The sequence below is a fragment of the Meriones unguiculatus genome, chromosome 14 (assembly GCF_030254825.1).
Source record: "Meriones unguiculatus strain TT.TT164.6M chromosome 14, Bangor_MerUng_6.1, whole genome shotgun sequence".
Taxonomy (NCBI): domain Eukaryota; kingdom Metazoa; phylum Chordata; class Mammalia; order Rodentia; family Muridae; genus Meriones; species Meriones unguiculatus.
In genome coordinates, this window is record NC_083361.1 from 83940130 (window position 1) to 84084308 (window position 144179).

The 144179-nt window shown below is 42.0% G+C and overlaps 2 protein-coding genes across 17 annotated transcripts in view; both read right to left on the minus strand.

Moving 5' to 3' along the window:
- Positions 1 to 28192: 28192 nt before the first annotated feature.
- Emsy (EMSY transcriptional repressor, BRCA2 interacting) lies at positions 28193 to 99886 on the minus strand. Of its 16 annotated transcripts, none has more exons than XM_021656542.2 (22): positions 99772 to 99886; positions 98024 to 98132; positions 90339 to 90438; positions 88937 to 89011; positions 87726 to 87767; positions 84104 to 84279; positions 82390 to 82539; positions 80081 to 80340; positions 71141 to 71417; positions 67322 to 67582; positions 61835 to 61984; positions 59707 to 59877; positions 53442 to 53578; positions 50871 to 51044; positions 48564 to 48762; positions 42256 to 42420; positions 40303 to 40458; positions 39468 to 39509; positions 36866 to 37017; positions 34530 to 35093; positions 33120 to 33599; positions 28193 to 30695 (listed from the first exon to the last, which is right to left on the minus strand). In XM_021656542.2, exons 2-22 carry the CDS (start codon positions 98091 to 98093, stop codon positions 30501 to 30503), a joined length of 3996 nt encoding a protein of 1331 aa, XP_021512217.1. In that variant the 5' UTR covers positions 98094 to 98132; positions 99772 to 99886; the 3' UTR covers positions 28193 to 30500. The 16 variants fall into 16 exon arrangements, with proteins under 16 accessions (XP_021512217.1, XP_021512216.1, XP_021512221.1 ...); XM_021656541.2 differs by having other exon boundaries at positions 82390 to 82542; XM_021656546.2 differs by lacking the exon at positions 87726 to 87767.
- A 43402-nt stretch (positions 99887 to 143288) lies between these two features.
- The window catches only part of Gvqw3 (GVQW motif containing 3), a 1102-nt gene continuing 211 nt past the window's right edge, over positions 143289 to 144179 (minus strand). The window contains 2 exon segments of the mRNA XM_021656560.2: positions 143289 to 143552; positions 143555 to 144179. The exon segment at positions 143555 to 144179 is cut by the window's right edge and continues 211 nt beyond it. Of these exon segments, the coding sequence (XP_021512235.1) occupies positions 143437 to 143552; positions 143555 to 143900 (462 nt within the window). The 5' untranslated portion in view covers positions 143901 to 144179 and the 3' untranslated portion in view covers positions 143289 to 143436.

A 144179-nucleotide genomic window follows, 5' to 3' on the forward strand; every position in this document is an offset into this window, starting at 1 on the left:
AAGAAAGGCTGAGTGTGGCAAGCAGGGTGAACTCAAGCTGAGAACAGTGTAAGGAGTAGGGGCCAGAGAAAGCCTGGGAAGAGCAGTGGCCACCAGGCCCACTGTCCCTGAGAGAGAGTTTAACCCTGTTGCCTGCCTCACTTTCTCCACAGAACCTGTGCTTTGAAGTGTGCCCTCAGCCTCCAGCCACCTCACCCACAGGCAGCTCCCTTAGCTGGGGGATCCATGCCCATCGTTGGCTTGATTTTCTTCCAGGCCTGGCAGCCTAGAACACACCCTAACTTGAGAGTGCGCATGCTACTCTCAGTACGTCAGTAGGTGGGAGAGCTGAGGTTTGGCCCAGAGTGTGTGCTGCTGTGGGTCACAGCCATGAGGAGGAGGCAACAGCCTCTGAGGCCATCTGTCCCCTCAGCGAAGTTACACCCAGCCACAGTGCTCCTCCTTCATAGAAAGGAGGTAACTGCTCTCTAGAATGGCTGTAATGAAGTCCACAGACTGGGCAGCTCCAGCCACAGAAGTGTGCTGCTTCACCCGGGGGGGGAGGGCGCTCCTAGCTGTCACATGAGGCTTCAAGGGGCATCTTCTCTGCAGCTCCTGCTGGCTCAATGGTATCCTTGGTAAAGGTTTTCATGGAGGGCCAAAGACTTATCCTTTTCCTTTGTGATAAGGACACCAGTACTTAGAGGATTAGGTTCTTCACTTGATTAGACAGGAGGGTGGCACATTCCTGTCCAATTTGAGCTACATTGTGAGACCCCGTCTCCTCAAATAGAAATAGATATATGTATGTATTTATATATATACACACATATACATATATCACCAAACAAAAAGACATTATCTGCATGTTCTGAGATACATAGAACCAGGACTTCAGCATGAATTTTGGGGTGCGGGACCATTGAGGGTCACTCTAAGCCATAGTTCATGCCCAGCCCTGCTCCTGTGACTCAATGGGCATCTTAGATTCCACCCGGTAGGCCTAGCTGCACGCAAGTCCTTTAATTAACGATCCTAAGACACAGTGTGCTCTCCTACCCACATATTCCATTTTACCTGGGCCGGGCTGGCACGGGCACTGGGGATTTTGGTAAACTGGCAAATCTGTCTGCAGGCAGGGATGAGAGTCTGTGCACCCAGCCTGTGGGTACTCCGTCCTTGCTGCCTCCTCAGCAAGCCCCAGCCTGGCTGGCAAAGCCACCAGCGTCTGCCCAGATCCAAGCTGCTCCAGAGGAGCCAGGTGAAGGCAGACAGAACAACAAAGAAGCTTTGTCCTTGACCCCACACCCAGAGGCGGAGCCTGTGGGCCTGGGCTGGACCTGGACAGGGAAGAACCGTGGGAATTTCCCAGTCATCCTTCCCAGGATTGCATCAGGAAGTCCCCACAGGTTAGTCTGTCACAGGGAAGAGATGAGAGTTTAGGCCTTACCATTCTTTTATTTTCTAAGATTTATTGCTTTTTAATTTGTGTGTGTGTGTGTGTGTGTGTGTGTGTGTGTGTGTCTGTGTCTGTGTGTGAGTATGAGTTTCATGTACACCATGCGCGCCCAGGAGCCCAAGGAAGTCAGAAGGGGGTGTCAGATCCCCTGGAACTGGAGTTAATGATGGTTGTGAGCTACGGTGTGAGTGCTAGGAACGGAAAGCCCTCTTAACTGCTGAGCCATCTCTCCAGTCCTAGCCTGTGACCCTAAGGTCAACCTGAAAGAGGTCAAGTAAGGTGTCAGATGGAGGGAGGACGGGACATGTCATCAGAAGGAAGCAAGGCTGCGAGGCAAGGAAGTATAGCAGTAGCCCCTGTCCCCTGCACAGGTACCAGCACCCAACCAGTCAGTCACCTATCAGCAATGTGATCTTAGGCAAGGGACCCAACTTCTCTCAACCTCGTTTTCCACATCTGTGAAAGGGGAATGGTAGGCCTGATGCCAGCGTCACCGTGTGCCTGTGCATATTTCTGAGCGTGGGGTGTGGTGCGGTGAGCTGGAGAAGCAACATCAGGGCTGGCCAGCATGGCACCTTCCTTCAGCCTCCACCCACCACCCATGAGATGAGGTCAGCCTGTCTCCTTCATCCCTCGTGGGGCTACACACCACACATTCCTGCCCCAGACTAGGCCACGGTAGCTTTGCACCTGCCTTCTGTCCCTCAGACAGAGGATCCGGAGGGAGGGGCCTGGGCCCCAGACTCCAGCCGTAGGCCCCTTCTGAGAAGCACCGCTGGGCGAAGATAAGCATCTCAGGGGTTCTCAAGAAGTCCCTTGCACAGCTTAAGCATGCTTTGTTCCCACAGGTGCTAGGAAGTGCTCACATCTGTGTCTGGTTCTGCTCTCCCACAGACAGGGCAACCATGGCAGGGAGGCACCAAGTCTCACGCATCTCTGTGAGCTGTCCCCCTACCCAGCCCAGGACAAAGCCTGGCACAGACAGTGTTTGATTGAGTGTGTGAGCGAGCACATGACTGAGAGAACGCATGAGCACGTGAAAGCACAGGAGAATCCCTGCCCTCAAGACAGATAGGCTGGCAGTTAAGTACACAATAGCATTCATGGGTCACCAGGGTCCCTCCTCCATACCCAATGATAGAGACCGCCTGGGGACGCCTCGGAAGACTCTCCTTGGGTACTCTGAATACACCAAAAAGAAACGGAGCAGCAGAAGGAAGGAAGGGGCTGCAAAGCCACTCAGCCACCTACTGACACAGCAGCCTACTGTCAGGTCTCTGGCCTACTGTCAGGTCTCTGGCCACCAGGAGCCCTGCCCTCAAGGCCAACTTGTTCTAGCTGTGGAAGGAAGCACGTGCTAGGTCCCGGAAATCATAACCAGGAAAGATGGCTGGGTAGCTGGACTACAGGGTGTTGCTCTGGAAAACACACCAGGCATGTCTTCCTTCCTTTAGTCATTCATTCCTTCAAAATTCATTCAGTCAACCAACTCTCTGAAAAGACTTCCCAGGTCACACTTGAGGGAGGGCTCCAGTGGCTCCCTGCTGAATCTGACCTGCCTGCACCCGCCTCAGAAAAGCTCCCAGAAATAGAGGGCAGGACTGTTGCCAGGCCATACTGCTGTGAGTGGAACCTGAGGTGGGGCTGGGTGGGCAGAACGAAGAGTCGGGAGGCAGCTGCAGAGAAGCATCCCCTTGGTTATGGGCTCCTGTGTGCCCAGAGCCAACATAGGGAGCTGTGGTCTTCAGGAGCACCATGAAGAACATAGACCCGGGAAACACTAGGATCCATCTGGGGGCCTGGGCATGTAGCTCAGGTGGTAGAGAGCCTGCCTCACACGCATGAAGCACGGTTCTCTCCTCAGCACCTCATAAACTGGGCATGGCATCACCCAGCTGTAGTTCTTGCCCTCAGGAGGTAGAGGCAGCTCACAGTCATTCCTGGCTACATGGCTAGCTTGAGGCAGACCTATCTCTAACTAACTAACTAGTCAATCAATATAATGTAGTTTAATCTAATGAAAAGTAAGTCCACCTAGGACCTAAGGGGCCTACCGTGATGGTCAGACACTGAGGAGACTCCAGGCCAGGGACAGAGCCTGGGAGGTGTCAAGGTGGACAGTGGTGATGCCCAGGGCCACTGTGACTGCTGGGGAGTGGAGGACACATAGGATAGTACAGGCCTGATAACCCTGATGGAGAGGAAGTTCCTCCCGGGGGAGCCCAGGCCACTTCCGCTCTCCACTTGGAGCTGGGTGGTGGATAACAGCTGGCCTCAGGCCTTGAGGCCATGGGGCCTTCCGGCTCAGCCTCACAGCACACGAAGGAAATAACTTTATTAGCTAGTGGGTGAAAAACAGGAAATGTACGCTGTGACTCGGGCACCAGGTGGGTTTCACTCACATCTAGTTTCTAGGAAACAGACATGAAGCCTCAGACAAGGTTGCTTTTTTCTCAGCCAAATCTTTCTGGAAACACCAGGCTTTTCTTGGGGGGAAAAATACATGTCCTGCAGGTCCCCCAGACAGTGGGGTAACAGCAGCACACCCCCACCCCAACAGAGAACCTGCTGTCCCTCACAGCATCCCCGAAGACCTCTACGAAGCCTAGAGTAACAATGGCTCTCTGCCTGAGCCTCTACTATGTATGTGGGAACAAACTGTATCCATCACTCACCACAGCAACAACAGTAAGAGTGTCAAAGTAGGCTTAAAAATAAGCAACTTTATAAGAACTTAGGGCAGCTCAAGATCAAAGAAGGGAGCAAAGCACCCCAGACAGAAACCAGCTGAAAGGTTCCCACTTGGTAGAACAGGTAGAAACATTGCTACAACGTTTACATAAAACCGCTCCACTAACATTCAGCCAATCATGAAGAAATAAAACTGTGGAAGTCCTGTCAGACAGTGGTAACAAGGTTTAATAGACCAGGTAAGCAAACTATTACCCGCAAGATTTTAGCCACTGCCAAAACAATGGCCAAATGGATACTGAACCCTATGGTGCCTGGAAAATGTAGCCAATTTTAAGAAATTTTAAATTATTATTATTATTTAAACTATGCATGTGTGTGTGTGTGTGTGTGTGTGTGTGTGTGGTTTATGCGCACAAAAGAGCAGGTTACCACAGAACCCAGAAGAGGATGTCAGATTACCCTGGAAGTCTCCCAATCCTAACTGGAGTTGAAAGCATGAATAATGCATGCCTTCAACAACTGAGCAGTAGCTCTAACCCATGTAGCCAAATTTATATAAACACACAGGCCTCCTCAGCATTCTGATAATCAACTAAGCTATACAGCAAATCTATGAAACCCCCAAGACCCAGGGTCATGTGACTCGTGCTTGCTGACAAAAGAATTCAAGAGTAGAAAACTCTGAAAATGATTTTTTTTTTAATTAGGAGAGCAAGGAGTGAAACTATGACTTACGTCAAAACATATATTTTAAGACTTGATTAAAAATTAATATCTGTCCATAATTATCTAAAATTCCCAGCAAGTAAATAACGTTAGAAACTTAAAATTTGATATCTAACACCGCCCCCCCCAAAAAAAAACTGTAGCAAACATTTTGCTAAATTCTGAGAGTTGTTTGTTTGAGTTAGGGTCTCTCTTTACGTAGCCCAGGCTGGCCTTGAACTCGGGATCCTCCTGTTTTAGTCTGCCATGTAATGAGACTATAGGTGTGAGTCACAATCCCTGGTAGCAGCATTGTTAAAAAAAAAAAAAAAAAAAAAAGGAGGGGGCTGGAAAGATGGCTCAGAGGTTAAGAACACTGGCCACTGGCTGTTCTTCCAAAGGTTCTGAGTTCAATTCCCAGCAACCACATCATCGTGGCTCATAACCATCTATAGTGAGATCTAGTGTCTTCTTCTGGCATGCAGGCAGAATAGTGTATAAATAACAAATAAATAAATCTTTAAAAAAAAAAAGCAGGAGAAAGAGCTGGTGAGATGCCTCAGGGCCTAAAGGTGCTTGCTGCCTAAGACCCTCAAACTCACAGCGATCCTCCTGCCTCTGCTTCCCCTCGTGTTGGGATCCCAGGCGTGTGCCACCATGCCCAGCTGAGAACCAGTTCATGATGCTGTCCTTTGATTTCCACATGCATGGTGGCAGTCACAGCCACATACATGCATGCATGCATACATACATACTGCATACAGGCAGACAGATGTCATTAAATTTAGTAACAAGAGAGGTAAATATGCATGCTATTCCCATGTTTATTCAAAATCATATCAGAGGCTCCAGAGAAAAATTAGGGAGAAAAAAAAAAAAAAAAAACCCGTAAGGATTGAAAACCAAAAGGAAGCTAGCAGTCATTTTCCAGATTATATGATTTTTTTTTCATTGAAAAGCAAAATAATTACTTGACTTAAGAAAGTTTAACAAGTGGGGCTGGAGAGATGACTCAGCGGTTAAGAGCACTAGCTGGTCTTCCAGAGGACCTGGGTTCAATTCCCAGCACCCACATGGCAACTCACAACTCTCTGTAACTCCAGTTCCAGGGCATCTGACACCCTCTGACACAGACATACATTCAGGCAGAACACCAATGTACATAAAATAAAAAATAATAATAAATTATAAATTATATTTTTAAAAAGTTTAACAATCTGCCTGATATAAAAATCAACATAAAAAGTCAATTGTGCTCCTATGCAATACTAGGTTTTTGTTTTAACTAAAAAAAAACACTTTAAGATAGATATATGATTCTCACATATCTTGAAGTAAATCCAATAAAAAGCCCAAGACTCTGAGCAAAACTTCACTGGAGACACCAAAGGCATCCCAGATACGCAGGGACGTAACTGCTCATGATCAGCTTGCCTTAAGCTATCAAAGACCTCACTTCTCCTCCCAGAGCCCCACAGAGTCTATGCAATCCACAGGAGGTCCCTGGTGAATATTAATTATCGGGAGAAAAACTGAATGTGGGTTTGTTCCTTCAGGGCCTGTGTAGAAGAACAAAGGCCCAAAGCAGGTTCCCCTAGCCAAGGACTGGGCAATCTGAACATCAGTAAGAATGATGGGAAGCAGACTGGCATAAAAACTAGTGTGTCATAATACCAAAAAAGAAAACATTTACCGATCACCTCTGGAGAAGGCCAGAAACTACTCGTGACTATAAAAGCTGATGAGTCAAGGGAAAGACACATTCATCCTGACTCGCTATTTAAAGTAAACCTCGAGGAAATGAACTAGTACTTGTGGAAAGGAAGTTGTTATTTTCTTTCATAAAGGAACTGTAGCTAGTAAATAAAGAATAATGGGATCAGACTATCGCTGTCTTTACATTTCCTTAGAGAACGTCCAATTACAGGATGGGGACAGGAAAAGTACAAAGCTAGCTTAGAATATCGAGGTCGAGAGTAAGGACATTCTTGGAGAATGATGGGATTTCTTAAAGGGATGCACAAGCCAGCCCGAAGCCCCCTCCACCCCCAGCCTTGGCCCAGGCAAAGCTGGGGATGCTCAATACAGCACAACAAATAATAGCAAGAGATACAGCCCCTCCCCTCCACGAGTAAGGCAGAAAACAGTAAGCCCATAGTATAGGAAAAAATGAATGCTTTGAAGACCAGATGAGACAGAGCTATTCAAACCTTTCCTGACATCTCCCGAACAATATTTTGAAAAGGCGGCTATGGAAATTTGATATATTGGATGTGTGATTCTATCAGATAACCATTAGTTATTTATCTGGGGGTGTTTAAGCGTCTTTAGCTTTTGGAGAGAGTTGATGGAGTATTTTTGTGTGAAATGAGATGATATGGTTAATTTCATTTGTTTTAAAATAATTCAGGGCTGGGGGTCTAGCCTGAGCTTGAGAATCAACGTAATTGCTGAGGTTAAATGACCAGTATTCCACGGTTCATTATGCCACACATACCATTGCATCTCCAAAGCACACAGAGACCACCTTATCACACGATTGTTAACTAAACTGTACAAATTCCAATGTCACATAAGCCATCATCTCTGATGAAAAAAAATTCAACAGTAGGAGAATCTGAAAATGAATTGTTTTTATCAGCAGATTAAGGGATTAGCACAGAAAAAAGAGCTAACAGAGTAAGGCTGGGGGAAATGTGCTTATTTCACTCTCTGCTATGTGTTGGTCCTCCTCCCAAGGGTCCAGCCATGGGTGAGGACAGGGTTTCAGGCTGAGGGGGTGAGAAGCACGGAGTCATCACACAGACACTGGGTGTTGGGTGAATGCAATCCGAGGGCAAGCGGATGCAGGGAAGAGAGATTACTTTCTGTAGCTTTGAGCGACCGATCAGGTTCCTCCACACAGTCTCCTAGTCTGCCATTGGTTGTTGGTCTTCGGGCAGGTTCCCCAAGGTCAGGCCGTGCACCGCCCCAGGCCACCATGAGCCCCCGTGGTCCCTTGCCAGAAATGTCCACAGGTATGCCTTTAACTGCAACTGTTCAGCTACCTCATCAGACTCATGATCCTCTTGCCTCTACCTCCTGAGTGCTGGGTGCACAGGTATGAATAATTTAAGATGTATCACAAGCAGAAAAAGTTAAAAACAGTATGCGATGCAAGATGCCACAATTAATTAGAAATACATTGTGTATCTATTGCTGTCTACATTTTCACAAGAATACACACCAAACTATCAATCTTCTCTTTGTTACAGTTTACAAATTTTAAAGTAAATTATCCAAATTAATAGTGATACTAGTATTATTTTGACTGGTTCCAGCTCTTGGAATGAGGCAGGAGGATAGAGAATTCCAGGACAGTCTGGGCCCATAGAGACACCTTACCTCAGCAAACCTACACAAAAATCCATTCCAGATGAAGAAAGGACATTTGCAAAAAGTAATATTCAATATTAACAAAAAGGTGCCCTTCTGTCAGTGCTGGGGGTGGGGGGGTGGGGAGAGATTCTCAGAAATCAAAACAGAAGTTCATAGCATGATCCATCCCAGGAAGTGCCCTGCACTCACCCAGAGGCAGAGCAGAGCTGCTGAGCAGTCTGCTGCCTGGGTCTCTGTGGGTCCAGTCATGCCTGCTTCCAGAGCAGCTAGGGGTAGCATGTGGCACTCTGCCCCGTGGGTTCCCTAACTGCAGTAACAAAGTGCCAGACACTGGGAAGCGCAAAGCAACAAAATGTGTGGTCTCTCCTCTTCATTCTCTGTGATCTTGAGACAGGCTCTAGCTGTAACAGCCTAGACTATCCTGAACCTTGCATGGATCCCTCTGCCAGAGCGCTGGAATCTCAGGCCTGTGCCTCCTTCCTTCTGCATACTCACACAGCAGGCTTCCCTCTCCTCACAGGAGCACAAGTTGCTGGGCTGGGGAGGAGTGGAATGGGACTCGATGGGGTGAGGATGACTCCAGTTGCAAAAGTGTTTATCTTGACTGCAGGGATCTGAATTGGTAAAGCTCTTGCCTTAAAATATGAGGATCTGAATTCAATCCCCAGAACCTACAAAGAAGTGCCCAGGGCACAGCGGGCTGTGCTCACAATGCCAGGGCAGGGGAGGCGGAGACAGGCAGATGCCTGGAAGTCATTCACCAACTAGCCTAGCCTACTTACGAGCTCCAGGCCAGTGGGAGGCCGTCTAGAAAAAACAACTTAGAGCCAGAGGAGAAACACCTAACTCTGGTGTCCAAGCAGGCACACACGTGTACACACAAAAATAGCACTTTTTATGTCGGGCTCAGGCCCACCTTCGTTACCTTGCTTACCTGTGCAAAGACCTTGTTCCCGGGTAAGATCACATGCATGGGTCCCGGTGGGTAAAATACAATACTCAATTGTATTTTTAGGGGAGACCCGGTTTAACCTACACCTCAAGCTTCATTTTTATTTTAGCAACCCTGAGCTGCTATGCACAGTAGTCCTGTGCTTAGTTGAATATACTAAGTCTCCAAGTGGGCATTAGTAAGCCATACTATGGCCTTTGAGCTAAGGATGGAAAGTTGGTCCTGATGGCAAAACCCTGAACAGACCATGCCCAGAGACCTCAGTGGCTTAGTACGGTATCTGTGGGAGTGGCTAGTGCGTGCCAGGCTCTCAGTGAAAAAGAGACCTCTCACTCCCCAGGGTTCCAGAACCTTCTTCGGGAGGCAGGAATCCCAGCATCTGGGAAGCTCTCTCTCCATGTCCAGGCAAAACTGTGTTGTCTTTTTCCTATCTACCCCAGGCATGGTCTCTTCAATTGTCCCATCAGCGTCATGATGTCTGAGGAGCATGACCCTGAGGGAAAGGGCAGCCTGACCCCAAGAACAAGCCTGTGGCCTCTGGGAAACCAGCATGAGTTTCCATACTCATGTCAGGAAGCAGAGTCTTGACCCCAAGAAAGGAACTAAGGGATAAAACCTAGGCCTCTCAGTAGGCGGCCGCCCATGCCCAGTCCTTCCTCCCCCTCTCCAGAGTCTGGTCCCTCTGAGATGTAGGGATGTTTATTTGTGTGTGTGCGTGCATGCGGGAAAACAGAACAAGATAAAATATGTCCTTGCATCTGGAAGGCTATTTTGAGCCAGGCCAGCTGGGCGGTGCTCCTGTTGATGAACCCCGGCTGACCCAGGCTGGGCCCTTGCTTTATGGCCTTTCTCCCCACTGGGACCCAGAGTTCTAACAGCCTCACAGCTTACAGGATGGTGGGTTCCAGACCAAACCAGTGGCTCATCCTGGGGTGCTCTCAGGGAACTCTATGATGCCTCCAAAGGGGAGACAGGAGCTTCAGCTGCCCCCTCCTGAGGACCTCAACAGGGGGAGTTGGCAGTATGGATTATCTTGTTAACTGTGTGAGGATAAATAAGAGACCTGCCACATAGCCTGCTCAGCCTAAGGCCCAGAGGTGGAAGGAAGATCATGGGTCCCTCTGTCTCCACCAGTGTGTTCCTCTCCTCCACCGCTTACCAGATACACCACACTTCTGGACACAGCTAACCTGACTTGATTCCAGACTCACCAGATCCCTGCCTCCCACTGCTCCACACAGAAGTCAGGCTCCACACACACCCAGTCTGTAGGCCCTTCTTGAGCTGGATGCCCATCCTGGCTTCCTTCTCTGTGCTCAGAAGCCAGGCTGGGCTCTGTCCCTGCTCAGACTGTTGACACTCACCCAGCAGCCTCACATGTTCCATTCCGTTCACCCCCACCACATTGGGGGTGCTTCAAGGGCACCTCAAAGGCCCCAGGGCTGACTGGAAGTGATGTTTTCCAATGTGCCTGTCACACAATGGACTCTTAATGCTAGTTTCTTCCTTCCTGATGAACACACACCCTCTTTTCTTTACAAAATCCCAGTGGCACACACATAAATCTCGCTTCAGCCGCTGCTGACATGGACAGGCATGGTGGGAGAGCAGGAAGCAAAGGGAGCCAGGTTCAGAGATGGAGCAAGCGGCGCCACTCTCTCATCTGAATCTAAAGCACAAAGCTGCGTGCTGAGCTCCCACAAGCCAAGGAGAGATGGGGCCCATCTCCTACTGGAAGCAGTTCAGGAAGGGAGTTGGGGAAGGGGCGGGGGCGGGGGGTGGCGGGGATTGCAATGTGAGGACCTGAGTTCAATCCCCAGGACCCAGGTTTAAAAGCCAGGCACTGAGGAGAGCATTTATAATCCCACTGCCAGCGAGGTGGGGACGGGTGGAGCTTTGGGACATGACAGCCAGTCAGCCTAGCACTCTAGCCAATGAGAGACCCCGTCTCAAATGCACACTTACACAAGTGCACCTACATGTAACACACACACACACACACACACAATTTTAACAACAACAAAACTAATCAAGGCGGAAGGATGGGTGGGCTCCTTGAAGCAAGGAGCTGCCGTAGACGTCCTGATCTTGAGAGTGAGGTAGGAGGGAGAGAGCTCCCCAGAAAATGGAGGCCATGCTCCCAGTGAGTTTTAAGAAGCTCGGAACAACAACGGGGAAGGGAGGCATCTCAGAGCCCCATAAGCCATCAAATGTCTGATCTGGTGTCTGGTTCATAATGCAAGATGTCAGGGCCGACATCATCAGCAAACTTGTAGCTCGTTAGAAATGTAGGCTCAAGTCTCACCCCACCCCCCCCAACTCACAGGGCCTGTGAGTCCACAAGGCTTTCCAGTGAGACACACTCCACTCTCGGTGGCTGAGAGAAGAGACTCCTCTGCCCTTTGCCTCTGCATTAATGACAATCCTGAGCCCGGAAGCCCCATCCAGGGGTCCTTGAACAAGCAGAGTCACATCCTGCCCCCACCCCCATGCAGGAAGCTGTCCTCCCTGCTTGGAGTGTTCACTCCAGAAAGGAGTCTGGAACCTGGTGGTGTTACTCCTGGAGCCTCCAATGCCCCTGAGATGGGGTGAGGTGGGCCATACAATCAGTAAGTGCAATGTTGGTTTTCTCACAGGTGCCTGGTGAGGCCAGCAGATAAGATATCCCTGTGCCACGGGATGGGCATGGGGATGGTGAGATCCAACAGGTAGTGAAAAAACTCCGGGTGCTGTGACCCACCACCCAGCCCAGCCTTTCTCTTTAATGGTTTGTCAGCTTCTGTTAGCTATCAGGGGCTCCAGCTTGGATGACTGCTGGTGCTTGGATGTCCACATTCCTGGGCTGTGATGGAGTGTACACTGGGGGCCCAGGCTGGGGGTGCCCAGAGCAATGTGCTTGGCCATGAGCCCTGAGGCTTGGCTGTCTGGACACCGTCAGAAAGCTAAGGGCGTTCTCTCTTCATTGATGGGGCCAGGAGTTGTGTTCAGAGGCTAATGTGGCAGAGTTTGATAGGTAGAGCTCCAGCTAGACCTTGAGACAGGGCCTCCTATCCTGCTGTTGGTGGAAGGAGGGGTCAGGGTGAGCTAACCAGGGAACAGTTGTTGAGCAGAAATAGTAAAAATTCTTGAGCTAAAGTCAGACTTGGCTAGGGTTTTAGTACAAGCTTTGTCATTTACTAGCTATGCAGCGTGGGGACAAGTGACTGCCCTGTCTGGCCTCTGTACCCCATAGGAAACTGGTGGTGTAACTCTCCGGAGGCCGTGATGACATGCATAGACCTCGTAACAGCAATGAACTTAAAAGTACATCCAAGTGAAGCCATTAAAACAGCCTGTTCTTTTGAAGAGGGGAAAAAAATGCATTTAAGCATACAGCCCATAGAATCCACTTCTCCCACCCACTTCTGCTCTTTGCCTGGTTTGGTTTCTCTCTCACCCCCCCCCCTGGAAAATTCCATCCAACCCCTTGGCGTCCTCTCTCCCAAGGTACTTTCTGCCATGGAGAGCTTGGCCTTTCCTCTAGCAATAGGGACTGTAGAGAGGAAGCTGCAGGGTGGAGACAACCCCACATCAGGAGCTGTGTCATATCCCTGTTGCCGCTATTATTTAAAAGACAGAATTTTAGGATTCTATGTTTCAGGAGTGGGGAGAGCATGTGCCTGGGTAGTCAAGGAGGCCAAAAGAGGGTGTCAGAGCCCGTGGAAGCAGGGGGTTGTGAGAGAGCCAGTGTAGGTGCTGGGAGAGCAGCCAGGGCTCTTAACCACTGAGCCATCCTTCCATCCTCCTAAAAGACAAAATCTGACCCAACAAAATTATCAAAAGAGGAGGAGTCCTGGCCTCGCACAACTCTTCCTTCTTGGCTCCATCCTTTCCCTTATGGTGTGTATCGTGATGCTCGGGGGTAAGAGAAGGACATCTTTCACACTGAGGACGGAGAACTGGAGAGTGGGCAGAGAGAAGCCAGAACAGAGCAGAGCAGAAGGGAAAGGACTAGGCAAAAGAGAGTAGATGGGTTTCTAAGGACGCGGGAAGGTGTTAGGTCCTGCTCAGAATGGAGAAAGCTGCCCTTCTGACAAGAAAGAGCCAGTGCTACCTGAACCTGAAACGTCTCCCCAGTGCTCATGCAGTGAGGGGCTGGCCCCCCGACCCCACTGGGAGGCAATGGGGACTAAAGAAAATGGAGCCAAGTTGGAGGAAGTAGGCCATTGGAGCTCTGCCCTGAAGGAGTAAGTTCTCTCCATTTCACCCTCCCAGTCTTTCTCCCTCTGTCCTTCCTGGTCTCTGAGGTGAGCAGCTTTGTTCCACTATGAATATGATTCACCGTGTTGGGCATGAAACCTGGAGCCTTGTGCATGCTACTAAGCACATACTCTACCATGAGCTACACACATACCCTCAGCCCCTTGCAGAAGTGCAGGGATGAGAACAAGCCAGGATCACTGAGAACCCTCCCCCAACATGCTTCCTCTACTGTTAATTTTATGTACACATGTCCCGGTAGCTGGTATGTTGTAGTTTTCACTGATGTGTAATTTTGATCTTCCTTTTATTCTGGCCATGCTTCTACTTAACTTTGGACACAACACAGCGTGTCCACAGTGACATTTCCCATCCTCTTGCCTGCAGTTTTCACATGTCCATTTTGAGTTATATATTTTTCTCATCATGGATTGTATTTTCTTGCTTCCTTATAAGATGAACATTTAAAATTTATTTTGTGTGTGTGACTGTTGTTCCTGCAGGCTATGTCCGTGCAGCACATGCATGCAGTACCTGAAGATCCGGAAGAGGGCACCATATCCCTTCAACCTGAAGAAACAGACAGTTGTAACTGCCTTGTGGGTGCTGGGAATCAAACCAGGGTCCTCTGGAAGAGCAGCCAGTACCCTTAACCACTGAGCCATCTCTCCAACTATCAACATTTAAAAACTTTAATGCTAACAATTGTAAATAGACTCTCACTGAGTGATACATACATATGTATATATGGATGCATACTGCAGGATTTTGCTCTGGGATAGTTACTTGAAAACAGTTGAATCCTTTATGCATTTTTTTTTTTCTGAGATCTGGCCAGCTGGACCAGAGCAGCAAAACTCTGAGCACTTTAGCCCTATGCCTTGTGAAACATGAAGCTTTCCGGGTAACTGGCAGGAACAGGTACTATCCTGGCCTCTAACCCTTCGTGGTGCTTCTTTCTCTAGCTTTGCAACGCCTCCTTTATGGACACACAGGCCCTGCTAAGCTTTTAAGGAATCTTCTTAGGAGCCTAGGTCCCTGAATATTGTTGCTTTCTTGAATCTCTCTGCACTCAGTTCTCTGTTTCATTAACGGAGTCTGATACGTTTTGCCTAGGTTCTATTCCCTATGCTGTGAAATGAAGCTTTCTCCTATGCCGGTGCAATTATGGATGTCAAGAATTCTGGCCTTTGTTGCCTGCTGTCCACTGTCCTAAACCATCATGCCATTATGCCACTGATTGGTGGCTCAGGAAGAAGAAAAAATCCACACAGTATTGCTCTACATTGATCAGAACCATAAGACAAGGACCCATGGGATTATAGTGAGGCAAATTTATAAATTAGGATGATCTGGAAAGGAGACCTGTAGAGGAATTTTAATCCAGCAACATGGCTACTCTGGCTAGAATATAGACACACCCTTAGGACACACCTTTAATCCCAAATAATGAAGGTAAAGTTAGTTTGTAGAAGGACGAAATGAGGCTGGAGTTCATTCAGGAGTTCAGGGCAGGTCAGCAGAGGCAGTTGAAGCCAGAGAACGAGGAGCCAGAAAATCAAAACAGATTGCTAGAGTTAGTTTGAAGCCAAGCAGACCAATTCCATCAGAACCTAAGAGAAGCCAGTTTGAATCAGTCAGCATGGAGAGGAGTTAAGAGCCACACAGCTGAGTTGAACCAGCCCACTAGAGTTCAGAAAGAACTAGAAAGGTAAGCTTATTCAGCAGGAAGTCTCAGAGGCTAAAAACATTCTAAGCCTATGTAAGATTGTACGGAGGCAAAAAGCTTCCAGGACTAGGCCTAGATTACCAGACAGAGGCAGTAAGCCTCCAAGATAATAATTAAATCTGACAAATAATAACAGAAACCAGAGAGGAAAAAGAAGTGGGACAGTGACAGAGAGAGGGAGGAAGAGAAAGAAGAGAAAAGGGAGATCATGGTGAACTGAAAAGGGACCATTTGGTGCTAGAGCGGTGGCTCAGTGGTTACTAGCACTTGGGGTTCCTGCAGAAGACCCTGGTTCAGTTTCCAGCATCAAATGGCAACGTACAACTATCCTTAGCTCCAGTTCCTGTTGATTTGATGCCCTCTTCAGGCTTGTGTGGACACTGTTTGCACATAGTGCATACAGGCAGGCAAAACACTCATCTATGTGAAAGTAATACATCTTTTTTAAAGAAAAGGAACATTTCAGGAGGGGAATCCTTGAGCAGGCTGGAGGGATGCATGGTGGAGAATGACCTCACCAGGATACTCTTCCACTGTGACAAACGTTAGGTATGTGAGTTCAGCTGTACGGTCAGAGAAGTGATAGAATATTTGGAAGAAGTGGCTTAAGTTGGTTTCCCCAGCAGACCCCCAGACAAATTAGTGAGAGTGAGCCATTCACTAAGGAAGAGACCTCCCCTACGCCCGAAAGTGCAGCAGAGGTAAGGAAGCACAGCAAACAAAGGAAGCATTTCTAGGAGTTACTGAAGCATACCTGAAGCCTGATGTGCTTGAGAATGCCTCAGCACAATGACCCCAGCATGAGCACCAAGAAGACTTAGCAGCTTCCGGTAGATCCTGGTTGAAGAGGGGGCATGCCTGTCTTTCAACGCTTGCAATCTGCACACTAGAGAGAACACTGGAAGACCCCGGGGCTCACTGACCAGCCAAGCCCACTTGGCAAGTCTCAATTCCCAGTAGGAGATCCTGCTTCAAAAGACAAGGGGAGATAATCAGTCCTCTCAAGTATGAGGACCCAAGTTCCGTCCTCAGAACCCACATTCAAATGTGGAATGTAGTGGTACACCCTGGGATCCCAGCACCGGGGGAAAGGTAGGATCACTGAGGTTCACTGTCTAGCTCAGCCCAGCCTAACTGGAGAGCTCCCAAGCCAATGACACCCTCTGCCTCAAAGGAAGTGGATGAGGATGGCACTCAAGGGTGTCCTCTGGTCTCCACACATACGTGTACCTCCCCACTCGAACATGCAGGTGTCGCCCACAGAAATACACATAAACAAGAAAAAAAATACTGGATTGTGAGGAACACTGTTCGAGGCTGACCACTGACCTCCACACCCTGGAACACGTGTGCACACACACAAGCATACACAGACACGGATAAAAGAGATAGCAAACAGCACCAGCATCCATCTCTGCTTCTTGACCACACATACAATACGACCAGCGACCTCACACTCCCACCGCCCCACAGTCCTGCCATCACACCTCCACAGCCAGGGAGGACTGCTCGCTCAGACTGAGTTAATACACACCCCTTTCCTTAAGTTTCTTTTGTCAAACATTTTATCACAACGATGAGCAAACGAAGATACCAGAAGAGTCAAAGGCACGTGAAGAACTAGTCAAGGTAGCATATGCCTGTAATCCCAGCACTTGTGAGGCTGAAGCAGAAGGATTGCTTCCAGTTTGAGGCAAGACTGGGCTAAATAGTGACACTGGGGCCAGCCTGAACTATTGTACGATACCCTGTCTGAAAAAAACAAGGCAAAAGCAGCACACGGAAGCAAAGGTTAGAGTCAACCTTTCCCTCACGAGGTTTGGACTGTAGTCCAGATTTTTTTTTTTTGGGGGGGGGGGACAGCACTGAATCCCCCTTCCTCCCACAATTGCTGAGCTAGGAAGTTAGAACTGTGCTCAGCATAATGGTTCTGAAAAAATACCCGATGATGGACTCACAGTCAAGAGAGCGTGAGAATGCATTTCTGCAAGTTATGCACCACGGATAGAATGAACAACAACATCAACAATGTCCTGTTGCTTCGTTTATTTGTGCTGTAGTCACCGGAAGCCGTCAAGCCCCAAATGACTCATTCCCTGAGGTTCTGAATATGATCCTAAAATCACCACCCATGTTCTTCCTGTCCTTTGAAGTGACAGAACAAATGACAGCTGAGATGGGCACTGTCCCCGAGTCCAGAATGGATGCTACATAAACATCATCTCAACAACAACATCTCACAACAATAACATCCTCACCTAAAAACAACCCGAAATAAGGATGTTATTTCTGCTGTTTGCTTGTGCCCTTTGGTTAGGAAGTACTGTGCACCTGTGTGCAGAGACCAAAAGCCAAGATGGCTTGTGGGGCCTTGTACAGTCAGTCAATAAACCTGTTGGTGCTTCCTTTATTCAGGCCATGCTCTAAAGGCAGGAAAGTGAATGCAGTTCTCACAGTGAAAGTTTGGTCCCAGGTAAAAATAGCCAGAAAGGAGACGTGGATGAGGAGGCCAAAGGGTAAGAGTAAGAAGTGTTTGGGGAGGTGACATGGAATAAAAGACTAAAGAGAATTTCATCAACAACTAGGGGTCAGGGGCTGGGGAGATGGTTCATTCTGATAAGTGCTTGCCATGCAAGCCTGGAAACCTGTATAATCTGTAGCACTCGTGTGGTGGCATGAATTTACAATTCCAGCAGAGGGGTACAGAGAAAGGTGAATCTTTGAAGTTCACTAGCCAGCCAGCCTGGCCTAGTCAGAGAGCCCCAGCCAGCTGCGAGCGAGAGATCTTGCCTCAAAAACCAAGGTGGATGTATCAGATGAGGAAGGAGCAAGTGAGGGAAAGGGCCTGTCAGATTCTTCCAGCAAGATACACCAGCACACTGAAAATTAGAACTCAGACAAGCAGCTCTTTCAATCATGTTGCTAACATGACAGATTCTGACAATGCTTTGTGTATAAGTGGGAGTGTGACAGCTCCTAAGCCACTGTTAGTCCAGTCACACTGTTAGTCCACTGAGCGTGACTGGACTAAGCCACTGTTCTGAGCACCCACCTAAGCCCGGTTTCACATTCTACCTTTAGACACTGGCTGGAGCACACCCCACACCTCTGCTCACATAGGAAATGTCAACCTTGTCTGCTGCCTCAGCTCTTGAAGCGCGCACGCGCGCACACGCGCACATACACGCGCACACACACACACACGCACACACACACTCACACACACTCAGAATACTGACTCTTCTCAGCACAGATAGAATGCTACAGTCAGAGGATAAGGGCAGGAGTTAGAAGGAAAGGAGTTGATCTTGGTTGGGACACCTTAAGGCAGAAGGACTTTGAGGCAATCAGCTGTGAATACCCCAAGGCAATGGGTTTGATCCCAGAAGACATGGTGTAGATAAGTACTTGCTTGAGTCACCAGAAAATGGAAGCCAATGCTCTGCTCAGTGATATGCTAACACTGTACAGCTTCCTGAGAGCCCAGGACCAGCTAGGTCCTTTCTAGTCATCCAAGGCCATCACCTCAGCAGTTCTCTCTCCCGTCAGAAGTGCTTCTTGGCCTGATCCCACCAGGAACAATTCCATACACCAGAACAAGGCAGAGCAAAATGATAGAACCGTGAGGTGCAGTGCACACCTGTAGTTCCGGCTGCCTGGGAGACTGAGGCAGGAGACTCAGCTGAGCCCAAGAGTTCAAAAACCAGCCTGCACAACAGAGTGAGATCTCACCTCAAAATAAACAAGCAACCCCCCCCCCCCCAAAGCTGCTGTGTATGGTGTGACACATACCTCCAATCCATAGCCCTCAAGAGGTTGTGATGGGATTATGAGTTTGGGACTAGACTGGGCTGCATAGTGAAACTGTCACTAAATGGTTTTCTAAAAGCTCTGGACTCCACTTACCCTTACAGCAATAACCTATTTTGTTTCTGCTATTGACTCATGGAATTGTCTGTATTCATGGAATTGTCAATTCTCCCCATTATCCTGTAATTTTTGTCCCCAGTTTTATCAGAACTCATTTTCCCAAGGTCATCAACGACTTCCTGGGGGCCAACTCCAAGGATCATTGTATTTGATGTAACTGTAGAAACTCCTCCCTGGTGAGGATGGCTGGCGAGATGGCTTAGCTGCTGGTAAAAGGTCACCAAGCTTGACAGCCTTTTTGATCCCCAGAACCCACAAGGCAGAGGAAGAGTACCATCACCTGAAAGCTGTCCTGTCTCTCTAAATGTAAAAATAATTTGACAATTGCTTCTTTATCTGTGTCCAGGACACCAATGTCCAATTTCGCCTGTCACCCTTCTGGCCATCCTTTCATCTTTCTGGTTCTGATTCATCCTGACCTGTGTACCTCACTGTCCCAGGGTTGATTCATTCAACCTCTGCCCTTCTATCAAATGCCTCTCCATTTGGTGTCTAATAAGCACCCTGAACTTAACGGATGGCAAACTTAGCCCTGTCTTCACTCGCCAAGAGGAGAACTTGTCAGTCTTTCCTGATTCAATGGCCATTTTACTCTTTCATTTCAAATGCCTTGGTATTGAATGGGACCATCAAAATGTTCTATGCTCCCATCCCCCAACAGAAGCATCAGAAACGAAGCAGAAAACGAAGCAGCCTTGTCAGAGTTCGGGAAAACAGTGAGAGCTACAACAACAGCCAAATACCCAGTAAAGAAAGAAGACAATTTTAAAACTTCAGAGTGTTTACCAGGAACTGAGGGGGAGGGAAGCTACTTGTAAAGAGGACAGTTCCAGCTGGGTTGGCAAAAACTTTCTAATGATGGACAGAGGTAATGGCTGAATACTGTGAATGCACTAAATGCATTCTTAAAAACAGTTAAAAGTGGTAATTTCAGGTAATGCATATTTTGCCACAAAGGAGGGATAGGACGATGGCACTGTTGTGACACTGACCAGCTGATGTCCCCACTGTGGGACCCTGGTCCCACCTCAAGCAGCAGAACAGAGATGCCAGGCACACTCACCTGGTTTTGCCCTACTGTCAGCAGACAAGGTCCTACAGACTGTGGACAGGCCAAAGATGCCAAGGGGAAGGCTGGTTCAGGTATAACACAAGACAGATCAACCTGAGCCCAGGTGGAAAAGGCAGGGGCATTTCCTGGGGAGGCACCTGAAACTGTCACCTCAAGTGGGTCCCTAAGGATCTGTGGAATTCTGAGTAAGGCTGAAGGGCCAGAGAGAAGCAATCTGCAAAGATTTTTGTCTGTTTAGCTCCTGGAATCCAAGGAAATCTGCCAAATACCAGTTGAACACCAGCTAGAAACAAAGACCTCAGTAACCACAACATGAGGAAGAAAATGATCAATGAGGAGTACAGAAAAAGGCACTAGATTGCTGTAGCTCAACAGCTAGCCAGCACAAATAATAACCTGGGCTGGGTGTGCATGCCTTCCAACCCAGCAGAAACAGGCAGATCTCTGAGTGCTCAAGGCTAGCCTTGTCTATACAGTGAGTCCCAGGCCAGCCAGGACTACAAAGTGAATCCCAGTTTCCAAAAAAAACAAACAACACCCAGAGAAACCTGAGATTTAATACAATGATTTATATAACTTAAATGACCAATGTATGGAAATTATTATAAATCTATGTTTGGGGTACATAAAAATATACTTTATGATAACATAAAAAGAAGTTATATAGGTACAGGGGTTTTATAGGCTCTGAAGTTAAGCTGGTATCAATCCAAACTGGACTGCTACATAATTAGAACATTCAATAGAATTCAAACAGTAATCAAAAAGGAACATTTGAATACCCTAGGAAGTATGTCTCAGTGGGTAGAGGTACTCCCGCCAAGCCTTCCAACCCGAGTTTAACCCATGGGTCCCACATGGTGGAAGGAGAAAAGAATCTTTTAAGTTGTCCTCTGACCTCTATAGTTGCACTACGGCACATGCACTCCCCTCCCCCTGCCTAACAGACATTTTAGAAGTTAAAAAAAAATCCTTAAAATGCACATAAAAAGTGAGTGAAGCATGAAGACAGCTCACAAGAAACAACTAAGTGAAGAAGTCGGTAATAGAGGAAACAAAAAGCGAGAAGATATAAGACAACTGGGAACCAGACTAAATGGTAGAAGCCTTCCTCATTGGTAACCCATTAAGTACAAGTGAGTTAAAAACCTCCAGTCTGAAAGAGGAGCTAAGGCTGGAATACAGCTGAGTGGTAGAGTGCTAGTTCAGTATGCCCACGGGTCCTGGGTTTGATCTTCACGTGGAAGAGTGGATAAAGCAACATCAGAATTAATTTTAAAATCATGATCTAGTTTACAATCTACAAAAGTTCACCTGTGAGCCAGCAGACTGTAGGTGGAAAGATGAAAACAGGTAGTACACATAAACTTAACAGCACATATAAACTTCAACCCAAAGTGGCCACAATATATTATCAGACAAAAGAGACTTTAAGCCAAAACTCAAGCGACAAAGGACAATGTATAGTGACAAGTGGACTAATTCAGCAAGAAGATACAACAATTATTAGTGGATGTGTACTATGCAACACTGTATGGTATTATGCACCGAAACGAGTCAACATTAACAGAATCAAAGAGGACATTCTACAATAGTGGAGACTTGTGAGGATCTCAAACACTTTTAATAAGAAACACAGCTGGGTATGGTGGCGCACACCTTTGATCCCAGCACTTGGCAGGTAGAGGCAGGCGGATCTCTAGGAGTTTGAAGCCAGCCCAGTCTACATAGTGAGTTCCAGGACAGCCAGGACTATGTAGAGAGACCCTGTCTGGAACACGACCCCCTCCCACCACACACACACACACACACACACACACACACACACACACACACGAGAGAGAGAGACAGACACAGAGAACAGAGAAGATGTTTAGACAGATCAATGAGGAAAGAAGACATATGTTCTACAAACCAATTAGATCTAAAAAACAAACAATATTCCTCCCTATAGTCAGAGGATACATATTCTCTTTAAGTTCATCTGGAAAATTATCCAGATAAACCACATTAGGATAAAAAACAGGTCTCAAAACAAGTTTCAAAATAAGTTTGAAAAGTCTGCAATTACACAAGTTAATAAAGTTAGTTGTCACTAGCAGGAGAGCTGGAAAATCCACACATGTGGAGATGAAGCAGTGCACCTTAACCAACAGGCCACAGACATCTCAAAGGATGCTAGAAAACACCTACAGACAATGAAATCACAAAATGACAAATTTTATGCAAATACAGCAAAAGCCATACTTAAAGAATGAAAGTAAAGTAAAGAAAGAGCTGGGCAGAGGTGGTGCATACCTTTAATCCCAGCACTTGAGAGACAGAAGCAGGAGGATCTCTGTGAGTTTGAGGTCAGACTGGTTTACAAAAAGTCCAGGACAGCCAGGGCTACACAGAGAAACCCTGTCTTGAGAATTAAAAAAAAAAAAAAAAAAAAAAAAAAAAAAAAAAAAAAGAATGAAAGTAGAAACACTACCTACTGTAATCCTACAAATGTTAAAGGATCAAAACAATACTGGAAACAACTGCACAAACCTGAAATGGAAAATTCTAGAAAACATACAAACTACCTAAACTGATGGGGGATAGGGCGCTGAGAGTAGCTATAAAGAGTTGAACTCACTAATCAAACCCCTCCAAAGAAAAATTTAAGAACAGATGTCATCATCAATGAGTTCTATGAAAGTCCTAAAAGGATCAACACTAATCCTTCTCAAAATGTTTCAAAAGCCAACTTTCTCACTAATTTGATGAAGCACAATTACCCGATCAAAGACAGATACAGACATCAAACAAGAAGCTACAGACTAACAGCCTTTAAGAAGATGCAAAATTCTTCAACAAAATGTTAGTAAATTTAGTTTAACACAGTGAAAGTATCACTATTGCCAAGTGGAATTTAACCCAGGAATCCAAGATGGCTCCACATAAGAAAACCAGCATAATACATATTAATAGAACAAAGGGGAGAAAAATCACATGAACGTATCCATTGATTAAAAAAAGAAAAAGCAAACAATATGCTTTCAAGACTCAAACACTGAGAAACTAGGAATCAGTTCTCTTCTATGCTTCTCTTCGTTTATCCTAATCCCCTTGTTTTAAATGCACCAAGTACACACATCAGGGCTCTCATACTGCTGTTCCCGCCACATGGAATACTCTAATAGACATCGGCCTGGTGAACTCTCACTTCATCCAGGTTTTCTTAAAGAAGCTTTCTCTGCCTCAACCTTCACTCAGAAACCTCGGAATTTCTCCTCTCCTATGTTACTTTTATCACCCAAATACTATATAATGTTCAATCTATATTCCTTACCTGTTGAGAATTCAAACTTTTTGTTCACTATCTCCCTAATGCTTAAAACAGCGCCCAAGACAGACACAGAGCTTAACGCTAAGATACTATGCAACCCAAAAAACTTATTTATTTTGGTTTTTCAAGGCAGGGTTTATCTGTGTTTCCCTGGCTGTCCTGGAACTCACTCTGTAGATCAGGCTGGCCTTGAACTCACAGAGATATGCCTGCCTCTGCTCCTGTGTGCTGGGATCAAAGGCATTTGTCATCACTCCTGGCTCATATTTACTTTAAAATGATACACTCATCTATAAATTAACTGGGTTTCAGTAATCCCATCATTGGGAGGTGCAGCTATAGCTACAGCCTAAAAACTGTGCATGAGAAGGGCTGTGAGCTGAGCATAAGGCCTAGTAAACATCACCATGCAAAGAAGCCACAGGACTGAGCGGGAATGTTACTGAGTCTTATAAAGATTATTAGGTGTCTTTCTAATACCAATAATGGAGCACTGACACAAGACAGAAAGAAAGGAGGAGGGGAAAATCAGCTGAACTCTGGGGCATGAAAAGAGTTCAAGTGCAAAGCACAGAAATAGCAAAATGGGATAAAATCTAGACCATAGGCTGTGGCTTTGGCTAAGAGCCTCAAAAGGTCAGATTTAAATGACTATTTTAGGGAACTACCAAAGAGGTTTTTTAAACAATGTAAGAAACTGAAAGTAACATAAAGAAATGCCATTTTGTTCTTACACACCAACACAACTAAGAAACTGAAAGTAACATAAAGAAATGGCATTTTGTTCTTACACACCAACACAACTAAATATGATGACCAAATCAGTTCACTTTACCATCTCTGGTAGTTAAGGATTTATTTGACTTCCCATTCCTACACACACACACACACACACACCTTTTGCCCTAACACAACTCTATCTCCATTTTCTCCTCCTACACTCTTTGGGTTTGTTTCTGAACAGCTGTCCTCCTTTTCTTTGCTCATCTTTTCCTTTAGATTGTAGCACTCATTTCTCTGAGGAACACTGTAGCAGCCCCACTTTCAGCCTTTAAGTAAACCCAGTGTTTCTCCATCTTCACTTATCACTTCCCGGCATTAAGCTGTGGTTCTTTGATTCACAAGTATCCTTTACTAGCTTGAAACCTCCCTCCCCCAGTCTGGGAACCCCCCTTCCTCAACTGATACTTCTAAGCTCAACATCTGCACATGTACTCCATGGATGCATGGGAAAGAAACAAGAGAATCCTACAGAGAACAATGGCAACTGGGTGGTGAGTTGTGTATGTAGCAAAGTCTTCTTGAAGCAATCAGGTAATACAGGGCAAGAACTGCAGCCTCTGCAGTCTTCAGCCTTTTGGAGCTTAAACTTAGAGACCTATCAGGACACAAGTCCAGGCTCGCCTGCCTTAAAGAACAAAAACAAAAACAAACCCTGTACTTGTAAGCACTGAAGACAGAGTGAGCCTTCTCACAAATCCAAATCTGTGCCTGCTTCTTTTCTTTTCAATATTCAGTCCAACATAAAACCTTGCAAACCCACAAAACACGAGTAGCCAACTTCTCACCAGCCTTTCTGGGAAAGATCTTGCATATATCTCCTCTTACAGATTTGTGAAACATTTAAAATAAAAACGCTGAATCAAGGACCTCCATGGGAAGCTGCCTGAGGCTGATGAATGTTACACAGTCAAGTTTACTCTGCCCTGTCAAAGGCCAGTCCTCTTGGACGGCACAAGCACTTCTTTCCAGAGAAAGCAGTAGGGCCTGGCTCAGGGCAATTTTCGTTTGCATTTCATCTGTGAGCTCTCTTACCTTTAACTTCACAAGCTCTTGTCTGTGTAACAATGGTGTAGCGCCTCAGAACACATCCAACACCTAACTCCTTGCCTGGAAATTTTACACTGTTTGCCCAGCCTTCAAGAGTCCTGAGGTTAGACCTTATGTGATGGACATGAAGAATGCGAAGAGCCAGGGGCTTGGATCCAAGCCACTATTGCTTGCACTTACTCTGTCTCTTGCTGCCCTCCAGCCAAGCAGCCTATCATGGGAGCCTTAGAAAGCAATGCATGTAAAGTGCATTCTATTCTAAGGCTGCAGTCCCAGAATGTTAAGCAATGTTATATCAGAAAGAACGAACTAGAGCTGACTCAAAAGATTTTAACGGTGAAGGTAAATAATTACTTTTCAGAGACGGTCCCTGATCCTATCATTGGGGAACCCTCTTGGATACTGAGCTGCCTTGGGCTACTTCTGTGCAAGAGTTCTAAGTTATCTCCGTGCATGGTCCTTGTTTGGAATCAGTCTCAGAAAAGACCCCTGTGCCCAGATATTTTGGTTCTGTTACTCCCCTTGTGGAGTTCCTGTTCCCTCCAGGTCTTTCCATCTCCCCCTTCTTTCAAAAGATTCCCTGCACTCTGCCCAACATCTGGCTGTGCATCTCAGCATATGTTTTGATAGCCTGCTGGGTGGGGTCTTTCAGAGGCCATCTGTGATAGGCTCCTGTCCTGTTCCTTGTTTTCTCCCTCTTCTGATGTCCGTCTCATTTCCCTTTCTAGGACCAGGGACCATCTCTGACATGAACTCATGGGCTGGCTCTTGGATCACCTCCACTGGACAGGGCGGGGCAGCCTTACCAGTCCACTGAGGAAGACAATGCAGCCAGTCCTGATGAGATCTGATAGACTATGGTCAGATGGAAGTGGGGGGGAAGACCTCCCCTATCATTAGACTGGGGGAGGGGCATAAGAGAAGTGGGATGAAGGGTGGGATTAGGAGGGGGTGGGGGAGGGGCTACAGCTGGGATACAAAGTGGATATACTAATAAATTTAAAAATTAAAATAAAAAAAAACTATTATTACCCTATTACCTGATTGCTTCAAGAAGACTTTGTTACATACACAACTCACCACCCAGTTCTCTTCCAGTGGTAGTAAAACTTCTTACACTTCACAAAATTCTCAACTGAAGTTATGATGCCACTAAAAAGAAGCAAAGGGACCAAAGAGATATTTCTCCAAAGACAAACCGATGACCAAGATGCGCATGAAAGTTGTTCATCACGAGGTATCAGGGAAATGTGTGTCACAACTGCAATGAGGTACCACTGTAGAGACTAGGATGGCTACATTAAAAGAGCCAATAGCAAGTGTTGGCAAGAAGCCTTCATGCATAGCTACGGTGAATGTAAAACACCTGCTCTCTGTGGCAAACAATTTTGGCTGTTCCTTAAAAGGTCAAAGGTAGTTACTCTGAGAATTGAAACTTAAGCATAAATTGTGCACAAGAGTTTGCAGTAACACTGTTCAAAGCAGTCAAGAAGTAAAACAACACGTTCATCAGCTGATGATTTTTAAACTGTGATGTATCCGTGTATGGGAACAACCATTAAGGAAAGAAGCAATGATACTTGCTCCAACACGGGCAAGTCTTGAAATACGACACCAAGAAAAGCCATCACAAAAGACATATGAGGCATCCAGAGTAGTACGTCCACAGGGACAGAAGGATGAGCGGCTCCCTGGCGCAAGTGAGGCGGCAGTGATGATGTTCCTTGGGTACCTTCTTTTGTTGACTCATGAAAATGTTCTAAAACTGATTTTGGTAACAGGTGGCCAACCTGAAAGACCCTAGAAACTACTGAGCCACACACATTACAAATGTAAGTACATGGCATGAACACTCAATAAAACTGAATCTCTGGGAGTTCAGAGGTAGCCTGCTCTACATAGTGAGCTCTAGGTCAGCCAGAGCTACATAGTGAGACCTGTCTCAGAGACAATAAATAAAAATAAAAACTAAAAGGAATCTTCTATACTCACTAAAAGTTACACCTGCAATAGTAGGTATTTATTAGAGTTTACTTTAAACCAAATCTTTCTTGATAAGGCATTCTGACTGTGACTTCTCATCCCCTGCCTCTACCCCCACATTCTGGGATTACAGGTATCCAGCACCTTGCCCAGTTTGTCTGTGGTGCTAAGGATGGAACTCGGGGCTCTGTGCATTCTAGGCAAGCACTTTACCAACTGCTGTATCTCCTACTCAAAATCAAATCCACTGCTTAGCAGAATTCTAGTTGTTTTACAGAAGTGCATCATTACCCTTAAGCTTCTTTCACAGACAGCTTAAAATTAGCTTTATGAACTTAAACACTAAAGAAATAATGCTTTCAACTTCAGCAAAAGCCATGTCTGAAGATGGATCCATACGTGTTGGCCATCATCAATCCACTTAAGAGACCTGCAGAAAGGAGCTGGAGAGATGGCTCAGAAGTTAAGAGTCATCTAGAGCCAGGGCCTGGTTTCAATTCCCAGCACTCACATGGTGTCACACAACTATCGCAGGGGATCATGGGCACTGCCTGTGTGTGATGCACCAGACACATATAGGCAAAACACTCATCCTTGTGAAGTAAAGGGAGGGGGAGAAACCTGGGGAGTGTGGTCAAAGAACATTATATACTTACACAAAATGGCTGAGAAGCCAGCACTGGGGCTGGGAGATAGGTCAGTGGAACGCTCGCCACACAAACACCAAAACCAGCACTCACTTGAAAAGTCAAGCCATGACTGTGCTTATACGCTCAGGATGTCTCGGCGGGCAAAGCCACCTGCTGCCAGCTCTGAGTACTGGAGTCGAATCCCCAGGACCCAGACGGTAGGAGAGTCAACTCCCATAGGCTGTACTTCAGCCTCCACAGTCACAGACATAATAAATACATATACATACACATAAATAAAATATATAAAATGTTATTTTTTAAAAAAACAGGAACCAGGAAGTTGGGGTTGTTGCTTCTGAGCAACCACCCTAAGGGTAATCTCTGCTGTCCACATACAAAGACAAAACCACAGCTACATACACTGAATATGCAACAATTAAAAAGAAAGAAAGAACCCCAGAATTATTCTTGTTCTTCCCTCCCTTAAAAGCAGGAAGCCTCTTTTGTACGCTTTCGATGGACAGGATTTTCCATTTGCTCACTATAATATCCTTGTTGGTCAGAGCCTCATTTGGCACATAAAAGAGGAATGAATACTATTTGCTAATAAATTCATGTTCTAATTGGCATTAGAACCATTAACAGAAAAAATAAACCTTGATAATTCATGTGTGTGCACGCACATAATTTTTAAAATGTAGACTAAAGTAGATTCATTTGACATTTCAGCTGCTGCAACACAGTAAGGCTAAAGTCTCAGAGAAACATGGATATGCTGTGCTGACATTACATAGGAAACAAGACTTACTCAAGTTTCTTCTTATTTCCTGATCTAATGTGTCCTCAAAAGATACTTTCTTTTCTAAAAACTTCAATCTGAAATGAATGACTGATCATAGCAGAAGGCTTAACCTGGAATACATGGATAGTCTTAGGAGCCCACACGTCCCTAAAGTTGTATGCAAAACCTTAACACGTGTAGTGGCATGTGCATCTTTTTGGTGAGAGTTCACAGTTTAGTCAGGTTTTTAAAGGCATTTATAACCCAAGAGAAGTTAAATTTTTTCTTAGCTAGAAACAGACACAAAGTGGTTGAAATGAATTTGTACAATAGAATGTTATCCCACAGCTCCATCTATGGGTAAGTTACTGTCACCTAGTAGGAACAGGGACAACCACCAGAAGCAAGATGTCTCAGGGACGCCCCTGCCGAGACCTTTGGTGTCGCTCTAGTGTGAGTTTATTGACTACAGCGTCACAGCTTCTTCTCAGGTGTAGACCCCAATATTAGGAGGCTATTGATAAATTTTACTTACAGTACTTCAGCACCAAAAAATTGGGCAGTTATGCTGATAAATGTATATACAGTTCAACATTTGTCAGTCTTAAAATGCTTATTTATAGTGAAATTTATATAAAACCGTTAAAAACTTTTCTATTTACACTTTTTAAAAATGAAAAGTATAGTTTCCTTTGCCACAGCTTGTCAAAATTCTTACCCTCCCATCCCTTACCCTTCCCTCTACGTGTGACAGACAGCAATCACAGAACCAAAACAACACGTAAACAAACCGCATCCTAAAAAAGTAAAAACTTAAAAACAGTACGTTTAAAACTGTAAGTGAACTTTTTCATACATTTCAAGGGGCTTAAACAAAAGTTAAGTAAAGGTTGTTTACAAAGTCTCAGTCCAACATGGATGTGCAACTTCAGTATCAAGAAAGCATCAAATGAGCAGAGTTCATTTTCATTAACGTGACTGAACATTTCCTTTGGGCTAGAAATGTCTTTTCCGCTGCTTCCTAATCAAACCTTCTCTAATCCATCTTCTTAAAGGGGGAGAGGTGGGAAGGCCAAGCAATCCAGCTTCCCAGGTCATGTAGGAGAAGGGATTCGGTCTGCTTGGAAACATTTACATTAAATAAATAGGCAAGTGTGGAACTCCACAATAAATTAGTATACAGCCAAGGAGCGCATGTACAAGCCACCCAAACACCTCCAAGTCAGTGATCTGATGTTTACCCTCCAGCAAGGACTCTTTAATGCCAGAACTTTCCTAGGTATTCATAAACTAATCATGAACTGAGCAAATATAAAATGTTAACCAAATCAACTCTTCCAGGGATATGAAAAAACAATACCATTTTAAAAGAACTGTTCAGATACATCATTTAAAAAATACAAACTCTTCACATTCTTTCTTTTCTGGTGGCATTTGCTCAGTGAAAAGCAGCCGAGAACCACGCACAGGAAAGTCTTTTTTCACTGCCAGACAAACTTCCCTCTGCCCAGCTCCAATAAGGGGCCAGGTCTCCACGGCTCTGCCATCTTTTCCTTTGCTTTGTTTTTTATTTTTGTTTTTCTCTTTTTCTCTCTATTTTTTTTAAAAGTACATTCCTCTGTGAGATTTATCTTGTTAAAATGCTGCTCCTGCAGCAAAATGTCACTGAAACACTGTTTCTAGGTCCCCAGCCTAAGTATGAGCAAAGTGCTTTTTTTGTTTGTTTGTTTTTGCTTTTGTTTTTTTTATACAACAAATTGTAAGTTTCCCTGGACACTTGATAACCAAGCAGGCTTTAAAGTGCACTCCGGTGTCTGAACACTAGGACCGTTCAGCAGAGCTCTGAGAGGGGCTGGGCTCAGTTCCATCCTCCGTGCTGCTGTCTACATCCTGCTCCATTGCTGTCTCATCGTCATCCAGCTGCTGACTGGTGAAGTTGTTCAGCTCAAGAAGCCCACTGGGCTCCACCACCACGTTGGAGCTAGAGTGACAAGGAATAGCATACTGGGGAATGGCCTGGAAGAGAAGACGCAGAAGAGTGTGTTCACAGTGAAAAAGGTAACAGGACAATGTGTCCCTCACCCCAAGCAGAGAGAAAGCTGGCATGTACTGGATAACCTCCATGACAAGTAACAAGCACTGCACCAGATCTCACACACAGCATTCTACTGCATCCGGACAATGTTGTATGGAAACTATCACTCCATGTTACAAGTGAGGAAACATGAGGAAAGAGACATCCTCAAGGTCACACAGCTGTCAGGGTTAATGCTAGATCCAACCTCAAATCCCATGCAACTCAAAGGGGTCTTTGCATTCACTTATGGGGCCTCTTCTAACAAAGAAAGCTAAAGTCTACTGCAAAATCAGAAGGTAGGCTTTTTGTTGTTGTTGTTTATTTTTGTTTATTTGTTTTTGAGACAGGCTTTGTTGTCCTGGAACTTGCTCTGTAGAACAGGCTGGACTTGAACTCAGAGATCCACCTGCCTCTAGAATTAAAGGAGGGCGTGTGCCATCACTGCCCTGCTTAGAAGGGAGGCTTTAAAGAATATTTTCATCTTATCTTTAAGTGAATTTTATCAGTTTTATTTTCATTTTTTGAGATAGGATCTCACTATGAAGTCCTGGCTGGCTTAGAACTCACTATACAAGTAAGGCTGGCCTCAAACCCACAGAGATCCATCTGCCTCTGTCTCTCAAATTCTGGGAATAAAAGCATGTACCATCACACCCAGCCTGAATTGTGCCATATTTCTGTTCTTTATAACTTTTTTTTGGTGTGTGTGTGGGGGGGGGCAGTCTCATATACCCCAAGCTGGCCTTGAACAGACTGTTAGCTGAGATGACCCTAAACTTCTGATCCTCCTGCGAGTTCAGGGATATAAGCATGTACTGCCATGTCCAGCTATAGATACTATTTAACAAGGAGTATCAATTATATCATACCTCTGCTCCCAATCTTTGACATGAATGAACTATATTTTCATGCTTGCTAATACAACCCAGAAAAATAATTTTCAACTAAGCCATCCCAATTGAGTATGGCAACCTAAACCCCAAGTTGCCACAATTTACTTCAGTAAAATCAGTAACAGTTGTCATCCGTTGGGCAAACACTGAGGCAATCACTTATTTTCATTACCATAGATTTTATAGATTAGGCATTACTTACTCCCACTAGTGATGAGGAAACCAAGACAAAAGTGTCATTAGTAGTCCAGCCCAAAGTACTAAATGGCAAAACCAGTAACCCATCCCGTCTCCACCACTTCAGGTAGGAAACAAAACAAAACAGCAACCACAACAAAGCCTTTCCTTAAGAACTATATAATTCGCTAAATTCATTTTTAAGGATGGAAACAAAATATTTGAATAATTCAATGGCTACTTTGACTAGCCTTAGTTATCAAGCCCTCATGTTTAATTATGTCTCAATCAGTTAACAAGTCAATTTGTATCCACTCATAGCTTTTGTATCACTGCAAATTAAAAGCTTATTATATGAACTTTGAAGCACTCAACAGTAGCTCTATGTCAATTCTAAATTATCCACCGGTCTGTAAGTGGGAATTCTTAATGAACTAAAATGGGCTTCTCTGATACTTTGCAAACTATGTACTGATTTGGGCAAAATAAAAACTGCCAATATCAAGAAAAAAAAACAACCTGTAATATCCTGTATTGAGAGATGGAAATAAAAAACAACTCCTAAGGGCTATTCTGGACTCAGTTTTAGTCTTCAATCTTAATCTGTAACACAGAATGACTGGTGGCTTTTAGAACAAAGAAGATAAAGATCAAGAAGGTGGGAGGCTGATGAACTGTCCACTGTGATGACAACACCTTAACAAGATGATCAAATAATAACTGACACAGAAGCCAAGTTTGTGCTGAATGCCAAGCTAAATGTAAACATGGTTTGGAAGCACACACAGACACGTGTTTCTGCAGACATTCCAGTCAGCCAAAGTGTAACAGTTTTAGGAACCACAAATTCAGATGAGCAACAAGAACTATTTACAAAGTAGCCCCAAAATTCAGCTGAACAGATATACATGCAGTTATACTCCAGTGTGTCAGACTGAGGAGTATAAAATGTAAGTGTAGGAAGTCACTGGTTTTCTGAGCAAACTTGCTAAGTCAACACAATGCAAACAGGGTCTGGATATAAAACTAAGCTGACACACACAGGCAAGGTCCTTATGGTCACACACTATGCTCTTTAACCACATCTACCAAGTTTCTATGATTGTGTTGTTCAAAACAACAACAAAAACTAAATAAAAGCTTGGATACTGTAATAGTTTTAAAGCCAACTCAAAAAAGAACTCTACATTTTGCTACCACCTTGAAGTGACTACTCCTGTGACATCCCAAATGGATCAAACCCACAACACCTCCCATCTACCCAAGATGTCTCATTCTCCTTCCAGTTCTTACCTGGATGATAATTTCTGTTGGGCTCTCTTCAGCTTTCTTTTGGCCTACATTCTGAATACGCATGAACTGGCCTGCCGTAGGCACTCCTGCTGCTTCGATTTTTCTGGTCGTTAGGGGAGGGCCAACAGCAGATGGACTTGAACAGGGCTCTCTACATTTCGTCATCCCTGCCACCACCACATGGGCGGAGGGTAAAGCTCCTGCCTCGCCAGGGAGCACACTGGTGGCTAGAGCCTTCTTTGGGGGATCCACTACCATATGTTCTACATTTGTATCAATCTGAGCTTCCATCAAAGACATTTGCAAAATGTCTGACACTGCTGTCTTCTCAGAGGCCTGAATGGGAGATATGCTTGTAACTGGTGATGTCAGCTTAGGAACAGAACTGCCACCAGTTATCTTTGTAACTGTGGGAGGCTGGCGCCCCTCAAATGTTATCTTTGTAACAGAGGATCCTTGGGTTATAATTGGCTGCTCCACCTGAAAACAAATTGGGGTTGTGTGTATTATAGCTAATCTCTTTGAGGAAAAACTAATCAAACACTCCAGAAAATATGGTAAAAAAAACATTCGTGCGGTACACTAGGAAGACATTTTGAAGCTCGATGTTTTAGTAAGAGGACTGGATGGGAAGGATCTGTTTTCTTTTAAGGAACCTAGGGAAAGAGGAGGGGTTGAAAGAACCTTTGTTCAGCCAGCCAAGCTTTGAGGCAGTAAAGGAAAAAAAAATACAGCAGCCTAGTTTTCCTTTGAGATTTACATCCCTAGATACCTTCAACCCACTCAAATGATTTCACATAATCTGTTTTTAAAATTAAAAGTGAGTTGGATTTTTTCAATCTTTTGCTTCGAAGTACAACTGTACAAACATATTCTATATATGTATTTGCAATATACATACACACACATATATAAAGTCAATCCAGAATCATCAATTTTTGCTAATAAATTTTCTTTTGATTTTCCATTTATTTCTTCTGTTATCTAGACGATAAATCTAGAGGGTAAATTCATCAACTAGACGGTAAAGATGTAAACTAGAAAGGAAGCTAGATGGTCAAAGATGTTCCTTAAAAGACTGCAGTTTGCTTAGCCTCACTGTCACAGAAGTAGGAGTTTATGAGCATGGAGGTATGGCGCTATCATTTTCATGCACTGCTGGCTACTGCTCAAAGTGATTTCTTTAGAGACCGCCTGGAAAAGCACAGTCTGAGAGCTGTGCTTCCCTCTCCATCAGTACGTGCACCTCTCTCCTAATGCACACCAGCGTGACGAGGCTTTTGGGTTCCTCTTGCCTGGAAAAAGCACTGCTGGCATGTTACGGCTGTGGTGGCAACCTTAAAAACATCACCTACCCCCGTCCCCCAAGAACACAGAAGTTAGCGTTGCATGCTATCAAAATTCTGTTACCTGGCTTGCGGGTTGTTTCTCTGATGAGGTGGGGAGCGCCATTTGGCTCTGGGGAGTTTGGGGTTGCACGTAGATTTTTGGTTGGTTCGGAGCTTGCTGCAGTTTAGGAAGCTGCTGCGTGGTTTTCACGGCAAGCACCTGTACTACAGTTTGTGGGGGCTGTGCCATTAAGGTAGGAAGCTGCCTGTCTTTGGCCACCACGGGATGCTGTGTGTGCTGTGCATCTGGCTTGGGCTGTGCTTGTTCCTGCTGGAGAGGCGTTAGTTTCTGGTGCCTGATGGAGAGCTGGGGCATCTGTGTGAGTTTGTGCTGGAGTTGGTCTGCCTGCAGGTGGATGGTCTGCTTCTGCTTGGTCTGGAAGCACTGTAGAGTTTTCACTTGCAGCTGAGTCTGTTCCAGCTGGGGCTGGCTAAGTTTCTGCTGTTTAGTTGACTGCGATTGAGTCAGGGCAGATCGGTAAAACAGACCTGTCTGAGGGTCCAACGTGTCCATCTCTTCAACCTCACCCTCTTCAGTTCCAAGTTCCTCACTGTGTTTAGTAAAAGCAGTGTGACTGCTTAATGCCTAAGTAAGAGACACAAAGTAAGAATAAAATAAAACAAAACCACCTACAGTGTCACATTTTTCTTCAACTGGAAAATATTTTGAGATTCATTCCAATATTTTTTGAGGAGCCTAGAAAGGCCACAGAGCCTCACAGGCTTTTAATCAAAACTCGTAATTTGAACTCTCAGACAATAAGTACTTCAACACCCAGTACACTCACTGTAGGGAGAGTCCTGGAGAACTCAGAACTTAGAGATCAGAGAAATAAGGTGACCTCACAGCTCATAAGGAACAAAGAGGCTCCCAGCTCGGGAGCTACGCTGCAGCCTGTGCTTGAGGGACGCTCCCCCGTCTAAAGACAGAAGGCAACAACTGAGGGATGAGGCATCCAGAGCAAAACCAAGGCTTGGGAAAACCTACTTTGGCCGCATGCATGCCCTTAGTCCCCAAGGCCAGGTGTACTGTCTGGGAGATGTGTCCACCCTAGGGTCCACAGCAGGCCTCCCTGAAGAGAGGCTGTGTCACCAAGGGCTGTCCAGATTCACCAGGCTACATCTTCCCAGAGACCTGGTTCCTGGAAAGGAGTTAGCCAGAGGACAAGGCATTCCTCTTCCCAGGCAGACTGATGGCCTGGGGCCAGCTGAGATAGCAGTGGGAGGAGAAGTCATTCTGAGTGACACTTTTAAAGCCAGCCTGTCTGACCTCTGTGTGTCCGGAGAAAGATCAATGCCAGGACCTACCAGTAAAGGACAGACTAGCATCTGTCACCTAGCAAAATCTTTAGACACATGGCTTTCCCTTGGGACACACTAAAATCCACCTTATCCCTAACTCTGCCATTGCCCTGTCATACACCACACCACTACTCTACCTTCAAAACTGGAACCTACCCTTGTATCATAATGGCTTGATACACACACAGTTTGGATTCAAGACCTCTTCACTGTCTTGCAGTAGGTCACATAGTCAGGTTTAACTGCTGGCTGGACAGGGAGAGACTTAGGGGAAGACTAAGGAGTTATGGTTGAATCTGACACACAGGATGAAGTTATGTGGCAGAATTGTCACTATGGGTTCAAATCACGGCTCTGCCACCTGGAGCAAGTTACATGACTTTGGAAAGTAAGATGGATGATATACCCACTTTTCAGAATTATAATGAAAATCAAACAAATGAACGTACTTACAGCTCAAAGCATGGTATCTTATACAAATCAACTTAATGTAGATTTCTTTTTCCTCTAGCCTTAAAGCAGACATTTCTATCTGTTATTAGTTCACTCCCTTCCTGTTGAGTCTTCTTTTATTGGTCACATATAATTAAAGGAGTACAATATTTACTCCCCTTCTTGTTCATAATGGTCTCATGGGATTATTATAAAGTATAAAATAAAGGCAAAAACATACTCAGCAACAAACAGCTAAACAAGCCAAATGTTATTTCATTTTGAAAATCTTATTTACTCCACTAGTAAATCTTCATTTAATAGAGACACAGAAACAGTAACCAGTTAGATTGCCTGGGATCTCATAACATCAGAACTGGTTACTGTTTCTGTGTCTCTTACTATTAAGAGCTTCTAGAATATTAAAAAATAAAAATAAACTGCTTTCTAATTATTTCCTGGTGTTCAGACCTATAATTCAGTAGCTATTCCTAACAGACAAGTGAGTCACACATACACTCTACAGCTCAGGTATGTCTCCTTGTTCAAATAGAAGATAAATGTGAACCTTATGTTGGGAACAGAGCCATTACAGAACGTGAGAAGAAGGAGAAGAGACCCGACCTGCTGCATAATGTGGGTGATTGCTCCAGGGGAAGACGCTGGGATGGACTTCACCACCACCGAAGTCTGTGTCGCAGTCTGTGACTGAGCCACATGTTGGAGCAGGGTCCGCTGGGGCTGGGAAGGCTGTTGGGGCTGGGAGCGATGGCTGACTGAAAATAAAGGAGGTGGTGATGTTTCTCCAGAAAGCAGCACAGCAACTGTAACCAGCGACCAACCATTTTAAGCACGTGTATGAGCATGTATCTCAGAGGGTGGTACTACACACTAAGAGGCAGAAGACCAGAACTTGTTCATCTAGAAACTGTGGTACTCTGTGAGTCTCTTACTAAACTGCTTCCTCGTCTGCAAAATGGGAACAAAGCTAATGTAATGATGAGGGGGAAAATGTGTGGAGAGGAACCGTGAACACTGTTATCACCCAGGTGGAACATGCCTTTAAAGTGACACCCTCCTGTGAATGGTTGGCTTTTCTCCAGTGACTTTTAGCCTGCTGAGGTCACAGGGAAACATTATTTCCACAACCCTAGACACATCATTAAGGAAAGTGGAAAAACAATGCAATCCAAACACGAGCACTGCTCCTTTCTATGAAGAGACACTGCTTCACAGCCTATGATTCCTGAAATGTCAGAGAATAAAACAATGCTGCAGAAGGAATCCTGTCCTACTATGCTCCAACCACTCCTGTGACTTTAAAGCTCCTTGTTTTCAATGAAAGCACTAAAACTCAGAGCCTAGCTCTGTTTGCTTGTGTTTATGTGGGATGATAAAAACTTGCTGTTTCTTTGTACAAGAGGAAAATGAAGAAATGGGTTGAAAATGGTCCTTAAATAAAGGGTCAACAGAAAAAAAGTTTGCTCCGTCACCTCAGTTTTAGCTCAAATAGATCAGCAAGAGTGAAGTTCTAGGAATCAACCCACTTCCTTCTCTCTTGCCATAGAACTCATTCAAACTACCCATCCAGTCTGTGCCATCTTTTTTTTTTACTACTATTTATTTTATTTTTAATTCATTTATTTTTTTTTCAGTTTACATCCCTATCACAGTCCCCTCCAATCTGAGTCATCTTTTACAAGCCTCAATGTCAAGTTTTAACAGTATAAACACTTGTCACATCCAAACTTATAGAACACTCAAATGCCTTTAGCTACTAGGAAGGAAAGTCTTGTATCAAGAATATGTAAAAAAACAAATCTGTAAATGAGCTAAGGGTTTTGAGATTATGAAAACTCCTCTAATAACCAATAATTATAAGGTGATGTAGCTTATCCAACTTCAAGTAGCACTGTTCATGCTTAGAAACAGCCGAATGCCCAAGAGTGAGTTGCACCCATAGGTCAAAGTACCTGTGTGGTGGTCTAAGGACTAAACCCCAGCTTTAACTACGATTACAATACTTTTCCTTATACATTCACAAATGCAGTGCTTCTCTCTAACTGCAAATAGAGCTACACGTACCATGAGATTACAGAGAGCATCACCTGGACTCCTTTAATTCTGCGCAATAATACTTCACTGTATTTCACAGTTTGCCTTTACATTGCATTTTAAACTATATGAGTTAATAAAATTGTCCATATATTCTCAGCTAAACTGAAAATAAAGAGCCAGGATTTATATTTAAACATCTACTGAAATCATTTACAACAGAACTAAATAGAAGAAAAATAAATTATGGCATTAAACTCAAGCAAGCAAGTCAATGCAATTTTTAAATGAAAACATCATCAAAAATAAATGACATCTGAAAGATAAATAATAAATTGCTGATGAAATTATCAGATCATAAAGACCATTTTGATAACCATATATTTTGATTTTATAACTGTTAGAATAAAATTTTTAACACTTTTACTTTTATGCGTGTGCACATACACACAGACACATGTGGGCGGACATACCACATATATCTGAGTGCCTATAGAGGCCAAAGGAAAGTGTTTGACAACCTGGAGTTACAGGCTTATGGGCACTCAATGTGGGTACTGAGAACCAAACTCAGGACCTCTGGAAAAGCAGCGCACCCACTCTTACCTGCTGGGCCATCTCTCCAGCTGCAACACTAAGACTTTTTAAATTAAAGAAATAAATTGGACTTAACGAAAGGTCAAATAATACTACGTAAAAATAATTCTCCTTCAAGAGCCTACAAATTTCTTCATACCAAATGCCCACAGTATACTAAAGGAGATTAAAAGTTCAGTGAAACCCAAGAAAACCAACACCCACTAAAGAACAAAAACAGGGCCCAGGGCAGCTAGCTTTAAAGTCAAAGCACGCGCCCAGTGTGGCTATGTGTCTAAGAGATGGTAACTATGGATGGAGGTCACAGAAAGAACATTTGTGAAATAGATGATGTGACCTTAGCTGGCCCTCATAAGCCCCACAAAGTCATTTATTTCTTTAAACAATCTCTCTCTCTCTCTTCTTTTTTCAGCAAAGTGCTCATTTTCCCACATTGCAGAATAGTATTTTCTTCCCTTCACTAGCGAAGCTTACCTTCCCTCTACCAGAGCAGAGCGCATCCATTTAAGTGGTTCCCCCACAACTGACCATCATTTGCTGTTCATTATGCTACAAATGGATGCACACCACTTACCTAGAAGGGGAAAAGCAACCTCTGTCCCCTCATCAGTGCGTTCTGCAAAGGATAAGTAGGGAGAAATCACAGGTCTTTTCATCTGTTTACTATTTTCTAGCTAGGCTACTGGAGAGACTAATATTCAGTTCCTCGGCAAACAGGCCTCTGCATCAACTGCCTTTCTGCTAAGCATCTGTGAAGTAGATAGTTTTCCACTATCTTCTTTGGATTTTCATTCTGGGCAGTTTTAATCAACCAGTCTCAGTATCTTCGCAAATAATGCTAAAGAACTCCTTTTCCTGCATCTGGAACATTCTAGTACCTGAAACTTTACACTCTCCTTTAATCAGTGCTTATTAAAAAAACAAACAAACAAACAAACAAACATAAGAGAGGAGCTCACTTCATACACTACTTCTTCTTACCCCTGGATTATTTACATCACTACCCTCTGGACTCCTTCAGATTTCAAGCTAATAAAGTATCCAAAACAGAAATCAGTATTCCAGGCATGGCCTCATTTGAATGTAAGAGAAAGAATTTTACTTCTCCATAGGTACCATACCCAAAATCTCATTAGTATTTTGTTGCTGGACCACACTGAAATATCTAATCTGCTTTCCTGTGTGTATGTGTGCATCCATACATGCGTGCATGCGTGCGTGTGAAATTAAAGTCAGGGAAATGGGGGGGGTATTAAAGTCAGGGAAACCCCAAAGAGAATGTCAATCTGCTCTGAAAACCAATAGGAAAATCACTAGAAATATAAAGATATGTTCTCCCCCCAATGAGCACCCCATGAAATCCACAAAGGTAGCACTACCTTAAATCTATGTTTTAAGAGGGCACCTACCAGTGGTGATGTATTCAGCAACTAGTTCTGACTCTACCACAGCAATGGATGGACTCTCAGGAGAATGTCTCTTTTCCTGGGTCATCTGAATAGGTACTGCCATTTGACTCAAGTCAATAGTGGGTTGTCTTGGTTTAGATTCCAATTTTTCCTTTACTGCATAAAAAAGTCGGGGAAAAGTTAACTTTCATTATAGACAAGTACTAAAACCAGGGCTGTCTATGGGAATAATGAACCAGACCTCTGGGGTGCGACACTTGCAGGGACTAAGACGATAAGAACTGAAAACGGCAGACTGTTCTGTATGGCTGTATAGCCTACAACCTGCATAACCATACCCAGGAGCCTACAATAGTTCATATGCAATCACACTCAAGTCCCCCCTATTACTCCAGGCCAAGCAGTTGTTGCTCTTTATACACTCCTCCTAGGATGGCATTTCCTTTTAATTCAAAGTAATCACTGCTATCCTCAGTGCACAACAGCATGACTACTCCACAGCATATCCCAGAGTAGCACTCCCCATTGATTGGTTCATTTGACTTACTAAAAATCCAAGGGCCTGAGACGTTACCCAAATGCTGGGTGCTTGTCTAGCACATACATGGTCTTGAGTTTCATCTCCAACATAAGTGCATACAGCCTTTACTGAGGGAAGAGGATTGTTGAGTTCAGTGCAGATCTGGGCTATATCCAGGCCAGCCTGGGCTATGAAGTGAGACCCTATCCATATATATACACAATTTAAGATAGGGCCAAAAAAAAAAAAAAAAAAAAAGTCCTAAGTCTTTAATGACTCTTCAAGAATTAAAAAAAAAACAAAAAACAAAAAACAAAAAAAAACCCTGCAGTGCTAAGAAAAATATAGGGGTTCTGCTTCTATGTCTAAAACGTGTGATAAAACAGCTATAATTAATAATGGTGTATATATAGATGCATTTTTAAATCTTTTTACCACTTCTTCAACAAAAATCTCTTCACTAAATGTTCCTATCTATATAAATGACTGATGAAAATGGTTAAATTTTCGAAGACAAGCAGCTGAAAAAAAGATGGCCAAGGCTAAAAATAATTTATATCAAATAAGTATATATCATAGAATGGAATTTACAATAAACAGTATTCAGTAACTAAGTCCACTAAAAGACTGGTCCCATGAAGCATAGAATGTGACAAAAGCAAAACAATCATTTTAAACAAAGAAACCAAACCTAAAGAGTCCTTGCTGTGATCATACAAGCAGAGATGGCCCTGGCCACCATCCTGCCACTGACTACTGGTTAACTTTTCTCAGTCTCAGCTAACTTCTCCAAAACATAAAAGGGTTAGATGAGGCCATCACTCTAACCCAAAATACTTGCATAATTGTTGCCCTATATAACAGAACCCTCAGTATAATTTACATGGAATTGTTCTGAAGTCTTTCACAGACATTTAGTAACTAGAAACACTGATAGACCCTATTATACACAGATGCTTTAATGGACAACCCACACAAAAATAAATAAATAAATCTGAAAATAAGCTGAGAACAAATGAGAATGTTTACATGTAAACTACCTGTGTTTTATGGTTGAAAAATTGTGCTGATATTATCAGTGAGGACAGGAGGGCCCTGCAATCTGTGTCCTGATATTCTTAAATATATCCAGCACCTGAGGTACACCTATGCTTGTTCCATGCTTATGCTTACAAGTGACATGCCCACTCCCTTCTGCTGGCCAGAGGATTGTCCAGTAATTACACGTCAGCCCTGTCTATGCTATCTCTGTTATAGTAACAACACTCCATCTATGCTTCCCCTATGCACATCTTAAAGAAAAATAAACTGTACCAATGATTATAGACAAGTCCAGAGGGGGGAAATGTGCAAAAACTATGTAATAGCGGTGTGTTTTAGCAACCCATCTCTAGAGAAAACATGCTTCATTCATTGAGCATGTGAATTCATACCTGTTGTCTGTTGGAGTTCTAACAGGGCTTTGATTGTTGAAGTAGCTGATTGTGATTCACTGGATACATCCTGATATATTATGGTGGGGCTAGTCTCCATTGCAATCTCATGTTCTGACCAATCCTGACGCCGGGAAGCAATTACATGAACTACAGGCTGGGAATCTGTTTTATATTAGTTAAAAAAAAACAAACCCTATAAACAAAGTTTCTCTTAAAATAAAGCAATTTTTTGTTTCTTTGTATGTAATGTAAACGTCAAACTTGACTTCTCTAAGAAGACTGTAAGCTCCCAGAAAGAATACTGTCTCTCACTTCTGAATTTGTTTATTCACTCATTTATTTTACACTGCACACCTGTGTATCAGGATCCATTTTTAAAGGACTTAAAGGATAACTCAGAGAATAACCCAAGAATGCTCAAGAAGCACACAGTCTATTTGAAGAGACAAGCATGAAAAAAAAAAAAAAAACCAGTATAATTCAACACGCAAACTGCTGTCTACACAGGTGTGCATCTATATAGATGCTTGTTTATGCTTACTGAAAACAAAATGCTATAGGAGACTCATTTTCCCCAATGCACACGAAAAGGTTTCTACATACAGGCCTGAGTACTTAGGAAATTTCACTGAATTATTGACAATAAGAAAAAAGAGACAGTTAAAAACATCATGACATAAGATGACAAATGTAATAGAGGTCAAAGCCAGGTGAAAGCTCCAACCTTGCCAGTTATGAGCAGTCTGATTCTTTGGGTCTTAGCTGTACTGTTAATAAGAACAAGACGGGGGTAAAATGCATGGATAGCATGTGCTGCTTAGTAACAGTAATACATCCTAGAGAGACCGTAGGCAATGCTGTCATTATGAGAGCATCCTTACATGTTCAGAAAAAAATAGTTTACTACAGGTAGGCTATATGGCACACCCTATAACTGTCATCTCACACACACACACACACACACACACACACACACATATATGATATATATGTTACATATACATACATCTCATACATTAGGATATATATAGGTATATATATATCGTATATATATGTGTGTGTGTGTGTGTGTGTGTACACATATACAGTCCATGGCTAACTGAAGCATTAGCATAGGTGCATAATAATATATAAATAAGCTTTATAAACTGTAAAGGTCAGTAGAAATACGGTCATTGGGAGTGTGGCTAAAAATTCATTTCTAAGACTTTTGGTTGGTTTGAAAATAAATTCCAGCACAGGTAAATACAAAATGCATGTCAGATTATGCAACACACACTTAACAGTTCTTTATAGAGCAAGCAGATTGAACCACTTTGTGTAGGACATTGTATAAGGAAATAAAGAGGACACAAGGACAAGATCCCTGAAGCTCAGATCTGTATCACACACCTCAACATGACGAACAGTCCCAGACGCCTCCCACCCACCCATCTCATCTCTTCCTCACAGAAAATGATTTCCAGTAGTCTCACTCCCTAAGCCCCCTCTTCCCAGCTAGACCTAAGTTGTCTATATTCCTTCTATGTTACAATATAAACCTTTCCTCTGAAGCATTTTCCCAAGGCTTTAGAGAGCATCAATTCTACAAAATTTTCTGGAAAAAGGGAAGGGGGGTGTTCTGTAGTCAACAACACGAGAAATTTTATTTTATGTATTATATATCCTAGTTTTCTTCTTTAGCAATATAAATTACCAAATAATTAGCTAATGAACTTCTGCAAAAAGTACATTTTCATAACCCATGTTTGTTTATTTTTAAATCACCTTCACTCTGACCTCCTAAGATCATGAATCTTCAGGAAAAATAATGCCAGATGTCTTTACGACATTTATTTTCAAATTTTCCTCAAATTTTTCTATTCCTTTAAATCTTACTCTGAATTCATCTCCTCGTTCCCTTCTGGTTTGCTTAATATAATCTTGTATTTAATCCACCTTAAACCTTTTAGATGGGTGGTGGTGGTGCATTTCTTTGATCCTTAGCACTTGAGAGGCAGAGGCAGGTGGATCTCTGAGTTTAAGGCCAGCCTGGTCTACAGAAAGAGTTCCAGGACAGCCAGGGACAGATAAACCCTGTCATAAAACAAAACAAAAACCCTCTTAGAAATAAAGCTGGATATAAATTAAAAAATTATAATACTTAAAAAAAATCTGAACAACAATAAGGATATCCCCCTTGCAAGTGAGAAAGAAAAACAGAAGAAATATTTCAGAAGGAAAAAAGCACAGTAGCTTCAGAAAACATATGGTCTAATTTTCATTGCATGACCTAGGCAAAAATGCCCTTTATCTAACAGTCTCGGCTAGCACACTGTCTAATAATATCCAAGCAACAGTCTAATGCTGTTAGGAGAAACTGCAGAGGAAAATCAATGTTTTGGAATGAGGCAATAAAAACAAGCTTATAAGCATGAAGCTTAATAATTTTCCAGTTATTATTATTATTGTTGTTGAGATGCTGAAGTACAAAACAAAATGGTTAACATTTAAAAACCAGTATCAAGCTGGGCAAGGGGTGCAGACCTGTAATCCCAGCACTTGGGGAGGCAGAGGAAGGCTGATCTCTGTGAATTCAAGGCCAGCCTGCTCTACAGAGTCTAGGATAGCCAAGACTACACAAAGAAACCTTGTCTCAAAAACAAAAACAAATAAACAAAAACAAACAAAAAACAACAGAAAGAGAGAATAAAACAGAACATACACACCCCAAAAAATAGCACCAGAAACATAATCTGGTGAGGTGAACCCCGCAAGGGTGGTCAAGGCTCCCATCAGGAGATGCCCAAGGCTTTCTATCAGCCCGTGAAGAGACAGTTCAGGAACTGAACATGGGGGCTTGGATGCTTCCTTGTGGGGTGGGCATACCAAGGAACCTTAGAAACCACAAATGGAACCAAGGCATTCCCCTGAAATAAAGCATCCAGCCTGTAAAGGAAAAACCCTTGAAAATGATTCTTAATCAAAAAAGATGGATTCCTCCTTAGAAAAAAACAAATAATAGATTTTAAAAAATAATCTACAGATACTAAAATTTGTGGATAAGTGACTGATGAGGCACACTATTATTTACAGTCTCAGAGAACCTCCTCCCAAATTACTAATAATCTCAAAGAGGAATACGTTAACTTCTCAGTGGAGAAAACCAGAAACAATCATCCTAACCAAGTAACCACTTTTCATCTCATCAATGTGGCAAACAGACATCACCTGTCTCCTGAGGAAGTTGAGAACCTTCATACACCTGTGCAATTCCTATCGAATCAAATCATGAAGAAGCATCAGACAAACCTAGCTGAAAAAGATTCTACAAACTAAACTAGACTCTTCAAAATATTGAAGTCAAAGAGAAAAGGGGGGATAATAAGAGGCTATCTAGACCAAACAAAAATGAATGATAATGGTTCAGGAGTGATAGCTCATACATTTAATTCCAGCCCTTGAGAGGCTAAGAGAGAAAGAACTCCATGAACTTCACCCTACCCTGGACTACAAAATGAGATCATAGCTCCAAAACAAAACAAAACAAAACAAAACAAAAACAAAAAGGAGGGCCAGGCCTCCTTCTCCAGCACTCAGGAGAAAGAAACAGGCAGATATTTTTGTTTCATTCATGACCTGACTAGTCTACATATCAACTTCCAGGCTAGTCAGGGTTACACAGTGAGAAGAGGCGGGAAGGAAGAGGAGGAGAAGAAAAAAAAAAAAAGATAAGGAAGATGATGACAGTAATATGATGATTGCGTGTAATATAGTTGAGATTAATGTATTACCCCAAATTGTAAAGTTACTAGGAGACAAAACAATAGAAAACATCACTTATCAATTGGTAGAGTAGATGAATTACAAATTAGATAACAGTATTATTAATGACATTAACTTTCTTGACTTGGATAATGGTAGTTTGCTTGTAAAAAGAATAAGCCATAAGACATAGAGACCTAAAAATATAATTGTTCACAGGTTAAAAAAAAAATACCTATAACTATTCTTAACTGGGCAGAAGACTTAAAAACTGTACGTACATATAATGTACGTACAAAAGAAGAGACTAAAAAGAAAAGCAATAAAGAAAGGATATGGGTACTGTTCAGTGGCAGAATATATGTTTAGCCACGTATAAGTCTATATATAGGTTTCATACTCAGAATCAAAAATTAAAATATAAAAACAAAACCAGGGCTGGAGAGATAGCTCAATGGTTAAGAACAATGACTGCTTTTTCAGGGGACCCAAGTTTGATCCCCAGCAGCCACATGCCAGTTCACAACTATCTGTAACTCTGGTCCCTGAGGATCTGATACCCTCTTCTGGTCTTCTCCAAAACCAGGTATGATTGCTGTTACATGCATGCAGGCAAAACAACAATACACATAAAAAAAATAAAAAATTTTAAAGTAAAACCACGAACTAACTGGGCAGAACAAAATAAAAACAAACAGGAATGACTAGTATTAAGAGTCACTCATTGTAACTAGTTCACATACTGATTCACAATCAACAGAAAGATAAAATGAGTTATTAGCAAAATGACTTGCCATATATATATAACTGATAGCAGGCTGAGGAAAACTATTCACTTTCAAAAATCAGTGCTATATTGTTTGTTGGAATCAACAACTTGTTTATTTTTAATAACAAGTTTTCAAAGACCATTTTAAATTCTACTTTGTGAATGAAGGTTTCGCATTTTCTTGGAATATGAACTTTCAGCCTTTAACATTATTTTGTTTACTACTAATAAAAATTTGTGTATGAACTTTTTCTAACAAGCTAGTCTAGATTTTAAACTCCTACAGGACAAAAACTATCCAGGTGTGGTGGTGCACACCTGTAATCCCAGCACTTGGGGGATGAAGTAAAGAAGATCAGAAGTTCAAGACCATTCTCACCTACAGAGTTGAAAGCCAGACTGGCTACTGGCTATATAAAACATTTATTTTCCTTATCTTTACGAAATTAAAAAAAAAAAAAAAGGCAAGAGCTGTGTTTCACCCAACCTTAATAAGGCCTAACATAATTCTGAGTACATTTTGTTAACAAATAACATACAGCAATGCAAACCATATAAAATTAATGTGAAGGCATCACTGAATTAAAATAATAAAGTGTTTATATAATATGGAAAAAAATGTGATTTCTACAATGCTTTTTAAAAACGCATCAGGTATACCCACAAGACTAATGTAGAGACAGAAAGAAGAGAGGAACAAGGAACAGGAAGAAAAAGGAACATTTTTGCTTAGCTGCATCAGATTGCATAAGCACAGACATAAACATAGGCTGAACAGCTCTTATCCAACATACACTATGATCTGAAACTTTCTGAGCAAAGTGACACTATTAGCAGAGCGTCCCATCCCTGACCTTGCATGATGGCCACAGTCAAAACACGGGCAAGGAAAAAAAAACAAAACTTGAAACCTCACCCTCAGACTAAGTGTGTAAGGTTTATATGAAAAATACCTGAAAATCATGTTTAGATTCTGATCTCATCTGTAAGCTCTCTCTCCTCTCTCTCATGCACACACATGCACACACACACCCCACTCACAAATACAAAATCTGAAATCTCAGACAGTTCTCATCCCAGGTGTTTCAGACAGAGGACCCTCACTCTGAGGCACCCGACAACAAGGGCAGTTAGGCTAACTGAGTAACACGAACAGAAGACAATGTCTCAGAGCTTTGGAGTAGAACAGGAGTTTACATCGTGAGATTGTCCTAGAGAAACGTCACACTGACAACACAACTGAGGCTGATTATCTCCTGCTGTGGTGTTTAGCTTCTAGTAATTGGGATAACCACTGCTTACCACTTGGAATACTTTTGAGAGTTAAAGAAAATGTTATTTACTAATAATTAGGCCAGAACCACAGATGTAAACTGAGACCCAAATCGCGATGCAAGGTCACCACTCACAGCTCACTTCTGGCCACCTTGACTCTTTCTCAAGGCTCAGCAATCATCATTTTTAAAAACACATTCCCTTTCTTGTATACTTCTTCCTCTACTTACCCAAGCCAAACAGGAAACACACACAAGTTAATATCTGAAAATTACAGTTCTGCTTGATACTACGTGTTAAAAACCATCATCGAAAAAAAAAAAGTCTGTCAATGATTTGATGAACATTTGATTTTGTATTTGTAATAATGGTTAAGCTATACAAAAAAATAAAATTTCTTTCAAATCAAATCAAAACTGCCAGCATACAAATTTGGTTTGGAATCCCTAAAAGGAACAGCTGTTGGAACTACGGCAGGACACCATCAGTGCTGACACAGAAGTACAGCAAGTCTTACCTTGGGAACTCTGCGAGGACTCCGTGGAAGAGGAACTGCTATCTGTGTAGCCCTGTGGTTCTTCTTTTCCTTCCTGAGCAGAGGAGTTCCCAGCCTCTGCTACTCTGGATGCTTGCTGTAATGTTTCTGTTACCAGCTGCCGTGTTTGTTCACTAACAACTGTAGCTTGAAACGTAACTGGTTTGGGTTTAATGAGAACCTAGAAGAAAAGCAGAAACAGGTCCAAATAAAATTTCAGAGCATCATTTAAATGCTAAACAAGCCATGCATGGTGGTTTATACCTATAACCCCACCACTTGGGAGACAGCAGACGGAAGACTGTCAAACATTTGAAGCCAACCATGGCTACAATAAAATCCTGTCTCAAGAAGAAACACAATAACACAAGCTAAACTTGTAGGTTATTTTCCAAATACAGAAATTAGCTCTATGCATATTTATTGTTAGGCTTTGGGCATAGTATTGCTTACCAAAGACTAAGTTAATCCACAGATGAACTAGAGCAAAGCTATGTGCAATATTTTAAGTGGTATATGCCACACCACAACAGCTACAATTCTTTTTGTTTTTTAATGTATGTGTCTGTTTATGTATATGTGCACACGTATGTGGGTGCCCTCAGAGGCCAGAAGAGGGTTTTGGATTCTCTGGAACTGGAAAAAAAAACAGTTGTAAGCTTCCCAATGTGGGTGCATGGAATGAAACTCTGGCCTTCTGCAAGAACAGCAAGCACTCATGATCTTGTAGCCATCTTGTTGGTCTCCCAAAGCTATGATTCTGACAAGAGTTTTCAGTTTTTCTTATCTAACTTCAGAAATCATTCCCAGTACTATATATCACAGTAACAATCACAAGCTGAATGGCAGGAAAAAATTAAAATAAAAAATAAAAGTAAACTAGACTCAACAGAATTTTCTAACTGAAGTTTCTGCGCTTCCTCTCTCAACCTGTGTTAACAGAAGAAAACTACAACTATAATTTCTTCAAGCCACTGTTTTTCAAGTTTCTTTTCATAAGGAACCAAAGAAAATTCCTCACACAGCTGCACAAAGCAAACTGCAGGAGATCGAAGTCATCTCTCTAGAAATCACAGAGGAAACGATGTAAAAAAGTGCTACTGAAAGCTACAAGAAGTTTGACTCCTGGCAAGGTTAAAAGCACAGACACTAAAACAAGTGAAGTGGAAAAAGATTTCATACTAAAGCATTTACCTTCAAAATTTAGACTCCAGGAATTTAACTGGATTCATGAAATAAAAATGCTGACTGCCACCCAATACCACCACCACCAAAAATAATACTGACTCACATGAGACTGTAAAGCTTTTAGGACTCTCTTAAGTCACTGATTTCCATGAGTTTAAAAATAAAAATATGAAAAAAATAAAAAATAAAAAATAAAAATTACTTCTGTTATACTTTACATGGTGAAACAAATGAAATCTTTGCTGTTGAATTCAATAAATAATTTGGACTTAACATAAAACTAATTTTTAAATATATAAACAATTTGGCTACAATTTTGAGGGAACAGATTCCAAAGACCACCTATGATTTAGACAAATATATATTACAAAACCTCTAGGATACTATTTTTCAACGCTGAATTGCTTTCTTTGATAGTTTCAGAAAAGTAGTCAAAGCACCTACAAAATAAACAGTAGCCTACCGATGTGAGACTATATCCTAATCCTGACTTCTACTGTCTGAAAAATGAACACATCACCAACATGTTATGTAAGCTGGAATACAACAAATTCTTATAAGTACAGCCTATGCAGGCCTGGTCAGTTCACAGGAAGGTATTAGCTTCCAGAGCGCCTTCTTTCTTCAGCTACACAGTTCTCAAGTCACAAGCATCTTCAGAAAACTTTATTCCAAGAGAATTTGCTTCCCTACCTTTGTTCATAGTGTGTCTAATACATACAGATATATTAAAAAGTACTGAAGAAAAAAAAACAGGTTTTAAGAACAGATTAATAAATACACATTCAGTCTTGACTTAAAAAAAAAACAAAAAACTGTTTCTTTTCTTATTAGCCCACTGATCTTTTCCTTGACATTTCTACCTCGGTTCAGCATCGTGGTGTAAGCCTTCAGTCCTACTGATCTCTGTGCGTTCAAGGTCAACCTAGTTTACATAGCACAATTCCAGGACAGCCAGGGCTACATAGAGAGACAGCCTCAAAATAGATATAGACAGACAGACAGATAATAAGGAAGGGAGAAAAGGAGGGAAAGGAAAGATTTCTATCTGAAAATTTTAGACATTCAAAAGCCAAGAAGTCACCATATCCTACAGTATACCTGTGTCTTCCCTTGTTGTCCATATACAATTTTTGTGGGAATGATTTTAGCTGCTGGCTGGACTGTGGAACCTATTCCTTTGGGCTGCGTTACAATCATCTTGGTGATGGGTCTCGTAGCAGTGATTATAGCTGGCTTTGCTCCAGCTGGCACTGTCTGAAGAGTCTTCTCTCCCTAAATTAAAGTCAATTATTATTTAAGAGATTTATAGATATATATGCATTTAAATGATATAAAACAAACAAAAACCCGAAAACAAAACAAACAAACAAGCAAAACTCACAACTGTGCTCTTTTTTTTTTTCAGTAAAAAAAAAAACAACCTGTCCTTTTACTGAAAACACTCAGAACAATTTTGCCAGCGTAGGAAAAGGACTGTAAATTATGCATCAAGGTACAAGATTTCTAAGTGATTACAAAACCCTGGGCTTTGTTGAAATAATATTACAACTCATATGAACAACTTTCTAGCCAAAAAAATTATTTCTGATTAATGAGTTTTTTTAAATCACCATATCTAAGAACATCTAAAAACTTATACCATCCCATTCATAGAATACCTTTATTAAAACAGAAATTTCTGGAAGAACATACACTAAAATTTTAACAACTGTTATGTCTAAGATTATAGGTCATCTTCCATACTCATTTTTACTTTTTAGTATATCTGAAGGGAATAGTTACATAATTAAAAAAAAAAACTGCAGTATATCAGCAGATAAACATACACATATAAAATAAGTCAGACATATAACGGTATAAGGCAGGATGTCTGTAGAAAGAAATATGGGAAAGATGAGAACAAATATATTAACACTCTTTCTAAAGTTCTATGGAGATAAAGGGGAATAAAACTTAAGGCATTTCTCACGTTTTCCAAGTATGCTACCAATACCACTTTAGTCTATTATAGTCTTTAGTCTATTATTAGTCTTTAGTCAAGCCCATTAACCTTTCAGCATTTTCTGAATTTTCACCTGCTTTATTGATTGTCTGTTTGTCCGTCTCTCTCCCTGTGTGTGTATGTGTTGCTGGAGACTGAACTCAGGGCCTCACAATGTTAAGCAAATGCTCTACCACTAATCTGTATCCTCCACCCATTGTTTTCTTCTGAAGTACCACTTAGGTCATATTTTTAATCTCAGCAGAGTTTTATTTGAATTTAATTGGATTAAATCCAAATACAGTAATTTCATTATTAATGTTTAAATTAAAATTCATAAAATTAAAGAGCTGGCAATTTTCATATTATTGGTTTTCTTAATTGTTAGCTATCATCATCAGAGATGTGCAACTTTCAGACTTAGCAGTTGGTAAATGGAAAGCAATCAGGTGAGCTGTCTAAAAGCAACCACTGAGAATTCGGTTCTAAGTACAAGTCCAAAAATTATCAACCTAACCACCAACTACAATTATCCAAAGGACAAAGTGTCTCCAAGCAGACAGTTATTTCAACTCTCGCAAACTGTCTGCAGCAGCATTTCCAGAAAGAACTCTGATTCATTCTGCTGACCTGTAAATGCCTTAACTGCCCACCCAAGTACTGTGATCCAAACAACACCCAGCTTGCAGGGGGTCATCTGAGAAGGCGCACGTGTAGTGGGCCTGACCGGGATGTAGGGGGGAGTATAAACAAATGTTCCATGTGCTGAAGATAACGGTGCTATAGGTTGATCTGTTCACCTTACTAGCACTGCCTGTCAAACTATTGCTCTAGTATCTACTAGAAAAAATTCACACATGACTCTTAGATCTCCCATAGCAGATAACATACCCTTTTATAAATCCACACTATTGGTTTGCTAATGTGAATTCAGAAAAGGCCTAATATGGTCTGCTTTTTAACATTATAAAAGACCGTGATACGTAAGTTTTTATGGTCTACTTAAAATGAAAGATCTTTGCCTTCTAGTGAGGTCAGGAAAGGTATGGATGCTAGTAAGTCCAAGAAAAATAAGAAACCAAGGATTGAGAATTTCCCATGTATTAGACACTACTCTAAGCACTTTCAAAAAAATTACCATCACCCCAATATAGACATAAAGAAATAAAAAATTACAGTGGTTAAATAAGTCACCCAAGGTCAAACTACAACAGTGAGACACAAAACCTAAATGTGTCTCCCTCCAACCTCTTAACAACTGCCTCAGAACCGCAAATGGAAAAAATAAACAATAAACAAACCTTTAAGTAACAAATCCCCATCTATTAATTTTATTTTAAAGTCAGATGTTGCTCTTTGTGCAGCCTAAGTCAAATGCTAATCTATTGGCCATAAGCAGGAATAAAATTGTTCCAAGGCTTCCTGCAGCTAAGCCAGTGGAATTCTCCATTTGAAGAAAACTAAACACTCAAATCACAGTCACAAACCACCCACTATTAGCAGCTGTGAGTAACATGCTTTCAGATTACTGTGAAAAATGCCATTAGTTGATGATAGGTAAAGGTTATTCTATCACAGCAGTTGAGAATCAAGCCATTCCATCCACTATGGGGTTCTGACAGCCTAAGGGAAATGTCTGTACAGATGGCCTTTAAACTGCTACTGAGTGTGCTCAAGGTCTTACTTACTCCAGCATTTAGCAATGTTGTGACAACGTTTTTACCAGGGAGGCCTTGAATGGTCGTTCCTTTTCCTGTAGTCTTTTGTACAACAATCACATTGGGCTTGGAAGTCATTGGGATTGTAGTGATTTTGGTAGTCGTCCCTTAGAGAAGGGGGAAGAAAAGGAGGGCTGAGTTAAGGACTAGTGACACTTGGTTGTTTCTGTTTGACTTATACAAGCAATACATGTCTAAACAATGTCAACTTTTAGGTGACGTGAGTGTGGTCCTAAGGACAAAAATAAAGACTTGGAATAGTAACTTCTAAATCATCCCAGAATGATAAATTTTTAGAAGTGACTCTTTTTGTTTTATTTTGAAGGTTTTTGAGACAATATTGAACTATGTAGCTCTAGCTGGTCTAGAATTCGCTAGGTAGACCAGGCTTGGTCTAGAACTCAGAAAGATCTGCCTACCTATCTCTCCCTCCCAAGTACTGGTATTACAGCCATGTAACACCATGCCCAGCAAGGAGTCTTAAAGCAATCATCATTTGAGAATCTAAGGACCTACATACCAAATTCCAAATCTAAAAATATCACTAGCTGTTTCCCCATCAACACTCTTTTCTGACTAGTTTAAAAATAAACAAAAATCTTACTTTATGACATGCATTTCCCTCAAATCTAATATTAAATTGTGGCCATTCCTCCATTTCAAGCATCTCTATCTTACAGTTCTGATGTTCTATACCAAATCCAACATCCTAAATGAAACCTTTTACATCAAGAATCTGAAACAGGTTAAAGTGATTTTTAAAGAGTATTCCTAATCCCACTATATCTAGTTTCAACTTTCCCTCCTGAACGTCTCAATCCTACATGTGGGGTGACAGGATGGGCATCAGGTAACAACACTTGCTTGTCATACCTAGTGACTGAAATCAATCCACAGGCCCCACACGGTAGAAGGAGAGAACCAACTCTTACAAGTTGTCCTCTGGCCTCAGCACTCCTACCCCACAAAATGAATAAGTATTAAAACCAATAAACAAAACTGCAGCGTACACTGTCCTACTCTACCATTTAGCCACATTAGTTCCTCCTGTTCACAGGAAACATCATAAACTTTAGGCAAGCTAGGAGGCTTCCCACTACCTATACCACAAAGCCCAAACTCCTGTATGGGACTTTCAAAATTCTGACAGATTTAAGATTATACACCTTTCCATCAGTGTGCTGATTTTATATTGCGCATATCAGGCCCGATTCTATTTTTGCTTCTAAAAATTTCTGTGCCTAGAAAGGCAGGCAGATCATATTTTTCTACAGGCCTGGGCAGTAAACGATTAAGTACAGAATGGGCACTCAATAACAAACACTCCTAATTATTCTCAAAAATATTACACAATTTTTTATTATTTTCCACTGGAAAAATAATAACATTCCTTTTTAGAATTCAGATTAACATTATATGAAATAATCTTACACCAAGAATAAGAAAATTCTAGTCCTTAGAATTATTCAGAAGGAGCAAGGGAGGTGGTTCAGAGGTCAAAGGCTTGTTGCTCTTGCAGGAAACCTGAGGGACCCACAAAGTGGGCCATAACCATCCATAATTCCAGTTCCAAGGGATCCGATACCCTCTTCTGATCTCTGCAGGCAACAGGCATGTACATGCTAAACACCTACAGATTTGCATGTATGTATTCATATACATAAAATAAATCTAAAACTATTTTTAAACAATTAAGAAATTGCTAATAAAGAAATCCTTTTAACAGATCTTCACAATGCACTTATTATGACCCAATGTCTCATCAGTCCAAGGCGCCACTCAGCAGGCACATAGGAAAGCACCTGCATCTACCAACTAGCTTTACAACTGCTTTTTCCTCCAACTGCTCTGTGAATAAATGCACAATTATGAACTGCATTATTCACTTAAACCAACTTTAACTCTTGATTAATTCTAACCCCCTCATATACGGTTATGTAGGCCTTTTAAAAACCTGGAAATTTAGCAAATATTTGATAATAAAAAGTGTTTTTATAAAAACTACCTTAAAGAAATATAAACTATACGTTTAAATTAACAACAAACATAAGGTCCATTTTTTAAGGGGGGTAAAAACTCCTCTTTAAAAATTATTTATTTATTTATTTTTATTTTATGTACATTGGTATTTTGCTTACATGTATGTATGTATATCTGTTATGAGGGCATCAGATGCCCTGAAACTGGAGTTACAGTTGTGAGCTGCCATGTTGGTGCTGGGAATTGGACCCTAGTCCTCTGGAAGAGCAGTCACCACTCTTAACTGCTGAGCCATTTTTCCAAGTCTTAGATAAAACTTAACAACCAGTTTTATTTATATGCACTAAAATATCTATCTCTTCTACTGCAAAGGTTTGTCGATTTAGAAGACAGTCATAAATCAAGTCTACCAGCTTAACCAATAGGAGGGTATAGGGGGCACAGGGTAGAGTGGGCAGCAGAGGGAGGTTCAATAAAACAAACTGGGAGAAAGAGGACTAACAGAAAATAACAAGTATAACATTATATGAAAATAGAACAGCCTTCTTTTCTACAATGACCAATACTGACATTCCAGTGTACATGTTTCAACTAAGAAGAAATCTATGCAAAGAAGTATTACACGTTCAAAAAGTAGAAAAGACGGCAGTTTTATAACATAACAGAACATGCAAAAACTGGTTAGCATCTTTAGTGTCATTGTCCGCCACCCCCTCCAGTTCTGGGAATCAAGCCCAGGGCCTTGCTCATACTAAGCAAGTGTTCTTGCTGAGGTTCATCTGTAGTCCATTAGCAATCTTTAGCGTACACACTGAATCCTGTGTAAATGTTTACATATCATAGCACCACATTCAGAATCTAGCATTTCAGGGAACCTACCTACAGAGACTATGCTCAGAAAGGGTAAAAACACAAATCACATTTGGATCACAATGGGCTCTGATAATAATGACGCATTCCATATTTTTTCTTTTTTTTTTTTTTTTTTTAGGATGCTTGTAAACTGCAGAGGCAAAAGAAGTGCAAGTTCAAAGACAGCGTAGAATACATAGCTGGTGTGAGGCCAGCCTGGAACACATAGTAAGATCCTGCCTCAAACAGTAGCAACAAACTATGAAAAACTCCAGCAGTTATAGCCAGGCTTGGTGTAACCCTACACTCCTCCAGTGACTAAGGCAGGAGGACCACAAGTTCTCGATCAGCCTGAACAAAACAAACTATAGCATTAAATGGTGTGGGGGAAGGGGCACTGAGGAGGTCAGCTCGTGGTGCGCTGTTTTCTGAGCATCCCAAGAAGGGAACAACTTTGAACATTATGCTGTGCTGACTTAGCCAATTTATTGGCTTAGAGCTTACTAACCATGGATTCCTAAATCATCCTATCTTGGTTTTTGTGTAAAGTTTTCTGCTGTTTTGTTGAAAGAATGATTCAATACTTTAGTAAAAAAGTACACAAACAATTGTTCCTTGTTTAGGCACTGGAAAGATTAAAGGAGTCACGATCAAGTCTTGTCCCAGGTCCTCACAATGCCCTTAGGGTTAAGACAATGAATTCATCTCTGAAGGAACCCAACTTGTGCATAAAATGAGTGTACTTCTACAATCAACACTCAACAACATTCACAAAAATATGCAAATCACATAGTTTCCACATGCTTCTAATAAAAATAAAAATTTTCTTAAAAATTACATTGAGAAATTTAACCTGCCTTGTAAGGTGTTATGCTAAGGAAACAAGAGCTTCACAAATAGTTTATAGGTGTTCACCACAGGATTATTTATAACCAAGGAAGAAGAAAAAAAATCTAAAAGTCAAAAACCCAAACCTATAAACAATCTACATCATTCAACAGTAAGCATACTATTAAGTTATGGTACACACGGAATATTACATAATCATGGGGTGGTCAAAATGCATTTACTGATATGGAAAAATATATAAATTGTTAATAACATTTACATAAAACATTATAGTCTTAATTTTTCTTGCACCTTTCTAAAGTCCCCCACAATGAGAAAAAATAATTTTTTTTGCTTTTTTTTTCTAAAATCTTTTATTCTTTTTTTTCTTAATTTTATTAATTAGTTTATTCACTTTGTATCCCCCCTGTACCTCCCAAAATTTTCTACCCTTATAGCCAAATGTCTGAAAATATTTCAGCAACCTGGTCTACAAAGTAAGTCCATAACAGCCAAGGCTACACAGAGAAACCCTGTCTTGAGGGAGGGGGTGGGCTTTCTTCTGTGTGGGAGACAGGTAAGTCAGAACCACCACCTGTTCATGGATGAAGGTGAAAAACTATTTAAATTTGCTACAAGCTGATGATGAATAGACTTTTTAAATTACTATTGTATACTCTCAGTGTCATAGCAAGAATATAAAGTAGAAGTGCTATTTTTTTTAAAGTAAAGATTGTAAACTGGAAGCCAGAAAGATGGCTCAGTAGGTAAATGTATTTGCCACCAAGTTAAACTTTTTTAACTTTATTCAGTATATCCTATAGTGCTGAAAAGCTGGAGGATTTTAAAATTCTCCTCAGGTCGAACCACCTATTCACATGAAACAGCACCTAGCCAAGAGTAATTTCATCTTTAATACAAAGGTATAGTGTGTGTGAGTGTGTGTATGTGTGTGTGTGTGTGTGTGTGCACATGTGCTTATAGATAGGTATCAGATTAGATAGGTATCTCCACTTCTAGGATGTGCATATTTACATTAATCTAATACAGAGCAGCTACACCATGAATAAGGTCCCAAAAGAGACTTTATGACATCTAGACACACCTGCAGATATACAATGCTCTATAAAATACAAACCACATGAACTCAAGATACACGTAAGAAAGCTGTTCAAGGTCATAAAAAGCTATCTTCCCATGAAGGTCAACTTTGTGAAATATGTTTGAGCAAGAGCTTTATACTATTTAAAGATACCATCAAATAGTAAGTTAGAGTATTAACTGTGTTACTTAAATATCCACTTAGAAGCCACAGCACAATGATCCCTTCCCTCCTCAGGTTGGCAAAAACTGGGTTTTCTCACTTACATTTAAGAGCAGAGCCAAAATTAACAGCTTTGAATACAGAGTGTTATGCCAACACCAAGCCCCATTATGCTTTTTTCCATTCTCTGAGTTATCAGCAACATCCAATTACTGCCAGGAACTTTACTTTGATTTTAAAAATATTAGAACAACTCACCCGGGACAGACAAAACATGACTAATGACTAGTCTACAAAAACTGTAGACAGCTAAAATCCACAAGGCTTTCTTAATCAGAGCATTTACATAATTTTAAATAAAAATAATAATCAATGAAAACAAACACCACATTAACATTTCACTTCAGAATCTATAATCCAAATACTGTAAAGATTAATGAGCCAATAAAAACCAGGTACTGTTTTAACAGACCAATACATAGGCAAAGGGTTAGTTTTACTATCTCAGTAAAATATTTTTTAAAAGCAAACAGCATAAATGGTGAAAAGCAAAGATAATCAAATATGTTGTTTAATAAGCTAAAATGACATCAGTAACTGAAAATCCAAACTATGTTCCTGAAATATATTCAGATGCATATACAATTCCATTATCCTCTTTAAGGCACTGAACAGCTTCATGTGACCACATGTCTTCAGAGCTGGCACAATACCAAGTTATATAAAGCCAAACAGGGTTGTCAAAGTGAGACTATTTTTTAAATAAAAAAAATGAACTATAATCTTTGCATTGTGACTTAAAACTAAATGCTCTTTCAACTTCGAATTTATCAAAAGCTTTATATGTGAACATTTAGTGCTAAAACTAAAACTGTATTTAATTACTACATACAATGACTGAAAACAAAGCATCACAACTTGAAACAAAAAACAAACAAACAAACAGTTATTAATAAACTCTTGTTGTCATGAACTCAGTGGCTGGCTCTTTGATCACCTCCCCCTGAGGGAGGAGCAGCCTTACCAGGCCACAGAGGAAGACAATGCAGCCAGTCCTGATGAGACCTGATAGGCTAGGGTCAAACTGAAGAAAAGGAGGACCTCCCCATCAGTGGACTGGGAGAGGGGCCTGGGAGGAGGAGGAAGGAGAGAGGGTGGGACTGGGAGGGAATGAGGGAGGAGGCTACAGCTGGGATACAAAGTGAATAAATTGTAATAAATAAAATTTTTAAAACAGAGTCTTGTAGAGAAACACAGCTTTTCTTCTAACCAAATATCATCATGCTTTTAACATATTCTAGACATACCTACCAGAAACAATATTACTGCTAATTATCTTTCCTCCCAAGGTAGCTAATGATTTGGGTACTACAGTAATGATGCTACCACTGGTAGTTTTCACATAGGTTGCAGCTCCAGGGGTTGTGGCTACACGACCTAAGGATGGGCTCACTGTTGGCCGGGTATAGGCTGCCTGAGTACCTTTAAGAAGAAAGTAGTGAAAAAAAAATTGTCAATACTTACAAAAAGAATGATAATCATACAATTCACTATAGTCCAACGTCATCTATATCACTTTAATTTGAATATGCAATTGCAAGGTGTCAAGACATTCATTTACAATTTTACAGCCAGTTTTCATTGTGTACAGCAAGAAGCAACGCCTAGTCAATTCAAATTAACTTAACATATGAAACTTTGTGATGTGTCACACCAAATTACCAGCCCAAGGAAAGGTAGAACCCTCCCCTTCTCCCACCATCTTTCTTCCAATAGTTTTGTGCAAACACTTCAATGCAACCATTTTCCTGCCAAAGCACCTTACATAGGTGTTTTTGTTACAGATATTAAAGTCCCCGTGTCTGTCTGATGCTATCCCAGAGCCAAATCCAATGTCACCATTCAGCAAATAAAGCATATTATTCACCTAAAATTTTGTACCGTTTCTGTTTTACACTCTAGAGATCCCTCTCTTTTAAAGGGTTCAGTCCCTCGTTTTACTAGATATAGCTGAGACTGCCATGAATTGCCATGAGCAGTCTTACCCTGAAATTGCCTGTTTGCGCATTCCCCAACTTTAACTGACCTGTTAGAACCTGCTCACCTCTCTCAGGGACTTTATGCCCTTCCCACTATCTCTATGACTTTCTCCTTCTCAAAGAAGGATTAAAAACTGATCAGATGAGTCTACTGCAGTTTCCTATAAATCCAGGGACTCAGAAAGACTATTCCTAAAGGAAAGATTAGCCTTAAGCAAAATGGAGAGGTAAAATAGAAAAGACTAAGGTGGCATTTGTTTAAATTGAAATGAGATTCAGAGACCACGTGACAGACATTTCCAAACTACCCACATGAGAAAAAATACTTTTAGGAAGTTACTTAAAAAACTTACAACCACTACAACCATGAAAAGATCATTAAGAAGAATTAGACTAATCACAGCATACATCTGAACCAGGGGAAAAAATAAATAAAAGGTCTAGTGCAAAGTAAACATGCTACAAGGGTATAAAGTCTGAATTATAACTGGTTAAAAGAAACATTTGCTGCACTGTAAACACAGAAACATCAGCCAGCGTTGCTATGGGCCTGGCTTTTATATAAGTTCTGGGATTTGAACTCAGTTCCTTACACTAACATTTTAAAAAGTGCTTTTACCCACTGAGCTATCCCCTTAGCTCCTGACTTGATACCATTTAATACTTATAAAGGTCACAAAGGGCGGTAATTTAAAATGTTCTACATTGTTACCACCTCAAGCACAAGCTGATTGTACTCTTCTATCCAGGAAAAGTAACATGCTTCCAGCAGACTAGGCAACACTTATTACATGGTAATGTAACATGAACTCTTAACCTTGTGAGTAACATCCTTGTAAGTTGGGCATCTTTTCAGTTACTCAACAATCTTAACTGAGTGCCTACATATGGTGAATAAAGAATTTGTTCCCTTACTCCCATAAAGCTCGTTGTCTAATATGAATAAAACAACTCAACAAACAACTAGGTAGGTAGAAATTGGAGTAACTGCAATAAAGAAAGATAACAGGACTATGAAAAAAAAATGTATCATAAAAGAGCTAACTTCAGGATTGGCACAGGAGTAGAGGGAGACAAGAAAGCTCTTTTGAAAACTGTTTGGTGGAGAGCTCGCCTCGCATGAACCAGGCCCTTGGTTTGATCCCCAGCACCTTACAAACCTGTGTGGTGGCGCACATCTGTATTCCCAGCACTCAGGAGGTAGGGGCAGGAGGATCAAGAATGAGTTCAAGTTCATCCTCAGCTACATAGAGAATTCTAAGCCATAGACCCTGTCTCTAAACAAATAAAAAGGACTTGTTTGTAGAAGTGTCTCAGTTTCTGGATGTGCAATGTGACACTGCTGGTATGGGAAATTATCTGATGACATGAATGAATGGACTGATGCTTGCGAAACTTACCAGTAGGAGTAGTTACCAGTTTAGTTGTCATAATTGCACCATTACTGCTAACCACCATAATTGGGGAATTGCTACTGGTGGGGAGAGTTGCAGTCACTGGTTTGGGTAAGATTTTACTTGGTTGAACCTGCTGTGTGATGATTTTAACACCTTTGAAAGAAAAAAGATAAATCTCAGTACAAATAATGTTTTTTAAACTGTCAGTTAGCCCAATAGGGCAACAGTCACACACATTTACTGAATCCTACCCTAGAGATGCCTTTTTAACACTGATGAAACTCTAAGCTTCCATTGCTCAAACTCCTCTTTCCTTAATTCTCCCAATTCAAGAGTTCAGCTATATTACATTAACAGATTTCTTAAAGAAAACTAAATCTGGACTTTTACCTATGGTAGTGTGCATACAAGTTTTGAAACCAGTTAGCAAAAGAAAATATTCTGTTCCAAACAAGTATTTGAGAAGAAAGGACTAACATAAGAACTCAAAAGCAGTCCACATAGCCCTTCCAGGTTCTCAGCAACAAAGACTTTTCATGACTCTTTGAACTGACATAGTAAGCTGATAAAAACTTAATAGGCTAAGAATAGATTTTGTTTGGTTTTTTAAATGGCTGTCTCATTTTTCATTGTTTTGTATTGAGATAGGGTCTCATTATGTAGCTAAGGCTGTCCTGGAGCTCACTGAGTAGTCCAGGCGGGCCTGGAACTAAAGATTCTACCGCCTCTGTCTCCTGAATGCTGGGATTACAGATGTGTGCTACCATGCCCAGCTTAAAACAACAACAAAAAAAAAAAAAAAAAAAAAAAAAAAAAAAACACAACAAAACTTTCTTGTTGTTAGTACTACTGAACCCAGGGATTCAGACATGCTAGGCAAGTGCTCTACTCAAAGTCCTTAAATAGCTTTCTATAAAAAAGTATTTTAATAACTCACTTTATCAAATACAGAATGCCAAAAAAGACCACATCAGTATTACACCTACATAAAACATGCATGTGAAAAGAACACAAAGGAAATATGAAATAAGTATAAAAAGTGGAATTTATGTTGGGACTTTTTTATTTATTTATTTATTTTTTTTGAGACAGGGTTTCTCTGTGTAGCTTTGGCTGTCCTGGAACTCACTCTGTAGACCAGGCTGGCCTCAAACTCAGAGATCCGCCTGCCTCTGCCTCCCAAGTGCTGGGATAAAAGGCCTGTGCCACCATGCCCACCATACATTTTCATTTTTTTAATTTACAATGTTACGTTGTTCACACTGGCTTTCCAATGTGACATTAAAAAGTATGAGCTATTAAGCTAGGTGCACTTTTAAATCAGTGGTAACTAAAGAAGAAAAATTTAGTGCCATTTCTCCACTCTAATCTTTAAAGAAAATATATAAAACTAAGTATCCTCATAGAGAAAATTAAGCATTATATTGTTTATGGTGTGGCATGATGGTTTATCTCAACTGTCCATTTGACGAAATTTACAGTCACCAAGTGAACAAACCTCTAGGCATGTCTAGAGGAATTTTTCTAGATTAGGCTAAGGAAAGAAGATCTAGACCGTTCCATGGGCTCTTATCCTGCACTCAATGATAAAGAGATAGGAATTGAGGACTAGCATTGCCCACTCTCTCCTCCCTCACCAACTGCCTCAAGTTCCTGCCACCATTACTTTCCTACCATCATGGTCCTCTAACTTCAAATCAGAGTAAACCCTTCCTTTCCCAATGGTTTTTGTCACAGAAACAAGAAAGTAACTAATATAGGTGATGATTTAAGCTGAGCTATTAAGGAAACAGATCTACGTACTTAGTAGCTTTAGATAATCTTAAACTTTCATTAGCTAAGAAAGAAATTGAAATTATGGTATTTGACACAGTTACTTAAATAACTTTCATGACTCTATTTTTATATACAAAATAAAAATTTTATTAGTATATACCTCATAGGGCTACTGTGAGGATCAAATATATTTGTAAAGTATTTAATACTTTACAATACTTAATGCCAAGAAATTCAATAAGTATTCTAAAAATAGTTCTGAATATAATATATACAAAGAAAAATTATTTCTAGCATGTTTTACTAATGAGCCATAATACTACATAATTCCCAAGCAGAAAGAAGCTCCAAGAAATAATCACAGAACCAAGAGACAATTCTACTCAGTGCTATGCAAACCAACTGATAACCTGGATGAAATAAGCAACATTGTAAGAAAACATTGTTTCTCAAAACTGACCTTTAAAGGGAGAGCAAATCAAATAAACAAAACATCCAAAGAAGTTTTTAAGAACTTCAACCTTCTCAGCAAGTGACAGGCCCAGAGAGCTGCCTTCAAAAGGACAGTCATTTCAATGCACCTGAAGCATATGGATAGCCATGCCTGATGTGATGGCATGAGGAACTTTTCAATCCCACAGTGGAACTAATGCAAGTTTTAAAACAACCACCATTAAAAGGCTCTGGGGATCATGGAATGGCTCCATAGATAAAGGCAGTGACATCAAGCCTGAACATCTGAGTTCCATCCCAAAGACCCACATAGTGGAAAAAGAACATATTCCTATAAGGAGTACTCTGACTTCCATATACACACGATGGCACAACATGCACAAACATACGCTCTCATACAGCACATGTGCACGTGTACACAGGTACACACAAAATATAAATAAAATGCAATAAAAGAAGCCAGACGTGGTGGTATATGCCTTTAACCCCAGGAGGCAGAGGCAAGCAGATCTCTGTGAGTTCGAGGCCAGCCTGGTCTACAAAGTGAGTCCAGGACAACCAAGGCCACACAGAGAAACTCTGACTCGAAACACCCTCCTCAAAAGAAAAAAAAAAAAAAAAAAAAAAAAGCAATAAAAAAGAATCTTCTGGAAAGGGATCATGTGGCAAATAGTAAACAAAGAAACACCTACCCAACCAAACCTATAAAAGCTAAAGTCAAGCTCTGTGATGTGTGAGGCAGGACCATTTCTCTTTCCCTCCTTCAGTTCAGTAAGTTGATGATTCCACTCCAGACTGCTAAATTCACAATTACAAGGTCCTAGCCAGAAAACAGCCCTTTCAGGAAAAAACAGGACTTCAGCTTACCAGTCACTTAATGCCAAATGAAATACCACAAAGACTATTTCCAATCCATAGTAGAATCCAACTAGAAACCAATACCAAAAGGGCCATCAAAAAAATTAATAAATAAAAAGAAAGAAAGAGAAAGAGAAAGAAAGAAAGAAAGAAAGAAAGAAAGAAAGAAAGAAAGAAAGAAAGAAAGAGAAAATGCTCAAACATTTAGAAATAAAATAACATAATTCTAAATAAATTGTCAAAGAGAAAGTCCCAGGAGAGGTTTCAGAACAAAAACTGTAAGAAAACAGCAACAAAGGATGCTGACAAAACAGTGCTAAGGAGGATTCATCAAAGCAGTTAAATAGATGTAGAACTAACAATGCATAGAAAAAAAAAAAAAACGGACTTTAGTCAAAATGCACATTCCAATCAAGAAGCTAAAAAAGCAAAAGGAAGCCAAAGAAAATAGAAAAAAGAAAACAAAACCTGAAAAATGACAGGAATTGATCAATGAAGCAAAACTATTAAAAAAAAAAAAAAACTCAATGAAAGTGAAACTCCCTAGAAAGTCTAACAAAGAAAAAGAGCATTAGTATAGATCTTGTAGCCACTTAATGAATAATTAGGAACGGACATGATAAATAACCACTTGACAATTTAAAAATTAATAAGCTACCGGGGATGGAGAGATGGCTCAGAAGTTGAGCACTGGCTGTTATTCCAAAGGTCCTGAGTTCAATTATCAACAACCACATGGTGGCTCATAACCATCTATAACGAGATCTGGTGCCCTCTTCTGGCCTGCAGGCACACATGCAGACAGAACACTGTATAAAAAAATGAACAAATCAGGGACATAGGAGGAGGTGAGTGAGGGAGGGTGGGATTGGGAGGAGAGGAGGGAGGGTACCTGGGATACAAAGTGAATAAACTGTAACTAATGTAAAAAATAAAAATTAAAAAAATGAATAAATCTTAAAAAAAAATGAATAAGCTACCAAAGCTCAATAAAGATGAAACAGCTAATCCGAAGTTTCCCAACCATTAAAAACAGCTCATAATTTAAATGCTCCCAAAACTCTTCAGGCCCAGATGATTCATTGGAGAAGTCAGCTAAGTATTTAAGGAATTAATACCAATCTTCCCTAAACTCGTCTAGAAAACAGAATACTTCAAACTCATTCAATCTGAGGCCACTAGTGCCTTGACAACCAACTAGACGAAGACACTACAAAATCAGACAACTGTGTATCACCTCAGCAGGTAATCTGAGAAACTGAGTTCACACCCCCAGCGTCCACACAAACGTCAGACAGGTGTGGTGTCCTGATGCAATCCCAGTGTTCTAGAGGCGAGAGGTGGCGACAAGGAAACCCAAAGTATACTGGGTAACTGAACTAAGCAAACTGGCAAGCACTGAGTTCAAGTGAGAACCCCTGTCTCAGCTTATAAGGTGAAGAGACAGCAGCATCAACCTCTGGCCTCCACATGAACTTGTACACATGTGCACAGAAACCTTCACATACATCTACACACACTCACATGGGAACATACATATACACATTGACCACATACATACATTTAACAAACCCTCTCATGAACAGAGATAAAAACTGAAGCCACTGATATATAAAAAAGAATTATACCATGATCAAGTAGGACTTATTTCATATATGTAACTGGTTCAACAAAAAAAAAAAAAATCAACCCATGTGATTCAGCATTTCAGCAGCTAAACACAAAAAGAAGTATTTGGTCACACCCCTTGAACGTGGAAGAGCATCTGACAGAACCTGACACGATGTCATAATGAAAAGCCCCAGCAAAGTAGAAACGTCACATCCGCAACTCAGAAAGCACTTATCCAAATTGCCTAACAGGCCTCACTCAAGCCCGAAAGGCCCAGTGCCTTCTACCCAATATCAGCATTAAGACAAGAATGTCTGTTCCGTTCACTCCTACTTACTACACATTTTAGCTGGTGAAATAAGACAGAAGATAGAGGAAAGGTAGTTGGGAAGGAATACTGCTTAGAAAGGAAGAAAGCCTGTCCTTATTTACAGGTGACATAAGAAAATACATCCTGCATACATAGGAATCCCAAGAAATCTACCTAGATACTTCCAGCAGTAATAAAATTCAGCAAGCTAGAAGAACACAAGTTCAGCAACATTGTTTACACACCAACAATAAACATGTAAAATGGAAATTAAAACTACAACACCATTTAGAGTCACTCTAAGAAAAGCATGCAGCTTAAAAAACATTTACAGGCTTTTCCTACTAGAAACCATAAAACAATGAAGGAAGAAGTAAAAAGATGTAAATAAATGGGAAGACACACTACGCTCACGAGCAGCAGAGCCAGGAGAACTGTGGACTGAGGACTCCCAGCAGACCTCACACACACTTTCCAGTTACCTGACTCCTGCTTGATCTGGATGGTAGGTTTGAGACCAGGTGGCAGCGGTGACTGCTGAGGCTGCGGTGGCTGCTGCTGAGACACTGGGGAAGGCTGGGCCACCGGCTGCTGGGTCTGCTGCTGCACTGGATGTAACTGCTGCTTAGGAGACTGCTGATGCTGTTTAGGGAACTGTGCAAGAATCTGGGTAGGGGCACTCACTAAGCTTTTGGGGGAAGGAAGTCTTGTTGATGCCATTTTGATTGCTGATGTAGATACACCTACAGAAAAGAAGAAAGGATTTAGGAAAGGGGAAGGTGGACAGGTTGAAAAAAGAAGGATGTGAACCATTCCATCAGCAAACTAACATCTTGGGAAAAGATGAAAAATTTGATCTTTTGTAAAAAAAAAAAAAAAAATCTACAAAGTAGACTAATCACAGTGCCTACTCTTGGTTATAGTCTTGCTCCATTAACAAGTTTCTAAATTTCCTGTAACCATCTTGCTTTTTTTCATTGTTGTTTAATTCTATTACTATTGTTGGTTGCTAGTCTTATTTCTCTCTTCCTTTCTAATAAAACCATGTTTTCCCCCTTGAGAATGCACATTTCCTATGCATTAGCATATACTTCTTGGAGATCGGTCCCTAACCCAGCTTTAGAGGGCAATTCTCAATTGATGTAAGCTTGTCACAGGACTCCATTACTTTTTCTTGGACTAAGGTAAAGCTAATTACAGATAACATGCTATAAGAGGAATCTTTTCCTAGAGAATATCCAGGTGAGGTTTTCTCTTTTCTAGACAGACTACACAAAAAGGAATTTTCTCTCCATTCTTTGGATACTTTCATAGCCGGCTATGATACCTACAAAGTACTCATCTAACCAACAATGAAGTTACTCGGGAGGAAAAATAAAATTCATGGATGGTCCAATGATTTACCTAACTTAACTAAAGCCTTCTGTCTTAAAGATTTCTGAAATAATAAACTTTCTTAGTTAAAAACCAGTCAGTCAATCAAGATTTATTTACATGAAGTTATTCACGCAATCACTCATCACATTTTTCAAATAAATTTAGACACTAATCCAATCAAACTCTAGAACAATTAATTTATTTTACATTTGGATGTCCAAACAAATACAGGGAACACCACCAAGTAAAATCTATTAGTCCATTTTTGGGAGAATTATGAATGAATCTACATTGATAATTTTAAGTAAATGTGTGCTATGGTTTGGGTATACACCAGTGCCCATGTGCTGAAACTCAGTCCTCAATGAAAAGTCTTAAAAACCAAGCAACTTCATCTGACTTAGTGATCATAGTTTAGACGTAGAGCCTTTCAGAGATCATTAAAACTAAGCAGGATAATTGAGGAGGAACCCCATGATTGAACAGCAATGGCTTTTTAAGAGAAAAAGAACTCAGAGAAGGCACACATATGTGATCCTTGTCTTTTGCCACGTGACCACTCTGCACGACCCTGATGATCTGAAAGCAAGAAAGTCATCACCAGATGCAAGTTCTTGATCTTCGATTTTCAACCAGAAGCCAAAACAAATCATTTTCCATCATAAAGTTACCCAGCCTGAAATACTTCATTATGCCAAAAAAAGGGCTAGTTAAAATATAAAATAAGTTAAAAATTGTAACTTGAACCTTAGAAAAAGAATGAAGCCCTAAACCCCTTTTTATGTAAAGAAGTATAAATTGGGCAAAAGACACAGCTCAGTGGGTAAAACATTTGCTGTGTAAGCCTGACAGATTTAATCTGAGTTTGATCCATAAAACCCACATAAAGGTGGAAAAAGAGGACCAACTCCACAAAGTTGTCTTCTGACTGCCACACACTCTGGGACACACACACACACACACACACACACCTAGATACATACACACCCATACAAATAAAGTATAAGTGAAGAAAGATAATAAAAGTAAGACTACTGGCCATATTTTACATGTTTAAAAAGATAACAAGAGAGGGGAAAATCAGTAAGACAACACACTTGTTAAACAGTTTCAATTAAACAAAAAAATCTTAGAAATTCCTGGGCTGGTGCGATGGGTCAGCAGATAAAAAGGACTGCTGCCATGCTTGAGGACCTGAGTTCAATCCCTAGGACTCCCACAAGTTATCCCCTGACCTCCACATGTGTGTCATGAATGTACACGGCCACACAAAACCACAGTCACATAAAATATAAATAAATAATCTTCTCAAAAAGGGAAGAAATTATTTACGTGGGCCATCACAAAACCAGTAGGACAGGAAAATTTGACAAGAACAGAATCTCATGGAGTAAGAGTGGAGAACGTGGGGCTGGAGTGATGGCTCAGAGGTTAAGAGCACTGGTTGCTTTTCCACAGGTCTTGAGTACAATTCCCAGCAACCACATGGTGGCTCACAACCATCTATAATGAGATCTAGTGCCTTCTTCCAGTGTGCAGTCAAAGCCCTTGTATATGTAATAAATAAATTACAAAAAAAAAAAAGAACAGAGTGGAGAAGAGGTTTTTTTTTCAAAACCTGTCTAAATAAAATGAAAGAATCAAAGGAATTGGAAGCGACATGCTACCTAAGATGGAGCAGGCTCAGCATAGAACTAAGGTCAGCAGAAGATCGTCATACTATTGTGAAAGGAATTCATGGAGTCCATAGAAAATATGAGGAAAAGGATAAAATGAAAGAAAGAAAATTTCTTACCAAATAAAGAGATAGTGGCAGCAGAATAAAAATGCAGTCAAACTAAGTAATTAGCAATGGCCCATTCTTTGGTTAATGGAAGGCAAAAGGACAGACACTAGAGACAAAAAGCTAGGTACTACTTCCAATCTTGAACAAAGACTCAGAAGAACCAAACAAGTAGCAGTCATCTAAAAATAAACTATTTTCATATATACACAAAACACCAATTCACACCTCTCTATGATATCAGACCAGACTTAACACCAAATTACAAATTCTTCTATCCAAACATTAAAGTGCACAACAGCATGTACAATATGCTGCTAATTTCTATATAAGGTAAAGGTTAAATATGTATCTATTTGCTTCCATGTTTACAATATGTATCTATTTTTTTCCATGGAAGAACTTAGAAAGTAATGGGGGTGGGGGAGAGAAAGACAGGACAAGGTGTAGGAGTTAGAGAGAAAAGAAAATTGCTAACACTTCATATTCTCAAGCTAAGAAAAGGTGAGCAGGCAAGTCATTGCTGACCTGACAGTGGAGGTTAGGTCAACTCCAAGACAGGAACATTCTCTCTCTCTCTTTCCTCTCAGTGGAAGTTTTGGTTTAAGAACTCAGTTATGTTATACAAATATGTTTTTGTTTTAATTTCAAGTGTGGGATATGGGACTGCCTTAGTTTATCCACAGCTGATAACAGCCTTGTGCAGCTCAGAGAGGGGTGTGGTCTTTCCCAGTTGGAGTTAACTGAAACTCTGAGAACTCTGAGACTGTATAAATACCAGAGCCCAGAGAGGAAAGGACCCTTTGAGGAGACAGAGAGGGGAAAGAAGGCTGCTAGTTCTGCTTGGATATCATGATGACTGAAACTGATTTTCCCAAAGAACCCTAGCCAGCTGGAACTGGCTAAAGAAGCATCCCTTTTTCCCTCTAACCTTCTTTCTCTCCTATCTAGGGTCGGGGTTGGAAGCGTGTAGAGGCTTAAGGATCCCCAAATAAAAGAGAGTTAAAAAGTAGCCACTCCCTCCCTGTCTCTCCATCTCGCCCACATTCGCATTCTCTCTCTCCCCCCCCCTTTCCCTTTCTCAGTTGTTTTCAAAATTCCTCCACACATGTAAAGAATTAAATGGTGGTTCACCACTCACCTTGTGCTACTGTTGACATGACCACAGACGGTGTGGAAGATACCACAGCTGTTACTGCAACTGTACTAGAAATAGGTGATGGCGTAGAACTGGTGTTGCCACTGCTGCTGGTGGTGACCAGAGAGGCCTGTGATGCAGTTATAACAACAGGTGGCTTCTGAGTCGTAGAGGCAATGACTGATGTTGGTACAAGCTTAGTGACCGCTGCATAGTTATGGGATTTGGAGAGAATGTTGGGCACGAAGGTTGAACTTGGTGATGTGGTCACTATAATAACCTAAAGGAGGAAAAAAAAGTTATTTCAAAATGTACCTTCTATATACTATAAGTGTATTTAAACTCACATACAATTCAAAACTAAGCTCTGCAATATGAAAAAAATTCAACAGAGAAAAATATACAACTAAAAGTATATGAATACTTTCCTTTACCAACAATCATCAAAACTACCTAAACACACCAATTTTCAGCAAGTATTTTAAGGCGGGGTTCAGTGTTGTGCATGACATGGCTCTGCAAGCATCCCGCCACACCACATAACTTAGAGGATAAGTTCACACCACAACATGAGAAAAGTAATCTGGAGACTTGTTCACAGGTAAATACTTATTGAGCATCTACTATGTGCCGGGCATGGTTCTAGATGCTGGGGATAGAAGAATGGACAAAACTTCCTTGTTTACATTCTAGTGCGGAGACAGCAATAAAAATATATGACATGTAGAAACAAGTGGAAAAGACAATAAACCAGGGGAAAGGGAAAAAAGGTTGATGAGATACTGAATTTTTATTTGTTAATAAAGTACTCAGTGAAGATCTCTCTAAGGTGACATTTGAGTAGAAATGAGAATGAGGTCAGGGTATAAACCATGGGCTGTTGACACCTTGAAGGGCACTTGGTGGCATGAGGGGTAGGAAACAAAGGCCCAATGCAAAAGCAAGTTTGGTGTACTCAAGAAGCTTTAAAGATCTAAGGGACAGACGGACATTCATAAGGCACTCAACTACTGAGAAGTAATGGAAGACTAGACCGTGTAAAGTCAGGATAGGTCAAGTCCTTTCATATGATGTGATGCAAGTGGCACCACTTCTCTGTGATCTTCCTCCACAAAATTCATAATCTAATCTAATAAGGGGGAAACATCATGAAAATTCTACAAGTGGGGCATCTTAACTAAAATACCTAATCTATCAAAATTAGCAAAAACAAAAAACAAAAAAACAAACAAACAAACAAAAAAACAAAACAAAACAGGAAAACCTGAGACACTTTCAAAGTGAAAGCTATTTAAGGACACTGGACAGATAAATAGAATGTGACATCCTAGGTGGGAACCATAGAACTAAAAAGGACAGCAAGTAAAACCCAAAGAAATCAAAAGAAACTCTGCACTCAAGTCAGTATTACTGCATTACTATTAATTAAAACAATGTACCATACTAGTGAAAAATATTAAATGGGAAAGAAGTATAAAGTATGAAACTTTTATAAAATTTCTGTAAATCTAAAACTTCTAAAAATTAAATCTATTTTTTAAATAAATCTATTTATTTCTCTCTATCTGCTAGATTGAAGCTTCAGTAGGGCCATGACAGTAGATACAGACAAATTAAGATGTTCTTATAAGCAAGGAGAAATGGTAGTGACTGATGTGCTCATGGGAGTTGTTGGACCTTATAGGTGAACTATGAGGATGTGCTCCTAGCCTAGTACAGAGAACAATATATAAAGCGAGAGAAGTCAGTAAGCCTGAGAAACCATAGAGTTAGCAGCAGTGAATTTCACAGAGAAAAGCACTGAATAAAAGATCCCTGGCCAGTGTCATCCAAGGTTCTTTAAAAAAAAAAAAAAAAAAGGTGCAGAAAGCCTATAGCAAGAAAGGTTAAAAGCAGATTTTCTATCAAATATGAAAGCCAGATACTTTAGAACAATAAGAATTTTAATATGATTATCCTATATTATATGTCTAATATCCACTTACAAGTGAGTATATACTACGTGCATCTTTCTGCTTCTGGGATACCTCACTCAGGATGATCTTTTCTGGTTCCCACCATTTGCCTGCAAATTTCATGATTCCCTTGTTTTTAATTGTTGAGTAGTATTCCATTGGTAAATGTACCACAATTTCTTTATCCATTCCTCAACTGAGGGACATCTGGGTTGTTTCCAGATTCTGACTATTAACGAATAAAGCTGCTATGAACATGGTTGAGCAAATGTCCTTGTTGTATACTTAAACATATTTTGGATATATGCCTAGGAGTGGTACAGCTAGACCTTGAGGGAGCACTATTCCTAACTGTCTGAGAAAGCGCCAGATTGATTTCCAAAGTGTTTGTACAAGTTTACAATCCCACCAGCAGTGGAGGAGGGTTCCTCTTTCTCCACATCCTCTCTAGCATGTGTTGGCTAAGAAAGGAGGAGGACCCTGGGTAAGATCCTCGATCCTCATTCAGAAAGGCAAATGGGATAGACATCGGAAGAGGAAGAAAACAGGGAACAGGACAGAAGCCTACCACACAGGGCCTCTGAGAGACTCTACCCAGCAGGGTATCAAAGCAGATGCTGAGACTCATAGCCAAACTTTGGGCAGGGTTCAGGGAATCTTATGAAAGAAGGGGGAAATAGAAAGACTAGGAAGGGATAGGAGCTCCACAAGGAGAGCAACAGAACCAAAAAATCTGGACACACACACACACACACACACACCAAAAATAAATAAATAAATAAATAAATAAAATAAAACCAACCTGGACACAGAGCACAGAGGTCTTTTCTGAGACTGATACTCCAACCCAGAACCATGCATAGAGATAACCTAGAATACCTGCACAGATGTAACCCATGGCAGCTCAGTGTCCAAGTGGGTTTCCCTAGTAAGGGGAACAGGGGCTGTCTGTGACATGAACTCAATGGCTGGCTCTTTGATCACCTTCCCCTGAGTGGAGGGCCAGCCTTATCAGGCCACAGAGGAAGACAATGTAGACAGTCCTGATGAGACCTGATAGGCTAGGGTCAGATGGAAGGGGAGGAGGACCTCCCTTATCAATGGACTAGGGGAGGAACATAGGAGAAGAGAGGGGGAAGGTGGGGTTGGAGGGGACAAGGGAAGGGGCTACAACTGAGATACAAAGTGATTAAATTGTAATAAATAAAATAATAAATTTTTTAAAAAACAATAAGAAGCCATGGGAAGATTTTAAGCATAGAAACAAGATGTGGTATCTATTTAAAAAGATCATTCTAGTTGCCAGGAAGTGAGAGGCAGCTATTATAGAGGGCCAGAAAAGTAACAGCAATTTCTTGGGCTGAGGTGTTAGAAGAAAGAAAGGGAGGCGATCGGATTCAAATTATTTTAACAAGCAGAGACACTAAAACTTGTTGATGAACGACAACCACAGGGTTCCTAGAACAGAACCAAGAAGAGCTCCGAGAGCTGATATGTATGTGGGCTTATTTAATTGTTGCCTAATCTCATGACACAGATACTATTATTATCCCCATTTCACAGCAGAGAATACATAATTAGCTATGCTTTGACAGTATGCATCAGTTTTGTCTGGGGTGAGTAAGCATCACTACAATGATATCCAGTTCTTTCACTAAAATTACTTGTGCCTATCTAGGACAGAACAAACTGTTTTGAAAAAAAAAAAAATTCTTCTTAACAAAGAAGTTAAGGAAGAAATTCTTTTTCAGTTATATTGGCCCTAAAGAAAGTCTGAACTTAAGTCAGTCTGAGTAAGTTCATACTCCGTATCTACAACAAGGAAACTTTATCTACACCATTACTACATATTTTCAGTGTAACAAAGAATTTAAGACATTAGTGCTTGTCCATTACTTTAAAAAAGTCTGTTGTTTTAACAATCAAGACATGTCCTGACCAGCAGACAACTTTGTAGTGAGTTGGTCAGTATAATCACAAGCAGGCTGGATTAGCCAACAATATGCAATATTAGTGAAAACAACCAAGGAATTATTATACAATCTGAGAAATGAACCAATATGGTAATAGGGTCATAAGTTTCAGAATCAAATGAGCCTGAATTTAGATCATCTTGCCTCTACCACTTTCAAATGACAGGCTACTAGATGTATTAAAACATCAAGGCTCGAATTTATTTTTTCTGTAAAATAGGGATAATAATTCCAACCTTACAAAAATCATTACAAGGATTAAATGACATAATCATGTGAAGCATCTACTAGGCACATAGCAGGTGGTCAATAGTTGAGAGTTAGCAAACGGTACTTACTAGCAGCTTCTTATTCCTATTTAATGTTCGACGGATATGAAGAGCGTTACAGATCACTTCTACCTAGAAACGATACTCAACATACTGTTTGTTTCATTGGAAACATTTTCCCCTGCCTAATGCTAATATTCCTGAGTATACAGAGAACTCATAGGTACCACACCCTATGTACTAATTAGAGTACTAAAGACACTTTTGTCAATCCTGAACCAATAGTCACAGCTTCCAAGAGGCACAATGCTGACGACTGCAGTACAAAAGAGGATTCACTAGGCTTGGCAGAAAAGTAAGCTATAGTCAATTAGCAATGCTGGACAGGAAGGGAAAGAGAAGCATGCATAGTTCAAATACTTGAAGTTTCAGAATGAGTATATGAAGGTTGGGTTCTCACATTAAGAAAAGAATAAAGCTAGGATCTTTAGGAGCACATTTTAGATAACAGACACAGGATAAAACATAGTTTGAGATTTCAGTACACAAATGATTTCTGATCTGTAAAAATGCTTCTCAAACTAGAGATCCACCCTGGACAGATCACTCACACTTTGAAGTTGCTTATTACAAGAGGGGAGATTAAAAAAGTTTAGAAGCCAAGTGAACCACACAGTGTTTATTCAGGCCATAATTCAAATTACTGACCTTCTAGCATTCACAAAAACTCCTTAAGAGTGCTGGGACTTGCACCCTAAGGACAAAATGAAAAATATCAATCAAGCACATGAAAGCATAAAGCTATATTCTGTTGCTCTGTTTATATCAGTGCTGTACCAAGGTTGTTTTACATAAGGCATATTAACATACGTGGAAATGTATCTACACTAAAAATGCACAACCTATTTAAATGTAAACACCATTTACAAAATCAGAAACAATTATACTTAATGTAAAGTCACTTTACCTACAATTACTAATTGCTAAGTTGACTTAAATACAAATTGTGAGAAATCCAAGGTAAATACAATTATGACAACAGCCTTGGACAAAAATATTTTTTAAATCTACTTATCCAGCAAACAGAAAACAAAACAAAACAAAACACAGAAAGTATATTTGGTAGTCCTAACCATAATCTAGTTGTCCAAAATCCTTAAAAAAAAAACACACACACACACACACACACACAAAAATAAAAAATAAAAATAAAAAAAACAGATGGAAGGGTTGAAATGAAGAGAACACAGTTTTACAACTGAGACACAGTAGATACTCAGTAATTATTTGTGAAATAAATGAGCCTTTTTTTTTTCTCAAATGTTTATTTTTCTTAAACACAAATAAGCCTAATTTTCTGAATCTGAAAATTTAAGGTATGGCCTATATATGACTTTGGAAATAAATGTGCTTTCTTAAAAGCATGAGTCTGACAAACTTAAATATTCATTTTCATCTCAAAATCCTCAACAAAAAAACAGGAGTAAGAAAAAGAAAAAAGAAACCAAAGCATTCATACTTCACTTACAGGGAACCTAATTTGTTACAAACATTTTTTATGTAAGTCTACCAAAAACAAATCAGAAAGTTAATGATGTTAGGTGACACTTGTTAAACACTCATTGTATGGACTGTAATTATTTTCAATGAATAATCTTATCTCTTTCTCCTAGCAACTCTTAAGAAATACTATTATTACTTTTGTCTTAAAAGAAAACAAGTAGATTAGCAGACAATTAGCAGAAGTCCAGTGACACAGCTCTGTGGAAAAGTGATTACTTAACATAACCAGATCATACTGGAACTAGAGCTACTTATGTGTGTATTGATTTGCTCATTTATTAATTCATTCATTCAACAAATATTAATTAGCATCTAGTACATGCCAAGGCATTGTTCTAAGTTCTAGGGAACACAATGATAAATAAAACACAGGTCAAAGCTACTCTCAGCAGTCTATGGGAGAAATAGAAAATAAACTTGAAATTTATAACATCAACTACTTATAAACATAATGAATAAAAATGAAACACACAATAGAAACAAAACACAAATGAGATATAGGTAGTCTTTTAGTTACAGCTTTTCTACACTATTTCTTGAATACCAAAAACATTTCTAAGTAGATGAAAGAGGAAGAGAAAAAAAAATAGCCATAAGATCTATCAGTGAAGGCAGTTAAAAGCATTACTGTATCAACCTGAAGCAAAGTTATATAACAGTCAGTTGGTGTTAAGGCCAGCTCAGAAAGCATAACTAAGAGCTAAGGATGATACAGCTCAGTGGCAAAGCACTTTACCAGAATATTCAAGGCCCTGGGTTCATTCCCCAGCATCACTCACCCACCAAAAGCAAAAACAAAACAAAAGCAAAAAAATCTTCTTACACATACAAAAAAAAAAAAAAAAAAAAAAAAAAAAGGAGTAACTGCAACACCATGTAAATAGTGGCATTCAAAAATGCTTACTGAAATCAAGTAAAAATGTAAAACTATGTTCAATAAACCCTGAAATCATCTAAAACAATTAATTTCATTGGGAAATTGGGATGCTTCAGTAACCCAGTAGATTCATTTACTTGAAGCAGTTAACTGTTGTCAGCATATCAGTAAAACGCTGACTTCCAAGAACACTGCCGAGCAAAGGGGCTGGCGCTGTCTAGGTGTGTGCTATGCGCCACGTCTTAAACACTCAAGCCCACTTAAGCTTTGTGCCGATGCAGGTGTTACTCATGTCCCTGAGATAAGACTTAGAAACACCTATTAGCTCAGGTGCCACAGCACCCTTCCAAGATTTATTCTAAAATACTGGCAGCCAGGCGTATAATACTCAAAGTAGGAAACTGGAAGATTCTTGCCTGATAAATCTGCCTGGTTCAGGAAAACCCTAAAGACAAGTGCCAGAGGAGCAAAGCAGTGAGTGTGCCGGCTTCACAAGTGAGCCGAGTGCCGGACTCTAAAGGAACTTCTGAAAAGAACAACTAACAGGTAAGACAAAGAAAATGAAAAAGAAAACCAAACCAAAAGGCTTATAACTATAATCAAATAAAAAAATACAGTCATCCTATCAAAACGCAGGATGTTATTTTTAAAAAGAAAACTAAGGAACATTTAGAAAAGAAGGAAGAGTTACTAGAAGTTTAAAATATGATGGTTGCCAAGTATGCTAACGCATGCCTGCGATCCTCAGTACTCAAGCTTCAAGGTCAGCTGAGGCGACAAAGTTAGTCCCAGGCCAGACAGAAAAAAACACTGAGATTCTTTCTCCAAGAAAAATAAAGTAATAAAGCAAAATTGAACAATTTTGTGCAAGCAACATAGGATACTGATCAAAGGTACAGATAGTGATAATACACATTTACTCATGTCAGGTTTTCTTCTAACAGCTTTACATATATTATTTATTATACCGAAAGATATTATAGAAACTCTGGGGAGTTTTCTCTCTATTTCAAAGAAGAAAACTGAGCGTAGATTTTAGTTTGCTCACAGTAAAAAAAAAAAAACAAAAAACAAAAACAAAAAAAAAAAAAACCCAAAAACCTGGTGGCAAGCTGGATTTAAAATCAAAAACGTCTAGTTCCAAAATCCGTACCCCAAGCCACTATGCTACACTGGGGGTGGGGATAAGAAAACACATGGAAAATAGAATTGAAAAAAGTAGAAGAGTTTAAAGGATCAATTTAGAATGTTCCAAGTTTTCAGTAAGTGATCCACAAAGGAAATGTCGACCATCAAAGAGGTAACCCAAGAACTTCTGAGAACTGAAGGCATGAGTGTACCGGATAAAAATCTCTAAAGACAGAATATAAGGGTCATGAAGCCTTTGCTGTTTCCTCTAAAAAGTTTCCAAAGACAAAACCAGAAGCTAAAACCAGGACGGCACTAGGTGTCTCAAAAATAATACTAGAAGCTGGAAGCCAAGTGTAGAATGTCTTCAAAACTCACAGGAAAAAAGTTCTTTGTCCACAGTGGGTCTCAAAAAACGTCTCAGCCACCCACACACAGGGAAGCTACTAAAAAACATGCCCTATCTAGTAAAACAAACTAATAAAAAGGGAATCCCAGAAACACAGGTGTAAAATAAGTCTCAGGTAATCAGAATCTAGACTAGTGTGAAGACTGCAAGAACATGAAATTAAAAGAATAAGGAAGATAACAACTATTCATTTACTCATACCCCTTCTTTCTAAGAAACACTTACCTCTACTTACTGGCAGAGCAATAACTGACTTCCTAAACATAAGGCAAGCCCCATAAACAAAGACTTTAAAACTTTTCTAGTTTGTTTCAAAATGGCATTACAATTATCAATACAATGTAAGTCCAGAACCAGATCAGCTAGCTGCCATCTTGGGCAAATCACCTGGAGCCTAAACCTCATCTTGAAAAAGTGAACAATATCTATCTCAATGTTTTTTGGGTTTTGGTTTTTCTGTTTGCCTGTTTGGTTTGGTTTTTTGTCAGAGGATTTCTCTGTGTAGCCCTGGCTATACTGGACTCGCTTTGTAGACCAGGCTGGCCTCAAACTCATAGAGATCCACCTGCTTCGGCCTCCCAAGTGCTGGGATTACAGGCAGGGGCCACCGCACCCGGCATCATCTCAATGTTTCATGTGCAGAATTAAACAAGAGATGTGTGCATTCCCAGCATAATGCCAAGTACATAGTGAGCGCGCAGTACATGACTGTCGACACTAAATCACACTAGGTGAAAGAAACAGAATTGAGACTCCCTCTACCACTTACCTTCTGTGTTGTTGTGTTGGTCGTCTGTGTTGATGGTTTGGTAAAAGTTATTTTCACAGGTGACATGTGGGGCGGCAAGGAGTTGGCGATGCTCTGCATGATGTTGCTCATCTTGGGACTGCCACTCACAGGCACAGTGATCGTCTTAGAGACTGGAACGATGGCCTTCGGAACTTCCTTCAAGACAACAGGAGACGAGCTAGAAGAGTTTGTTCGCCTGCGTTTTCGGGGTTTTTCATCTTCATCAGAACAATTAACACCTGAAAGACAACAACAGCCTTCTTACTTATAAGAAACTAACATTGCCTCTTACATTTTATTTTTTTAAATGTCCATGTCATTCTTGGCCTCTCCGTTTCTTTTATGCCCAATCTGTCACTAAGTCCCAAAAATTTTCTCTCAGAAAAGTTGTCTCTCTGAATATTCATCCTCTTTTCCTTAAACTACTACCACATTTGGGGCTCCCTGTCTCTTGCCTGTATTTTATCACTAACCTCTTCATCCTCCTACTTCTATTCTATACTCCTCTATGCTATAGCAAACTAGGAAATTGCGTAACTGAGTGCTAAGCCTGAAATTCCCTAACTCTGTATTTCTCTATACTCCCCAAATCCTCCCCAGACTGAAACTCAAGGACCAGTCACATAATACCATCGTTCCAGGCACATAATATCATTACCATTGCCCTATGCCCCTCTAAAATCTTGACCAACTAAATTTCTCACCACTGTCCAAAGATACTTCAGCACCCTCTTATCTGAGTCTGTTTATGAATTTTTCTTTGAAGACCACCACCATCCTTGAAGACCTCTTCCTCATTCTGCTGTCATCATCCTGCAAGCCACCTTCTCACTGAAGCTCTCCCTTCCTTGGTGAAAAGTTAACCCACCTCTCCTTTGAGCAGAATACATAAAGCACTTTTCTACATCCTCTTCTGTACCATTTACCATGCAACAATATAACTGTCTGCACATCTTCCATATTAATAAGCTTTTAGACAAGAATGACTAAGTCTGTTTTGTCTCCCTGATAAGGTGACTTCCACAAAGCTGGTGAATGAATAATAAAACTAACATTGTCTTTGAGTATAAAGTGACATAGTTCTTATTATTTGAAAGTATATTAGTTTGTGAAATAGTTACATGTTTGAGAGTCACTAAAAGTAGTTTTAAAAATGATTTTTAAAAATAGGTCCTGAGAGTCATTTCTAAAGACAACCTTGGTTATATCTACAGAGACCTGAAATAAACTTAACAGTCCAGGACTCTTAGCATTTTTATAATCTAAAACTTCAATTCTTTTGTAGATTTCACAAAATTCATATGAGAAATATATACAGCAATATATATGGGAATATCTACAGAACACATATTAAAAAATTACATAGTATGACTCATAGAATTGAAAATAAGTTTTTACAGCTTCAGTTTTTAGACTCTATACAGGACTGGCAATGACCTAGAAACCTGTCTAAAAGAGGCAAATGCTACCTCTAAAATCTCTAAGAAAATAATGTATTACTATATTGAGACAAATTAAAATCAAACAAAAACAAAATATAAAACAATTTTTAAAATAAAATTAAGAAACATTAATCTAAGAAAAACAGTCACCAAATGTTTCACAGAATTAAGTATGGTAGTAACACTAGTAACCCCAGCACTTGGGAGGACAAAGCAGTAAGATCACAAGTCTAAGGCCGTCCTGAACTACAGTGAGATTCCGACTCAAAAAAATATATATATATATGAGAGAAAGAGAGAGAGAGAGAGAGAGAGAGAAGACTGTTATATAGAACAGAGAAGAATCAAGAGTTTAAAACTGCAAATATTGTTTTTAATTATGTCAAGTAGAAATATCTCTTTAAGGTAGCCTCTACAATTAGTCACCGAATGTCAAAGCTGGATGATATATACAGTAATGCAAAAAGATAAAGATAAAAATAAAAATAAAAAATAGAAACACTGCAAAGATTGGAAATCTGGGAAAACATCAAATAGTCACCTAAGCACATGCCGTCAGTTCCTATTCATCGATGTTCCTCAGGCATCAAAAGATGTGAATGCCTAAAGGACAGCACTGTTCAAAAGCAGACTTCCCACACAGAGAAAAAAATGCTGGCATTTCTCAAATCTCAAAGCCGATGAAAAAGCAAATACCTAGTCATACACGTAGATAACAAGTCTTTAGAACCTTCCAAAACTAACCACAGAAACAGTTTGTGGCCCGATGACTTATTCCAGAAAAGCAGATCTAACCAGAGCTTGGACTGCAGCATTTAGCCAAGAGGGCCTTGAGACATCACTTACTTTTGACATACACAGTACTTCCACTTGGCAAGACAACTACACTGGAGGCAGGACTGGCAGGTCGTGGAGACTTAACCGTCGCTAGGCTGCCACTTGGAACAGGGGTAGAGGTTGGGGTTGACGTGGTACTTGTGTAGGAATAGCAAACCACTACTGAAGGAATCATAAAAAAAACAAAAATTTGCTGTTAACTTTCACCACAACTGTCCAGATATACAGAGAAATTACTTTTATATCATTTCCAGGAAATCAGAAGCTAGATGCTACTATAAGGTACCAGACTCAAGGTTTGAGGGCTGTTTTGAAAATCATCACTTACTGGGTCTTTCCTGAGTATTTACCAGCTTATCAACAGGTAATGGTGAATGGAGGTACAAAGCAAACTTTACTGAGGAAAAAGGGAATTCATTTCTCACGATGGCAAGAACTGGACAACAGTCACAAACTTGAAATACTTCTTAAAACCATTAGCAGAGCAACAATGGGTAAATATAACTTCTCCCTAATCACAGCAATTTTCAAAGTGCTCATAGGAGGAAAACCAAGCTACAGTCTGTTTAAGTAAACTAATTAAACTGCCATTTGCCAGCCAAGGGGTATAATAACTAAAATAACATCAAATCTCAACCTAGTTATCACTCAGTGAAAGGACACAACCTAGCAACACCAAGAACAGCCTGGCATTACCATGTACTGACTGACAGGTACTATGCTAAATCTTTTCCATCATCACTGATTCCCCCTTTTAATATGAAGAACCCAGTTTACAGATGCTAAGAATTGCCAAAGGTCACAGAGCTAGGAAATGACAAACTTAAATCCAAACACTGACTTGACTATCAGAAACCCAACTTTCTTCCCATTCTACCAGCCAGCAAGAAGAAAAAGAAAAAGTGGGAAGAGAAGAAATATAACTGCCAACAACGAAAAAAACAGGAATCCAGTAGAGGCTAAGTTCACACAGATAACTGACTCCCTAAAACATATAGCTTTGTTTGGTGTAAAGCCGAGCCTGGACAAGAGTGAAAAGTGTCTCACTCTACTCAAAGCCCACTACTAGACAAGACAAAGCAACTTCTCAAAATAATCTGGCAATGCATTGTTTTTAGAGCTGTTTTTGATCCAAGCATACTCTCAAATTTAGTATCAACCTTGCTAAATCAAAGATTTTTTTAAAACATGTCAGTTACTAGATCAAGCAACAGTAAGAAAGTGCTCACTGACCAGAACACAGAGGCCATGTATAGCATTGATTCAAAAAAATAAAAAGTTTAATTTTTTGGAGCAGTTCAACAGCTTTTATTCAACAAATACTTCTGTCCTCTTGTCTATTCTCTAAACCCTTCCATTCACCTGTAATGAGAAACACCCACAGTAATGGTAGCTCTTGTCGATACTCTCAGCAGTTTGGAGGCTACGATAAAAGGACTGCCTCGACTTTGAGTCCAGCCTGGCTACAGTGTTTGGTTTGGCAAAGCAAGACAAAAGATATACTGATGTCAGAAAGTCAATCTGAGGGAGCTTTTTGCAATTCTGTGATTAACATAGTTTTTCCTCTGGAGTATAAAGAAACTTGATTCGGTGGAGACTGAAAGCCTAGCAGTTTCTAGTTTGAAAATCAAAGACATACCAATCCCATAGTTTTTAGGCACTTACTAAAAATAGGTGAACAGTCCTGAGAGGAATCCCCTCTCACAGCAGTGCTCCTACTCACCTTCTTTGCTTGCTGTCTCCGCAGGCACGGGAAGGGATGCATTGTGCTGGACAGCTGCGTTGGCCACAGCATTGGCTGTCACAGTGAAGGCAGTCTGGGGAACCAGCCGGGGCATCAGTGGCACCAATCTACGGCCTTCGATGGACCACTCTGAAGAACTATTAGGCCCAGACATACTGAACAAAAGAAAAAACACTGCTACAAGGGTTCGCACTTACTGAAAAATGCGTCAATCAAACATAACTTTTTAATGATAAAAAGTACCCTGAATTCTGGAGAGGCTTCATTTTAAGCAAGCAAGATCAAACTTAGGAACAATTAAACTCAAGGAATGCCACACACTGAGGTTCTTACACACTTTATTCTATAATCTGAATCCTATAGTGAACATAACTGCAACTACAATTTTTTTCTATGCTTTGAAAATAAAAATTGGTATTGATTTTATAAAATTGGGTTTCATGAAACGAATATTTCTGCTAACTTTTAAAACTTTATTTTGTAATTATGCCAAGAAAATAAAAGCACTGGGAGTGTTAAGAATCAGACTTTCCTTTACAGTTAAAGACAAGTTCAATGAATTTTTGCAAAATTCCCTAACTGCCCGCATGGCCAGAGATTCTAAAGGCTTTCAAACACAGAAAACTGAGGCAGTAAACGAGAGAAGTTAGTAAGATGGAAAACATCTGCATACAACAGCAAATGTCACTGATAGTATTCACTGTGTTTTTATATTATTACCCTTCCTGTTAAAAAAAAAAAAAAAAAAGATCTGAGGATACTTAAAGAAATCTGCACTATTTCACTTTATTTGGATGGTATAGCCTACACTCCAAAAGGCGCTTGTGGCAACTAGACCCTCACTCTTTAAGAAATCATTAAATAGTCTCTCTGCCTTAAACTTCTTAGTAAGTTTTGTTCCAGAAATCATACTAGATGTTAAAATACCAGAAGACAGCTGCAACGTCTCTTACTTGGCTTCACGAAATACTCTAATGTTTAGCATCAAGGTCTAAAATTAATCTAGAAACAACTGGTTTTCTTCACTAAACCAGAAGTACGTCTTCAAGTTTTGTGAAACCAGAGACTCTACACCCCATCCTAGAGCTTAAGACTCTATATCCAGTGATCCTTCAGATTCAGGCAGAGTACCCCAAATCCTTTGCCAGTGGGCAGTGGAATAATTCCATGATGACAATGATGGTGATGTTGACAGTGATGTATCATTAAAACCAACTAAGGGCATGTTACATGTCAGGCACTGCTCTACATATCTCACGTGTGTTAACTCAGTTCTCTCAATAATCCTACGAAGCGATAGTATTAGCATCTTCATTTCTAGAAGGAAAAACTGAATCCAGACATTAAATAACATGCCTACGGCCACACAATAAATGGCTCCTTCAACAAGTATGTACCATGCTTCTGTAATTATTTGTTGTATCATAAACATAAAGAATAAAAGTTTCCTAGTGGTTTTTATGGGCAGGTTTGTTTTATACCAATTGAGATTATTGTCTAATTACTGCCAACTATTGCTGAAGGGAATAAATTACAACTTAAAAAGGATTTAAACAGGCATGATGACACAGGCCTTTAGCCTTTAATCCCAGCAGCCTCTAAGCAAAAGTAAATCTCTCAGTAAGTTCAAGTTCAGCCTAGTTTACTTAGTTAACTCCAGGCCAGCCAAGGCTATATAATGAGACCCTGTCTCAAAACACCAAAATAAAACATTGTCTCAAAGAAGGAAAAAGAACAAAGGGAGAAGAAAAAGAGATTCAAGCTGAAGAATCCAGTTGGGTTACTATGAAAGAATATAAATTCTTTTGTGATTTAAAGCAGTCCTACATAAGAGAAGAAAAGGTGGACTTTCTGAGGCTTTAGTAACCTCACAAATATGTGAAATAAAGCTTCAGAAATAAAGTGTTCAGAAACTGAACACTAGTTCAGAAACAAAGAATAGAACAAACAAGAAAAAGACAGAAAAGCATTATTACTAATTATTAAATAAAAACTTTCCAAAAGCTACCATCTCCTTGGTACAGTCCTACTCTGATAACCATTGTATTAGTGTCACTGATAAACTTGTCTGGTATGAGTTTACCACACAAAGTGACTTCTACACTTACCTGGTGTATTGTTTAAATGGTGGCAGGTATTATAGAAGATTAATAACATGAAGCACATGGACATGTGCTACTGAAAAGATAAAGCTTGCAGTGCAAAAAAACACAACTGCAACTTTCAGGAAGAATTAGCTCTTCCAAATGTCCACTCATGCAAGCATGCTCAAATATTAAGTGAATGAGAAATGAAATATCATGTTAGAATTAGATAAAAAGTTCCTATTTGCTAAGTGATAGATAGGTTGTAAAGCTGATCAAGTCATCTAAATGAATTTAGAAATTACATATTGTACCTAAGGGTTCACAGGTCCCCTCAGTTTGCACACTCACCTGTCTCTCTAGTCATCTAAGGACCACAGGAAGGTGTGGACCCTAAACTGATCTCTGCTCTGAGAAAGCCAAATACTAATGAGCTACAGTGGGCTGCACCCTCACACAGCAACACAGCATCCTGGGAATGTTTGACAGCTGGCAGATATGCAGAGATCTGATATTCCAGACTATCATTTTAGTCTAATTGAGGACAAAGAGTGGCCTAAGCAAAACATGGATGCATTAATATTGTTGTAACTAAGAACTCAGTTATAGTATCAAAGGACAAAGACCCCCCCCAGTCAAGCCTTGGAGCACAAGACCTTTCATACAGTTTCTCTTAGGTCCAGGGCCCTTACTCCTTTTGCTCCCCTTCTTTCCTGATCATCTTCTCAGCTTTCCCATCACCTTTCAAGTACATTCCTTCTGGGCTACACAGCAATTTCAAGTGGGGGAAGGGGAGGAAGAAAAAGGAATGCAATCAGCTCCCATGCATTCCTTTAGTTGTTTTTACAGACTAAAACCCTCATGGGTCATCTTTGGGCCTAGGCTCCACTGCTATATCTGAGGGCAAGAAAATATCACCAATCCTCATTCTCTGACTCTTGGGCTCAACAAATAAATACAGTATCTAGTCAAACTAAAACCACAATATAAAATATTAAAATCAGAGTATAGAAAGACCTAAAAAGCTTTTTTTAGTTATACTGAAGTAAATTCTTTTTAAAAAGAAAGTTTATACATTTAAAAAAAAAAAAAGTCAGAAAGGAAGGGGAGGGCAGAGAAACAGGTGAAATAGAAGCCAACTCTCAATTATCCATGCTAATGGAGAGAGGAAGGAAAGGGAGAGGTCAAATAGATTAAAGAAATCCACACATTATCCAAAAATTATTTTAGCAAATACTAGTAAATTCTTGCACAAATTTTTCAGGCCAACTAACAAATAGTGAAATGAGTTATTACAAATTTTCACCTCCTCTCCCTTCCCACCCTCTGACTGGAGATATTCCCAAGCAGCAAAAATGGCTAAAGGTCGGGCAGTATTAGGAAGGTGAGGAGGGAAGAGAAGAAGCAAGGGGCATGGTTAATTCATAAATAAAGTATGTGCCCCTGAATAATTGAGAGCGTCAATTTGGAAATAAATACAAGAAAAAGCCTGAAATAATAATAACCTATTTGCATACCTGTAACTTGGTCTTTCACCCAAATATAAGGATAAATTCATTCTTAAAAGGGGAAAAAAGGAAAAGGAGACTAAATAAATGTTATCCTTTAAGAATGACACTGATGCATCAACTTACAACTCATTGCCCCACAATACCCTTTGAATGCTTCTAAGGTATTCATTTTCTACTTTATTATCTAGCACACAGTTTCCTATTACCAGTTCCCAAATCAGAATCCAGACCCAGTTTAAAGTCTGAAGCAAATTAAAAACGGGACACATTAAATTTCAATGTTTCAACTCTTTTAGTCTCCACAGAGAACTTCTAAGTTTCTACAATGCATACCTACCACTGAAGAATCTGAGACTTACAGAACGAACAGCAAAACATTTAAACTATACTGTTAAAGAGGTGAGTACCCCATTCTATGTGTTAAGCAAAATGAGGGACAGTGAAGTACAAGAAGCCAACAGAGCTGTGTAATCAATTCAAATTCTGCCAAATGCCTTATGTCATCAGATTAGGGTAATGCACTAAGTTCTCTTTCCTTTAGTCATTTTAAAACATAAAAATTAAAACACATGGATTATACGTGAACATTTTATGGACTATTTTATCATCAGTGAAAGGACTGTGTTTGGTCCTTTCTGTTCTTCAGGAGGCACTCTCTCTCTATAACTAACGGTGATTCTACTCAGTCCTCTACTACCCTCTCCCCAGTCAGTCAGCTAAGAAGCCTTTATCACTTTAATGTGTTTGCTTTCTAAAGTACATTAAGTTATATTTATAGTCCTCAAAATAACATGGTTTATTTTTTTCTGAGTATTTTTTCAAAATATCTGAAATAATTAGAGCCATATAAATATTGGAATGCCTATTTATAAAGCAATATACATATCAAATACCATTACAAGAAATATCTAAGCACCTTTCAGTTTTGGGAGGCATGCTTCGTTACTGAGCTATGCTTCCAGTGGTCTTTGATTATACAGAGATTACCTTCTAATAGGACTTGACCTACATACTTTAAGCTTCCCTAACAAAATGCAAAACAAAAACCGAAAAGTAATCAATAAAATAAACAGTAATCACTATGGGCAGGATCTCTGAGAATAGAGATATTATTAAGATAAAAGACTCAGGGACCTGCCACACAAAAGGAAGACTGTCTCAAAACTACTTTATACTACATCATTTAAAAAATCAGGGGTGGTAGACTAATGGCTTACTTATGTGCAATTGTTGTTAACCGTTCATCGTTTACTGCTCTCCGAACTTCAGCACGGTGGCGTTCTGTTGAGATGCTATGAAAAAAAATAGCCATTATAGAACTCTGCCAAGCAGGCAGCTCTTCTCTACACTTTTATTAATGTTTAAGTCAACATCTTTGAGGGGCTCAGGATTACTTTGCCTAATGTGTATCTTAAATGTTTCAAAGTCATAGGAAAGGTTTCATACTGATTCTGTTTAACTGAGGATTATTTCTCTGCAAATTGCAGGAAGACAAATTCAGCCTGATAAGTACATTTTCCCATCTGTGGAACAGGCCATGTTAAGACTAGCAGTGCTTCCTGTTAACTAGACGTGGAGACAGGTGCTCAAAGGCCTCCTTATCTCATGACTGCTGGCAGGAGGACCGGGCACTTAGAAGAAAATCTTCTAAGGTCTTTTCTTAGGCTGAAGAGTCTAATAATTTCACATTCAATGAATATAATAAAAGCAATAAGAGTGGCCAGATAGTGTGTTTCTTGTGAATACATGCAATGAAATGTGAATCAACTCCAGCTAGATGCTTTCTACATTATGTTACCAATGGTAAAAATGTGCATATATTACACATCAATAAGTGAAACATTTTTTTAAAGACTACATCCATTATATTCATAAATACCCAATAAGGTAAACACCACTCTTCTTGTATTCTTTAGCACTTAAACACTAAATTTACAGCATGCATCACAACACTAAAAGCAAAATTTATGAGGAAATATAAACAACAAAAAGACTAAGAATCTACTTAATTATATTCCTTTATTAATGTTAAGTAAGAGCCTCTTCCATATTTTAACTTCTAAAAATAGAACAAAATGACTTTAAATGTAGACAGCAAACTTGAGTTAAAGCAGAACATTTTCTGAGAAAGCGCAAGATACAAAAATGGATCAAGACAAAGCACCAAGGAATACCTTTCACTAGAGTTGTCTGATGAATTCAAGCGCCCCTCTACCTCAGGTAAAGGAGTCAACAGAGTTAAGGCAGTGACCATATGACTAGCACCCACTTACATGCTGAGGCATCTTGCTTACACCCCTTTTTCCCCTCCAGTAAATGCCACTCTACATCTTGAAGTTCAGCTGCACCAGCTCTTCTTTCTTTCACCTATGTCGAAGGACCTCCCATTCCACATAACCAAAAATATCTGCCTTAAACCCTTTCATTGGCTTACACAACAGAGACTAAGTGTCCTCATTTTCTATGGCAGCAGTCACATACTGGAATAGGGCCTCTAAGTGCCCAACAAAGTACCCAACAAACTGAAAACCTCTGTTCTTTAACTTGAGAGTGAAAAAAAACAAACTCTCATAAAACGAGATTTCTAGTCATATCACCAAAACTTTCATGACAAATTACCTAAGGACTTTTGAGAGTTCTCCAAGAAGATCTTTCTTTTCCTTGGTGAGATCCCCCTGTGCCCGAAGTGCACTGATAACTCCAGCATATGCCTCCAATTCTAGAAGAAGAAAATTATTTTATCAAGATTAAGTCTTTAGTTTTGAATAATGTGGACATGCAATATTAAACTTCAGGGCAAGAAATCTAAAATCAACCAAATGCAAAATTTAAAATTCTTTCAAAAATATTACTGAAAACAAAGACTGAAGTGTCACTTACATCACTTACACTGTTTTGTTACACATGTCTCAGAGAAGTCATAGGTATAAAATACTTAGGAAAGAAAACCTCTAACAACATGTTACTAAAAACATTTGACCTAGCCAAACATGGCTTTATCTAAGATCTTTACATCTACAAAAATTAGCACCCAAGACAATAAAACACAAAAAACTACCATCAAAATGACTAATTAGTCTGGGTATAATGTCACATGCCTATAATTCCAGCACTCAGTGAGCTGAGGAAGAAAAATGGAGAGTTGGAGGACAGCAAGGGATATGGAGCAAGAAACTGACTCAAAGGAATACAGGCAGGAAAGGTGACTTGGTTGGTAAAGTGCTTGCGACAGATGCAACAGCACCTGAGTTCCATCCCCAAAATCCACTTTAAAAAAGAAAAGAGAAGACTGGAGGGTGGTGGCACACACCTTCATCTCAGCACTCTGGTGGCGGAGGCAGGTGGATCTCTAAGTTCGAGACCAGCCTGGTCTACAGAGTGAGTTCCAGGACAGCCAGGGCTATACAGAGAAACCTTGTTTTGAAAACACCGGGGGGTGGGGGGAGGAATATATGGTAGTCATCATGTCATCCCAGTGTTGAAGGAGGCAGAGAGAGACAGGAGGTTTCCCTAGGCTTGCCAGCCATTAAGCCAGCCTAGCCTACTGCACTGAAGAAGTTCTTGTACGCGACAGACCCTACCTAAAGACTTATCTTGAAAAAAAATTTAATTTAAAAATTAAAAAGATGGATGACGGCTGAGAATCAACATTTGAGGTTGTTCTGTTTTACACATGGATGTAAAAGATATGCAAACACACATTCATGCACACGTACAAAAGGGTACAAGCATACAAGCCAGATATGACAACACAAGCCTGTAATCCCAGTACTCAGAAGGCAGGAAGGTCAGAAGTTTGAGGCTAACTCAGGCTAAAGTTAAACACACACTCACACAAGCCAAAACATAAATACAAAAACAAAAGTCTGAGAGCACTCCCAACGAATTAAGCTCTCTTCCCACACCAATTCTAGGTTCTATCCTACTTTTGGTCAATGGCGCATCAGCAAAGGAGATGCAGATACTTGCTAAGTACTTGTACTGGTGGCCTTGCTCTGTAGAAGTCATAGCACTAACAAGCTGTGAAGAAACCCAGAAAGAAAGGTCACAAAGACAGGTCCCTCAGCTGTGACTGGAGCCATAAGAGAGGTCAGCCAACACCAACAAAGAAAATGAAACGAAGTAATAAAATGTTGGGATTTTTTTAGCCATTAACACTATGAAACAGATACAAAGGAGCAAAACAGAAAGGTGGAAATAAATGTTCAAATTAGAGGTATCTTTATGCTCATGTTGTTACAAATATTCGCTATCTGCCCAACAGAAACTCAGTGAATGTGGGCGAATGATAGATGTAAAACTGCAGACTGAAAACTAACCAATAAATAAACAGTAGCCTCACTTTGTTCATGGTACTCACAATTCTTTCAAAGGAAGTCTTTAACAGCTAAAGAGATGGCTCGACAGCTCAGAGCACTTGCTGCTCTTCCTGAGGATCTGGATTCAAATACCAACCCCCAAAAGCATCCGTACCTCCAGCTCCCTGGAAACCAACATCCTTTTCTGGTTTCCATGGTCCCCATGCACACACATGGTGCACAAACACAAATGCAGGCAAAATATCCACACATATACTATAAAAATAGAAACGTCTTTTTTTTTTGAGGAAGCCTTTCTGTAGAGGAATGGGCTGAGTAAATAAAGCAGAAATGAAATCGCCTGTGAACGCCCTGTATATAGAGTGTATACTGGATACTATGCAGACACTGCAGGGGAAGCTTTCGAAGAAGAAGCTTTGCTTCTCCAAAGGCAAAAAAGAAATATTCAGTTCCAAGAAATACATTTCAGCTATGATCAGTCAGAAGAGGATACAAAAATGGTACTAGGAATAAGCAGTGAGAAATTACTGTATTAAATGTTTATGTACCATTAAAATATTTATGAAATATTCTATTCAACAAATCAATTTTGAGTCCTAATACACATACACTGAAGAGTGTTAGGTCCTGATCTCGAGTATTTAACTGCAAAATACCAGTAACAAGTCATCAGGAAATTATGACAGTTTGCACATAGTGGTAGAGGCACAAGAAAAACACATCATCTGTTTTGAAAACACAAGCTTTAATCAGGAAAATAACTGTCCCTGTAGACACTGTGGGAGTGTGGGGGGTGAACTCCTGAAAAGGGAATAGAGAGCAAAAGAACTGAAAATGTGTCATGTCACTTCAGGAACTTCCAATAACAATAACTACTTTTTTGTTTTATTTTGTTCTGTTCTGTTCTGTTTTAAAGATGTTTCTCTGTGTAGCCTTGGCTGTCCTGGAGCTTGCTCTGTAGATCAGGCTGGCCTCAAGCTCCTAGAGATCCACCTGCCTCTGCCTCCCAAGCGCTGGGACTATAAAGGCTAGTGCTATCATGCCTAACTAACAATACTACTTTTAAGAGTTTTACATTAAAGGAAGTAAAATTATCTGTAATTGAATAGTCACTAACTGTCAAATCAAAGTACTAACAGAATATTATAAGACAGAGTACAGCCAGGTACCATCCTGCACTCTTGTAATCCCAGCACTCTGGAGGCAGAGGCAGGTGGACATCTATGAGTTTGAGGCCAGCCTGGTCTACAAAGTGAGTCCAGGACAGCCAAGGCTACACAGAGAAACCCTGTCTCAAAAAGACAGAGTAACAGGGAAAACGTTTAAACATTTGTAGGTATAAAACAAAGCCCCTATTCTCAAAATGTTTAAAATCAAAAGGATATGTGTTAAACAAATAAACTCCTATGAATGTTTTATTTCACAATGTAAGAGAACAGAAAAAAAGGGAAACAGAAGGAATCTCTGGTCAAACTAAGAGTTCTTTAATCCGAACCTAAAGACTTATTTGCTTGAACCCAGTAACTGATTGTAGAACTGGCAGAAGAAAAAGGTTTTACAAAATGCTTATGACAATAGCAATGTCATAAAAAGAAACGAGATCAGAGGGAGAAGGTGACTTGAGAAAAAGACAAAAACACTATTTCCATTTCAGGTTTTATTGTATTTTGAGATAGTCTTGTGCGTGTAGTTCAGACTAGCTATAAATATTGATCCTTTTGCTTCTACCTACTTGGTGCTGGAATTACAGGTATGTGTAACCAAGCCTGACTCAAAAACAAACTATTTCAAAGAAAATAGAATTAACTAAACAAATATGACAAACAGAGCTGGCAAGATGTCTCAGCAGGTAAAGGAACTTGCTACTGAGCCTGATCCTGATGACCTGAGCTCAATCCCCAGGACCCACATGGTGGAAGGGAAAAACTTGATTCCTGAAAGCTGTGGCCTAACCTCCACACTTGCCCATAGCATGTGTGCAAGATCTTGTGTGTTCACAGGCACACACACAAATAAAATGAAAAACAAAAGTTATTTAAAATGTAATTTTTCTTTTTAAACAGAGTCTTATCATATAGGGCTGACTGGCCTGGAATTCTCTATGTAGACTAGGCTGACTTTGAACTTAGAGAACTACTGCCTCTGCCTCTTGGATGCTAGGATTAAAGGCAGGTGCCACCACTCCTGGCTAAATGCATAAAAATTTTAAAATAACAAATATTTCTGACATTTCAAGTTTCATTTGAAGCTGAACTAAAAAGTCATGCACAAAATTAAGAGGTAGTAACATCTAACTCAAAACTGTGGCTATGAAAACATTATCTTGGCTACAAATTTCCCAGCATTCCTGCAAGAAGTCCATTAGAACCTTTACTAACTTCCAATCTTTCTTTCATATTTGTTGACAAATGTTTATGAGTTTCCTGAGATTATCTCAAACATTATTTAGTTTCTGGTGCTATTTTTGGTGATATTCTATTGTAGAGTTAATTCCAGTGACAGAAAATATAATGAAGCCGGGCAGTGGTGGTGCCAGCCTGGTCTCCAGTCCCCCAATTACTTGATAATTTAAATGTTTGGCATCTCACATTGAAACAATTTACAGTTGTTTCTAAAGGGACAAAGTTTTAAGCTAACAACACTTTTTTAAAATTTGCGTGTGTGTGAAAGAGGGAGAGAGAGGCAGGGAGAGAAAGGGAGGAAGGGAGGGGAATGTTGAGTAAGCTTGAACAATACCATGTGAGTGCAGGTGCCCAAAGCGGCCAGAAGCGGGCCTGAGATCTTGGAGCTGGAGTTACAAGTAATGAGCCACTGACGTGACTGCTGAGCTCTTAAGCCAGTGATTCTCAGCCTGTAAGTTGAGACTCCTTTGGGGCAGGATATCAGTTATCCTGCATATCAAATTTACGTTATGATTCATAATAATAACAAAATTACAGTTATGAAGTAGCAATGAAAATAATTTTGTACTTGGGGTCACCACAACATAAGGAACTATATCAAAAGTCGCAGCATTAGGAAGGTTGAGAAACACTGCTCTTAAAGATGGCATCTTCTCTAGACTTTGGACTTGGCACTAGTGTTTGACAATCATGATGGCAGCCGGATGGTGGAAGAAGTCTTTTAAGTTGCTATCCAGATCTGCTTCCTAAGTGTCAGTGGAGATAGCAGTGCCATGGGTGGTGGCTGTTTTCTGTAATATAGAAACAGCACTCCAGCAGCATCTCCCACACAGTCTGCCTTAAACCACAGACATTTTTATTGCTAGTTATTCTTTATTTTTATGCTGAACTTTTTTTCCTGCACCCTAAGTCTTTATTTCTTCCGTTTCTTCTGGGATGTCTCTTTTTTCTGTGCAAACCTGCTCGTCTAGCTTAAGAACATCACATGTCCTTAAGTGATGATCAATCTGATGTGGCAAAGGGAACCCGAATACATAGACCCTAAATTCTGTAACTGGTTCATCTTGGGTAATTCGTTTAGCTGAATATACTCAGGAACTGAGAATCTACATCTAAGTCCAAAGGGTTAAGATTACTCTCTACATTTCAAATGATGTGCAGTGTTAAGGTTATTTTTACGACATTGTGTCTGTTTCTCAGTTTCTCTCTTACTCTATCACACAAATAACTGAGACTCCTATTTGTTTAATAATAAGTTTCACAACACAATAGCTGAGCAGTTATTCTTAACCCTCTAAGTTAATCTGGTTCTCTCCCAGTGTAAATCCCAGAGATAGTTGCACTTTGAAGCTTTCTCTGCTGCAGCTCCTCTCCTGATATCACCTGGACCTCTGCATGTGTCTCAATCCCCTACTTCCTCTTCTAACTCCCCCTCCCCTGGCTGGCAGGAAGTCCAGCCCTATTCTCTCCCCTGCTCAGCTGTAGTGATTGGCTGTAAACTGCTTTACTGCCATCCCAGGGAACAACTGGGAAGCAGTGTTTACACAACACTGAGACAAGGGATTCTCAAAACAAGGACTGCAACCAGATATGGAGAATACAGAAATAAACATTTGAATTACACAATAACCTTACGCCTGCAGTGCAGAAAACAAAAGAAAACTTAGCACTCTCTTTATGAACTACAGATCTTGCAACTGGACCCGCTAATGTGCAGGGCATGCACATTATCCCTATCATGGTAACACAATGGCACACAATGCTTTTATAAAGTGGCAGCTTTCTAGTACCTGCTAGTTTTCCAGATGGCCTGGGCAGTTTCATGGGTGTTCACTCTTGAACACCAAAACCTTAACCTCTTGATTTGTGTGATTATATAGGGTTTTATGGTCAAGCCACTATCATACATCACCTCAAATCACTTATGGGGAAAGCTAGGGATAAACTTAGACTTAAAGGTTACAAACTTTATATTTAAACATAAACTCTTGAGTCAAGGTTCCCAAAACGCAGAAAGTCTAATTTACTGTCACTGTGTCTGTTCATCTAGTGTTTTTTTAAACTGAGAGAAATGGAGTTCAGTTTTATAACAGCAAGTTACATTAGTGCACGTGAACAGCCAAGGATCTTCAAAATAATGATGAAAGTTTGCATGCTAGCTTAAAAAACTGTCCCCCTCAAAGAACCATCTTCAAACAGCTAAAAAAAATGTTAAGTAGTTTGAAATCCTCAGAGTGGGGGAGAGACAAAGGGAGAAGAAGTTATTATTATCAGGTCCACAGTAGCTACAATTTTATCTGATCTACATATAGAAATTCACAACAAAGATTTCCTTTGAAGGAATACTTTAATGGCCTACAAATGTCTGAAAGTAACTGCTTTAAACACTATATTCTCAGATGTCAGCCACAATGATAGGCTTATTTAGTTAATATTCAAACACTACCAAAACACTAATGATCCTTTCCTAATTATTCTGTCACTTATTTCATTTCGTACTCAGGCTACAGTGGTAAATAAGACAAGGTCCTTCTAGTCTAAAACACCATTCTCACAAATTTTCCTTTTAAAGATTCCAATGATTGGAATAGCTCTTTTTCTCAACATTTCCAGGAATGACAGGTGGCTAACAGCATCCTACACGGATGGGGAAGACACTAGTTACTTATGCAGAACATACGCCTGAGCATTAGGATAGGCTTCTCTCCCTAAATGCTTGCTGAAAGGGCTGCTCCAACGGGTAAAAAAGAAGTATTAAATAGTCAAATTTAATTATAATGTGTATCTTATCAATTACATTAAGATTTAATCAGGGAAATAGGTAGCTTCCATTAACTTAAGACTCCAGAAAAAGCATATGATTTACACACACACACCTATGAAAGTTAGTAGTATCTCAAAATAAGACAAAAAAAAAAAAATCATACTGCCTAGAACAGCAGTTTTCAACCTGTGATCACAACCCCTTTGGTGACTGAACGATCCTTTCACAGGGGTTGCTTAAGACACAGATATTTACATTAAGATTCATAACATTAGCAAAATTACAGTTATGAAGTAACAACAAAAATAATTTTTTATGGTTGGGGATCACCACAATATGAGGTTGCAGCATTAGGAAGGTTGAGAACCACTATGCTATAGTCAAATACTGACCACATGACCTACTGTGAGTATCACCTTAGGTTTAAACTTCGTATATAAAAAGGGGGACCAAAACCAAAACCAATCAAAAAACATATATTTGGGGGCTTGAATATTACATGAGATGCTGACTAAGAACATAAAACCGCCAGGCTTCCCTTGTATCATAATTCCTGCATGTCATGTACAAATCAGTCTAGGCCCTGAGGAAACAGTGAGAAAGATGAGGGCTATACCCTCAACAGCCATGACCCACACAGAAAGAATAAAGGACCACAGAGAAATAGAAAACAGCAAAAATAAAACAGGTAGGCATGGCAGAGTGCGTTTATGGTGCCAGTACTTGGGAAGCTAAAGAAGGAGAATCGACACCATGCTGAAGACAGCTTGGGCTACACAGTGAGACCCTGTCTCAGAACAAAAACAAGAAAAATCATACCCAATTTTCGAAGAATCCGTTTGCATTCATCCCTGCTGAGATCCAAAAGGGTTGGCCACACAACAGGCATTGCTGCTTCTGTTTGGTAGCCCCAAAGAGCTTGTCCTCCCTATCAGAAGAAAAACAAATTGAATTACCAAACTATATGAAATAGGACACTCACTTGGAGATCCATCCACAGTCTACAAAGTAAGGCTGAAAAGACACCTCATTAGCATTTTCACCACCATGCTTTCCAGCTCCTGACAAATGAATCAAAGCACCATTTAAGAGCATACTGATCCAGCTCGGATTAACAGGAGAAAGGGCATGGGTTTTTGAGTCCAACACTTCTTGGTTCCAGTTCCAGTTTTTCAACATAATTAGTTGTTTCATCCTAGTGAATTGGCCTGTCTGAACCCAATTTGTATACATTAATAAAAAGAAAAAAAAATATTCCCACCCAGTTTGTTGTTATAAGTATTAGAAAACAGGGCATGTCAAGTTCTTTCATAGTGACTGGAATATGACTTGCCAAATAGATCCTGCCACCTGTGCAACCTTGGACAAGTGGCTTGACCTCTGCCAGTTTCCTTAACAATAAGGGTAGAGCATGTTATTATTGGGTAAACGGAACCCAATAAAGAACTCTTCTCTCAAGTTTTGGCAGTAAAATAGTCACAAATCCTGCAATTAGCAAAAGTTTAGATGCCTGGAATTTCGCACTGGGAATTCCCTTGTCTAGAGGGCGAAAAGACACAGAATTACTAATTCCCACACTACAGGATGAGCACACAGTAGATCTTCCTTAAACATCTGTTAAACTGATTAATGGATGGTTAGCAGGAGAGTAGAGTGAATGAATGAACGAGCCAGCCTAAGCGTCAAACACTAAACGGATAGAACTCTTCTATTTTGTTCCAGGCTCTAGTTGCTAACTCCAACTCTTGGCCTCAAGGGGAGCCCCCTTCCCCCTACTTCCCATCGTCCTCTGAGCTCAGAACCAACCCTGAGCAAGCCGAACTGAAAGGCGCGCCCCAGCTGGCAGGATGACATAAAGAAAGGGGGTGGAGAGGAGGAAGGGGCAGAGCTAGAGGAATCCGCTCGCTCCCCAAGCCAGTCCCCGCCTCCCGAGAGGACCTCAGAGGCGGCCGGCGACCATCCCCGAATCAGGCACCACGTCACGGCATCCCAAAGCATCCCCTCCAGCGAAGCCTACGGCGGGGCTGCACAGCAAAGGGAAGCCGGGCGGCGGCAGCCGGAGCGCGCTCCGGGGACCGGGGTCGCCGCGGCTCCGTCCCCCGCACAAGTGTCAGCAGGCAGCCCGCCCCGCCCCCTCTCCAAACACGCACTCCCTCAGAGCACCACAACAAGAGCCGCCGCCGGCTGCGAGCCCGCGCGGCTCCGCGCCGGTCCCAATGTCAAGCCCGCGCCCCCGCAGCCGGCAGCCGGTCTCGGGAACCCGGGGCAGCGTCCGCGCCGCGCGCTCTCCGCAGCAGGGAGGACAACGGAGGAAAGGCAGGGGAGCGGACAGCCAGCCAGACGGCCCGGAGCCACCCCGGGGCTCCCAGACCTCGACCTCCGGTGTCCCATCACCAGGCGTGCCGAGGTCCCCCTCAGTCCACTTGAGGGAGCCCCGCGATCCCGTTAGGAAACAACGGAGGATGGGGCTGACCGCCCCAAGCCGGGCTCCCCATGGCTGGCCAAGCGCTCCCCTGCCCTGGATAGCCTGCCAGCTCTTCCCAGGACCCTGCCTGAGAGACACCCACCTGCCCGGTCTTTCGGGGCTCATCTAAAATGCTCCTCCGCCAAGACTAGGGAACACCAGGAATTAGGTTTGTTTGCGGTGCCTCAGAAGGGGCAAGATGGCGACAGAAACCAGAGCGCAGGCGCAAGCGCGCGCGGCTCGCCGGGAGGTGTAGTTCGCCTTTCCCGCCTTTTGAGAAACGAGCACTCAAAAGCCTCCATTCGTCCTGTCCCTTTTTCTTTGCGTTTTGAAAGGAAAGGGCGGACGTCGCGGGGCCTGGTGGGAGGTGTAGTCCTAGTTCAAACTGCGTCCTCTTTCCCTCGCTACTTGCCGGTCACATGCGCAAGGAAGTCTGGGAGTGTAGTTCCTTTTCGCTTCAGTCTCTAGCTTCGCGCGCCTAGCCTTTGGTCTTTCCCAGCCAATCAGCTGCTCTCTCAGCCCTACGTGTGGCGTCACGCGCAGCGGTCAAAATGGCGTCAGTAATTGGAGCTGAGCTTCGACCTTTACTCTAGCGAGGTTAGGGATGAGAAGAAAACAGCTTGGTTCCTGATGAACGGTTGAGGATTGAGATCTGGTTCCTCAGACTATCGGGAGCAATCATCAGCGTCCTTCAGCCACCCAGACGACAATCCACGTTACAAGAACAGAGAGGACTTCACAGCGGCCCGTACCCTCTCCTCGGTGTTAAGCGTTGCAAGTCGAAAGGAATCCGAGCATTCTCGGTTTAGGGTTACGCCATGTGCGAAGTAGGAAAGGTAGTGATCTGTCGTGCAGTGTCTGGCAAAGGGGAGAAGGGCTTTACTTGAGGCACTACGACATGGTAGGTTCAACCTCAGCCTTTGTTGTTATTTACCACACAGTGTTGTGGAAGCCTTGTCCCCCTAGTTTACAGATGGAAAAGGTCGCAATATATTGTTACTTCGATTCGGAGAATCAAAGTTAAGTTCTAGTATTGTAAATCCCATCGAATTTTGTGGTGTCCTCCCTGTAAATGGAGAACTGTGGTAGCATCGCATGCTGTGAAGATGTACAAATCTAAAGGATTTGATGCATCCATCCTTCGGTTAGCAAATTCCCTTGAAAACTAGGGTAATCGCTCAAAGGTAGATTGCTTGTAGAGTGTGCTCAAGACCCGGAGACCTGAATTTGATTCCTAGCACGAAGAAGCGCGGGACGGACACACGACAAAAACTACCTGTGGGAATATTAAAATACACAACGTGGATGACAGTCCTTTTCCTAAGTGGGTTGCTGTGAATTACATTTATAACCCCAGCACTGGGAAAGTGGAAGAAGGAAGATAAGGACTTCCAGGTCAGACTGGACTGCAAGATGCCCTGTGACCAAAAACTGATTTTTGGTTTAGTTTTATAAATTGTGGACCACTGCATAAATGCGAGTCTATTTATGCTCTTGAATGGAGCTATAGGCCAATTGGAAATAAAAAGGACCATTTACGTTTCCTGCACTTCTCTCCTGGCCCTCCTGTACACCCTGTTTTGAGGTCAGTTCCTTAAGAGTACCGTATAAGGAGGTAAATTAAGGCTTACTGGGAGATTTTGAAACATAACAGACATTCTTTGATTTGACCCTTGCAGCAGCTCCATGAGACAGGTGTAATGAAGTGGCCCCATTCTATGAATGAAAAGGCACATTTTGCTCAGGAACTGGTGAACTAAGGGCTACATAGTAGAACCCTGTCACAAAAAAGCAACAGGGAGCTGGGGAAAATGGCTCAGAGGTTAAGAGCACTGGCCTCTGTTCCAGAGGTGCTGGATTCCATTCCCAACACCCACGTGGTAGCTCATAACCATATATAAATCCAGTTACAGGAGTTCCTTGGGCACTGCACACATATAGTACACAGAGATACATGCAGGCAAAACATGCATTCACAGAAAGTAAATTTTTAAAGAAGGCAACAACAAAAACCTGACTTTTATAATAAATCAAATATGAGTGACAAATTGTTGGAGTTAATCCTTCATCTTTTATGTAATAATTATTAGGTATATCCCTAGTTAAAAATAAGTCCCTGATAATGGGTTAAACATCCCTAAGGCCCCACATAAGTAAATGATAAAGCAAGGATTTAAATGGAGGCAGCCCGGGCTGGCGAGAAGGTTCAACAAGTAAAGATACCTGTTTCCCAAGCCGGGTGACTTGAATTCAATCCTCAGAACCTACTCACATGATAACGGGAGAACTGGCTTCACAAAATTGTCCTCTGCCGCCAGTGTACACACATTATAGAAACTTTTATTTGTTGTAAATTTAGGTAGCTTGGCTCTAGAGTATACTTCAACCAGTATTAAGTAGTTCTCAAGCTTTAATGTTTATCAGGAACACAAGAAGGTCCTGGTGAATGCAGAATTTTTGGCTGTGTAGTTTGGGGATAGGGCCAGATCCTGTTTCTAACAAGCTCCCAAGTAACGATGCTGCTGGCAATACATACCATTTTACATCTTCCCCTTCTAGCCATTTTCATTAGTTTTTATTTGTTTAGTTTTGGAGACAAGATCTCACCATGTATCCTAGTTTAGCCTCAAACTTGAGATCCTCCTGCCTCAGCCTCCTGATTGCTGGGATCACAGGTATATATCATTGTGCCTAGCTCTTATACATATTTATTTTTGTGGCCAGAGGCTGTAATATCCTCTTTGTGCTATCTCTGACTGCTTTGTAGTTCCAGCTGTCCCTCATGTCCTCTCTTAAGGATCAGACTCAAACTACTGTTCTCCCTTACATCTCATGAAACTTAACCTCGCCCTCCCAGTCCCTCTAAGATGAGACAAACATTCCCATGTTTGTTCCCTCATTTACTATGTTACAGAGCTCAAAACATGGAGTTATGGGCATTTGAAAATTCCTGGCTAGAAAAACAAGCTCTTTATGGAGAGAGAACAACCAGATATATTCGTTTTTGTGCCTCACGCACTATAAAAGCAATAGCTAAAACAGTCATGGCTTTATCTATTCTACTTGCTGTTCCATATATTAGCTTCCTTAATCCATACAATAACCTGGTTCTCTAGAGGAACTGAACTGATAGAATGAGTAAATAAATGTATATATTTTTGTATATCGGATTTATTAGAGTGGCTTACAGGCTATGGTCCAACTAATGCAACAATGGCTGTCTTCCAAAAGAAGCTCCAAGAATTCAGTTGTTGTTTGGTCTGGATCTCACAGTTGGTCTTCAATATACTCTGGAATCCTGAAGAAGTAGGTTCTAATGCCAGTGAAAGAATAGACTTGCCAGAAAGAGCAAGCATCCTTCTCCCTGTCCTTTATACGGGCTTCCTGCAGAAGGTGTGGCCCAGGTTAAAGGTGAATCTTTTTTTTTTTAAATGGATTTTTTTGCCTTCTTTTTATGTATTTATTTATTATATTATATTAATCACAGGTTATTTACTTTGTATCCCAGCCGTAGTCCTCACCCTCATTCTCTCCCAATCCCACCTTCCCTCCCTCATCTCCTCCCTGCCCCTTTCCAAGTCCACTGATAGGGGAGGACCTCCTCCCCTTCCATCTGACCCTAGCTTATCAGGTCTCTTCAGGACTGGCTGCAATGTCCTCTTCTGTGGCCTAGCAAGGCTGCTCCTCCCTGGGGCGGGGGGTGAGGGGGCTCAAGGAGCTAGCCATTGAGTTCATGTTTAAAGGTGAATCTTGCCACCTCAAATGATCCATATTAAAAGTGGGGTCTTACTTCAAATGATTTAGTTAAGAAAAAAAACAATCCTTCACAGGTGTAGCTAGCCACTTCAGTTTTAGTTAATTCTAGATGTAGTCAAGTTGACAACCAAGAATGACATTCAAAAAGCCATGTTTTTTGTATGGAAAAAAAAACAAGGCACAAGTTAAATACCATGCATAACAGATTAGCAAAGTAGCAAAAGCTATGATTTCAAATGAATTAACTTCCAAGGGAGTAAGAAGTAAGACCCTGGTAGATCATTACGTCGACCCTGATAGACCATAATGATCACCATTGCCTAGTCTGGGAGAGGACATATGAGTACGTAGAATACCTGTCTTAACTATTCCTTGCTTAACTAAGCAGCTAAGTAGTAAGCCTGATTTCATCAAGATAAGAAGCCTTCCATGGAGCTAAAGAGGTAGCCCAGGGGTTTAGAGCACTTGTTACTCTCGTACAACTACCCATAATTCCAGTTCTGGGGGGATCTGACCTCGGGTACACATTTGATTCACACACAAAATGCAGGTAAAACACTCATACATAGACTAAGTTCATTGAAAGGCGGGATATTTTTAATTAGTGTATGTGTTGGGGGGGAAGGGTTGTTTACATGAGTACAGTGCCAGTGGAGCCAGCCGAGGGGCGGAAGTCCTTGGAGCTGGAGTTACAGGTAGTTGTAAACTACCAGATGAAGAGCATGGGAGCTAAGTTCTGGCCCTCTGCAGGAGCAGTAAACACTTAACTGCTGAGCCATCTCTCCAACCCCAGCCTGGCTGCTTCTACAATTTAAGAAAGAAGAGAGTCCAAAGAAGTAATGGCAGGCAGGGCCTTGTGGTTACTGTTCTTTCCACTGTACCACACTGCTCTTAGATTCTTTAAGAACTTTGCCATGCTGATGGAGCCAAGGGATATACTGAAAACTGGCTACTGAGACTAAAACAAAATAAGTAGTTTTGGAGGCTGAAAAGAAAGGAAACAAGGTAATTGATCCTTATAATTAACATTCCCGGGATAGAATAGCATCAGAAGCAGCTTTGAACAATCTAGAGTGGCTTCAGAAAGGACAGTAAGACATCTGGCCACTCTCTCATCAGCTCAGTCTATTCACCCTGAGTAGTTTCTGCTTCCTAAATTGCTGGCTTCCTGGTTTTAACAGTAACAGGGCCTTAGCACCTCTGTGGACTGGGCCTTTTTGTGAATCCTCTTCTTGGAGCGATGCCCCCAGAACACTTTGCCCAGTCCTCCCTCTGCTGTCCGAAAGAGCACTCAGAAGACACTTTCCTAGTTGCCAGCAAAAGAAAGCTCCAATTGTTTTGCAAGTAGACCTGACATAATTACAGTTCTAACTCTTCTAGAACAACGCCACCTCTGGGCCCTGTCTTAATGTCTAGCGCTTTGCTCAAGTGCACTGCTTCTCTTGAAGTCCCTTTTTTCTCTCCTACCCTCTCTTGAACAAAGAGTAAAAGCCAGCTTTCTCCCACATTTCCAGACAGATCCCCCACGCTGGGGCTTTCACCATCAAGCAAAACCTCAGTGTCTACTCTGAAGAAAGTTTTTGACAGTCCACTGTCATCAGCTTCATACACCCTTTGTCCCCACCACCACTCTTGCACAATTATAAAAGCCTTTCATTGTTGCTACTCACTTCTGTGACCATTATCTTGCACTTCCCTCCAACGAGCTGTTCAGTTGAAATCAGTGACCAACTTATTCCACATTCTGAGCAAAACTTTTTAATCCTAGTTTCTTATTCCTTCACCCTCACCAAACCTGTTTAGCTTCAGTGACATTTACAGGCTTCCAATTCAATTCTGCTTCCTTTTCCTGTTTTTACTTTCTACCCTGAACCCCACAGCCATTTATTTTGAACTCATTCTTCTCAGCAGTTCCCATTTGCCTCTGTCCTACCCACCCTGAGACCATCCTCAACCTTATATACTTTGTGTCTGTGTTGGTTAACCACTTAATGAATTATCCCAAATCCAAACAATAAACATTTTAATTTAATTCAGTTTGTAGTTTCTGACAGTGATTTTGGGAGGAAGACAAGATTAAGAAAGGGTCTCATTCCTATAATTCAGGCTGGCCTGGAACCCGCTACGTAGCCAGGCTGGCCTGGATCTCTTGGCAGTCTTCCTACTTCAGCCTCAAGTGGTCTGATTACAGGCATAATGCTGGCAGCTGGGTGATTACTGTGGCCATTTTTGAAAATATCATCTTCCATGGTTCATAACTATTTACATCCTGGTTATGGGCCAAAACAATTCACATCCCTCTTACACTCCCTCGCACCCTTCACTCAAAATTTCCAGTCTCATTATAAAAGCAGGTTTCTGGTTTCTTTTTTTTTTTTTAATAATGAACCCTGTGTACGTGTGTGTGTGTGTGTGTGTGTGTGTCTGGTATGTGTGTGCATGAACTCTCATATTCGCTCATGTGTATTGGCATGCTATACATGGAAACCTGCAGGTCAGAGGACAACTTTTGGGAGTAACCTCTTCATCCTGATTTTGGGGGCGGGGGAGTCAAACAAATGTCCTCAGCCATTTGTAAAACGTGTTTTTACACTCTGAGTCATATCAGCCAAATCTTATTCTTGAAGGCCACAACTTTGTCATCCTAATCTGGTCTAGCTAAGTTTCCTCTCATTTACTCTCAGTGTAGCAAACTGTTTTCCCTGTGTGTCTAATGTTCAGTGTTGAATGGTCATAGAATGGGCCACCATAAACTTCTGTTCCAAATGGGGTGTGGGGTTAGCCAGGGTCCTGTGGCACAGGCCATAATCATGATGCTAGGAAAGCTGAATTAGGCTTATCATGCATCTGAGCCTAGCTGAGCATGTCAACCCTCAAACTATTTCTCTGATTGAGGTTCAGCTTTTGCCTAGGCATGATTCTCCACAGCTCCTGACCTCACCTTCAGGACTCTCTAAATTCTCAGTGATTCTTTTCCAGTTTAAAAAAAAAAAAAAGTTCTGAAGCCAAGTAATTTTTCACTTGCTTCCTGCACATCAAAGCTAAGGAGTCCAAAGTCCTATTTTCATCTTAACCGTTCTCTGTTTCTTTTCATCTAATTTTCTAATACATGATTCTTTTTTAAAAATGTATAAAAGTTTCTAAAGAATTGCATTCTCCTTTATATGTTTGATTAGTTAAAAGCCACACCAACAGGCTTCATCTAAAGAAACCCTTCCCTGTTGTAGTCTTTCTGTAAACTTGCTGTGGGATAATAAACTTACAACTACTCACAGACTTTATATTGACTTGAGAACAGGGTCTCATTTACTTGAGGCTAACCTCCTGCTGGCTGATATGGTCAAGAGTGGCCTTGAACTCTTTCCTGGTCCTCCTGCCTCTACCTCCCAATTCCAGGGTCTACAGTTGTGCTCTACCACCCTGAGCTTCTGTAATTTTTAAAGATGCTGAAGAATACTGTTAAGATGCTTAAAGGGGCTGTTGTGTATTGAAGCACCATGGTGAATCTGAGATCTTTATAGAGGGCTTTATAATCATACCCTTAATTTTGTCTTTAGTCTTTGTTATCTAGTTTTAATCCTTACCTGCATGCTGTTTCTTAATTTTAGCATCATTTTGCATCTGGAAAAATGGGGACTCAAAAGCAAGAACTCTTTTATTCTAAAAATTAGCCAGGCCTGGTCTCTTGTTCTTGATGGGTTTTTCTTTACTTTCTCAAGAAGCCAGGTAGTACTTAACACTGCTTGGAAACATCAAGTAGATTAGCAAGCCTATTAGGTACCTTTTCAGTGTCCCTGTCATGCCTGGTAGCAGTACCACTACAATTTCTCCCACTTCCAGGAAGCTTTTCATTTCCTTTATGCTTCTACAAGTGGCTTTCTGTAGAACCCATGCCTTCTGCTGGCAGTCTTAGAGCCTCTTAGGTCAGCACTGACACCCATCCCAAAACAACGCTTGAAGTTCTGGTAGAGCATTCTACTTTCCATCCTAAAATTTGACCTACTGATCAACTACTACATAACAGCATCACAAAAATTTCTGGCTAAAAACAATGAGGTTTATTTTCACTCATGAATCTGCAATGTGTGACTTGGCAGGAATGTTCGCCATAGTTGGAAAGTACAAATTGTTAACAGTCACACCCAAATTTAAACTCAGCTTCAATTCTTCAAACACATGCTTTTCTTACTGTGTCAGTATGATACAGTTGTCTTGGATAGATGGATATTAAAATTAAAAACCAAAATGGTCTGTGTGCAGAAGATGAGTTAAAAGAGAAGGGGTTAATATGAAAACAAGCCAGGTAATGGAGTAGTCACAGACTCCATAAAATAATTGTGTTGAGGCCATGCATAGTAGCTCATGGCTTTAATCCTAACACTTGGGAGGCTGAGGCATGTGGATCTCTTGAGTTCATGGCCAGCCTAGTCTACATAGTTCCAATTCAACAAGGCTATCTTGAGAATAATCTCGCACTCTTGATTGAGTACTACCTCAGCCTTTTGAGTAGCAAGGCTACAGGCTTGAGCTACCATCCCTGGCTTGAAGCCAAAGGGTTTCATTTTGTTTTGATTTTGAATTAGGGTCTCATTTAAGCCATCTAGCTTTGACCTTGCTACACAGGTCAGGAGACCTTGCACCACTGATCTGCCTGCCTCTGCTTCCTGAGTGATGACATTTATGTTTGTGCCACCATGCTGCTCAGCTTAGTTTGATGCTGGGAATCCAACTCAGGACTGTATGCACACTAGGCAAGCATTCTACTGACTAAGCTGCACACCAGCCCTCCAATATCCAGGATCTTGAGGCAAAGGACATAGTTATTAGCAACCTCAAAACGCAAAATGGAGGATGTTAGAGTCTTAGTAGTCCTCAGCTAGGAGTTCTGGTCAGAATAATGTGGGGAGCAGTTTGGAATATCAGAAAACGGATGTACAACATTGGATGAAAGTCTTAGATGGTCATTGGGGTGGGGTGTCTCTGCCCTAACACTTCCTAGGTCTATGACTTCCACTATCCCTCATGAGAGTACCAGATTTAATAACACAAATCATTACCATTTAAGCCACAGTGGACCCCAAGTGGCTAAAGCACTGTGCTGGAGACCGTGACTTGACACTGATTAATGGCTTGATCCTCAGACAGCCAAGGAGAATTGCAAATGAAAATAGACAAAGACATAGTCTCACACATTGAGTTTTTTTCCCACTACTTCATTTTGGGAAAAAGAATTTTTTTTTTGAGGTCCACAAAAGTGCTAAAATGCCTCAGGTGAGGGACTGATGATAGTCTGCAATTATCCAAGGCGAGGTCCAAGGTAGTTCCTAAAGATGGAAGTAATAACCCTGTCAGAAGTGGGAATCAGCTACCATGGGGGAGGGGATGAGAATCCAAACATAATATCCAGCTTGTCTTCACCTCTGAGAGTTTCCAGCTGCTTGTGACATTGTGCTGCAATTTGCCAGAGATGAAATGGAGCGGGGGGGGGGGGGGACCTCCGCTCCATTTCAGCCAGCTGGAGGGAGAGCTTGTAGGCATATTCTCTTTCAAGAAGTGCTGAGAACTCGTGGAGTCTGCAGAGAAATGGGAGAAGGTGTCCTTTCTTTTGTCAGTTCCAATTAAGGTCTTTCCCTGGCAAACCGCAGAGTACATCACTGTTTCCTGAGTGAGCTAGTGAAGATCAGGTCAGGCCTCTCTTGGGTTAAAAGAGCTTTGTTGTGATGCTGTGAGCTTTAAACTTGTCACTTTAAGGTCAGCAGTTCAAATCCGAGCCTCACTAAAGATTAAGGTAATAAAGGAACACAGGCTTGTGGAGAGCCCAGGGAGTGTGAATTGAGACTTGGCTGTGGGAAGGAAATGAACCAAATAATGTTCATGTGAGTATGTGCAAACACACACACAAAGGCGCACGCGTGCGCGCGTGCGCGCACACACACACACACACACAAAGTGCACATACACGTGCATGCATACAAGGCCTGCTCTGAAACACCACAAGACAATCAGTGGTAATAGTTATGTCACCTGATCACAATGAGATTGAGAGTATAACCTAAGGCCTTGCATCTGTGAATGGTGAGTTGGATCTGAGAAGGCAGCAGTAGATAGGCCTTGAGTCACAGCACTCTGCCTTGCACCTTCCTGCTCTCGCGTGGCTCCACCCCTGCCATTCTCATTCCACCAGCAATACCTGCATCCCTTCCCTCCTCCCAAGTCCCTATCTTTTGAAGTGTAAGAAACATTAAATATTAGTCTTTTCTGTCTAACACTGTAAAACTTTTATGAGAAGGCATTCAAATCTTTTTCTCTCTCCCACCTTGTAAAACTTTCATGGAAATGTTTCCCCTGACACCCAATAAAATTTTTGTTTACATGAAATAAATAAGTGACCTACCCCTTTCCACTTTCCCTTATTTCCTTTGCACTGGTTCTTTTAAAATGAGCCAATACAGAAAGGCTTCAAGGTCAGATCCCAGCCAGTGGGGAAAAAGGCAGAGTCACCACTGGCATCAAGTGACCACCTGTCCGGGCGTGCTTGCTGGCCTGCTTATGCTCTGCTGTACTCTCTGCAAGAGGACGAACTGCCCTGTTGAGCTACTACTGCTTTCTGTATTTGTTCCTTTGACACTGAGATTCGTCTGTGTTTCTCACAACTGTATGTTTTAAAAAGTCATTGCATGTTGTCCAACTCAGTGCCTTGTTTGGTTGTTTGGTTGGTTAGTTGGTTGGCTGGTTTGGTTTGGTTCGGTTTTTTGAGACAGGGTTTCGCTATGTTGCCTTGGCTGTCCTGAAACTCACTCTGGTCTCAAGAACTCACAAAGATCTACCTGCTTCTGCCTCTAGAGTGCTGGCATTCAAGGCGTGTTCCACTACTACCATGCTCAACTCACTGCCTTGTTTGTTTGTTTATTATTGATATCGAATTCTTCTGCGTGTGTGCCTGGGCACTAGAAGAGGGCATCAGATCTCATTATAGATGGTTTTTGAGCCACCATATGGTTGCTGGGAATTGAACTCTGGACCTTCGGAAGAAAACCAATATTCTTAACCATCTCCCCAGCCCAACTCACTGCCTTTTGAAAATAATTTTCTTCTTTAAAAGTGTATGAGGGGCATCTTAGAAGGCAACTTCTTGACATAGGATGTAAAGGGAAATGAAATGAAATTTTATGACAAGATGTTTACAAGGAGGTAAAACAACAGGATGTTCTAAGGAGAGGTAAAACATTCCATCCTACAGAGCTCATTGACCCACGAAGTAACAACTCAAAATAGCTTCAGGAAATCCCTGAAACTGACCAGATTCAGTAGGCCCCTCCCTCCCTAAGCAGAAAAGACCGCTGAGAGGGACTCTCAGATAGGCCAAGCTTCAAATAGACTCTCAGCTGAGCCTAACCATCTGGAAGAAGCAGGGACCAGAAGAATTGCCAAGAAGTCCAGTGAAGCTGCCTATAAGAGGCTCACGCCACCAGAGCCTCTGGGAAAGAACACCCTCCAGCCTGTTGAGCTGCCTGGAGGTTGTGCAGTACACTCCGGTTTCCAGCTTTTTGGGCTGTCACCCATGCTGGGGTGGGCGTGGGTGATACAGCTGTCTTTGAGTCTGTTCCTGTAAGTAACCCCTCACCCATATTCCTGTAAGTAACCCCAGTAAAACTCAGTAGTTCATGAAGTTGGACTTAGGTGGTATTCGTATGTTGCGTCTGTCATCCTCTCTATATTTGAGGTAAGTAGACATTTGTTCATGTCTCCTCGGGAATAGTGTCACACAATACCTCCACATGGTATTAAAAAAAAATGTCCCATGATAAACCATGCAAAGTGTCCAGCTCAGTAATTGGTAGAGGGTAGACTGTCTGGGGTATTAGTTCTATTCACTGACCGCTGGAACACAGCTTGGTGCCTGCTAAGTGTCAGTCCCCACCCATTCTTCAGACCTGTTATTTCTTTCCTCTATTCCACAGCTTTATCAACGTTAATTACCTCATCTTGCATTCCATACTGCCTTGTCTTTTTTTTTTTTTTTTTTAGTTTTTAAGTGTGTGTGCCCCTACCTGTAGGAGCCAGAAGTTGACACCATTTGTCCTCCTGTATCACTCCCCACCTTATTTGAAATAGGGTCTCTCACTAAGTCTGCCTCCAATTAAGGTACGCTAACTGGTCACCAAGCCCCAAAGATCCCCTGCCTCTGTCTCCCCAGCACCAGGATTACATGCATGTGCCATCATGCCTAGCTTTGTAGTGTGCATGCTGGGAACAGAACTCAAGTGCTCAGGTTTGTGCAGTAAGCCCTGACTGAACCATCCCCACCCCCTCCTAGGACTTCTAGGCTGACTGGCCCTGTAACTCATCCCTGTAGGTCAGCTGAATTTGTCTCAAGGGATTATTTTAGGAAAGGCATCCCCTAAATGATTGTCTAATTGAAATAACACTTAATCCAGGAGACAAATGAACATGTCCATCTTCTCCCAACAAGTGCTGGATGGTATAAGCAGCAAGGAAGAGATTTCCCTACAATTAAGTGGTTCACAGTTGATTGCTGTCCATCCAGCCCAAATACTCAGAGCCTCTATTTCCAGATGTCTTTGTTTCTTCCACTTCCAGCCTAGCCAGACCAGAGAAACATTCCCATAATTCCCATGAGAACATTCTTATTCCCAAAAGGGCAACCTGATATACCTTTTTCTGCTGCTCTGATTACAGAGTGAACTACATTCCTTGGGGAAAAAAAATGCACAAGAGGTAAGTTTTCTTTTCTCTCTTTTTCCCTGCCTCCCCCCAAATATAGAAGGCTTTTGAAAGTGAGAAAAACTGAAGCCAGAAGGAAAAAAAAAATCTGTTGTACTGCAGGCAATGAAGAACATATGTAGTCAAGGTAACAGCTGTCCTGGGTTAAAACCTCAGAGCCTAAGCCATAAAGGACTCTATCTTTATCCTTGGATTGATCTTAGGAAAAGAAACAGAACCGAGAAATAGATAAAGGACAGGGAGATGGCTCAGTGGGTAAATTTGCTGTGCAAGCATGAGGACCTAAGTTGAGATTCCCAGAATCCTCATAAAAGCAGGATGTAGTTGCATTCACGTCTGCAGTCCTGACACCTCTATGGCAAGATTGGAGGTAGAGACAGGAGAATATCCAAAGATGGATCCCCAGCTGGCCGGCCATACACAGTACCAAACAACAGGGAGACCCCTGCCTCAAACATGGTGGAAGGTGAACTGACATCAGAGATTGTTTATTTGTGGTTTATACAGTACTCTGCATGAATGTGTACCTGCATGCCAGAAGAGGGCATCAGATCGCATTATAGATGGTTATGAGCCACCATGTGTTATCTGGGACTCAAACTCAGGGTCTTTGGAAGAACGGCCAGTGTTCTTAACCTCTGAGCCATCTCTCCAGCCTGATACCAGAGAGTATACTCTTGACTTATACACACATACTGTGGCACACACAAACATACATGTACTTGAGTGTGCGTGGACACAACACTAAAAAAAATGACATAAACATAAAATAAGTAAGTAAATCCCAGAAGCTTCCACACCTGTCTTCTTTGTAACAATGAAGAACTGGAAGTAATCCAAAACTTCAATCCAGTTCATCCAACATTTTGTGAAATCCTAATTCAGGGCACTGGGGTTACAGAGATACTGGTGCAGCCAGACTTTTAATGTTAGTCTATTGTTCTGTACTGTGTTGTTTTCCTCATTAGGAAAATCATAGTGTTCACAGTATAGTGGACACAGTACAGCTATGAGTTATGATGTGTGTGAATTCAGATTTTGAGGCTGGAGAGATGGCTTGGCCGTTAGGAGTGTGTACTGCTCTTACAGAATGCCCAAGTTTCGTCCCCAGCGCCCATGTCGGATGGCTCACAACCGCCTTAACTCTAGCTCTAGGTGATCCAACACCCTTTTCTGGCCTTTAAGGGCACCTGCATGCACATGAACAAACCCATACACAAGTATACACACTTATTTAAAAATAAAATCTCAACAACAACAAAGAATCCAGACATCTACAGTTGTAGTAGTGGCTGAGGAAGCCCTGCTCCAAAGGTAGAGTGGAACAGGGATCAATGGCGTCCCCAGCCAGTCATAGCAGCAGAACTCAAAAGTACCCAAATCTTGTGAGAGAAGTTTCTAGAGACAAATTGGTGGAGATGGCTAAGGAAATCTGTAAATGTCTAGCAGCTGTCTGAAGGCCAGTAATGATTAGGAGAATCCTCCAAATAGCCCCACTATTTTTTGTTTGTTGAGACTGGGTCTCACTATGCAGCCCAGGCTGGCCTCAGACTCAGGTTGCTCCTGTCCCAGCTCCTGAGAGCCTGGATTCCAGGGGTAGGGCACCCCTAAGTTGAGCAAGGCCTGAGCAGGAACAGGTTCTGTTCTTGTCCAGATGACTGGCCACCTGTGTGTTCTCATTTTTGGGCCTTGGTGAATCAGGAGGAGCCCTTCCTTTCACAGCCTCCATGGCTCTCTCAAGTGTAGCATTGTTCATGTCTCTCACAAATCAGAAACTCATGGCTTCCTTCTCAGTCAACCTAAGATTCCCTGGGAAGAGTGACTTTCGTAGTCTCTGACCTGAAAACTTAGGTAGAGAATATGCCAACAAAGTAAAAATAGTTTAATCGGTGGGGAAAATGGAAATGCAAACAAAACAGACTTGGAGGTTGAGATGTGGAGCAGCAGGACTCAGGGCAGCTGGTGAGTTACCAGAAGCCCCGGAGCCCGGATGATTCAAATGGATTCAAATAGCATACATGACAGAAGCTCAGGATGAGCCCAAAGTGTCTGGCTGAAGTAGGTCCAGAGTAAGGTAGGAGCAGAGACTGAATGATGTTAAGCGCCTGACCCTACAGGGGGAAGGACACACACCGGAAGTGCATGACCTGAGTCCATGTGCAGGAGATTCCTATGGAGAGAGGCTCTGCTGCGGACAGAGGCCAGCCATGCTGAGGGTAAAGATAGGAGTGATCAGAGTCTAGGGGGCTGCAGGCAGGTGGGTGCCACCAAAGAGCTTGACAAGACTGAGGGAAGCAAGCAAGGGGAAAGACCCAAGGTCAGAGCAGGAAAGCCTTCAGCTCTGCGCTGAGAGCTTAGGTCGACCCAGTAGGACAGAGGCTGTAAATTATCCTCAGGCTTCAGCCTAGGCGCCTTGTTTGCCCCCAGATCCAGGTTTTAAACGGTTTGTTTTGCTGATGTTTCAGCTCGAGGTCTGGCTGCCCTGGGCTCTCATTCTGGTTGTCCTGAGGGCTGTGTGTCCTAGTTGCCGCGCCCAAGTGTTTTGTAACTCCCCAGACCCACCACACCCTTGTCACACGTGCCTGTGTTCTTGGTTTTTGTTAAGAAGAAAAATACTTCCTAGTATCAATGTCTCGCTGAAGAATTGGGACACAGAGGTCAAACCACCACTGCGGGCATTTCAGGAAATGGGGAACAGCAGGTCTTTGTGAGGAAGAAACAAAGTCTGTCCTTGGAGAGACAGCACCTTCCTCCTAAGCCTGTTTCCTTCGCTTGTTTGTCATCTGCAGAGTCATCTGTGTAATGCATGATGACTTCCCGGGGCCACGTTGCTTTCCTTAAATCTTAAGTGCTCCAAGGCCAGCAGGAAAGAATGGTCAGGGCAGGCTAGTCTGAAAGGTGTAGGAGATGTGTCTGGCCAGGGCCTGTGGAAGAGAGGCCAATGCTGACTCTCAAAAGCCTCAGATAAGTGATGAATAAAGTAGAAAGAAATTAAAAGGACACAGAGAAAGGGCTTGTTCAGGCCTTTCTCTGGCTGCTAAAGGCCAGAATTCTCTGCAGCCAGTAATACCACAGGGGAGATGAAAGAGCAGATCTGCCTGCACCCCTATCTAGGGCCAAAAGACCAAGGTGCACTTTACACCAGGGACTGGAGAGCTGGCCTCGCTCTTCAGCAAGAAGGTCCCTAGATCTGGCCACTCACCTGCTAGCCCCCTTTCCTCACATGCCAGCGCTGCCCTTCACGTCCAAGTATCTGAACCCTCCAACTCTTCCAGAGTCTTGGACGCTGCTTTGCGCTCTTAACAGCTGCTCGGAGGAGGCTGCCTAGGTCCCGTGGGGACCTCCTGTCTTCGGCGATGATTCTCTGCAGCTCAGCTTTGGCAGTCTGGCCTCCTCCCCCCGTGTAACTGATCCCAGTCCTCTGGTTCTGTCAGCACCTCTTCTGTGTACACTATGACATGTGTGAGCCCCCAGCTGGGCGGCAACCCTCAATGAAGTGCAAGTTTCCTCCCAGCTCACACAGGCTGCCTTTCTGCAGAAAGCCAGACGCCTGGGACCCACTAGTCTTAGAAACAGTGCTTTTCACTGGGGGATCAGGGAGGAGAGCTCCCCTAAGCCTTCAGATTGACATCCCTGTTCTCCTTGTTCTCCCACAACCCTTCTGCTTATGCCTGCAGAATTAACATACGGAACAGCACAATGCTACATGTCACGTTTCAGAACCCTTCAGTGGCTTCCCCTTTTCTACAAAATTCAAAGCAAGCTGTCTGTGTTGGCATGTGGTACCTTCCCCAAGAAGATCCCAAAATGCGTTTTATTGGCTTTCCTCCCTCCCATTATCAACAATAAATTCTCCATCCACAATGATGCACACCATGGATTTTTAGGGGAGGAGTTTGCTTGCCCCACTCTTTTTTTCCTTCTCCCTTGCCACGCGTGTAGCCCTATGTGTCTGTAATCCCAGGGCTGGAGAGGCACAGACAGCTGGATTTCTGGAACTAGCTGGCCAGCCAGTCTAGCCATGAGCTCCAGGTACAGTAAAAGGCTCTGCCCTAGTTAATATTGTGAAGATTGATAGAGACAAACACTTAATGCTGAAGTATGGCTCCCACCTGCACACATAACTATACAGACAGACAGATAGACACAATCCTAAGTATCATCTATTTAATTATTTGGCCATGTGCTTTAGAGCCTAGACCACAGAGGTCAGATTATTTATCTATAACACCAGGGCCTGGTAAAAGAAAGATGTTCAGAAATATTTTTATGAATGGATTGTGCTCTCCATCTTGCTATATTATTTGGTAGGTTTAGAAAAAGGCCTTCCTGGTATCTGATGAAATCTTAGACTCTTCAGCACTGGAATGGTTTTTAAGTGTCATCTTGTCAATTCTTGTGTTTGATGACAAGAATCTCTTTAGAATATAGCTAAGGAGGACATGGTGTCAGGTCATTTCCCACAAGGACAGTTGGAAAAGTGGCTAGGCCTGTCCAGGTGGAATTAAATGCCTGTACCAAGAGAGGAATTTCCTGTGCCAAGACACCATAGTTAATCTCTTTATGGTTGCAGGCTTTTCCTTTCTGCCCAGTGTTCTCTAGCCCAAGTGGCAAAAGCCCAGCTTGCTGGTCATAAGGGACCAAGGCCAAGCCACTAGTGTGTCACTTGTCCCCATTCTATAGTACACTGGGGCTGTACCTTTTCATTCTTATAGGGGTGGGACATTGTAAGTACTACACATCAAAGATGCAGAAATCTGGAAAATTTACCCCAGCAATTGGGAGACAATGAAGTATAAACAAAAGATCATGGTCTTTGGAGCCGGCCAGATGGGCAAGGCTCAGTTTTCATTGTCTGGCTGAGAACTGGTTCCAAATGATAGCCTGTGATTTTCTATCTTTGTTACTTTCCATAAATCACCCAGCTTCTCAGAGGCTTCATTCTACCGTATGTAAAAGAGGGAACAGCACTGTTCTCCATGGTTGCTGACAGATAAGAAAATGCATGGCATCAGAGAGAAGGTCTTCAGCTTTTAGGAATAAACAAGAACCCAAAATGGCTGCCACCATGAAGAACATTTTGTAATCTTACACAAGAAATCCAGAAGTAGGGGAGAACCAGGACTGCATTCATCAAGGACCCAGGTTATTTGCTCCACTAACCTCGTTGTGAAGCTCGCCTAGGCTGGGTTCCCGTTCCAAGAATAACATCCAGATTCCCCGCCCCCACCCCCACCCCTACAAAGCAGCAGAAAAGAGGCCACTCCCTCTCTCATTTATAAGTGAGAAAATCTTACCTAGAAGCCCCTCACTGACTTGTGCCCTCATATCTTTGGCCAGAGCTGAGTAACAACTCAAGCTTGAACCCAACAACTGACAAGGGTGATAAGGATTGCCATGATTAGTCATGCTGGAGATTGAGTTCATTGCCCAAGAGATGGAAATCTTAACAATCAGGATTCAGTTAGCAGAGAAAGGGCAGGATGGAGGTTGGGAAAGAACCTGACAGTGTGTTACATGTGTAGCTATGTGATAAACATTATTTGTTAGCTGTGTATTATGAACTCTTTACTATGTAAAACTTATTGATGATAAATCTAAGGCCCCACGAACCTGAAAAATGAGGAAAAGATTATCTGGTTTGGCAATAGTGACGTACATCTATAATCCCAGCACTTGAAAAGTGGAAACAGAGCCAGGCCCGGTGGCGCATAACTATAATCCCAGCACTCTAGGAGGCAGAGGCAGGCAGATCTCTTGAGTTCGTGGCCAACTTGGTCTACAAAGTAAGTCCAGGATAGCCAAGGTTACAGAGAAAAACCCTGGCTTGGGGGGGAAAAAACCCACAAAAATACAAAAAGGGTCAGCAGTGGTGGCATACACCTTTAATCCCATCATTTGGAAGGCAGAGGCAGAAGAATCTCTGAGTTGGAGGCCAGCCTGCTCTACATAGTGAGCTGTAGGAGAGCCAAGTTTGCAAATCGAAACCCTACCTCAAAAAAAAAAAAAAAAAATCAAGAAACTGGAGAGATGGCTCAGCAGTTAAGCGTGTGTACTTCTCTCACAGAGAACTGGAGTTTGGTTTCCAGCACCCAGCACCCAGCACCCAGCACCCACGTAGAGTAGCTCAGAACTGCCTATAAATCCAGTAGATTGAGCTGGCTGTGGTGGCACATACCTTTAATTCCAGTGCTTGGGGAGGCAGAGGCAAGTGGACCTCTGTAAGTTTGTGGCCAGCCTGGCCTACAGAACTAGTTCCAGGATAGCCAAGGCTACACAGAGAAGCCCTGTCTCAAAACAAAACAAAACAATATATATGTATACACACACGTATGCAGGGCTCTTACAGAGGTCCTTAGAGTTGGGCTCTGCTGCAGAACTCAAAAGAATGATCACTAGAGGCAGTTTATACTCGTCATTCTCTTTAAAAAAAAAAAAAAAGATTGATTTATTACTTATACAGCATTCTGCCTTCATATGTGCCTGTATGCCAGAAGAGGGCATCAGATCTCATTATAGATGTTCGTGAACCACCATGTGGTTGCTGGGATTTGAACTCAGGACCTCTGGTAGAGCAAGCAGGACCTTTGGAAGAGCAGCCAGTGCTCTTAACCTCTGAGCTGTCTCTCCAGCCTCCTTAACACTCTCCACTTGCAATTCTGGAGGTTAATTTGTTAATCCTATTAGTGCAGTTGTGTATACCCAATACTTTTCCCTTTGTGAAAGGCTCAGTATGACAGTGACCTCTATAAGGTAGGCCACTGTCATGATGCTCTTGCCCCTAGAGGGCATGAGAGGCAATCCTGCTTCCCCTACTGAAGCATTTGATAGCCCAAGACCAGTAACTCCAACCACTGTGGGAGGAGATCTCATTTCCTGTTGGGCAGAAAGCACCTTTGCTCCTCTGCAGCAGCCACCACTATGTCTGGGTCAAGACCCTATCTCCATCACTTCTGATCAGCAAAGCACTTTCCTTGTCTCACAATCCAGCTATCAGTGACTTTTTTTTTTTTTTAAGATTTATTTATTTTATACCGTATACAGTGTTCTGCCTGCAGGCCAGTAGAGGACACCAGACCTCATTATAGATGGTTGTGAACCACCATGTGGTTGCTGGGAATTGAACTCAGGACCTCTGGTAGAGCAAGCAGTGCTCTGAACCTCTCCAGCCCCTTGCAGTGACTTTGAATGACCTGCACAGCAGGATCTCCCCTTTGATCAGTGTCAACCCCTCCCCCATCCTCTCCTGGATAACCATCTTTCACCCTTTAGAAAGAGGGTTAAGCTCCTCGTTCTGTATCTCTTCCCAACAGCACAAGGCCCCTAAAAGATTGTGCACTTGTTTCTGACTTTGCAATGATCTCCCAGGGTTCTAACTTTCTTTAACTGTTTGTCTTCACCACTGGACAGTGAGATCTTGAGCCTCATGAGAACAAGGTCGCCCCCAACCCCCGACACACGGGCACCACTTCACTCTCAGATGGGTCAGGAGTGACCAAGCAGGGCTCTGCAGCTGCTAGTGAAGTCACAGTCTGTGTTGTGTGGAGCCCCCAAGAGTCACCCCTGGAGTCCTAGCCATAGCAAAACAGCATGATGACTTACTTCCTGGAGAGACTATCCCGGCAAGTGGAGCATTTCAATAAACAAATAATAAAAGTGTGGAGCAAATGGGAGAGGGGAAATGTGGGGTCCCAGGAGGAGCACTGGAATCCGACTTGGCAAGAAGCTGGGAAGACATTCAAAGCCAGAGATTTATGACTGGGAATTTTGTGTTTCCACACGGGCCTGCCTGATCCAAAATAGTTACCAGACAGGACAGTACACGGTGCCAGAATGATGTGGAGGAGGTAGGACACCTACATTCATTTTACTTGGAAGGAAGTCTGTGTTTGTACATTCCGACAGTCTTTTGGGGTTGTGACTGCTAGAATGTGTACAGGCCGCTTGCCTCCCCCAGGTATGCCCCTGTCCCCTATCTACGCCCCTCCCCAATATGCAGGGATTCGCTTTTGATGATCAGTGGGTAAAGGGCTTTCTTTGCAAGTGTGAGGACTTGAGTTATATCTCTAGAACCATGTGTAAAAGTCACTTTTATTTGCCTAATTTAATTGTCTCAGAGGCTGACAGCCTTCTGTCTGCTAACCTAGACCTGGTCCTGGAAGTGTCCAGCCTCCATACAGTCTAATCTAGGCCCAGGACTTTTTCAGCCTCTGAGACTTACTGTTGAATAAGTTCACCCTTTCTAGTTCTTTCTGAATTCTGGCTGTCTGGTTCAACTCAGCTGTTCTGGCTCAAACTCCTCTCCAAGCTGATTGATTCAAAACTGGCTTCTTTCTCAGCCTGTGACTGAATTACTCTGCTTGGCCGCAAACTGACTCTTAACAATCTGCTATAATCTTCAGTCTCCTTCTCATTCTCTGGCTCTTTCTGTCTTTACCTGTGTCTAGCTTGTTCTCTCTTCAACCTGTCTCAGTAAAACTGTAAAACTGCCTAAGACTGCCTTTGAGGGGCTGGAGAGACAGCACAGAGGTTAAGAGTACTGTCTGCTCTTCCAGAGGTCCTGAGTTCAATTCCCAGCAACCACATGGTGGCTCACAAACATCTATAATGAAATCGGGTGCCCTCTTCTGGTGTGCAGGTGTACATGCAAGCAGAACATTGTATACATAAAACATTGTATACATAAAAAAAAAAATCTTAAAAAAAAAAACACAAAACAAACATGCTAAAAAAAAAACCAAGGGGGACACAAAGTGAATAAAGTGTAATTAATAAAATAAAATTTAATTTAAAAAAAAGAGATCAACCAACCAGTGGTTGGTCATTGCCCAACCAAAAAAAAAAAAAAAAAAACTGCCTCTGAATTTCATGAACCGAACTGTTCCAAACTCAACTCCATTGCACTGCTTCTTAACTCACTGACCCAACCGACCCCTGAATACAACTGATTAGAGCTCAGAGTCTGCATGCCTGTCTCCTGAGTGCTGGATTAAAGGGGTACCGCCACACCTGGACCTAAGTGTCTCTTCACTGAAACTTCCTTACACCAGGCTGCCGTGGCAATCTGCTTGCCTCTGTCTCCTGGAATTAAAGGCGTGTCTGTATTCCAGCCAGGTCACACAGACCTAGAAGGCCTTTGGATGTGATCTTTTGCCAAAGACCTGAATTAAAATTTCTCTTCGGCCATGTATAAAGCCCTGCGTGGTGTGTGCCTGTGATCTTCACAATGGTGACATGGGAACTGGAGACTGCGACTCTGGGGTGAAGTTTCAGGTCAATGAGAGACTGTCTCAAACAAAAGATAGAAGGTACCTGAGGACCAACACCTGAAATTGTCCTCTGACTTGCATACACCCTCTGTATAATGCATACCCCACCTCACCTCATGAATGTCTGTCTGTATATATACACATTTTTTTAAAGCTCATACTCTCATGCCCCCCCCCCAATGAATTAGATAGATATTTATGAATTTAGGCTTTCTAGATGCTTGTGTTTGGCTGAGCTGAACTAAATGCCTTCATTTCAAAATTTAGGGCCCTTTTCTTTCCCATTCCATGTCCTTTCACATTAGAAACCTGAGGCATCTGTGACCCTGCTGGCCTTCATAATTCTGTGCCAATAGGATCAAAGTTTAGGTCTGAGATTCAATTATACTAGTCCTAAAGATTTTACAAAACGTTCCTTAGGGCTGGGTTTGTGGCTCAGTGGTAGAAAGCTTGTCTATGATGCACAAGGCCCTAGGTTTAGACCCAGCAACACACACACACACACACACACACACACACACACACACAAAGTTCTCAGAGTCACTAACAAAGGTCTGGTCCCAAAAAATGGGATTTAAAACTCTGGGCTTATAATTTTATTTTGGTGAGACCTTCAACGGTCAGAAATCAACCCACCTTAAAATCCTTTTACTAACAGTTCCCATCCTTGAAGTCCCTCCTAGCCATCTCTTGGTCTTCCAGAGGCTTGTCTCCAGTGGGCATCTTGTCCCAGGTACTCATAGGTGGTAGTTTAAGCAAGTCTTTCCTCTTGCATGCCATAGACCAGTAGCTGTTAAGAGATGCTGTCCAACAGAGCTCTAAGTTTGCTGTATGTCCTTGTCTGTGTGCCAAACAAGTAGGACTTAACTATTCACCTGAGTCATTTCTATCATTAACCATAAAAGAATTAGGTAGGTCAAAGGGACTATAGCATGACATCTGTGCCAACAGTTCACTCCCCCAGAGGAAGGAAACAGGCTAATTGATGGCTTGCCACAAAAGCTTCTAAGCTCTCAGCCCGAGGCTCCTCAGCACTCCCATGCTACTTGGGGAGCTGCCATCCCAGCCATTACATTGGTCCCTAGGACTTCCAGGCAACGAAACTGCTCTACCAGGCTGTAGCCCTGCCGGCCGCTGTGCCGCAGAAGACATTTTCTCTATTAAGCCTTCCGGTGTCCTGGGGCTCCCCGGTATCTTCTCGGGGTGGAGCCTCCTCCCCAACACAGCGTCTGATCTTACGCTGGCAGGGTAGTCATCACCAAAGTCAAGCCCAGTCAGGCACTCTCTCAGAGTCCACTCTGTGGGTCAGACTACCACAACTGCTTTACCTACCCAGTGTCTATCTCAGCAAATCATTGTGTTTTCTAATATGGCAGCCATTGTGGCTGTTCATATTTAAATACTGAAGGAAACCGAGAGGTTAGACCTTTACACTAATCACTTATTCTAAGAGCTCACTGTCTGCATCTGGCTAGAATACACAGGAAGGCTACTTCTATCGCTGTGGAGCATTCTATTGGGTAATGATGCTATAGGTCAATTAATTCAAAGATGCTGAGTATACTGGAAAATCTCAAAACAGGCTTAGTGGGGCTAAAAAAGAGTGCAATGGGGTAGGTGCTGCCACCATGACTCCACCCACCCAGCCATCTAGCCAGCCAGCCAGCTTCCAGTTACACTGGTCCACTGGGCACCACTGCAAAGAACACACTATCTTAGGATGAACCCGGGGCTGTCCGCTGCTGCTGTTTCCAGAGATGCCACCAAAAAGCAGGACAGAACAAGAGCCTCTTCTGTCCGTATCCCTTCTAGTCCCCTGCCAGCACAGACATCTAGCAAGGGGATATGGAAAAACATTCCAATTTAGAAGTTTTCTACGTTGCCTGTAATAGGCAGGAGGACGAAGAAAGTGGAAATGAATTTTCCTTTTAAGTGTTTTTAATTTGTTCCTTGATAACCTCATGCATCTATTTAATACATTTTTATCATACTCATCTCATTATACCTCATTCTCCTCCCACTTCCAATGAACCCTTTCTTCCCAACACCCCCCCACCCCTCTCTCTGGTCCATGAATTTACTTATTTATTTGCACAAATATAAGCAAATTACCAGTGACGAAAATGACCGCCTTGCACACCCCCTCCCACACCCCAGCGATCATTAACTGTCAATAGATCCTCTGACAGGGATGGGCCTCTCGTGCTGCCGGGAATGAATCTTACAGTAAGTAGACAAACAGCCTATGGGGAGGGGCTGTATCAGTGATACTGTTAGGACAGGCAACTCTGAGCTCATGTCGGTTTCCTCAGCGCTAGCCGCTGCTACTAACCTCAGCCCTCGGTGTCTCACCTTTCACTGTGCTCCACCCCTGAGGCTCTTGTCTTCCTGGTTTCTCTCTCTTCCTGCAGCTGGCTAGCTGGTTCCACATTTCAGGTAGCATGTTTGGCATTTTCTCTTCAGAAAGACATTCCATGACCTGACCTTGCCAACAAGCCTAAAATAGGCTCATCCCACACACTCCGCTCAACCTCATCATACCACTTGTTAATTTTACTGGTTTTGTTTATTGAAATCATCTTCTATGTTTATTTTCCTTCTCCCCTTGCTAGAACACAAGCTCCAGAAAAGCAGGCAGCTTGTTTTCTTGTGTTGCTAAGCGCTGTGTTCTCAGTGCTTAGAGTGGTACTTGATAACTGTACTGCCTGGATAAATTGTTTCCATCTACTCTTCAATTATGCACTTTTTCCTGTCTCCCTGGGTGAGGTGTTTCTGCTATGTGTCCCCAGAGGACCCACACATTCTCTCATTATAACACTTAATTACAATTACAGTTGGCCCTTTGACAGAACACGGTGACCGAAGTTGTTGAGCAATTTATCATTTCGAGTCACACACAAGGCTGGCACTGGGAATTCAGCTCCGAGCAAGACAGACATGATCTCTGTTTTCACTCACATTGTAGGTTTATAAATTCCACCCCTATGGGTTCAGCCGATCCAGGACTGAAAATAGACAGGGAACGAAGCTGTGTCTGCCCTGAGAATGTACAGGCATGGTTTTCCTGTCATTGGCGCCTCAGCGATACCGGGGAGCTGTTTACACAGCACTTCCATTGTGGTGGGCACCCTGAGCACTCTAGGTAGGGTCTGAAGTGCGTGGGAGGATGTGTGTGAGCTATATGTAAATATTATTCCATATTAAGTAAGTGATCTTAGCGTCTGTGGGTTTGGGTGTCTGCTGGCGGGGGGGGGGGGGAGCAGTTCTAGAACCAATCCTTCACAGATACCAAAGGGATGCTACATTTTGTTCTTTATCCCTCACTACGCCATAAACTCAGTGAAAGCAGGTGAGTCTCCAGAGGAGGCGGTGGCTCCCAGGCGAATCTCCAGAGCCAGCACAGTACTTGCAATATACCTGGACATAATAAGTTACCTGACAGATTCAGTTAGCGCATTGTCCCATCAAAGGGCCTAGAAAAAGATTTAGTGATGGCTGCATAGAAACCAAGCAAAAGAAAACAACAAGACATTATTATCTCCAGGAAAAACAAGTCTGAACAAGAATGGAACTGAAATCATAGAGCCCCACACAGCCTGACTAAGCAGTGCATTTATCTAGACATAGGCTATGCCCACAGGACGACTAATTACCTCAGACTGTATTAGTTAAACGGCTGATACAGCTCTGTCTAGTTAGTAGCTACCCAAAGCTCCCTGAGTATTCCTGATGCCGATCTTAGAACTTCCAGGTCTCGGCAGCTAAAGAACCCAAGACACACTTTGAATTCCAGCACTCAAGCTACAGAGCCAGATGGACCTCTACGAGTTCAGGGCCAGCCTGATCCACACACAAGTTCCATGCCAGCCAGGGCTACATAATAACACTGTCTCAAAACAACAAGCAAACAAACAAAGGCTATTTTAGTGTATATTGCTGATGTTATTCTCTAAAGCCATATCTGTCAGGAACAAGCCCTGCCTAGGACCCTTCAGACACGTTAAAGTACTCTTTCTTCGTGGCTCCTTCAGAAGGTTGGCACCAGTTCAGGAGAGAGGAGCAGCTGAGCTGCATTACCTACCCGCCTTTGGGATCTACTTACAAACTCCTGTTTCTGCTTTGTTCTTCACGGTGGCCCTCTGCAACGGTGCCTCCTAAGCTCCCAGACTGCGGAACACCTGGCTTCCCCACCCGCAGCATCGCGCTCAAAAGCATCTGTGCTTCCTATCACTTTCCGCCAGTCTTTCCCACAACTTCCCTTCTGTTGAGCTCCCTGCTCACCTTATAGCTCACCTCTGTGCAACTGAAGGGGTCTGTACTTCCTCTGAGACTCCGTTCAGACACCCGCCCTCCAGGAACTCCTTCCAGTTCTCCCAAGAAGGGTCAGCCGTTCCTGACGTGTGTGGTGCCCAGAGGGACTCTTGGGATCCAAATGCTCACAAAGGGGAAGCCTTTCCCTAGCCTCAGCTACGTGCTTCAGCCTGTGCGGGTCTCTTTCTCTTCATCTTCTCTTACCCTTTGCACCAGCAGTCCTCTGGTTTATCAGTTCACTTCCGTGGTGGTTAATCTCTCTCTTATCAACTTGATGGGATTTAGAATTGTCATGGAAACAAGTCCCTGGCCGTGTCTGGGAGGGATTGTTTTGATTAGGTTTACTTAAATATGGGTACTAGGTACTACCATTTCATGGGCGGGGGGGGGGGAGGGGGGAGGGGTCTGGTCCTAAACAGAAGATCACAGGCATTTGTCACTTTCCACTTCCTGACTGTGGGTAAGGTGGGGAGGGCTGCCTCCTGCTCCTACTGTCATGCCTTCCCCTCAGTGATGGACTGTATTCTGTGGACCTATAAGCTGAAATAAATTAAACCATTGTTTCCTCCCCTTTGTCAGAGTGTTTAGTCAGAGCCAGGAAAAAAGTAACTAATGCAATCTCTGAATAATTTTAGCTCTGATCATCTCTGTCTCATTAGCATTACCACTGGCCATCACCTCTCATCAGGATTCCTGCAGCAGTCTCCTAAAATAACGATGATGATGCAAGAGAGTAATATATATGGGTTCCAAAGGTCAAAAGTTTAACCCTTATAAAATAATAACAACAATAATAAATGGTAGGTTCCTGCCCATTCCTCTCCATGCTAAGCTTTGCTCCTCAGAGGCAGGGAACCACGTTCAATCTTTCCAGCTGTCTTTTGGCATGTACTTTCATTTTCCAAATGAGATATACACACTATTTCTTGATTTTTAAGTTCATTATTAACTGACTTTGAACAATGAAGGATTTTTCTGATCCCACTTCCTCCTATCACATTTGGGGTTAAGTCATTATACAGTATTTATATATTATAATAAGGATAACCTTTGAAATTATTCAAAGTATCTGAGATACCATCGTCCTTTCCAGGGCTCTGTCTCCTGGTGAGGTCTTACACTTGAGCCTGCTGTGAGCAGGAGGGACATTTAGGGACAGACCTTAATATATGAGAGCTGAGATGGGCTGGCTATTGGCTAGTGGACTTAGAAGAGCCCCAGATGGCTTCCATATAGGGTTCCTGAGACAAATGGGTGCAGCAAGCAAAACTAACATAAGGCCTTCTCCACAGGCCAAAGGCTAGAGCCCCAGAAAAGACTGGAGGCTGGGGATTGGCTGGGATTGGCAGAGGCTGGCAGCTAAGTAGATGCTGTCCTCTTAGGCAGAGTTCTGGAGCCCCTGGCAATGACTGGGCTTAAGGTATTCCTTTTTTAAAGGAATATTTAAAATACTAAAAATCTGTGTGTATGTGTTGGTGGATGGTGTGTGCATGTGAGTGCAGGTGCCTGCGGAGTCTGGGAGAGGACATCGTCCCTCCTAGAGCTAGTTACAGGCAGTTGTGAGCTGCCCGGCATGGACGCTGGGAATGCAACGCTGTGTCTGTGCATGAGCAGCAGACACTCTTAGCCGCTGGGCCAGGTCACTAAGGCATTTCCTGCATCATTCCGGGAACTACGAGAAAACTGACAAAACTTCAGGGCAAGCAGCACATGTACCAATGACTGTGACTGCTGAGCCAGTCAGAACCAGCAGACTCACTCAGGAGGCCTGTTGGCCTTAGTGGCGAGAAGAAAGTTAAAATTGGGCAAGCAAGTTAAAAACCAGGGCCCTCTCCGTCCCACCAAGGGGAGTTCCCATTTACTGAGCATTTCCAATTAAAGTTTTTTTTTCCCATTCAAACTCATTTTCCCTTTATTAAAGTCCAAGTTACTATTACATGGTTTGATTCTCAAAGGAAATAAGCCTGTGTGGATAGAAGTGGGTAGAAAACTAGGAAAAGCCGCCCTGATGTGACGCTGAGCAGTAAGAACGGGTGTGCAGTTGTGTCGGGGGCACAGCTGAAGAGCAGAGCTAGGTGGCGAGGGCACAGACACACACACTCAAGTGGCTGCTCTTTCGCCGTGTGAGTTCCCTTTCTTATCATCGCTGTGTTGTTTGCAATAAGGACAATTCCTGAGGAAGCGTGGGAAGACTGGGAGCATGTGCATCCCTAGGGTGGCTCGAGGCAGGTCTGGAGTCAGTGTTAGCCCTGGGTCTCCCAGAGCTGTCTACAGCAGCACTTTTGAAAGAAGCTGACTCCTAGACAGGAGAGAATGATTTATCACTCGGCCCAGGCTGAGAAATTTTGGTTGTCTGCCGCCATGCTCTAATGTTGGAGTAGTTGCCAAGGCCAGTGAAGAAGTTCTGTCTTGGGCTGGGAGGGACAGCTATGACCTAGCACCTCCCATCTGAAGGTGATTGCTTTTCCCTAGTGGTTTGTTGCTGGCTCTTGATTCTGATCGAAGGAGAGGCCAAGGTGACCTCGAGGTGACATTGAACCGCCATCTACTACCTGAAGTTTAGCTGGGGTCATGAGTCCCTTGATTTTTATTCTGCCCTTTCAGTTACCAACACTTTCCAGATGCTGTCCATTGCACACCTTTTCTGATACCTGCTCTTCCTGTGGCTCCCAGCACAGCTAACCTCTGCCAGTCCTGTCATGCCACAGCCTTCCGCCTCCTTTGTTTTGTTTTGACACAGAGCCTTAGGTAACCGAAGCTGGTCTTGAACTCCCAATTTCCTGCTTCCATCCAAGAGTAGTTAGGCTACAAGTCTACACCATTATAACCAGTTTATGTGGGACTCTGGGTAGAAAGCAGGCTTCATGGATGCTGGGTGAACACTACCAATGGGGCTACATCTCTTCCCCAGTGCCACATATTTCGCACTCCTTTCTCTAGTCTCCTTGTGGGGAATGAATCCACCCATCTTCTTTCTCTAAAAGCCCTTGATTTGTATTTTTCCTGTGGCAATTGTATTTTTTTTCTGCCAGACATTATAGCTATTTTTGTCCATGTCTGGTTCTTTCACTAAGTGATGAGCCTCTCACAGTGGCCAAGGAATACCTTTTATCCCACTCTGATTCCCCACATAGTGTGGCCAGTGTCTGGCATATGGTACATGCTCAGTCACTGTCTGGAACGGCAGTGACAATGGGTGTGTTTCCTCTTTGTATGCCCTGGGCTTATCTGTGAAAGCTGTTGAGATTTTAGGCAAGTGACCCGTTGGGTTTCTGTCCCTTGCTTGCCTGTGTATTCTGGATGAAGAAGGAAGAGGAAGAGGATTAAAGGTACCTGTGGCTCCTTGTTCGTTCTGGAGTTCAGCCAGTGCTCCCCAGAGGGGCCCTAACTCGAGGAGCAACCACCACATGCCCGTTAATTCTGCCAAGTCTCACAGGGCTCTGGGAAGTAGCCTGTGGGTAGTAGATGGCTGCTCTGGCTGAGGAAACCAATGCTCAGAAAAATGAAGCAATCTGCTGAAGATTAAACTGGCTCAAACAGTTCAAATTGGCTGTCAAACAGGCAGCTCTGTTGACTTCACACCCCTTCCTCTGAACTATGAAGATGGCAGGGGCTCTGCCTACCCTACCCTTGACAACATTTTGCTAATGCAGGTAGGCAGGCAGGCCAGACTTGAACCATCATAAACATGATGTGTTTGTACTGGACCCCAGTCATTAATGTCATACGTGTTTATGTGCGTCCGCTCCTTTACTTCTCTGTGCAGAGCTCAGGGCTCTGGCAAGACTCTCACTTTTACTGGGTCTTGGTTTTCATTTCTGTAAACGGAGGCTGAGGTAGAAATGTAAGTGGGTCACATTCACTCAAGGGCCTAGCACATAACTCCTCTTGCCCTCCTGGTGGACAAGTCCCAGCTCCGACACTAGAGGCCTCCCAGACGGCAGCCGACATGATGGAGTGTGTAGCCCAACGCTGCAGCCTCTTCCCAGGCTGGCTGCGGAACCCGAGCCTCCTCAAGACAGCAGGGCCGCTCTGCACAGATCAAATCTGGAGCCTCATTAGTCATGTCAGATGACATAGTTAACACTTGGGGCAGGCACAGCCAGTTCATCAAAAGCCCCTATGTGCTGGCTCTGCCATGCAGCTGAAGAACTACTGTATATGAAACAGGCAGCACATCAGAGGAGCAGCGCCAGAGTGCTTCCACATCGGTTTTTGATTAATCACATAGACATGTCTTTAATCGGTGCCAGGGTAGCGGCCAGGGAACTTATGGGAAAGCAGGATGTTATGCTTTCATTCCCTGAAGTCCCATAAAGCAATGAAAGATGAGGGACAGAATCGTTGCTCATTGAACGTTTATCGACCGTGCAGACCTAGAAAACACAAATAATTATCTGAATCAAAACCCAACCTCGTTTTCTCAACTCACTGGAAACCAGGCATGTTCCCCTCTGCCCGACCTGCCTGCGTGCCTGTCTACTGAGCCCTACAGTTGAGCAAAAGGTATGGGTTCTAAAAGTGCTTTAGTACTGAGAGCAGCCTCGTGTTTCTGCAGCCTTCCTAAAGATGATGCCTGAGGGTAGCTAGGAATGTGCCCACCTCAAATGCTCCCCACCTCCAGCCCATCACCATCCTGTGAACAGAGGTCAGAAGTGTCCATTCTTTCCTATTCCCTGGACATGTAAATGAGACGAGGATGGTGGTACGCACCTCTAATCTCAGCACCCAAAGAGGCGCTGTCTTAAACGTGAGAGAGAGAGAGAGAGAGAGAGAGAGAGAGCCGGGCATGGGGCACATACCTTCAATTCCAGCACTCAGCGGGGTAGAGGCAGATGGATCACTGTGAGTTCAAGGTCAAGCCTGATCTACAAACCAAGTCCAGGACAGCCAAGGCTACACAGAAAAACCCTGTCTTGGGAAAACAAACAAACAAACAAACAAACTATCCATCTATCTATCTATCTATCTATCTATCTATCTATCTATCTATCTATCTATATCTACCCATATGTGGTGTGTGTTTCGTTGTTATTTTTTGAGACAAGCTCTCACAGTGTATTCCTGGATGTCCTGGAACTCCCTATGTAGACCAGGCTGGCCTCCACCTCACAGAAACCCACCTGCATCCTGGTATTGTGGTGCATGGCTTTAATCGTAGCACTCCAGAAGCAGAAGCAGGCAGATCTCTGTGAATTTAAGGCCAGTCTGCTCGACAAAGTTAGCTCCAGACCAGCCATGACTACATAGTGAGACCCTGTCTTAAAAAAAGAAAAAGAAAAGCTAAAAAGGAAAGAAAAAAAAAAGACACATACTTTGAGTGTGTGTATTACACATGCACACTTTAGGGTGTGGGGTCAGATATAGTCTTCCTTCAGGAATGGTTATCTAGGAGAGAAGAGGGTGGGTCCACAAAATCCATGACCTGCTGTGTGACTGTAGCATCACATCACATTGAAGTTGAAGCACTAGGATATAGTATCAGGAGGATCTGGGTTCAAATCTCAGCTTCGAGAGGCAGGAGAGATGGTTCCTCAGTTAAGAGGGCTTGCTGCTCTTGCAGATGACCTAAGTTCAATCTCAGAATCCATAGGGAAGCTTATAACCATCGGTAGCTCCAGTTCCAGGGGATCTGGTGTGCTCTTCTGGCCTTCTTGGGCACCTGCACATATGCTTGCATAACACACAGACAGATAGATATACAGACACAGAAGTAAAACAAAAAGAAAACATCTTTTTTTCTTTCTTCTTTCTTTTTCTTCTTCTTTTTTTTTTTTTTTTTTTGAAACAGGCTTTCTCTGTGTAGCCTTGGCTGTCCTGGACTCACCTTGTAGACCAGGCTGGCCTCAAACTCACAGAGATCTACCTGCCTCTGCCTCCTGAGTGCTGGATCACAGGCGTGTACAACTGCACCTGGCTAAAATAACACATGTGAAAATTTTTACTTGTTTAAAAAAACAAAAAACTCAGATGGCTCAAGAGATGGCGCAGCAGTTAAGAGCACGGCTGCTTTGCTCTTCCAAAAGACTCGGGCTTGATTCCAAGAAACCACATGATAGGTCACAACCACCTGTACTCCAGTTCTAGGGAATCTGATTCCCTTTGCAGGCACATCACACATGTGCAGATATGCACGCAGGCACACATCCATAATCCTTACACCTAAAATAAAAGAAAACAAAAAATTAAGACATTTCTCAGCTCACATTTGTATTTCTGACCTTCCTTGGTCTGAGTTTTGATGGTAGTATATTATACAGTCCGGCACATGGGAGTCGTGAAGCCTGTGAGTTAGCGGGCTGGAAAGCACACAGCACAGGACTCAGTAGTTAAAAGCACTTGCTGCTCTTCAAAGGACATGAGTTCAGTTCCCAGCACCCACGTGATGGCTCACAACCACCCATAACCCCAGTTCAGGGGATCTGGCGCTCTCTCCTGACCTCTGTGGGTACGAGGCACAAGAGTCTGGTGCACGGATATGTGTGAGGCAAAACACTCGTGTACATAGAACAAAATAAAAACCTAAAGAAATCACCAGTTAAAAAAGGCAGTAAAGTTCTGATGAGAGTGCCATGTGAGGGATTATATTTTCCTGAAACAAGTGGCTACTGCTCAGATACTGTCCTCTGTTCTGGACACCGGACACTTATATGGGAAGCTCAGGCCGCCCTGGATGAGACTGCTGCCCACTGGGAGGCAGTGGTGGTCTAGCACAGTAGGTAAAGCAAGCTGAACATGGGGGTGGTGCCTATAACCCCAGCACCCAGACAGAAAGATTCAAGTTCGAGGCCAAGATGAGGCAGGCTTGAGACCAGGCTGGCCTACACACTGAGACTGTCTCAGAATCAGCCAGTCAGTAAAAAACAATGGCAAATTCTTACAGGTCTACTGACACAAGTCCACTCAGGGTTAACAAGGAGGAAGCAACAGTGGCCGTTCACCTGGGAAAGCAGGATAGACTTTCCTAAGGCGGTGACACTTGAACCAAGCCTGATGAAAGAGAACATTGTCCTTTTGGAGAAAGAAAGGCACCCATGCATGACAGCATGGTATCCTCTGCTTTGGGTGCATGTTTTGCGTCCCCGGAGGTTCCCATGCTAGAAACTTAGCTCCTTAGTGTGGCAGTGTTAGAAATGGTATACTTTTAAGAGGTGAGACGAGAGGCTCGAATACCAGGAGTATTTGTCCAGCATGGCCTAAGGTCCTCGCACAGAAATAAAAACGATAGACTATTGTTTCCGTCTTGGTATTTATGAGCTGATAGTTTCTTATTTTGAATTTAATTCTATATTTCCCAGAACAAAAATGATCCGTCCAGCTAGGCTTAGTGGAGTATGTTTGTAACTGCAGAGCTTGGGAGGCAGAGGCAGGAGTATCAAGAGGTCAGCAGTTCAGGAGGCTGAAGAGATGGCCCAGCAGTTGGGAGCAAGTGTTGCTCTTGCAGACGAGGTGGGGTTGGTTTCCAGAACCTAGATGGCAGCTTATGAGTGTCTATAACTCCAGCTCTAGGGAACCTGGTGCCTTCTTCTGGCTTCTGAGGGTACCAGGTAAGCATGGTACATGTACATACATGCAGGCAAATATATACATACAATAAAAGTAATTTTTTTTTAATTGGGGGAAAAAAGAGATAAAGGTCCACCTCAGCTATTCAGAAAGTATGAGGCCATCCTGGGCAACATGAGAGTCTATCTGTCTCAAAAACCATATAAAGCCAGGCATGGTGGCAGACACCTTTAATCTCAGCATTGGCAAAGCAGAGCCAGGCAAATCTCTGTGAGTTCGAGGCCAGCCTGGCTTATGGTGAGTTCCAGGATAGCCAGGGCTACATAAAAACAAACCAAGAAAAACTAAATAAAATAGTATGCCCAGTCCATGGGAGCCTAAAGTCTTGGCTGTCTTTCCTCCACCTCTCAAACATACTGTGAGTATCCAGTATATGTTATAGTAAGTAAATAAGTGAGAGCAGGCACAGGAAAACACTCTGTATCGAGGGACTTATACAGGCCCTTTCTCTGCCACAGAACAGACTTTGACAATTTTTCTGTAGGGAAATTGAAATAAGAAGGTTTCTAATTCCTACCCAGAAGGCAGAGAATTGTGACAATGTGATGGGAACCGTAGGGAGGGGACCAGGAGGATTCAATCAGGAAACATTAATCTAGAACAGACCACGCATCCTGTCCCCTGGCTCACACCGGGCTCTCTACTCCGCCCTGTCTGGAGGACCTAAGACTTTTAAGGTGTCACTTCCTGCCAGGGTAAATCACAGACTGATGTGTGATACTTGCTCTCAGTTTTTACCATCCTCCAGGTAGAGACGTCCACACGAGTGAGGGTGGAGGCCCAGGCAAATCTGGCCTTCCTGGCTCAGCTCAGCAGTGACTTTATGTCCTTTGGTCCTGAACCTGCATCTTCTGGATGGACTTCAGTTCACTCATTACAGCAGTGGTGTGTAAGTGTGCTCGGGGACCCTGGGCTTCGGGGAGCATGGGAAAGAGATGAGAAAGAGAGTTTATATGCGGTAAGCCTTGACAGTAGTAACAAAGGCTGAAGACTCACTTACGTTTGCACAGTGCTTAACCATTTACAAAGCCCTAGAGAACTCTACTCATCTTTACGACCCTGTGCAAACGTCACCTCCTCTCACCAAACGACAGCTCTCCCAGGAAGAGCTGAGCCTTCCACCCACACTCGGTAAAATTTCCATTATCGTCCTTATTGCCTTGTAAGAAACTTATCTGTGTCTGTATCTCATGCCTCCCATTAAGTCATCAGCTCCTTGGGGGCAGATCACCTTCCTGTCATAATATGGGTTATTTTTTTTCTTTCTTAAAAAGTAATTTTAGTGTTCATATGCATTAATTTATAGTTATAAAAGTAATGTTTATAATTACAATAAAAATAGTGTATATAGGGTCTGCTAGGTGGCTCTGTGGATAGAGGTAAAAACTGACACATTCGGTCCCCAGGAATTGCATGGTGAAGAGAGAGAACCTATTTGCACAAGCTGTCTTCTGAACTTCACATGCACGCTGAGAAATGTGTGTGTGTGCATGCCTCACTGTGCCCCCCCACCTCCTGTGGTGGACCACATCTAATGATCCACCCTTCCTTTTGCTACTCCCCCCTCCCTCTCTCTCCTTAGAACCATCTCTCTTCTTCCGGCTTCCTGTTTTTCTGTTTGCAACATGTTACTATGGAAACATTGTGGCTCACTATAGTGGGGTTCATAAGTGAAGTGTTAAGAATTTTTTAGAATCTGCAGAAACGTTGGAGTTCAGGGGATACAAGCCCAAATGACGTGACAGTATTCATGACTTCATATACTGTGTCATAAACAAACAGAAACATGAGCCAGCACTGAGGAGATAGCTGGGCGCACACGCTATGAAGATTTATGAGTCCAAGTTTTAATTTTCTCATGGACGTGTCCATGAGAAATACTAAAAATACAAAACTGCAATACACAATGTGGGAAGGACATGCCAATATGTATTCACAATTACACATTTGTGGAAGGACTGGGGCCGTGGACACCTGGGGGAACATGGGAAACCTCTGTGTCATGTTCTGTGTGGTGACCATATTTCTTAAAAACTATGTAAGCACAACATTTTTTAAAAGAAATTATTCCCAGGGCATAATAGGAAAAAGAAACCCATCTCACTAGCCTGAGTTGGATGAGTTCAGGGTCCTTTGTTATTATCCCAGCTCTGCCATCAAGCAAACGAGATTGAAGACATTGTCCAACCTCCCGGGACCTATTCATCATCTGACCTGGGCTTTCAATTCATATTTGTTACTTATTAGGGTTTTTATTAACTACATTTTTAAAATAATTTATTTAATTTTATGTGCATTACTGTGAAGGTGTCAGATCCCTTAGAATTGGAAGTATAGATAGTTATGAGCTGCCATGTGGGTGCGGGTCCTTTGGGAGAGCAGACAATGCTCTTAACCACTGAGCCATCTCTCCAGCCCCTTAATCACATTTTTATTTATTTACTGTGTGTGGGAGGGGCATGCTTGTGTCGTGGCCCACCTATGGAGGTCAGTGGATAAATTGTGGAGTTGATTCTTTACTTCCATCATGGGAGTGTCAGGGATTGAACTCAGCTCATCAGGCTTGGCAAGACACCCCTTTACCTAATGAGCTATCTCGTCAGACCCACTTACTCAGGTCTTAAAGTCAGGCCTATGTCCAGTTTCTTCCAGGAGGTAGTATTTCAAACCAGTTCCTGGTAGCTAGGGCTTGGAGGCCCTAAGAGGAACCAGCGATGGCATGAGCTTCATAATTATTTCACTGCACACTTTGCCTCTTATCTGTTTTCTTGTTTATACAATTACTTTAAATGTAAAGTAACAGTTCAAACTTTTTGCTTTCTTTATAACTGTTCGGTTCTTATAACTGGGTTTTGGGAAAGATTAGTCTTCTAAGGCAAGAGCCCACAGTGGGCACATCTTTCCAGAATTGGTCCTTTCCCTCCACCCCTCAAAGCAAGGCAGCAGCCAAGGGCAAGGACTATGGCGTCTGTGTCTACAGGCCAGGCCCAAAGGGATTCAGTAAATGGCACTTTCCTAGATAATCCAGAGGGAGGAAGCTGAGGCAGGGATGGGGTTGGTGAAGGCCTCCAGGGCCATGGGCAAACTTCTGGCTGCTTCTGTAAACATTTCTCAACTTTCTCAATTTTCAACAAGCAAAAATCTCAACAAAGCACAAATTAACGTCTTTTTCCTGGCTTTTTGTCAATGTCCCTGTCTCTCATAAATACCACAGCAGCCAGTTCTAACACTGTAAGCACGGCTTGCTCCTCCGGTGTCTGGTGTGGACGTAAAAGATGGCTTTTCCTGAAGAGCAACAACCATTAAAATTGTATGTGCTGTGCTTAGAGGGCAACACTGCATCGGTGTGCCAAGCGCCCACCATCCAGTTCATGCAGGGCTCCTGACAACCAGCTCTAGATAAAGTCACTGTTAAGGATTTGGGTCTCACATGGATTAATGTGTCACTCTCTGGAAGTACAGTATAAGAATGATAGGACATGTAAGAATTTGTTTGTCTTGAGCAAAAACTGGCTTAGGTATTAACCAGCCAGAGACCAAATGCAGAACTGAATGGGTCATGCTTTGCTGCTTTCTACCATTGTGTAGAATACCTAGGAGCTGTCAGTAAGACAATGGAGCATTTGGCTATGGGCCACGTGTTCCACCTCATATGGTGTTCGGTGTAGGAGTCATGGCTATTAAAACACAATGATGCTGTATTTTGAGTCATTTCCCTTACTTAAGTGTACGACAGCACAGAGTTTCTTTTAATCTTGTATGTTACCATATGCTCCACTTAGGCCAGTGTCAGGCACTTTTGGTTGAACAGGAGAAATGGACAATGCCATTGTCCATATGTGGTATTCTTTCCCTCTTATCTAGATGAGTAACTGAGGCACTCACGGTGCAGATAACCGCTCAGTCACGCGGCCAGCTGAGGAGCTATAATCAAAGCCCGAGCCCACTCTTACTCCTTCTATATACAGAGGGATTAACACTTAGGCACTGAGGAACTCATGCAGTTCATAGACTTTATGGCCTGCACAACTCTAAATTGTAGAGTTTTTTACTTCATGTTTTCATTTCAAGCCTTGGAATTTTAGTAAGGTGATACATCAAACATTTTCATATTTTACTAAAGCAATGATGATGTGCACATTTTATCTGTGGGGAGACATTAGCTAGTTTATCACTTAAAATTCTACAGCATAAGAGCTGAAGAGATGGCTCACTGGGCAAGAGTACTTGCTGCTCTTGCAAAGACCTTGGGTTCAGCTCCCAGCACCCACTGCAGGCAGTCACAATCACGCACAGCTCCAGCACCAGGGAGCTCTGAACTCCCTTCCTGGCCCCTACCCTGCCCATCACAGGCACCCATCCTCATATGCACGTAGCCAAAGATTTAAAAGTAAATCTTAAAAATAAACACAACACAATTTTGTCAGGAATTCCAGACAGCAATGAAGTAGTAACATTTCTGAATCTCAAGAGCTCCAAGTTACAATCTTAAATGTCTTATGATTTGTGTGGTTTTCTCAATGTAGAACAAGTATTGCAGCTCTCAGCCATATTGCTTGCATGTCCTACTATGGATGGCAGTAGACTTATTAGCACATTGAAAGCTTTCCCAGCACTAAAGCACTCTATGGGGGCTCATTGGTTTTCCGGAAAGCCTTTCTCCTACCTAGGGCCACATGCTAGATGTGTCACTTGTGTCTTTAACCACTTTGGCATTTTGTAGCAGACCCAGTCATACCCCTTCAGGGGTACAGGTGGGGATCCTTTCCCCTTCTGTCCCACTCTGGCTGCCAGCACACGACCAGGCAGCTTCCACGTGACCAAGCCAGTTAACTACTAGTGAGAGAACCTCAATTCCTTCACTGCCAAGTTTTGATGCTGTTTTTTTTAATTGTTGTACTAATTTTAGAGAAATATCTTTCAAAAGCATATAAACCTCAAAAAATTAAACTTTATTTTTTTTAAATTTGTTTCTACATATACATATATATAATATAAATTTATTTATTTATTTATTTATTTATTTATTATGTATACAATATCTGCATATATGCCTTCATATCAGAAGAGGGCACCAGATCTCATTATAGATGGTTGTGAGCCACCATGTGGTTGCTGGGAATTGAACTCAGGACCCCTGGGAGAGCAGCCAGTGCTCTTAACCTCTGAGCCATCTCTCCAGCCCCCAAAATTTAATTTTTTTAAAAAAAATGTTAACCTTAAAGTTAACAAATCCTTTCTGGTCATTTGAAAACTTTTGTGGATGTATGCATATAATTTTTGTTTAAACATCACAATCATTTCTGCTATGCCATTAGATACTCTTGACTTCACACTAGCCTATGACAGTCAGACTGTAATGTGTTTAACCAATTTCTACTGTGAGACTTTCAAATTATTAAGCATAAATTTTGCCCATATTTTAGACTGTTTCCTTAGGAAAGATTCCCAGAAGTGGACTTAGAGGATCAGGGGACACAAACATTTCTAAAGCTCCCCACATATACTGCCAAATTGCCTTTCAGAGAGCTGTTGCCAATTTACACTTCCAACATTGCCAGCATGTTTTTTCTACCAATATGGATCTGTGTAAAGGATAATAAAACTTAAGTGGAACATACAGTCCTCGGGATATTCATGAAGCTGGAGAGGCATAGTGACTTCTGGCACAGAGGCCTATGCCAAGGGTCACCCCCATTTCCAGGTAAGCAGTTAACAGTGAGTTAGTGTAAGCACACGTGACAACAGATTTCAACAGTGACACAATCAGACTTCACACGGCCAGACCCGAGGCTCGGATCGTTAGTGTCCATTGCTGTATTCCATCCTGCAGGGCTGGACTTGGCATGCGGCGTCCTCAGTACACATCTGCTGAGTGAATTAACACAGAATCTTCTGTCAGACAGCTGCTGTTGGGTTTGGTCACCTCTGGTTCCTGGGAAACACTGTCTGTCTGATCAAACGATCTTGTAGAGGGTCTGTTCAATCCCGAAATTCTACCACAGCGACGGAAAAGCAGTTCCAATGAAGACAACACAGTAAAGACCTAGTCAGGGTAAACACACAGACGTACCTAAAACCACACACCCCAGCACTGGTCACAGCATTTATACATAGTTGTTTTTAGTAAGGATGCAAACAAACAAAAAACCCACATAGTTTGGTGAAGTCCATCCCTTCTACAGCATGTACTTTAATAGGTGTTGACACAAACAGATTCAAATCCTGCCCACGGTCAAGGCATTTTTGGATGAACCAAAGTTCTCTCTTACTGATCGCTGCAGCATGGCATCATTTTCAGCACTACCAAATAGGTTTGAGATAAATCACAGGACTAATGCAGACAATGGTTTGTTTAACACCATTTTTAGTGAAAAACAGAATAAAATTCATTTTGTGAATCAGAATGTGGCCAAGCCTGGGTTCACTCTCTTGTCTCATATTCTTTCCAATATGCTACATTTTCTAGAGAGTAAGTTGTGAGATGATGCCAGAGTGACTTGGCATGAACAATATTGTTAATGGAAAACAATCAATCACGAGTCAGCTTTATATCGAGTCAGCTTTATATACATTGTATACATTTATTCATTTATTTACATTTTTATATACTTCACATACACAAGCCAAGGACAGGACCACAGGCTAATGTGCTTATCACTCTTTTCCTCTGGTCCCGATTTAAAAAAAATTCTTTTTTTGCACTTAAAAATGATTGGAGGAGGAAATCAAAATATTTTATGAAATTCCAATTCCAAAATCCATTTATAGAGTTTAACTGGAATGCAGCCACACTCATCTGTTTCCATATGAGCTACGTCTGCTTTTGCACTAAGAAACTAAATGGCTCACAAAATATAGGGTGTTTCCTATCCCACTCTGCTGACAACTGCACTGGGTCCAAGTGGATCCTCAGAGGGCCCCCCTTAGATTTGTTTGTAGGTATTAATATGGGATGAAGTATGATACACGCTGCACAGTAATTACTAGGACTGGACAAGGCTGAGACCAGTGCATGGCTGCCTGGGATAAGTTGCAAGAGCTTGGCCATTAGCCAAGAATTTGTAGTCAGAGCTGAAGAACTCTCTGCTCCAACTAGACCACATCAGGAGCAGGAAGAAACGCCCAAAAATCAGAAAGGAGAGTTATGTGAGTGGAAAAGCATTCCAAAAATTCAAGGATCTTCACACCCAAAGGCCCAAAGCAGACACACTTGGAGGTGTGGCTGGGAATCAGAAAACAAACAACAGGGATAGCAATCAATAGCAAAAGCTAGAAGAGAATCTATAGCGAGCTAGAAGAGAATCTATAGCGAGCTAGAAGAGAATATATTGAGTGTCTGGAGGGTCAAGGAGAAAACACTGAGGGATGAGGCTATGGCTGGACCTGAGTCTATAGGACAAGACAACTGTGAAAAAAGGTGCAGGCCAGGCCAGAGCTTGGGTCATTGATGACATGGACCGAGGTAGGCACTTAGCGAGCACTGTTACTAGAAACTCTCCTGGCACCTAGGACCCATACTAAAGCACTCTGCTCTGGGCAAGACTTCAGGTAATACATGAACTCCCTTTTGTAGGGAAGCCACTTGGAACAATCTGAATTCACACTCCGAATTACCTGCTTTCTGCATATCCTGTGTCTAAACCCTGCAACCATTTCACTTCTGCCACCTTGTATTTCAACATGGGTCTTAGTCCAGCACCGTTGCCAGTTTCACTCCAGCACTCTACACAGAAATAGATTCTCTCAGGACCTGTGCTAGAATAAGTGAGAGGCATGAGCGGTGGCACACATTTTTAATCCCAGCATTTGGGAGACTAAGACAAGTGGATCTCTGAGTCCTAGGCCAGCCTGGACTACATGGAAAGACCCTATCTCAAAAAAACAAAATAAAGTGAAAGAAGATGGAGATAAGACCTGAAAGAGGTGGTTGTGGGACCCTGGTCTGTGCTCAAGAACACACAATTCTGCAATTTTGCACCAAAGATTAGCAAATTTATCAATAATAGTACAATAGCAGGAACCTCATTCTAAAAATGTGCTGTGCTTGGTGGCAAGCACTTCTGGAGGAACCAGGACTTCATCTCATAGGGAGACAATGTTTTAGAAGTGGGCTGTCTTGGAACTACTCAGCAGGTGGATATCTGTAGGCTGTTGTTTACAGGGGTTTTAAATTTATTTATATATTTTTTCAATTTATTTAGTTTTATTTCATATGCATTGGTATTTGCCTGTATGAGGATGTTGAGTCCTCTGGAACTGGAGTTACAGACAGTTGTAAGCTTCCATGTGGGTGCTGAGAATTGAACCTGAACCTGGGTCTTCTAGAAAAGCAGCCAGTGCTCTTAACCCCTAAGCCATCTCTCCAGCTCCCTTTTAAGAGTTTTGCTAGGTAATATCTTTGTAAGACAAGATCTAGCTTTTAAAGAACTTCAAAACTGATGGGTATTAAACTCAAAGATCTGCCTGCCTCTGCCTTCCAAGTGCTGGGATAAAAGGTGTGTGCTCTAGCGCCTGGCCTTGAAACTTTTTGAAAGCCAGAGAGATGGTAAAGACAGTTAAACTGACTGATAATCTTGCTCAACACTGGTCAGCAATGCCTCGTTACTTAGTAGAACTCAGTAAGTGTCAGAACCTTTGGGTAGGCACACACTGGCCACTGCTATGAGATGCTATTGCCTCCCTTCCTTTTGATGCTCCCTTTTAGGCATTCTGAGATGCTTCTGGTCTGTACCGAGTATTTGCAACCCTCTTGATACAAGTTTCATCCCATGAACTCTGGCAGGGAGGTAGGAAGAGGTTGTTTCAATTTGTAGAGCTTGCTTTTGGGAACCCAGTGGAAAACTAGCTACTCAAACAAGTGAGTTACTATAAACCTATCTGCAGACATTGGGGTAGTAATTTATAAACTCCTCTAAGATTAAGGACAGAAAAGAGGAAGCAAAATAATTCAAATATCTGAAACACCATTACCCTTGTCCCCAGACTTTGCTATTTTAGCTGAAACTGTCATTCATCTGTATAAATGTCATTTAAACTATTTATACAGGTTCCAAGCCTCATGTTTTACCAACTTCTGGGAACCTCCTTTAATCCTCACAGCCCTTTGTCTCACCCTTCTTCATGGATATAGTTAAAAGCCCCCCACCTCCTCCACAAACCCCACCCACCCTCAGAGATCTCACTTCAAAGCATCAACCTGTTGATGCTCAAAACACACCTGACACTATTGGGGCCTCAGTTACTAAATAAATGCAGTGTGTGAATCAGCACTGTACCTGACTCCCTTATTGTAGGGCTTGAAGAATCACCTGATCTCTTCATGTGACATCATGGTCTTGGCCCTGGTCTCATGGCTTAAATCTTCTAGGGCCAAATCCTTCTCTTGTGCCAGAAGGGAATGCCCCAAGGAATAGTGCTCCAAAGCACAGGAGAATGAAATGTACTTAGCTCTCCTGTCGGGGGAACTCTATATCAGTGGCCAACCCTGAGTCATTCGGCTAGATCACACCACTCAATAAATCATCCCGCCACTGCCTTCTGCACCATGCCTCTCAGGCCCTGACTGTGAAGCAGGCTGAAGCTGTAGGGCTTCTTTTGCTGTCCTCTCAGAAAAGTGTGGCTCCCTGGGCACAGAAATAGACTCCTATCCCCGCTTCTCACTGGCATGATTCCCTAGCCGGCATGATGTGCAGGGCAACACAAACTCAGGTGCAGACGCCGAAGAGGGCCAACTTGTTAAGCCAAAGAAATCAAGAACTTAGAACCAAAAGTCAACAGCCACAAGCCTTCCAAAATAGTGGAGAACAGCAAAGAAGAGGACCTCCTAGTTCAGTACTGTAGGAGGACCCTGCCAAGTGTGGAGGAACATAAGACAGGAAACAGATGACAAGCAGATGAAGACAGCTTCCTGGCAACGTTCTGGCTACCTTAGGCTCATTTCACCGGGATGTGAACCAATCCTGAGGAAAGGGTGGGAATGCTTGCTGAGGATGGCCCCTGCAGAAGCTGGCTGGCAGGGGCCTGAGTGTGTGGGGGGGAGTGGCTTCTGGGATTTGACACAGGCAGAAAAATTTCCCCACCAGCCCTCTGCTGCAGATGACTCCACATATCAGAGCTTGTTATCTTTTCTTCACATATAAGCTGGCTTTCTTAATCTCCTTTGAATGGTCAGGTGGGAATTCAAATTGCTCAAGTTTATGCTCATCCTTCAAAATACTCGCTATAACTTTGGCATTTTTCTCATGTTCAAGTTTTCTTTCAGAGTGAGTCTAACGGTGTCTTTATCTAAATTTAATTCTTCAGCCATCATTCTCAACGCTAACTGCTTGTTGGAGCAAACCACCTCCTTGACTTTCTGGGTATTTTCATCCGTCCCGTGGGTGACTGGGCGACCACTTCCTGCATCCTCTCGGACATCTTCCCGCCCTTCTTTAAACCTTTTGTGCCAGTCAAAAACTCGAGCCCTCGACAGCACTCCAACCCCATAGGCTTCTTTCAAAAGATGGTAGGTCTCACTTGCAGACTTGTTCAATTTCACGCAAAACTTGATAATAATCCTTTGTTCTAAATAGCGGTCACTCATTTTGGCACTAAGCCATACAGGAACGGTATGAGGCCAGGACTGTGGGAAACCTGAGGTACTCCTCTCTAGGGTGCTCCTGGACTAATCATTTCCTATTCCTGCGCCTCTGGAAGCCAACAGGGAAGTTACTGCCTTTCTGATTTTTTTGCCCTTGGCGTCTAGTCGAGGCGTGAGGCTGTCAATCTCGCACTAGGGGGGTCATAGAGTAACCAAGAGGCAAAGCTAGGAAAAATTAAATCCTCTACAACCCAATGTTTGCGTCCAATCCGTGCGTGTAGT

Coding starts and splice junctions, on each gene's coding strand:
- Emsy (XM_021656541.2), bottom strand. CDS start 98,093: ATGCCTGTTGTGTGGCCAACCCTTTTGGATCTCAGCAGGGATGAATGC. Junction 89,012..90,338: donor GAACTCTCAAAAGTCCTTAG/GTAATTTGTCAT, acceptor TTTTTTTCATAG/CATCTCAACAGAACGCCACC. Junction 53,579..59,706: donor TAGCAGTAATATTGTTTCTG/GTAGGTATGTCT, acceptor CCCTTCTCTAAG/GGACGACTACCAAAATCACT.